The sequence below is a fragment of the Sorex fumeus genome, unplaced genomic scaffold (genome assembly GCF_029834395.1).
Source record: "Sorex fumeus unplaced genomic scaffold, SorFum_2.1 ptg000171l, whole genome shotgun sequence".
Classification (NCBI taxonomy): domain Eukaryota; kingdom Metazoa; phylum Chordata; class Mammalia; order Eulipotyphla; family Soricidae; genus Sorex; species Sorex fumeus.
Genome location: NW_026606228.1, coordinates 6,584,136 through 6,711,637, shown reverse-complemented (window position 1 = coordinate 6,711,637; position 127,502 = coordinate 6,584,136). Strand labels below are relative to the sequence as shown.

At 38.4% G+C, this 127,502-nt stretch overlaps 1 protein-coding gene and 1 pseudogene across 6 annotated transcripts; one reads left to right on the top strand and one right to left on the bottom strand.

Annotated features, from left to right (window-relative positions):
* The first annotated feature begins 17,755 nt into the window (after positions 1-17,755).
* On the top strand, positions 17,756-121,245 carry SMARCA1 (SWI/SNF related, matrix associated, actin dependent regulator of chromatin, subfamily a, member 1). 6 transcript variants are annotated; one of them, XM_056107735.1, is made up of 24 exons: positions 17,756-18,084; positions 24,447-24,533; positions 26,468-26,634; positions 28,291-28,391; positions 28,686-28,786; positions 33,509-33,688; positions 38,029-38,184; positions 40,030-40,161; positions 42,175-42,243; positions 46,685-46,794; positions 49,889-50,115; positions 51,573-51,694; positions 55,817-55,969; positions 58,053-58,185; positions 59,010-59,158; positions 64,406-64,525; positions 72,497-72,607; positions 72,878-72,991; positions 87,807-87,929; positions 96,678-96,810; positions 99,502-99,620; positions 99,736-99,948; positions 119,337-119,447; positions 120,522-121,245. In XM_056107735.1, the coding sequence occupies exons 1-24, from the start codon at positions 17,920-17,922 to the stop codon at positions 120,591-120,593; spliced, it is 3,168 nt and encodes a 1,055-aa protein (XP_055963710.1). In that variant the 5' UTR covers positions 17,756-17,919; the 3' UTR covers positions 120,594-121,245. The 6 variants fall into 6 exon arrangements, with proteins under 6 accessions (XP_055963710.1, XP_055963709.1, XP_055963713.1 ...); XM_056107734.1 differs by having other exon boundaries at positions 72,497-72,622; XM_056107738.1 differs by having other exon boundaries at positions 72,497-72,622; positions 120,453-121,245.
* Positions 99,980-100,077, bottom strand: LOC130017060 (uncharacterized; annotated as a pseudogene).
* Positions 121,246-127,502: the final 6,257 nt, after the last annotated feature.

The window sequence follows — 127,502 nt, the reverse complement described above, 5'->3', positions numbered from 1 at the left end:
TTATTGTGCAAAATGTAAATAAATGAAGCTCTAGCTACAAGACATCTTATCAGAACTTTTCTTTATGACATCTTATTATCTCATTCCTACTTTGGACAAACTTGCAGGCTATCGAATGTAGCCTGCCCACAGGGCAGAGTCTGGCAAACTCCCCGTGGCGTACCAAATATGCCAAATACCAGTAACAATGATGGGTCTCATTCTCCTAAAGAGCCGTGAATATAATCTCAGGGCTAGGATGAAAGAGACGTTACTGGGGCCTGCTCGAGGCAATCGACGATTAACAGGATGATGAAATGAAAATGAAATAGAAAATCCCTTTATGTATAGCTCTTATCATCCTCGGCTATCATTAATACCTGGCATTGAACCTCATCAAATAAAGGTCTCGTGTCCTATATTGGCTGTAGGGACAAGAGACAGCCGCTGAAAATAATTAAGTGGTTATTGTGCAAAATGTAAATAAATGAAGCTCTAGCTACAAGAAAGCAGTAGTCTCAGTACCTTTCACCCCACAAGTGCACACACAAAATTAAATGGAAGCTTAGACCCTGTCTCTTACCTATTACTCAGCTATAGTTAAATGCTTAGGGCTTAAAAGGTTTGTAAATATGAAAGTTAAAACACGAGTTCTTAAATAGAGACTATGAAGCACTAAAATAAAATGGAAGGGAAAAAAAGCAACAATGAAATGACTATGTTAGAACACATCAATGTTATTCTTTTTATGTTCACTAATAAATCCATTGTTTTTTTAAAAACAGGTTTTAGTTTGGATCTTCATACTTCCCAAGACTTTCCAAGTATGCATAAAGATTATGGAGAAATTGCAGCTGTTTGTTATAAATTAAATTAGTTATGTGCAGACAAATAATTTCAAGAACAAGATTACAAAAGGCTTTTGAAGAAATTTACAGCAGATAGACAGATATTTAATGCAACCTATCAATGACCTTTAACATTTTCATATAAAACTGCCTAAAGTCCTCATAAGTGAGAGCGCCTAAGGCCTGCAGAAGCAAAAATGGGCTTGCCTGACAGAGAGGAGGCTGGGAGGAAGATTTCGCATAGGTGAGTCAGCAGACAGAGGCTGGAAGGCTGGCTGAACGGAGGCATAAATGATTCATTGATTTTTAAATCACCACTAGTTGAAAAGCCTCCCTTTTCATAAACACCGCTCCAACATAGATCCTGCTTTCCACACAGAGCTACAGAAAAGGGAGCCCATTTGTATTTACAGATTACTGTTTATCTCTTCCATTCTTTATAGAGTCTGTGTTGAGAAAGGTTCCTTAGCTGGTGAGTGGCAGAACAGGCAGAAGAGCTACAGGCCCTCCTCCCCTCTACAGCTCACCTTCCCTTTGCTACTCTTTTCTGCTCTTGCTATTTTTTTCTTTTCTTTTTTTTCCTTTGCTTTGTTTCTCTTTTCTGATTTATTTGTTTGGGGCCATGCCTGGCGATGCTCAGCGGGTTACTCCTGGTTCTGCCCTCAGGAATCACTCCTGGCAGTAAGCCAGTGTGGACCATGTGCAAGGCAAGTGTCCTGCCCATTGTAGTATCATTCCAGCCCCTCCACTAGTTTCTTAATTTCCTGTGCCCACCAACCACCCTCTTTCATTCTCCTGAAGTTGACTCTCTTTTCAGGTCTGTGAACCCTGTAGCCAGATTTGCCATTGCCCACAGCAATTTGCATGTACCACTCAGAAATTGGAGGCTCTGAACTTAAAGAACTTAGAGTGTGCCTGATATTTAAGACTCCAAGGATTTGTCTAGAACATATTTTTTCTAGTTACCTCCCGAGACTATTTTTGACAAAACTTATAGTCTACATAGCAGTCCTCTAAGGAATTGAACGGTAGTAAATCGTGGCAATAAGATGGTTGTGCTCAGGATTCAAGTACTTAGTATATCAGCTAGATAACTTTCCATCATGGTCTTGCACTTTGCAGACTGTTAAACTTTAAGAAGATGGTCATAAACATATGTATACACAAAGAAATGAAGCGATGCTGATGTTGAAATATAGACCATAAAAATGATAAAATGCTGCAAATTCTCAAGATGATACTCATCAGACCCATAAGCCGCATTTATCTGATCAAAATTCTTAGATAGCACATAAAGATATTGCTAGTGCTCCAGAAACTCTTAAAAGAAAATAGGGTTAAGGATACACTGAACTCTGGGGCAGACAACATTAACACTTCTGTAAAAAATCTTAAATTAATAAATTCAACATTGCTTTCTGATTATTAGAAGCACAAAAAAATCTGTGTTTGTAAATGAACCCATCTCTTTAACCTCATCATTTAGAAACAAAGCATACAAATTATTAAAGCAAGCAAAGCTGAGGTTTCTTAAAAGCACAAAGTTCAAGAATTCCAAACATCAGGTCTTAAAAGTAGTTTTTGTCTCTTCGTGACATTTTATCTAGCCAGTGAAGATTACCTGAGATCCTTTCTACCCTCATCTTGTGGCCCTTCTCAAGGCAGGTAGTAACCCATGAGACTGGTCTCACGTCCAACACTAGAGTCACAAAGAAAGGGCAGAACACAATTTTGGTTTTTGGTCTATGTCATGTCTCCATTCAGGATAGAAGACAAAGATTTGGGAAGAATACTAGCTGGGCAAAATGTGTGATGTTACTTGACTCCCTCGACCTTAGTACATAAGAGCCCCTGAACTGAGCAGGAAGTGAATAGGAAAAGAATAGTGGTGGTGGAGAATGGGCACTGGTGGAGGGATGGGTACTTGATCATTGTATAGCTGAAACCCAAGCACAAAAATTTGTAAGTCTACAACTGTACCTCATGGTGTTTCACTAATAAAAATTTAAAAAAAAAAGAATAGAACTTAGAGGCTGGACCTTGAAAGGTCATGAAGAATGGAACGAGCAGGGACCATAGCATTCTCTAATTCTAGCTTATGGGGAGTTGGCAGCAGGTGGTGTTGTATCTCTCAGGAAAGGCCTCCTCCCCACCTTTGTTATTTCAGCCACTCTGTTTGACTCTCTTTGATTGTTGGGCCATGCCCAGCAGTGTTCAGGGGCTACTCCCAGCTTGGTACTTGGGGGGTGACTCTTCCATGTGCTCAAGAACCACAACCAGGGTAAAGCATCTGCCTTGCCCGTGGTTGACTCTGGTTTGATCCCCTGCTCTGCATGTACACCCCCTGAGCATTGTTAAGTGAACCTGAGCACAGAGTCAAAGAGTAAGCCTTGAGCACTGACAGGTGTAGCGAAATAAGCAAACAAACAAAAGGATTCTACTAGGGGTTCCCACATGCATAGCATACACTCTCACTTTTTGAACATGTCCCCAGTACCCTGCTATTTCAGTACTTTGTTGTTGGACCACACTCAGCAGTACTCAGGGCTTATTTCTGACTCTGCGCTCAAGGATCACTTCTGGCGGTGCTCACAGGACTGTATGTGTTTCCTGGGATCAATCCCCAATCTGCTGTGTGCAGGTCAAGCACCCTGCACTATTTCTCCATCCCTGTTATTTCAGTCTTAACATAAACTCTGGAGTTCAAAATCAACATGAAGGGCAGGAAGAATTTAGTGTAAACGCGAAACACAAGCAAAACAAGAGTATTGAATTGAGTCAAGTCTAAGTAAATGAAAGAATGCTTTCTGCTCTTAGAAAGAATGGTGCTCCTTGAAAAAAGTTAGTTCAGATAGAGGTGTCTTGCTGCATAACAGCCTGTATACCAGTATACCAACCCAGAGTAGGATAGATAGACATCTGTAAAACATAACTATTCCTTATAGAAAATGTTCAACCCAGAAGTTTACTGAGAGTGTTAAGCAGAAGTTGGAAAATACTCTCTAATAGATATAATTTCTTTCTTGCCCCCTCACCTGCCATAGAGGCAGACACTCTTCTTCTTCTTCTTCTTCTTCTTCTTCTTCTTCTTCTTCTTCTTCTTCTTCTTCTTCTTCTTCTTCTTCTTCTTCTTCTCCTTCTTCTCCTTCTCCTTCTCCTTCTCCTTCTCCTTCTCCTCCTCCTCCTCCTCCTCCTCCTCCTCCTCCTCCTCCTCCTTCTCCTTCTCCTTCTCCTTCTTCTTCTATCTTGCTCACTCACTCCTTTTCTCCCCTCTCGCTCTTTCCTTTTGGGCATTATGGTTTATCCTCTTATGTATTTTTAGCACTCAGTTCATCACACTTCTTATTCTCAATTTCAACTTAATTAATGCTCTTTCTCCATGCCCCTGCAACAGTACCTGTTGGAATTCTCTTCATTCTTCAATGCTCACTTCAAATGGTTTTCATTGAACTCTTCTGTGATCTCTCAGTTGAAAAAAAGCATCTGCTTTCTTTGTGCAACAGTGTCTATGGATATCTCTTAAAGAACTCCTTGGAATACCAATGTCAATTTAGTATAAATTGTTATGAAATGAATAGACACGTGATAATTTCTAATATTCTTATCTTCATTGTCCTTCATTTACTCAGCAGTATGTACTTTTTACTTTCTTTTTTTTCTGGGTCACACCTGGCTATACACAGAGGTTAAGTCCTGGCTCTGCACTAAGGAATTACTGTTGGCGGTGCTCAGGAAACCATATGGGATGCTAAGAATCGAACCAGGGTCGGCCTCATGCAAGGCAAACGCCCTACCCGCTGTGCTATCACTCCAGCCCCACAGCAGTTTGTTCTTTTTAAAGTAAAATTTTGTGAGCAACTTATTTATATTTTCCCAGAGTTTGATTGTTTTCCCTTCTTTTAATGTGCCTAAAATGCATGTGTACTATTTTTAAAGTAACTAGTGGACATAGAGATTGTACAGCATATTAGACACTTTCCTTGCATGTGGCTGACACAGGTACCTAACCCCTGTAACACATATGGTCCTCCGAGCCCTGACAGGAGTGATCTCTCAGTAAAGACCCAAGAATAAGCCCTGAACACTGCTGTGGATAGCTGAAAAACCAATAATATAAACAATATTATTAATAGAAGTAATTATAAGAGGCTATAGAGATAGCACAGTGGGTAAGTCACTCACAGTCAACCCTGGTTTGAGCCTCAGCATATGGTCCCCTGAGCTCCACCAGAAATGATCCCTGAGAACAGCTGACTGTGTTCTTCCCGCCCCCAATCCCCCACCCAAATAACTATAAAGTGAATGCCCCTGTACCCTTTGATTAGGTCAAAAAATTGGATGTAGGCAGCACTTTGGAAGATACCCTAAACATGGTGCTTCTCTCTCTGAGTCCACGCTGGCCCTACCCTGAATTAAACTAGACCTGGTATTTACCTTCATTCTGATAAAAGTTTTTTTTTTTTTCAGAATAAAAACAAGGTGATAAAAGTTTCTGTACGTTTGGACAGATAAATATTTATTTTATACTGGTTTTTGTTTTTGCTTTTAGTGGTCACACCTGGCTGTGCTCAGGGCTTACTCTTGGTTCTGTGCTCAGGGGCCACTCCTAGCAGTGTTCAGGGAACTATATGTGGTGCTAGGAATTGAACCTGGGTTAGCCGCATGCAGAGCAAGGGCCTTATCGACTGTGCTATATCTCCAAGTGCAGGTCTTAACATTTTATTTAAGTTGATTCTGAGACCCCCGCCTACTGGAATTTGGAGGATCTGGGTGGAGGATGCTCGACTCCAATTCGAGTAGGCTTGGAGATCTCGGCCCCGGAACCCGCGTGGCTTTGTCCCTCTGCCAGTACCTTCATGTGTGCGGAGAGTGGTCTCAGCACGGTGGTGGCTGGTCCTGGAGGTCTTCGGCTGCCGGCGCCCTGGTCGGGGTGGGGAGGAAAGCTCAACCCGCTCCCCTCCAAGGGACCCCGGCGAGGAACAGCCAGGCGCAGGGGCAGGAGACTGACTGCACTGGTCTCGTCCGGGAGCTGCATTTTGTAGTCTCTGAGTCTTGGCCGCTGATGGGATTACACGGCGCCAGGGGGCCAGAGACTACAAAATGCAGCTCCCGGACGAGACCAGTGCAGTCAGTCTCCTGCCCCTGCGCCTGGCTGTTCCTCGCCGGGGTCCCTTGGAGGGGAGCGGGTTGAGCTTTCCTCCCCACCCCGACCAGGGCGCCGGCAGCCGAAGACCTCCAGGACCAGCCACCACCATGCTGAGACCACTCTCCGCACACATGAAGGTACTGGCAGAGGGACAAAGCCACGCGGGTTCCGGGGCCGAGATCTCCAAGCCTACTCGAATTGGAGTCGAGCATCCTCCACCCAGATCCTCCAAATTCCAGTAGGCGGGGGTCACACCCACCACCTGGCCCCCTGGCGCCGTGTAATCCCATCAGCGGCCAAGACTCAGAGACTACAAAATGCAGCTCCCGGAACCGTGCGGCCAACATCTTTTTATGATATCTCATTATCTCATTCCTACTCTGGACAAACTTGCAGGCTATCGAATATAGCCTGCCCACAGGGCAGAGTCTGGCAAACTCCCCGTGGCGCACCAAATATGCCAAATACCAGTAACAATGATGGGTCTCATTCTCCTAAAAAGCCTTGAATATAATCTCAGGGCTAGGATGAAAGAGACGTTACTGGGGCCTGCTCGAGGCAATCGACGATTAACAGGATGATGAATGAATGAATGAATGATTCTGAGACACAACTTCTTTGACTTATGTGGTAATCATTTATTTTCTTTTACTTTACATTTATTGCTTATGAATTCAGCCATAAATAATTTTGACTGTGTTTTGGACATTTTCAAATTTAAAAAAAAAACAGATGGAATGGGGGTTTATGCCACGGCCAGCAGTTCTTGGGAGCTACTCCTGACTCTGGCTAGGGGGAGCGTTGGTGGCATGGAAGTCAAGTACATTAATCCCTGTACTTACTGTCCATCCCTGCTTTTGGATGGCATTGTAAGGTATGTACTCATATATCTTGTGTATTTCATTCACTATTATGCTTTGCATGTCTGCAATTCTTTCTAATTGTTGTATAATATTCCATGGAATAAATGTATCATGAGCAATTCATTTTTTTTGTTGATGAACACTTGGGTAGTTCTCAGTATTTGGCTATGGTAAATGAAAGCTGCTACAAGCATTCTTGTATCTGTCTTTGGGTGCAAATATAAATGATTTTCTTTAGGTTGTATTATCCTAATGGGATCTCTGCTAAATGGTGTCACTGGTTGGCTCTGCAGTAGCAAAGTCTGAGGGGAAAAGTTGAGTGCAAGGTGTTTTTTTAGTGATCAAGACCCATGAATGCAGATGTTTGATTGAACACAGGAATATCAACTGCAATACAAATCTCACAAAGCTTGAGTCGACCTGGAATGGAGTTTTGGAACAAATAGTGCCTAATAGTTTGTTCTGTTCTCCCCCACGTGTTTGGCATCCCACACATGTTTACCATCAGGAATCACTAATTTACACTCCTGACTTGCTTTCTTATTTCAGGAAGCACGTGATCTTGGGCAAAACAACTCTGCTAATGCAGACCCTCAAAGAGACAGGAGCTGGAGGCAACCTGTTGACTGCAATCCCCATACCTGAGCAGAAGATTCTTTGGAGAATCTGGGTGGCACAGACCTGTGTATCTACGACAAATGTTCTCAGTAAATAATGCAAAACTGGTCTCCAAAGTGGTTGTACAGATCTGGGAAGGTAACTCAAAGGACAGGAGTACATGTTTTACATGAAGGAATCCTGGGTTTGATCCCCAGCACCACATGGTTCTTTAGGATTGCCAGAGTAGTACCAAGAACCGCTAGGTGTGACATTCCCTGTAAAACACAGGTGTGGTCATTTTAGACTCTCAACTGAAATATCAGAGATCATACATTGCTCCCTGTCTTCACCAGTTTTGGGTATTGTTAATTCTTCAAAATTTGTGGACATTCTAGCAGGTGTATTACTGTATGGCATTATGATTTAATTTTTTTTATTAAATCACTGTGAATAACAAAGTTATAACGATATTTATGATTGAATTTCAGGCATACAATGTTCCAATACCAGTACCTTCATCAGTATCCACTACCCTCCACCAATGTTCCTAGTTTCCTTCCCACCCCCATCCAGCCTCTCCCATTATGATTTTATTCTGAATTTTCCTGACGACTACTTAATTTAAACGACAAAAATGTTTATTGATTTTTATTTGGTTTGGGGCCACACCCAGGGGTAACTGTCGGCTCTGTGCTCAGGTATCACTCCTGACAGTGTTCAGGGATCAGAACTATAGTGTTAGGAATAGAAACAGAATAGTTCATGTTCAAGGCAAACACCTTACCTGTGGTTCTATCTCTCTGGTCCCATATTGTATTTTAAATACTCAATTTTTCCCACTTGCGTTTGTTTCATCTTTGTCTTCTCTAAATCTTCCTTAGGCAGCATTCAGCAAGGAGACTGACACCCATTTCTGTGTGAACCTCAATATAAGAATGTTTTTAAGATTTTTTAATTGTTGAAAAGCATCAAAAGAGGAATTATAGCCATTAGATTAAATTCAAATTTTGTGTCTTTAAAGTTTTGTTTGTTGGCCATGCTCATGGGTTTTCTATTGTCTGTGCCTAACTTCATGCTACATTAGCAGAGTTCAGTCATTGTGACAAAACCTTACTGTCCACAAAGCTTGAAATATTTACTACCTGGTCTTTTACGGAAACTTGGCTGAGAAAGTTTTAGGTTACTGGTTCTAAAATGGTAGTCTCTTAAATAAAACAAGTGAACAGACATTATTGAATGATGAAAAACCCTTGGCCTTGGATTACAAAACTGAGATAACCAAACATTAGGGAGGAAGTGGGGGAAGAAATGAAGAGGCATACTAGAAATAACATAAGGACCGTTAAGGAGGGGATTAGTCATGTTTGTGGTGGTGCGGTGCAGTAACTGTACTTAAAGCCATAAATATGGTACTGAGAGATGGAAAAGTATATAACCAAACTTATACAAAACTTTATATATGTTAAATATATAAAGAAGCTTATACAAGTCAACAACGAAAAGCCAAACATCCAATAAAAACATGGACAGAAGATTTCAATAGGTAATTTTCCAAAGAAGACATCCAGAGGGCAAACAGGCACAAGAAACAAGCTTGCCTTCTTTCAGTTGACAATATATTAATGGTAAATTTTCATATTAACATACATGTATTTCCATAATCACTCGTAACTGCAAAACATGAGTTGCTTCTGTGAGGTTCCCCACTTTCTGCACTCTGTCCTGAATTTCTTACCCCTCCAAACTTCTGTTTTTATTGCTATTCCATGTTAATGATGGCTTCATGCATATATTTTCCACTCACCACCAGAGTGCCTGCTTCCTTCCACCCATGTCCCAGAGGCTCTTCCGATTTCTTCCCCACATGAGAGCAGTTGTGTAGATAAACTCTATAGTTCTGCTGCCTTTGGCCATTCGTTGCTCTCTTATTATGTTACTTTATATCTCTCATATGAGATAAATGATTATTTATCTGTTATTTTCCTTCTGCCTGACTTTCTGAGTCCCATTACATTTCTAAAATTTTACTTTTGGTATGTACAATAAATCATTTTTAGTTGCTGAACTTCTTTTTAATTAAAATTTTCTTTTAAATTAAAACAACAATGATTTGCAAAGTTATTCATAGTGAGTTTTAGGCACACTACTTTTCAGCACCAGTCCCACCACCATTGTTAACTTCCCTCCAACATTTTACTCAGATTCCTATTCAGCCCCACCTCATATCCCAGACTGCCTCCTTGACAGGAACATTTTATTTGGCAGACATACACATTTATTTATTTTCATTGAATCACCATGAGATAGACAATTACAATTGTTCATGATAGGGTTTCAGTCATACAATGTCCCAACCTGTCCCTTCAGTCCCTTCATTAGTGGACATTTCCCACCACCAATGTCCCCAGTTTCCTCCCTACTTTTCTTCTCCTTCTCCTTCTCCTTCTCCTTCTCCTTCTCCTTCTCCTTCTCCTTCTCCTTCTCCTTCTCCTTCTCCTTCTCCTTCTCCTCCTCCACCTTCTACTCCTCCTCCTCCTCCTCCTCCTCCTCCTCCTCCTCCTCCTCCTCCTCCTCCTCCTCCTCCTCTCTCTTTCCTCTTAGGCATTATGATTTGCAACACAGGTACTGACAGGTTATCATATATATATCATTTGACCTTTCAGCACTCCTATCTTGTTGAGAGTTGTCATTTCAATCTATCATTGTCATATTGGTCCCTTCTCTGTCCTAACTGTCCCCCTGCCACAGTTGTGGCAAGCTTCCAGCCATGTACCAGTCCTCCTGGCACTCAGTTCCACTGCCTTTTGGTATTAGTCTCATACTATGTTTTTTCACATCCCCCAAATGAGTGCAATCATTCTATGTCTGTTTCTCTCCCTCTGACTCATTTCACTCAGTGTGATATTCTCCATGTCCAACACCCATCTGATAAGGGGTTAACATCATAGACACATAAGACATTGATATAACTCCATGTCCATCCATGTATAAATAAATTTCATGACTTCGGTTTTCCTGATGGCTATGTATTATTCCCTGATGTAGATGTGCCATAGTTTCTTTATGCAATCATGTGTTCTCAGGCACGAGGTTTGTTTCTAGATAATGGCTATTGTGAATAGCACTTCAATGAACATGGTTGTTGTGAATAGTGCTGCAATGAACATAGAAGTGCAAATGGATTTTCTGCATTGTTTTGGGCCCCTAGGGTATATTCCCAGGAGTGGTATTTTTGGGTGGTACAGAAATTCGTTTTCTAGTATTGGAGTAATGCCCATATTGTTTTCCAAAATGGCTGGACCAGTCAGCATCTTCACTAACAATGAATGAGAGTCCCTTTCTTTCCTCATCTGTGCCAGCACTGGTTGGTCTTGTTTTGATTGCTATGTGCCAGTCACTGTGGCGTGAGATGATATCTCATTGTTGTTTTTATTTGCATCTCCCTGATGATTAGTGACGTAAAGCATTTTGTCATGTGCCTTTTGGTCATTTGAATTTCTTCTTTGAGGAAGTTTCTGTTCATTTATTCTCTCATTTTTAATGGGCTTTGATGGATAAATAATTTCTCCCATTTTGTGAGCTATCTCTATATCCTGGTCACAATTTCCTTTGAGGTTCAGAAGCTTTGTAGTTTAATGTAGTCCCATTTTTTATATTTGCTTCTGCTTGTTTGATCAGTGTTGTTTCATTCTTGAAGACACCTTTAGCTTAAATAACATGGAGAGTTCTGCATACGTTTTCTTTATGTACCTTATGGATTCAGGTCTGATATTGAGGTCTTTAATTCATTTTGATCTGATTTTGTGTATGGTGTTAGAAATATGCCTGAGTTCATTTTTTGTATGTAGCTGCCCAGTTTCCCCAGCACCACTTGTTGAAGAGGCTTTCCTTGTTCCACTTCATATTTCTTGCTCCTTTATCAAAGAATTAAATGACCATATAATTGAGGATCTATGTAAGGATATTTGATTCTATTCCATTCATGTAAGGGTCTGTCTTTATTCTAATACCGTGCTGTTTTAATTACGACTGCTTTGTAATAGAGTTTGAAGTTGTGGTAGGTCATAACTCTCATCTTCTTTATCCCAAGATTGCTCTCGTTGTTTGTGGGGATTTATTGTTCTACCTGAATTTTAGGAGTTTATTAAGGAGTTCTATTTCTTAGAAAAAGGCCATGCATTGAAACTGCATCATGCTTTGGGGAGTATTGCCATTTGGGTGCTGCTAATCTTCTTCAATCCATGAGCAGGGAATACATTTCCATTTCCACGTAGCACTGTAGCACTCTTCTCCCTGTTGTTCATCGATTTGCTGGAGCGGGCCCAGTGACATCTCCACTGTGAGACTTGTTACTGTGTTTGGCATATTGGATACGTCATGGGTAGCTTGCCAGGCTCTGCTGTGTGGGTGAGATACTTTCGGTAGCTTGCCAGGCTCTCCGAGAGGGGCAGAGGAATTGAACCTGGGTTGGCCGAGTCAGCTGCATGCAAGGCAAACGCCCAACCCACTGTGCTATCGCTCCATTTCCACGTGTCCTGTTTTATTTTCAGAAGTAGTGTTTTGTAGCTTTCTTTTTAAAAAATTTTATTGAATCACCGTGAGATAGTTACTAGTTTTCATGCTTGGGTTACAATCACACAATGATCAAGCACTCATCCCTCCACCAGTGCACATTCCCCACCACCAATATCCCCAGTATACCCCCCCTTTCCCACTCTCCCCCTGCCTTCATGTCAGACATTATTCCCATAATCTCTCTACTTTGGGGCATTATGGTTTGCAATACAGACACCGAGAGGTCATCATGTTTGGTCCTTTATCCACTTTCTGCACACATCTCCCATCCCGACCGATTCCTCAAGCCATCATTTTCTTAGTGATCCCTTCTCTATTCCATCTGCTTTCTTCCTTTTGCTCATGAGGCAGGCTTCCAGCTATAGAGCAATCTACCTGTCCCATGTATCTACTATCCTTAGGTGTTAGCCTCATGTTATGTTGTTTTATACTCCACAAATGAGTGCAGTTCTTCTATGTCTGTCCCTCTCTTTCTGACTCATTTCACTTCGCATGATACTTTCCATGTCTATCCATTTATAAGCAAAGTTCATGACTTCATCTCTCCTGACAGCTGCATAGTATTCCATTGTGTAGATGTACCAGAGTTTCTTTAACCAGTCATCTGTTCTAGGGCACTTGGGTTGTTTCCAAATTTTGGCTATTGTGAACAGTGCTGCAATGAACATATAGGTACAGATGTCATTTCTACTGTACTTTTTTTTGCATTCTCAGGATATATTACAAGAAGTGGTATTGCAGGGTCATATGGAAGCTCAATTTCTAGTTTTTGAAGGATTGTCCATATTGTTTTTAAGAAAGGCTGGGCTAGTGGACATTTCCACCAGCAGCGAAAGAGTGTCCCTTTTTTCCCCACATCCACACCAGCTTTCTTTGTATAGGTCCTTCACCTCTTTAGTTAAGCTTTTTTAGTTAACTTTTGAAACTTGCACTTTACTGTACAAATCTATTGTTTCTAGGAGCTTTTTTGTAGAGTCTTTAGGATTTTGTAAATATAGTATCATGTCATCTGCAAACATTGAAAGTTTGACTCCTTCCTTTCTTATCTGGTTGCTCTTGACATCAGTTTTTTTGACTGATAGGCATACATTTTAAAGTTTGATCATTGTGGCTTGGATCTTCTGCTTTCCATTGTCCAACGTCTATCTTACAACTTACAACAACTGCTAGGTAGAGCTAAAGAAATTATCCTGCAATATATACTCCCACAGCTTATAAACCCAGAGCAAACATCATGGAACAAATGACAGAAATGTTTTCAGTCATTTTCACAATAAGATTTCTACTGTCAAGTAAGAAGCCCTGTCAAAAACAGGGAACTTAATAAAGGTAAAGTGCAAAGATGTGATTTGGAGCCAGATAGTCTGGAATTTGAATCTGGCTTCTGTCACTGTAGAGCTTTAAAGGAATCATTTAAATCTAAGTTTCTTTTTCCCGATCTGTAAAATAGGGTTCATAGTACTCACTTCATAAAAGTACAAGGAAAAGGTTGAAAAGAATACACACTTCCCTTTCATGCATCTAACCCAATTTCCAGCCTTGAATTTTATATGGTTTCTGAGCACTGCCTGCATGATCACTGTGTGCAGAGCTAGAAGTGAACCTTGATCAAAGCTGGATATGGCCCCCAAACAAAAAATAAATACCATGACAATTAGCAATATCATATGTCAGGAATCTAGCACAATCCTGATACAATAGTGAGTGTTCAAGAAATGATAGATGTACATGGATATTGTCATCTTTTCCTTAGCATATATCGAGCACTGCATATATTGAGCATTCTCAAAACTGTCATTATCATACATGTATTTGAGAATTGTAAGAAATTATAAATGGACAGTCATGGAGAGTACATGCTGAATGAAAAGAGTCAGAAGGAGAGGGTCAGATAAAGAATGACTGCATTCATTTGTGGGCCGTAAAATATGTAGTATGAGACAAATATCCAAGACTAGGGGAAACAGGGGACAGGAGGATTGTTCAATGGTTGGAGGCTTGCCACAAGTTTGTGGGTGACGGAGGGCACTTAGGATAGAGAAAGGTCCAGTATGATAATAATAGTTGGAAATGATCACTCTGGATCAGAACTGAGTGTTGAAAGTAGGTAAAGGGTTATACATGATAACCTTTATGTATCTGTATTGCAAACCATCTGTATTGCAAACCAGAGGGAGAGAGGGAGAGGAAGAGGGAGGGAGAGAGAGAGAAAGAGAGAGAGAGAAAGAAGTCAGGGGTGCGGGAGGGAAACTGTTGATATTGAGACATTGGATATTGATGGATGGTGGGGACATTGTGGTGGAAATGTACCCTGATGAAAGGACAAGTCAGTTGGAACATTATATGACTGAAACTCAATCATGAACAAATTTGTAACTGTGTATCTCACTGTGATTTAATTAAAAAATTCAAAATTAAGAAAAGAATTGTAAGAATTTACTGATACAAACAAAATGGTTTTTGTGGTCATAAGCAAGACATCGTGACCAGATTCCTTTGTACATGTGAAGAATATTCACCAATGTGGTTGTAAGTCATACTTGCATTTTAGTAATAAATTTCAGATATAGGATAAGAGAAGGAACACCAAGTCCTTGGCCTTGTATTTATGAACCTATAAAATACCACTGCTAGACAAATATTTTGGTAGCTACTAAACAAGTCTAACTATATGAAAGTTTCTACTGTAGGGGCTGGAGTGATAGCACAGCGGGTAGGGCATTTGCCTTGCACGCGGCTGACCTGGGTTCGATTTCCAGCATCCCATATGGTCCCCTGAGCACCGCCAGGAGTAATTCCTGAGTGCAGAGCCAGGAATAACCTCTGTGCATTGCCAGGTGTGACTCAAAAAGAAAAAAAAAGTTTCTATTGTATACATTTACGATGGTCACAATCTGCCAAAACAGATATATTTTCTTAAATTTTTTTCATGAATCACCATGAGATAGAATTACAAAGCTATCATGTTTGAGTTTCAGTCATACAATGATTGAACAGCCATCCCTCAACCAGTACACATTTTCCACCACCAATGTACCCAGTATCCCCTCCACTCTACCCCCCGACTCTAAAATGGTTATATTTTCAATAACAAAGGATTAATTTTGAGGTTCCCAAATATGACCTCAAATTTCTTTGCAAAAGTTTGCTTTGGGGGGCCAGAGAGATAGTACTGCTGTAGGTGCTTTGTTTGCACACAGACGGCCTGTGTTCAAACATCCTATACAGTCTGGGTTCACACATCCCATTCAGTGCCCTGGTCATCAACAGGAGTAATTCCTGAGAGCTGAGGCAAGAATAAACCCTGCACATTGCAGAGTGTGCCCCCCCTCAAAAAAAGTTGGCTTCAGTCTCCAACCTCATTTAAAGTAGAGCAATTAAAAACTATTTCAAATGAAAAGATGCAAAATGGGAAAGTACGTAGTAGATAGAGCAAGGTGTTGAAGAGGATCAGAAATGAGGTGACTCTCTTTGAATACAGTCTACAGATCATGAATTTTAGGCAGACTTGCAAATAAGAATAGAACATGTTCTGTAAATAGCAGCTGTTGCCACAGCCAAAGGGCAATATTTACATGAATCCTGCAGCAAGGTCTATTGACCAAGCATTGACCTTTGCAGCCAAATGCATTCAGTTGGTAGCACTTTTCAGTACTATCATTTTGAAAAGGAGGATCAAAGTATTCATATATGGAAATTTGCCAGTGTACAAACAAGTTTGGCCTGCCCCTTCCAACTATTTTCTACTTTTGGGAACTAGAAACACATGTTCCCATAGAAAAGGTGCTATTAAGGGATGTGCTTTCCAAATTTACTCACAAAATGCATTAACCTATGATTGGACTGAAATACTCTCACTGGCAGTGAGTAATACAATTAAACAAAGTGTCGTTGCAACCAGAAGCATAATTACACACAGCACATATTGAAAGGGGAATTTTATCTTCCCAGTTTGATGTAAAATTTTTTCCACTGTCCTGGTATGGAGAGTTCATGTCACATTAGGCATCTATTTGCAGTACCCTTCTTTTTAAGCACTTCTTAAATTTTCTCAGGAAAGAGTCCTCAAGGTTTGGGGACACAGGTAGTAGGGAAGAGGTAGGATTCCAAAATGAAGGTTCAAGTTTTTATCTGGAGACACTTCAAATTCTTCAGATCATTCCTGAATACATATACTTTTTAATAGGAGGGAAGGAATGCCCACAATCAAACGTGGTTTAAAGGACCAGTTCAGTGACTTAATTCTGTTCAACTTTTGGGCTAAAGTTGATGCTTCAGAAATCTGAGCTGTTTTTATACTAAGACTCTCCATACGTATTGGATCATACACATATCTACTTTGGGATGAGAAACGCAGGCACTAAGGAGAAATCTAAAGGCAATGTAAAGGAAATAATGAAAATAAAATCAGAGCAGATTTATCATCACTTGCCTCTCCTTTCTTCTCTCAGTGGTCTCCTTTTTTCAAATATGAGTGCCTTGCTCTTTGTCTCTTTTTCTCTCTTCAAAACCTGTTCCTGGATAGGATCTCACACACATTCACATTAAGGTGCAAATGACCAATAATAGCTAAAATGTCACAACTTTAAACAAATAGAATTTATGGCATTATTTCTAGGAAGAGGGATATATTTGGAGGGAGCGATTGTGTGTCTTGTGATCTGCAGAAATCATGCTTTGTGTCTGATTGGCAATTAGGAGGGAGTATTCAGTGAAACGGTAGGTCAGAAAGTATGTGCTTCATTTTGGAAATTGTAGGGTTTGTGACTGTTGTTTGATATATCATTTTCTGTTTTGTCTTCTTTTGTCCTTAATGACAGAAATTTAAAAATCAAAGATGGACGCCTTTACTGTTATTGATCATGATACATTAAGAAAAATAAACAAAGCAATATTGAACAACAGATATTCCCATAAAATTACAAAATGCCTTTCTCTCAATAAGCATGCATTGGTGTTGAAATCCTACTTAATAATAATCTGGACAAGAATAGGTGACACCTCCGTCCTCAAATCACAGTTATTCATTTCCTTATATTAAGCACCTACCGTGAGTTGCCCCAGGTTCTGTGGGGACCTTGCCCTTCAACCCTCCCAACCCCCACTCCGCCCCCAGGAGTTTTTCGCATTCTTTGGAGAAGGCAACTCCTGCATATTGTCCACGCCATCTGAGAGATATCAGCGGTTAAAAAAAATACATCAAACCCCAATGCAAGGCTTTGTAAAAGTCAACGCTTGCAGCTGCAATCAAGAGATTCAAGAATTGCTTCTGCAGAATTTGCGAAGGTGGCAGTAGTTCCACCTCTTTGAGAGACCCGCGAAAGGACAGTCCCTAGAGGGGTTCGGAGCTTTGCGCACGGTGAGGAAAACCTTCTCCGGTCCAGTTCTAAGACGAGGAAAAGTTCTTTGTGCAAGAAGGAGAAAGCGCCCCGAGGTACAAAGAGCAGATTTAAAGGAAGGAGGATTCTTTCTGCACGCATCTGCGAGGGGAGCTCAGGCTGACTGTTGGGGGCGTGTGGGAAAGGAGATTTTTTTTAGGGGGCCGCGGGCTGTGGGTTCCCACCTCCACCCCTCTTGGCGCCCCACACTCAGGCAACAGTTGGTCGTGCGGGGCCGGCTCCGGCTCCGGGTGGGGAAGGGGAGTCTCGCGATCGTTGGGGGGGGGGGGTGGAGGGAGGGGGGAGGGTGACGGGGGGGGGAGGCCATGACGTAGGGTGGGTGGACGGAAGTGGGGCAGGGTTGAGGGTTATTTAAAGAAGGGGGGCCGAGCGCAGGGGTTGCGAGCGGACTGATTCCTCACTCGGGTTCTGTCTCGCTCTTTCCCGGGGAGCAATTGCCGCCGCCCAGGCACCGCGTCCCTCTCCTCGCCCCCCTCCTCGTCCCCCCTCTTCATTCCCGCTCCAACGCCATGGAGCCAGACACCGTTGCAGTGGCAGCCACCGTGGCAGCCCTGGATGAGAGCGGCGCGATCGTGGTCCTAGAGGACGATGAGCCGGGGCCGTCCACCTTCAAGGAGGAGGGAGCGGCCACCTTAGCCACGGGGACCGCGGAGAAGGGCGACAAGAAGAAGGAGGTAAATAGAAAAGGGGGTGTGTGTCTGGGTGTGTGTGTGTGTGTGTGCGTGTGTGCGTGTGGGGTGCACGGCTCCAAGGCTGGTGTCTGGCGAGGGGCCCAAACCCTCCCCTTCGGGCGCCGACAGGTACCCGCGGAGCTCGGCGGGGTTGGAAGGGTGCAGGGGGGCGGGGGGGAGGTTGCGGGCGCTGGGGGCGGGGGCGGCCGATCGGGCTTGGCAGCCGCTCCCCTCCCCTCCCCCCCTTTCCTTCTCGCAGTCTGGAGGGCGGGGGCGGGGCGGGGCGCGGCGCGGGGTGCCCGCTACCCGTTATTCCCGGCCTTGGGAACCCCTCGACAGCCCCCGACCCCTTGGCCTTCCCGGAACTGGGGTAACGGGGTGGGGGATGGGGCCATGGAGGAAAAGCCTCCGCCCCTCTCTCTCCCCTCGTTCGCTCCCTCTCCCCCCCACCCCTTCCCGTCGGCCTCTGCCTGGGAAATCTGGGCCCTTCAATCCCACACTCGCGCTGAAAGGGTTTTGCTCGGGCTCCTTTTTTTTTTTTTTTTTTTTTTTTTTGCTTTCTGCAAAACGGAATTTCAAGGTGCCTGTGGTTGAGAGGCAGGGACTTTGGGAGACTTAACAATTGCTTTGATTGGCAATGTCGGCCTTTGGGATGTCGGGGGCGGGGGGCGGCGGGTAAATCATCCCTTGTTCATTGGGTCCCCCGCCTGCTGAGGGAAGGGGTTGTCACCCCGAGAAAAGGAGCTGTTCACGTCGTATCCCCCCACCCCGCTCCCCCGCCAAACCCCAAACTGAGGCGCATTGGACGCTGCCTTAGGAAAATTTCCAACGTGTGCACCCTCACCGTCTCCTGCCCCGCCCCCGACGGTATAGTGTTTCACTCCAGGGCCACGCAAATGGTCCCTCTATCGGGCCCCAAGCCTTCCAGGCTTCTGCCTCCCTCTCCTAGTGGGCGCTGCTGGCTCCTGGACACGCGCAGGTTTCCCCCCACCCCCGATATTTTTCATCCAACGTCGCCAAGAGGAACTGCTGCTAACGTGCATAAGGCTATCTCTCAGACGCTTATTCATAACAAATCTAGAAAATATGCATTATTTCCTTAAGGCGTATTTCATCTGAACTGAGATAGAATAAAATAAAAGCCAATAAAAACTCGAAAGGAGTTGAAAAACTGGGCCAGAAACTAAGATCATGCATAAGGGTTCAGGCTGCACAATAATTACCGAATGGATCCTTTATGACTGGATTTTTCGATCCTTCCCCCACGCCCACGTTTATGAGTAGACGATTCGTAATTTTTTAAATATGGAAGGTAATTAAAATTATGCTTTACCGATCTCAAGTGGCTTTGTCTGAACCATTACATGACATGACACGGGTAAATAAAAAGCTTTTCAGGAAAATTAACACCTTTTGCCGTGAATTAGAATAATTTTAAAATTGGCAGTTGCTTAAGCGACATATTTTACTGTTAAAAGGTTGACAAAACAGAAGGACAATTGTAGTGCTGAGTAAAAACCCTGGGAAGCATACAGTTTTAGATTTATGTGTTCCTTGGATTAGTAAGACAATTTTGATGATGAAATCAGGCATCAATAGAAATCAACTGTTGGAAACGTCCGAAATTTGTGGAGGTGCCTTTTATTCTCTAGACTGAGTAAGTAAGTGCTAAACTGTGTGATGGATGTGAAATTTCCAGTTTGTCTAATTTTTTTTAAATGTGTGGACTGGAAATCAACTGGAAAAAAATATATAAGAAGCACTGGGTTGATGCATATTGTATTCATAAACTTGGTAGCCTCATTAGAAATTTTCCCTACAGGGGACATTTGGACACGAAGACAGGTGCACAGGGAACACCATATGAACATTGGTGTTTGCTTCAGTAGGCTGAGGAACAAACAGAGACTGAGGGTCTGGGACAGATTCTTCCCCAGCCCCTCCAGTATGGTCCTGCTGGCACTTTGATTTCAGACTTCTGACCTCCAGCACATGAAACAATAAATTTTAGATGGCTCTAAGCCCCTAAACTAGCAATCTCCCTACCTTACTTGTCTGCTCGGCACAGGAAAATTGGTGTTACATGCAATTATTTTTCTGCATATCTGAAGGCTCTTAGTATACTTACACACTTCTTTCATATTTTTTTTGTTTTTCTTAAAAACCAAAATAGAGGACGGGAGAGATGGTACAGGGGTAAAAGGTTGACATTGTAAGCAGTTGATGTTGGCACCGCAGAGGGTCTCCTGAGCACCATCATATATCTGTCCCTCTCCTTCTTGCTGACCATTCAGCATGATATCCTCTAGTTGCATCCCTGTTGTGGAAAACGGCACGATTTTATTGTGTAGCTGGGTTGTATTCCATTATGTATACATACAAACCACAGGTTCTTGGTTTAAAACAAAAATTGGTGAGGGCAGCTAGTGGTGCTCAAGGCTTGCTTTCTCTGGCTCTGAACTCAGGGATCACACTGGACAGTATCCAGGTGACCATATGTGATGCCAGGGGTCAAACCCAGGTTGGTTACATGCAAAACAAGAGCCTTATGCATTTTACTATCTCAGCACCCCCCACAAGTTCTTTTGATGCTTGGTTGCTTTCGTTTGTGAGACTGTTAGCTATCACTTTTTTTGTGTTTGTGTTTACACCCATGTGTTCAGGGCTTACTCCTGGTTCTGTGCTCAGGGATCAATACTGGAGTGGGAGGTGGGATGCTCAGGGAACCATATGGGATATCAGGGTTTCAAGCAGGGTCAGACACAGGCAACGCATGTGCCGTGCCCATAGTGCTAGTTCTCTGGGCCCAGCCATGACACTTTTTCTTTGTTTTAGCGCCACACTCTGCTGTGTTCAGTGTTGCTTTCAGGGATCACTCCTGGTAGGATTCAGGAGACCATATGGGCGCCAGGGATCAAACCCAAGTTGGCCGTGTGCAAGGCAAGCACCCTACCCATTGCACCTTTATGCCTCCCAACCCCCACTATCACTTTTTAACACGTTGATGCTGATGTGTACCACTAGTGGCTCACACTTGAATGTGTTCTACTTAACACAAACTGCAGTACTGGCGCCATGTTAGACACTTTGAATACTTTTACTAGTCTAATGTTTTTGATAATGCACAATGAATATAACAAAGCTATAAAATCACTAACAACTGTAAAATACAAAAAAAAAATACAAGTGATGCATCAGGGAAAGGGATATAATTTGCTCTGAATACCAAGGTAGAGCAAATTGATGAACAACGGGAGGGCAGTGACAGTGACAGTGACCAAGGAAGATATTTTACTGCAATGAAATTCCTGTGTTTTTGTTTGGGGCTCACTTATAGACTTATAGTCTTGCTCATGTCATTTACTTCTGCTTTTAATTTCCGAAATACAGGAGAACACATTTCACACTTGCTAGGATTGTATATCGTATAAAAGAAAATGAGGTCTGAATGTTATTAGTAGGTAAAAGTAGAGGAAATTTAGTGGATTGGCTTGTGAGATTTAACTACAGAAAGGTATATTTTGCTTACCTTCTGGTTTTTAACTTGGTTTTAGTGACAGTTGGATAACCTTAATACTGTGGAAATTGGAGTTGGTATTTTGGTAATGAAATCATCAAGGGAAAGGTCACAGTCATTAAGCCAAGGTATCTTGATGACCTTGTACTGCATTCTTATGACATACAGATTACCAGATAAATTTCATAAGGGATTCAGTAGACTACCTTAGTCACTTTTCAAAATCGGGTGTTGGAACATTGTATGACTGAAATCCAATCATGAAGAACTTGGTAACTGTGTCTCTCATGGTGATTCAATTAAAAAAATTTAAAATAATAAAAAATCTTCTATGAGAAGTGAATTTTTATTTTAAAACTTTGTCCATTTTATTTTTGGTTTTGGGCCACAGTTGAGCTTACTCCTGGCTCTGCACTCACGGATCATTCGTAGCAAGGCTCAGGGGACCATATGGTGTGTCAGAGATCGAACCCAGATTAGGCACATGCAGTTCAAACACCCTCTCTGCTGTATGGTCTCACTGACCTTGAGAAGTATATTTTTAAAAACATATAACTTATACAGATGTTGAAGAGTGTACCAATTAAGTAATTACCCAGAGCCTTTAATAGCTCAAGAATAGAAATTTTAATTAGTGTAGAATTAAAATTTTATGATATTCTACTGCGAGGCAAGCAAAAAAAGTAATTAGTAAGATGTTTTTCTAATACTAAAATTAATTTTCTGTAAGTGAGGTTTGGTTTAACATTATTAGTTATATACTTACTAACTTGAGGCCAAGAAATTTTCACTGTGCTGAAACTTGAAAATTGGACTTCATACACCTTTTCATAAGGAATTTGCCACCGAATTTCTTTTCTTGCTTTAAAAATAAAATAGAGGTGCAGTAGAGGTAGTTAATACAAGGGTGGAGATGCATGCCTTATCTATGGCTGAATCTGGTTTCATCGCAGGCACTGCATGGTATTCTGAATACCACCAGAAGGATCCCTAAGCAAAGAGACTGGAGTAGCCTTTAAGTATTGCTGGGTGTGGCCCTACTTTGCCCAAATAAAATAAAATAAAATGTACAGTGTATGTGACAGTTTTAAAAATGTGGAAATTGAAGGTATTTTTGAAGTTTTGCATTCTTACAATCCAGGATTGCATTCAAAACATTCTATATAGATTATAAGTCTCTGTATATCAAAATTCATGTGTGACTTTAAGGGTAACTTTAAAGCACACACCTTTCATGTGGTATTCCTTTGCACTGAAGGTCTTGAGCAACACCACATTTTTGGGTCCTTGAATTCCAGGTTTGCTTGGCCAAGAATTGTTGCTAGGTACCCCAGGTCTTTTGTGGAGTATCACTTGGGAGTCCCCCCGCCATAGAGTTAAGAATAACTGAACATTAATTAATCAATTGGTGCTCCAAAGCAGTTCTTGGACCAGGGTCAAACTCCATAATCTTAGTTTGAATTTTCTTAAAATTGAAAATTTAATCTTGCAAGACATTTCATTAATATTGGAGCCATATTTATCTTACGTTTTTCTTATGTTTCAGAGCACATTCTATTGTTTTATGAAAAGGAACAGGGTAATAAAATCTATGATTAGATGGACACCATTTTAGTTTTTAACAACACATCTTGGTGTTGAAATACAAAATGTAACAAATTATTGTGAACAACTTTATACAAATACATGAAAAAAAGAAAACAACAACAACCCCCACTCCTAAAAACAAACGAACAAACAAAAACAACAGATCTATGTTCTGGCTTATGTGTAAAGTCCATGTTAAAACAGAAATGATCTTGGCTTTGGTATAAAAGGATAAGCTTATGTTTTTTTTAAAAAAAATTCCTTTTTGATTTCATGTAAAGAAGAAGGTGAATTTTATCTATTTGTGTCTGCAAATACAAACGTGGCTTTATATTGCCTAGATGTATACGAATCCTCACCGGATAATTTCAATGCCTTTTTTTGCTGTACCCGGCAGTACTCGGGGCTTGTTCCTGGCACTGCATTCAGAGATCCCTCCTGGCAGGTTCATGGGACCACTTTATTGACTGCCAGGGATCAAACCTAGGTTGGTTCTGTGCAATGAAAATGCCCTACCTGCTGTACTATAGCTCTAGTCCAATTTTATTGTTTTTAAGTAGGTGATTGATGTTAATTTTTACTAAATTATAGACTATAATATCAAAGGTTCTGAGAAAATACTGCTACGGAATTTTTGCAATATAAATTGTATAAAATAATTTTTCTTTCCAGTTGGAAAAAATGACCATAAGTCAAAATGTTGAAATGTACTATTTCATTATTTTAAATATAAATGATCCCATTGCATTGAATTAAAAAGTTTAAATGGTCCTGTTATGCTATGAAAACAATTTAAAAAGTAATGTCTTTTTAGGAACAGAAACCACAATCTTTTCTTCTGAAAGTCTGGCTTATTTCCATTACATAAAGGAGTGTTTCTGAGAATGAATATTTACTTAACTTATTTGGTTTGTGGTTGATAATATTAGTGTACTTTGGATTTTAAAATCTATTCAATAGTTATATCCTTTCTTTTTCCTTAAAATAAAAAATATTGGTGGAAAGGTGCACTGTTTCAAATATTGTTTTTTAATTAATGCCATTTCTCTGGCTTTTCATATTCTTTGGATTTTTTATTGGACCTCAGGTGCACAGACTGGATTAATTATAAGCGCTGCTTCATGACTTGCTCTCATCATCGGTCCATGCATGGCCCGTGTTGATTTATTTATTTAGAATTTAATTAATTTTTACTCCTTTCAAGTGAGAATGTTAAGGCCTTGCTTTGCAATTTGGTGATTTATTTTCTTTGAAATTCTAGAAAAACGTTTCTCTGTTTCAACTCAAACTTGCTGCTAAAACTTCTAAGTCTGAAAAGGAAATGGACCCAGAATATGAAGAGAAAATGGTAAATATATTCTTGGGGTAGGATAGTGACCTCTATAGCTCGTTTTTATAGCAGAGATGTGAAAGATGAAAAATTACATGTGTATAGATAATGAATACAGAATCAGATTTTAGAGTTGGAAAATAATTTAATCTATGATTCATTAATAATGGATTTTTGTTGAACAAATGAGTCTCATTTTCAGATGAGGAAAAGGTTTAGGAGAAATATATGGAATTGCTCAGACCAGACATCCCTTCACCTTTGCTCTGTGTTATTTCTTTCATAATAAGGTGTTTGATGCTCGAAATATTTTATCCATTAAATTAAGGTATCATTGGTACTCTCAGTATGGATGAGACAAAGAGGTCACAAAGTCAGAGTAATTTATTTTTCTTCCGCTCTCCTTGTTTTTGTTATATGAATGAATACTACATATTATGAAGCATGTAATGCAGTAAATTTTTAAGGGAAGACTGTTTATCCTAGTGCATGAAAATATTACAGATATAAGCAGTATATTCTCAGTTGTACCCAAATACTGTTTTGTTGTATATTTAATAGTTTTAATTATTAGTTACTAAAACCTGCATTTCAGCTTTAACGAGACTAATGCTCTGCTATCTTTCAAAACTAGTCGAATTGGTTAACTTAAAAAGGAAGTTAACAGGTTGCTGGAAGTTAACTGGTTGTGGGGTCATTTTTTTGCAATGATGTTATAAAAATAAGTAGATATATGCATATTTTGGTTCTTTCTAGCAGTTTCACAAAACTCCATGCCTTCATGTTTAAGGCCATGTCTAATGTAGACAGTTAATGTTTCAACAACTCTAAAGACAACATTCCAGTGAAGACAACATAAAATGGAAAGGTTTTGGCTTCCTTCCAGCTGTTGGCTTGAATATATTTCTCTAATTCTATTTATGTTAATGAGCTCCTCTAAGTTTCTGGTGTTATTAATTATGCATCCTTCATTAGTAATTAGATATTCTCTACCCTGTGGTCAGAAAATGAGAATGAAAAACCATCTTTATTTTTCTCTTTGTCTAGAATAATGTATATATTTCTTGCTATTTTAAGACTTTTTACTTTAAGACTTTTGAAGAACAATTTTTAGTAGAAAAATGTATTTCCTTTATATGCTACGGATATTATGATCTTTTACTATATGTTGAGGAATTTAATACATATGAACTTGTAATAGTTCATATAGTCATCATGTCACTTACTTGTATATCTATGTATATGTGTGTGTTATGCTATTTTCCATTGTTCTGTTTCAGGAGAAACTATACTGTTAGCATAAAAAAAATTTCAAGATCATTGCAATTGAAAAGGGAAATGTTTATTACCTTATTGTACCATGTCTTGAAAAATATTTTGAAAGATGACACTGTATACTAAGATTTTATTTATTTCCAGACTGAGCTTGAAGATTCTTATGAGTTGTTTATGGTGTATATTCACACACACATATATATCATGGTTAATAATTCACATTACTGTATTTGAGTTATATAATGTATTATGATGCTTGAATTTTAATTCTATTTGTATTACATAATGTATATGATGCTTGAATTTTAATTATTTAGGGAAATAACATCATTATGGTTGAAACAGGATATGCATTTTGACTTGACTTTTTAAACTTGGTGCTTCTCATTAGGATATTTACTGAGTTAGATCATTTGGTTTCTACTTAAATTATTGAAAAATACTATTTTCCTGTTACTTTACTGGTCATGGGAGTTTGGGAAAGTTACTGTCTCTGAACCTCTTTTCAGCTGAAAATAGGGTAAATAATAGTACCTGCCTTATAGATGTGTGTTAAGTGGGATCCTTTGTTTAAAGTGTTTAGAATATAGTATACAAATAAGTTTAATATAGGTGTGCTAAACAATTTCGAAGGATTGAAAAATGAAAATAATTACCTTTTCTGTTTTGTAAAATAGAAAGCAGACCGAGCAAAGAGATTTGAATTTCTACTGAAACAGACAGAACTTTTTGCACATTTCATTCAACCTTCAGCACAGAAGTCTCCAACATCTCCTCTAAACATGAAATTGGGACGCCCGCGAGTAAAGAAAGATGACAAGCAGAGCATGGTTTCTATTGGAGAGTAAGTTGGCATCTCTCTGCTTTATTTTACCTCTCCACCCTGTTATATTCCTCCTTCTCCTCATATTCCTTTCGTAGGTATTCAGGGCTGGAGTGATAGCACAGCAGTAGGGCGTTTGCCTTGCGTGCAGCCAGCTCGGCCGAGCCGGGTTCGATTCCTCTGCTCCTCTCAGAGAGCCAAGCAAGCTACCGAGAGTATCTAGCCTGCACGCCAAAGCCTGGCAAGCTACCCGTGACGTATTCAATATGCCAAACACAGTAACAACAAGTCTCATAAAAATGGAGACGTTACTGGGCCTGCTCAAGCAAATCGATAAACAACGGGAGGACAGTGTCAGTGTCATGTATTCAGTATAATTTTATATTAAAAAGCAAGTTTATTGATCGATGTAAATATGGCTTAAAGGCATAGATTCTAGTTGGTCCTCACTAATAAGTCAAAGCTTTAAACAAAATGTAGGCTGGTTTGGGCCAGGGATAAATAAGACTTAAGTGGTAGGGACTTCTGATCCTTTGTACTGTGCATGATCCTTCCAGCCCTACCGTTGCAGCAAGCCCGGTGTAGCCTTGGTGGCCTGTCTGGTCTTGTTGGTGGCAATACTGAGCCCAACAGGAAAATAAGGTAGAGAACTCATCAAAAAGGAGTGGCCTCTGAACTTTATACCCCAGCACTGAGTGGCTCCTATAAAAAAGGACTGGGGCCAGAGTACAGTGGTTAGAGTACATGAGCCCAACCCAGGTTCTATTCTCAGCACCCACATTGTTCCTAGAGTTTCTTCCAGTGCTGCCCTGGACCCCTCCCAGCATATTCTGAATGACCTGTGTGTATCTGGCAGGCACTGCAGGGCCCAAGCGGCATTCCGTCCTCAGGCCCTTGTATTCAACTGCCGATTGATTGGCTGAGAATTGCTGGTGGCATCTCTCAGCTTCCAGAGAGTTTCTTGGGAGCTCCGAGTTCCAAACAAACGTAGGCGACTTCTACCAACTTATAATAAATCCTCTTGCTAGCTGTTTTTTCCAGAAACCATACTAGCAAGGTATGCAGACTTAACGGATCACCTTAGCGTTTTTGTTGCATGTTAAGATACAGTTGATCCTTGAATAATACAGGTTTGAACTGCGAATTCACTTATGCATGAAATTTTTTTAAAACCACAGCTTCTGGGGCCGGAGACACAGTACAATGGGGTAAGATGCTTGCTTTGCACGTGGCTGACCCAGGTTCTATCCCTGGCACCCTCTCTGGTCGCCAGAGATTGCCAGGAGTGCTTCCCTGAATACAGAACCAAGAGTGAGCCCAGAGCACAGCTGGGTGTGGCTCCAAAACAAAAACTAACAAATAAACCACAGGTTCTGCATTCAGGGATTGAATTAAGTGTGTGCGTTGATTGGTTGTCTCACCAGATTGGAATTCATGTGGGCCCATTAAACACTGATTATTTCCTATTTGCAGGTTCCATGATCAGGGATTCAATCAACCACGCATGTCAGGGTTCTATCCTCTATACATAATCTATGTATGTATGAAGGATTGACACTAAGTTACATGTGGGATTTTAACTGTGAGTGGGAGAGATGGTGGTGGTGGGTGCCAATGTCAACCCCTTGCCCTCAGTTATGTTAATGGTGAATTTTCCTCCCCGTTTTTTCATTTTAGCTACCGCCACAGACGCACAGAACAAGAAGAAGATGAAGAACTACTTTCAGAGTGTCGGAAAACAGCAAATGTTTGTGTTAGATTTGAGGTGTCACCTTCCTGTAAGTACTTCATAACGCTGCTTGACATTATTTTTCGTTTTTGTTTTAGAATTTTGTTTTTGGGTCTCCCAAGGAGTGAGGACAAAGAGCCCATCTGACTATTTTTGGCCAACTGACCATTGGTTCAGTGAGATTTCTCAGTGTTCGGGACCTCCAAGGTTGCACCTTGCAATGCCAGTCCGTGGTGGGCTGCATTTCAGGCATGCACCTTTACCCTGTGCTATATCTCAGGGTTTCTGGTTTTAGAAAATATTAATTGATTGTGTTAACAAAAGTATGTTTTTTTCCCTTCAGATGTGACAGGAGGACCACTAAGAGATTATCAAATTAGAGGACTGAACTGGTTGATCTCTTTGTATGAAAATGGAGTCAATGGTATTTTGGCTGATGAAATGGTAAGGAGTTGGTCACCAGGAACACAATCCCAATTATCAGTATTAATATAATTTTATTCTTGGTTTTTGGATCACACCTGGTGATGCTCGGGGTTACTTTTGACTCTGTACATAGGAATTACTTCTGACAATGCCTCAGGCATCATATGGGATGCTGGTGATTGAACCTGGAATGCCTTACTTGCTGTACTATCTCTCCAGTTCCGATTTTAATATAAATTTTAAGTACTGCTTCTCCTGGGGCTTGAGGGCCAATGGTAAAGTGTAGAGTTATTTCTTTAACATCAAAAACATATTTTCACAGACCACACTTTTTTTGAGATTTTTTTTCAAATGTTACAAAAGCCTATACTTTTTTCCCCACTTTGCTGTCTAGAAAGTTTAGCTCCAAAAATGAAAGATCTGTGCCATAACTTAATGGTTTCTCTGTTTCATTCTTTGACTTTTTCTGTTTTTATCTTCTACTCTTACTTTCCTTAGTAGCTCTTGACTTTTATTTTACTATTGATTTATATTTATGTTTCCATGTAGGCAACTTGAAATATCTTTTCATTGTAGGCTACCTGAAATCTGTTTAAGAATGAAGTGAGGGTCTATAAAGCAATAACTAAATGAGTGAATGAATAAACCAAACAATAAATGAGTATGTATATCATGAATAAATACGAAATCTCAAAAAGTATTAAATCAGAAAAAGAAAAAGGCCCTCCCGTTGATCATCGATTTGCTCGAGCGGGCCCAGTAATGTCTCCATTGGAGACTTTGTTGTTACTGTGTTTGGCATATCGAATACGTCACGGGGAGCTTGCCAGGCTCTGCCGTGCGGGCGAGATACTCTTGGTAGCTTGCCGGGCTCTCCGAGAGGGGCGGAGGAATCAAACTCGGGTCGGCCATGTTGGCTGCGTGCAAGGCAAATGCCCTACCACTGTGCTATTGCTCTAGCCCAGAGATTTAAAAGAAGACAGTGTGAAGGTTAAGACAATGGCTTTCAGGTACAAATTTGCTGACAGATGCAGGTCCATAGAAATTTCTGAAAAAGTTATAGCTACTAAACATGTGATATACCTGGATAAAATTCACATTTTGTAATATTAGACTTGATATCAGGACAATATATTATTTTAAATGATTTTTTTTTGCTTTTTGGGTCACACCCTGCAAAGCACAGGAGTTACACCTGGTTCATGCGCTCAGGAATTACTCTTGGCGGTGCTCAGGGGACCATATGGGATGCTGGAAATCGAACCTAGGTCGGCTGCGTGCAAGGCAAACACCCTACCCGCTGTGCTATTGCTCCAGCCCCTTAAATGATTTTTAAAAAATTGCTTTAGTAGTCTGTGAAATATTTCTCTTTTTTTCTTCACTCACAAGTGTATAAAGGTTGAAAATCAATGGAAAAAAAGAATGAACTGTTAAAAGCAATCTTGATACTGTAGAGGGGAGCTTCTTAAGCTTTTAAAACTTGTTATTCATTTTTTTCTGAGAATTTTTTTTGTTTTTGTTTTTGTGTCACACCTGGGAATGCTTGGAGGTTATTCCTGGCTCTGCACTCAGAACTTACTCCTGATGGTGCTCAGAAGACCATCTGGGATGCCAGATATTGAACCCAGGTTTGGCCGCATGCAAGGCAAGCGTCTTCCAAGCTGTATAACCCCTCTGGCCCCTCCCTGAGAAATTTTTAAGTGACTTCAGGCATATAATGTGTACAATAGTTATACAAATAAAACATTGATAATACGTCATAAAGAAATTATTTTAAGATGAAATTTTGTGACCCCTCACATTCATTTAACACAACTCCCCACAGTTTAAGGGAGGGTTTAGAATTCCTTGTGGGGATCAGGAAATCAGGTAAGGAATGATGGCATGTTAACAAAATGAACAAAGCAAATATAAGACCATTTGAGATGCTTATTAGATCAGAAGAATAGATGAAGGCTTAGATTGGTATTTTAAAACCAAATGCATAAAATGGTATTGATAGGGCTATGAGAATTCTAGTCTGTATGACCAGATTATTCTGTAATTTATGTGACTTTAATCCGTATGTAGGCATACTTGTTTGAGCAACTGTTACGTATATGGCAGGAAATACTTTAACTCAAGAGTCTGTAGCTTCTTACATTTAATGTTCTGAGTTGGGTACTACAGCAAGTCAGATGGTTGAGGAATTTGGCTAATTGAATAACAGAAGGTACAAGATTGTTTTTCACAAACTCCTCTGGATTACAGACTTTTCAAATAAGACATGTTGAATTTATAGTGGTACCAGATATTTATTAATTATTGAAAAAGGGAAAAATTAGGACACTAGAAAATTTGAAATGGTTTGAGAAGAAATTAATAGTAAATTAGAACTTTGTTGCCTAGAAATAACCACAGTTAATATTTTGGCATATTTCTCTTTTAGTGTTTTTGTTCTTAATGTATTTATTTTGAATAGTTAATATTATATCCTGTGTATAATAAGGTATTTTGATTTTTCATATCTGTACATATTTTCCACATAAAATATTTCTGTAAAAATAATTGCTACATAATAATTCTAGGAAGGTGCCATGGTTTTATATATCTCCTCCCTTATCGCTGGTTACTTGGGTTGGTTGATGGGTAGTGCTAATAATACCATGTTAAAAATCCCTTGTAATTTAAATTCTCTGGCAGCTCAGATTATTTCCATAGGATTTATAGAAGTGGAATTGCCTGATTAAGCGGTATAAACATTTTAAGATTTTAATGCATTCATAAAGTCCATCTCATTCAGTGCAATCTCAGATTAGGTAAACCTTTCTGTAAAAGTAGCTTTTAAGTTTATAAAAGGAAACAATGCAAAGAAGTAGCTCAAGTTCATAAAAGGAAACAATGAAATCTTAGTGAAATCTCAGATTAGGTAAACCTTTCTGTAAAAGTAGCTTTTAAATTTATAACAGGAAACAATGCAAAAAAAAGTAGCTTGAGTTTATAAAAGGAAACAATGTATAGAGATAAATCCAGAAACTGTTTTAATGGACTGTAAAGTATAGGGAATTTCCCCTTTTTCCATGAGTTATACTGTGGGTTTTATGGGCGTTCAATGTATTATTTGGGGAGGAATCTCCCAAGAAATGCTCAGAGGACTCTGGGGACCACTTCTGGTGATACCTGGAGTAGTCTAATGTTTGGGCCAACTAATAAGATGATACTCAGGCCCAGCAATGCTGGAGAGCACTGCTGCCTCATCTGGAGGTGTCTGGGGGAGAGATTAAGCAGTGATTTGGATCAAATTCAGCACTTTGCACATGCCAGACATGCACTTCTGCCCTTGGAGCAGTTTCCCTGCCCTTGAACCTAGTTATTTAAAAGTTCTACATGATCTCTTAATATTCTTTCTTTTTAAAGACATTTTATTGAATCACTGTGAGAGTTACAAGCTTTCATGTTTGGGTTACAATCAAACAATGATCAAACACTCATCTCTCCACCAGTGCACATTCCCCACCACAATATCTCCGGTATAACTTCCCTAGCCCCCTTTCCCACCCTCCCCCTGCCTCCATGGCAGACAATATTCCCCATACTCTCTCTCTCTGCTTTTGGGCATTATGATTTGCAATACAGACACTGAGAGGTTATCATATTTGGTCCTTTATCTACTTTCTGCACACATCTCCCATCCCGAACGGTTCCTCAAATCATCATTTTTAAAAGTCATCCTTTCTCTATTTCAGCTGCCTTCTCCCCTTTGCTCATGAGGCAGGCTTCCAGCTATGGAGCAATCTACCTGTCCTTTGTATCTACTATCCTTAGGTGTCAGCCTCATGTTATGTTGTTTTATACTCCACAAATGAGTGCAGTCCTTCTCTGTCTGTCCCTCTCTTTCTGACTCATTTCACTTAGCATGATACCCTCCATGTCTATCCATTTATTTTTTTAAATTTTTATTCGTGAAACACCATGAGGTCCATGTCTATCCATTTATAAGCAAAGTTCATGACTACATCTCTTCTGACAGCTGCATAGTATTCCATTGTGTACATGTATCAGAGTTTCTTTAACCAGTCATCTGTTCTAGGGCACTTGAGTTGTTTCCAAATTTAATATTCCTTCTGGCTTCAAAGTTCTTTTATGTTTTGTGCTTTCATGGTTCCATAGATCTTCAAGGGTATGAGTTTTAAGTACAGGAGCCACAAAATGCTGGTGCATGCCACTGATCTGTGTTTAGTCTCCATTACTACATGGTCCATTGAGCATCTCCAGGAGTCACTCCCAGTACCATGCCCTGGGAACCACTGAGTGTGGCCTCCAAACCCCCAAATCCCAAATATACAAAGGAATAAAATGTACAACATCCCTTAATATGGATAGTTGTGACAATTTCATAACTGGTCTCTAATAATGTTGAGGAAAATGTGAAAGGCTGGTACAAGCAGACTGATACAGTAAGTATGTCTTTGTGACATTCACACACAATTTTGTGGTTAGTAGAAAAAAGTATGTAGTAGATTCCTTGCTCTTTTAGGAGTAAGTCTTCTAAATGGTAAGTCGCTTAACTTTTCTAACTGCAAATTTCTGGTTGTTTCTTGTTCATAGTAAGTACTAAATTGGGATGTTTATTTACTTTAAAAATCTTTTAACTTTTTATAAGCAAGATAGTTGACAATTACCTTTTGTGGTAATGCTATTAACAAAATGTTTTATTAAATATAATTTATGAATTTTCATTTCCTTATGATGATAATGCAGGGTCTTGGAAAAACTTTACAAACAATTGCTTTACTTGGTTACCTGAAACATTATCGAAATATTCCTGGACCTCACATGGTTTTAGTGCCAAAATCTACTTTACATAATTGGATGAATGAATTTAAACGCTGGGTCCCGTCTCTTCGTGTTATTTGCTTCGTCGGAGACAAGGATACAAGAGTAAGTGAACAACAGGTCTGAAAAATACAATCAAGAGTAACATCATTTCTGGGGTTGCTTTGCCTACTGTTTGTCATGAAAGATGACTCAACTGCTACTGTAATAAATATGTTGTGCTTATGATAGGTTGTGCTGTGAATGCTTTTCACATATTCAGTTCTTGCAACACTAATGAGATAGATAAATTACCTACTTAGATCATCAGTCTGCATTTGGTTTTAGGAATCTAACTTACAAATTCTATAATATAACATCTAAGTAACTTAATTTAGAGACTTATTGATAATTGATAAGAAGTATATCTTATTAGTAGCTGTCATTTGTGCAGTTTAACTCCAAAATGTGTAAATTTTCTGGCTTAAAATTTTTTTACTTCTAGTTGACATACATGTAAACACACGTTTGTACATACAGACATACACTGATGGAACCTTTTCTGTCTGTACAGTGAGACCTTTGTTTGTGTTTATGTGTAAGACAGAACTTGCAGTTCTGGTCTTTGAATAGCAAAATACATATTTGCATATATTCTCTGGTAATGCTACCCATGACGTATTCAATATGCCAAACACAGTAACAACAAGTCTCACAATGGAGATGTTACTGGGCCCACTTGAGCAATTTTAGAAACTCAGGGTTCTTGTTCAAATTAGCCATTTGTCCAAGAGATAGCTTAACGTGTTAGAGTGCATGCTTTATATGCAGTAGGACTGTGTTTAATCCCTAACACCACAGAACACCAGGAGTAATCTCTAAGCACCAAGTTTGGTATAGTCGTTGAGCACAGCCAGATATGTCCCCTGAAACAATATAAAAAAATTATCCATTTGTCAACCTAATAGGTTACAGTTCTTTTAGGACTGTAGAATTAATCTATAAACAATGAATTATGCAAGGATATAAAAATGATTAATCAGCTTAAAAAGCACCTTATTAAACTTTGTCTTTATTTTGCCTCCAGAGAACTTAGAGTAAATATTTATTCTGTTTTGCATATTTAGATAGGTTATCAAAAGATTCTCAAAAGGATGGTTGCATAATGAATTATATAATTTTATTCTTAGCATTTTGCTTGAAGAAAAATTACTTAAATTTATTTAAATACAGCTTATAAATAATTTAAATAGTAAAATAATTGAACTCATAAATTTAAAATTGTAGGCTTGATTCTTTCCTGTGCCTAATATTTTCCACTACCAAATTAGCCACTTAAAACTCTGCTTTCTGCTATTATTTAATGTAGTGTCACTTTTTAAAATAAAATTTGGTATTTTTAAAACTTGGTATTGATTTTTTTTGCTGAAATAATTTTTTGAATATCATGCACAAAAGACAAGTAAGTATGTAGGCTTGTGTTTTCATAGTTTCTAAATAAAAAATATATGCCATTGGTTTTAAACTACGGAATCCCAGGGTTGCATGAAGTGTCTCTGGAGTTTTAAAGAAACACTGAAGGTATCAAAATTGTGACATCCTCATTTATACCCCATAAGAGGCTGTTTTTCTTCTGGTGTCTTTTAAACTTATCCTTGAAAACCAGTCTTCAAAGTCAGTGTTTTTCAACTTGCTACTTATGAAAGGGCTGGCAAGAGCTGAATGCAGTAAATCAGTTTAGTAGGTGGTAACAGCATTTTTTTTTTTGCTTTTTGAGTCACACCCAGCAATGCTCAGGGGTTACTCCTGGCTCTGCACTCAGGAATTACTCCTGGCAGTGCTTGGGGGACCATATGGGATGCTGGGAATTGAACCCGGGTCGGACGTGTGCAAGGCAAATGCCCTTCCCGCTGTGCTATTGCTCCAGCCCCGGTAACAGCAATTTTTAAAAGCATGTTAGAGTAGAAAATAAGTGTTTTCTTATAATAATGGTAGAAATATTAAGGTAAAGGTTGTTCATCGATTTGCTTGAGCGGGCCCAGTAACGTCTCCATTGGAGACTTTGTTGTTACTGTGTTTGGCATATCGAATACGTCACGGGGAGCTTGCCAGGCTCTGCTGTGCAGGTGAGATACTCTCGGTAGCTTGCCAGGCTCTCCGAGAGGGGCGGAGGAATCGAACTCGGGTCGGCCATGTTGGCTGCGTGCAAGGCAAACGCCCTACCGCTGTGCTATCACTCCAGCCCAGAAGATGGAGTATAAATAAAAATTACCTCAAATAGAAATATTGTTTTGATAAACTTTCAAGTCCTTATTTTCTACATACATGCACTCAAACATTTTTATGTACATTGGATAGTAACCTAAAATATAATTTTACTGTAAACTATGGCACAAAACTTTGAAAACCCATAAGTACTACTGATAAATAATTGATTTACTGCATTCAGCTCTTAGAGACTGGTGGTGGTATGTATAAGGAAAATCAAGATCATAATTATAGGCATATTTGGTGACCATAAGGAATAGATATAATGCATATTTCTATTTTTCTGTCCTTCTGTGCACATCCTATGGAGTCAATATTTTAGAAATAAAAGAATTTGATATAAGGTTCAGTAGGTAGATGAAGTTGGAAAGTGAGAGCTATTCCTGATACTGTTTGATGCTGAATTGTCCTGAGGTTTAGAGAGAGATGTTTCTCAGTTAAGATTTTGTGATCCCTTCCTTTTCACTGCAGAGACAGAAGATTTGGAACTGAACTGGTTTTAGGTCTGTCTTTGCTACTGAATGTGTGATGCTGAGTAACTGAATCTCCAATGTCCTTAGTTTTTTCTACTTACAGAATGAGAATTTTTGGTTTATATGATGTTTAGTGTTCTGACAAGATACTTAACTCTAAATCTTCACAAATTCCAAAGTTCCTAGTTAGACAAATTTCTGATATATGTTCTTCCAAAGTGAGTATCTTAGTTATACAGACTTCTAAACAGAGCCAGATTAAACTAAAATTATGCATGTGTTTGGTAGTACTGTAGAAGGAACCACTAAACTTTCTTGAAATCAAACCATGATAATGTGTTTGAAGGAAAAATGGAAGAGGCTGACATCATGGTTCACCACGTCTAGAATTTCCTTCTGTCTTAATAGACTTTTCATATGACTGAGTTCCTGAATGTAACAGGTCTTTGCAAGGACCTTCTTTGCCTCCCTCCTTGGCTTTATACCAGGAAATCATGGACTAAAATTATAGGCATTCAATAAATATTTGTTGTATGAGTCTATAGTGTTTGATGCCTAACTGTGAATTTATGAAATAAAAACTTCACACTGAATAATTAATTTTGTTTATGGTCTGTAATTTAATATTTATAGTAGTAAAGAGTCCTGTCTAAATGTAGAGTTTGCTGTTCCCTGTTAACTTTAGATGTTTTGTTTTGATCCATAACATCTGGAATTGAGCTCATACAAATTGAACATGCTCTTGTCATTTTGGTTACTACATGGGTCACTGCCTATGAAGATTTAAAAATATTTTAATAGTCTTGTTATGGGCTGGAACGATAGCCTAGCTGGTAGGGCATTTGCCTTGCACGTGGCTGACCGTGCCAACCTGTGTTCGATTCCTCCACCCCTCTCAGAGAGCCCGGCAAGCTACCGAGAGTATCTCACCTGCACGCCAAAGCCTGGCAAGCTACCCGTGACGTATTCGATATGCCAAACACAGTAACAATTGTCACAATGGAGATGTTACTGGGCCTGCTCAAGCAAATTGATGAACAACGGGAGGACAGTGACAGTGACAGTCTTGCCATTGAAAGTATCCTCTTGCACTAAATAGAATAATCCCCCTTAAAATCACATTGTTGGTCTATAACCGTACCTCATGGTGTTTCACTAATAAAAAAGGGGAAAAATCACATTGTTGGTCTTATATCAACATTAGGAAGCTCACAAAACTTGAAAAAATTGAGTGGGCTTTCATAATCTCTTTAACAAAGTGCATGACTCATTCCTAATAAAAAATGAACAGAGGTTTCAAAATATTGGAATCACTCATGATACTGAGTTTTTCCAATTTGTTGAATAATATCATGACAGTAATACGTAGATTTTGCTGAGAATATGGAAGAGATAGCAGTTATTTTGCCTACGCCTTTTGGACCTCTTGTAGTTTGAAGAGTAAGTTGCTGATCTGGTGATATGAACCTCTCCAGTTCGTCGACTCTTGTCATATGCTGTTCATATTCATAAGAAATTTCTCTTATGTAGATGAATATGTTATAATGTCATCCATATAATTGACTACATAAAGGCTCATATTTGAACCTCAATTTTCCTATCACTAAATGGACAAGACTGAATGATTCCCAGGATCTCTTAGTGTTTTTAATATTCTGTTTGTGTTTTAATTTGGTGAGCATCTTGTCAGCTTGTTCTCATATATGGAAATTTATTTTGCATCAGGCTTCTTTTATTCGTGATGAAATGATGCCTGGAGAGTGGGATATTTGTGTTACTTCTTATGAGATGGTAATTAAAGAAAAATCTGTATTCAAAAAGTTTCATTGGCGATACTTAGTCATTGATGAGGCTCACCGTATAAAGAATGAAAAATCTAAGGTAAGGCAATTTGTAATATTTTTATTAAAACCTTATTTTTGGTTTGTTTTGGGGACACACCCTGTGGTACTTGGGGCTGCTCTCAGTTCAGGACCCAGGGGTTGCTTCCAGCAGTGTTTAGGGTGCCATGTGGTACCAGGGATCAAACAGGGACCCTGCATGCAAAGCATGTGCTCCAGTCCATTGAGTTATCTCTTAGGCTCTCAAGCACAAATTGATTTAATTTATATATATATACATATATATATGAATCAGCATGAGATACACAGTCACAAAGTTTTTCATGAGTAGGTTTAAGTCATACAATTTCCAACACCTGTCCCTTGTACATTTATACCTGTCCCTTGTACAATACCTGTCCCTTGTACATCAATATACATTTCCCATGACTAATGTCCTCATTTTCATCCTAACCCCTCCCAGCCTGCCTCTATGGTAAACACTCCCCCGCCTCTCGCTCTCTCTTGTTCTTTCTTCTCTTTCTCGGCATTATGGTTTGCAATACAGGTACCGAAAGGTTATCAAGTATGTCCATTTACCACCTTTCAGCACTCAGTTCTTATCCAGAGTGGTCATTTCCAGCTATCATTGTCATAGTGGTTTCTTCTCTATCCTTCCTAACTGCCCCTCCCCCCCCCCGACACACACACTTGTGGCAAGCTTCCAACCATAGACCAGACCTCCTGGTGTTTGTTTCTACTGTCTTTGAATATTCGTCTCAGACTTTTAAAAAAATATCCCATAAATGAGTGCAATCAGTCTATGTCTGTCCCTCTCCCTCTGCATCATTTCATTTAGCATGATACTCTCCAAGTCCATCCATTTATAAGCAAATTTCATGACTTCATTTTTCCTGGTGGCTGCGTAGTATTCCATTGTCAAGCACAGCTTTTAATGTAAAGACAATTAGATGTTCATTTGCTGTATCTCCTGTTGCAGGATAACTTTGCTATGCTGCAGTATTTAATATTTTGATGATATTTGGTTACAAATATCATTTGCACTGACTTATTTTAAATTGAGGAGCCACCTAAAGTATACCCATATGGATTAGAAAAAGCATTTTCTGGAATTATCTGACTTGTGCGAATTAGAGTGTGGTTAACATTGAAAAATATCAATATTTTTTGCCATTCAACTCCATCAACAGTAGGAAAAGCTTCAATTATTATGATGAACCTCTCTTTGGATCACTGGGCTACTTTGGGAGAAACAGGGACAGAACTGGAGCAAAATCACCAGGTGGATCATACTAATTTCAGATTGGAACTAATACCTGATAAGAGGATGCATGGTAGAGAATAATTATTTATTTAAGACCATTATAAAATATGTTTGTTTATTGGTAGTATTATTTTTTATGCCTTAAATTTTGTGGTCTTTTTTGAGAGTGTTAATATATGACTTCAGGGAACTCTCAATAGCTTAAATGTGTGATCAGACCAAGTTAGCAACTTGGGCAGGCATATATTTGAACATGAGTGGTGGGGAGAATGAGACTTTATTGCACAAAAAGTGACAAGTCTGGATTCAATGGAGAAGTTCTGGCTGTTTATGTGAACCTCAAAGGGGGAAAATAACATTTTAAATAATTAGTTTTTAATTAATGAGTGGGGTAGACATCTCAGGTATGAGTATGCTGTGCATTCTTTTAAGTACTGAAGTGCCTAGATTATTTTGTTTGCTCTGCCACGTTAATTAGTAAAATTCTCCATAGAAAAATATTTTTTTGCAAATTATTTTTAAAGTCTCACTTTATTCTGAAGGCGAATTGGTTGGATAATGAACTGATGTTGAGATTTCCAATAAGTAAAAGAATGCTAACATGATTATTAACTTTTCTAGCTTTCAGAGATTGTTCGTGAGTTCAAGTCAACTAACTGCTTGCTTCTCACTGGAACACCTTTGCAAAATAATCTGCATGAACTCTGGGCATTACTCAACTTCTTATTGCCTGATGTCTTTAATTCTGCAGATGTAAGTTTTAAGTTCTGAGTCTTAAATAGAATTTTCTCATGTTCCTGGGCATCTGTTCAAAACATAAGACTATAGATGGAAATGTACAGTTCTTTTTCATGTGTAGTTCTTTTTCCATGTTTTCTTTTTCTCAAAACTTTTTCAAGTACATATTTTTCAAATTGAGTTATTTAGAGAAACAACAGTTCTTTTATTTGAAATTATCCTACCTTCTAAGTCACCTAGATCAATTTGCTACCACAATATACAACAGGAGGTATGTTGAGCACAAAGAAAGTGCATTCAACATTTTATTTTTATCAAATTGGAAGAGATGAAAACATTTCTGAATACCTGTTTGACAGGTGGAGTTCTTAAAAAGATCTTTGTTGGGCCAGAGAGATAGATACTACTAAGTGTAAGATGCTTACTTTGCATGGTGGTGACCTGAGTTTAATCCTTGGCACTATGATTCCCTGAGCCCCACCAGGAATTATCCCTGAGCACAGAGCCTGGAGCAAGCCCTGAGCACTGTTGGGTGTAGTCATAAGAAAATAATAAAGGAAAGGTCTCTGACTATTCTAGCCATTAATGTTTGGTGAGTGATTACAGTGAGTGACTTGAAACATATTTCGTAAATGTATCATTTATATAGTTTTTTCACTATAGTGAAACATCCAGTGGCACTAAGGGGGTACTTCTGGCTCTGCACTCAGGGATCACTCCTGGTTGTGATTGAGGGCCGTATGAGTACTAGAGATTGAACCAGGATCAGTGGTGTGCAATGCAAGCTCCTTAATCTCCGTACTATCTCTCTGGTCCATATATCATTCTTTATCATTAACATAAGGTTATACTGTATCAGTGTAGCACTGTCTTCCCATTGTTCATCGATTTGCTCGAGTGGACACCAGTAATGTCTCCATTGTGAGACTTGTTGTTACTGTTTTTTGGCATATCGAATATGCCATGAGGAACTTGCCAGGCTTTGCCGAGCAGACAAGAAACTCTCGGTAGCTTGCTGGGCTCCACTAGAGGGACGGAGGAATCAAACCCAGGTTGGCCGCATGCAAGGCAAATGCCCTACCTGCTGTGCTATCAAATTGAATGATTTAAAGCTTTTCAAGCTTGATTTTCTTCATTTCTGATATCAACTCATAATAAAACTATGTAGGTGAGTTATCTCTTGAATTCTATAGCTTATCTTTTGCTTTTATTTTTGATTAACATTTTCATTAACATTGGGTACTTTTGATATTATAAATTTTGAGGGTCCTCCCCAAAGATACTTAGATGCTCAAAGGCCACTCCTGGTAGTACCTGCTCTGGTGGTAATGGCCTTGTTGGTTTTGATGTTTGGAACTGGTTGCTTAAGTCCAGAGCTTCTAGGGGCCATTAGGGCTACTTTGTCAGTGCTGGGTACCACATGACACCCATGATGCTCTATAGACCACCAGGGCTAACCCATCAGTGCTGGGGGCTCATGTGGATTGAACTAGGGACCTGTGCATACCAGACATGCTCTCCAGACTTTTGAGCTCTCTCCTCAGCCTCGATTTTGTATGCCTTAGCAGTTGTTCATACCTTGATGTATTCAGGGATTTCTCCTGACTCTGTGCTCAGGAGTCACTCTTGGTGGTTCTTGTGGGGACATATATGGTGCCGGGGACCAAACTCAGATTGGCTGCATGCAAGGCAAGTGCCTTATCTGCTCTGCTATCTCTCTGTCATTTTGATTTTATATTCTTTTGTTCCTCTTAACTGGATAGAATGCTATTGTGGTCTCTGGAAGCCTAAAAAACCCTACTAAAGAAAAACTGCTTATGGGAGGCCTTATATAAAGGGGTTCATTTTTTAAAAATTGCTCCAGTATTTTATTTACAGAATCAGATAAGATTGGCAATTACAGTTAACACATCTTTGAAAGTGCTTTCAAAAATAGATTATTATTGTATTAGTTGTATAAAAATTTATAGAATATAAAATTTAATTTTTAAAAATTGTACTTATAGCAGAATTTTTACCCTTTCACAGGACTTTGATTCTTGGTTTGACACTAAAAATTGTCTTGGAGATCAAAAACTTGTGGAAAGACTTCATGCTGTAAGTAACAACAAACAAGAAAGTTTAGTATATTTAAGTATATATTGAGAGAGATAATATATACCCTTGAATCTCTTTGAACTTGTAGGCTTGTCTTTTAGCTCACTTTCACTGATTCTTCCTGCAGGCATTTCTGAAATTCCTTTTGGGAAGCAAAAGCACTATATCTTCAGCCTCTCCCTGGAAGTATTTTCCCTTCTTCTTCCCCTCGCTCCTGCCTCCCTTCCCTTCATTTCTTCTCTCTCTTCCTCCTTCCTTCTTTTAAAACATTGTATGAAACTCTTTTATAATAATGAATAAGTATTATTGGGCTCTAACTTCTATATACTTATATCAAACCGTGTTCCAGTCTCCATTTTCTCAGAACTCATCAAATATATTGCCTTTCGATAAACATTTCAAACTAGCTTTTCTATAAAATATTTTTTTTGCTTTTTGGGTCACACCTGGCGATGCACAGGGGTTACTCCTGTCTCTGCACTCAGGAGTTACTCCTGGCGGTGCTCAGGGGACCATATGGGATGCTGAGAATCGAACCCAGGTCGGCTGTGTGCAAGGCAAGCGCCCTACCCGCTGTGCTACCAGTCCAGCCCCTAAAATCTTTTTTTTATGGGGGTTGGGCTACTGGCTCTGCTGAGGGCTTTCTCCTGGCTCTGTGCTCAGGGATTCTTCCTGGTGGTGCTGGAGAGACCATATCCAGTGACAGGGATTGAACCCAGGTCAGCTGTGTGCAAAGCAAGTGCCTTATCTGCCCTACTATCTATCTGGCCCCTCTTTAGAATCCTTTTGCTTTCTTTTTTTCTATTTGATATTTCTGATACTATCCTTCACTTGTGTGGCTATTCACTTTTATTCAATTACTTTTTTTTGGAAAAAGAAATCTCTCTGTGAAAAAGTGATGTTGTATGTTTTTGATGACCAATTTTACTTATTTTGGTTTCCTTCAGGACTTTGCTGTGCTCAATAAATATTTATTGATTTGCAGTTGGTGAGTGACTAGAAGAAGGGTAGGCACCCCAAATAACCAGGGTTTCAAGTCTGGGTGATGGGAGAGAGAAAAGCCAAAGAAGAATCTGATCAGGGTGGAAGACAGGTTGAATATTCATTTTATCTAGCTGACCTGAGATCATGGGAGGTAGCTAGAAGAGATAGGGATTTTAAGGTATATTCCCAACTTTCCTTCCACTCCAACTGGGGAGAGTGGCTGGGCCGAAGAGCACAAACTTTCATTTGCGGTCATATTCTGGTCTTCCAGTAGCGAAGGGCCATGTTATGTCATCTCTTAGAGCTCTGTGTTGTGTGTGGTGTGTGTGTTGTTTCTGACCTGTCAAAGTGAGATTGAGGAGTCTTTATAAAGTGGTTGTCATGTCTAAAGATGAACTTACTTTAGTACAACACTCAGAAAAAGTGATAACGCTAGTTTTAGTTATAATTAATAGCATGAAGGTTATGAGGGGAGCATACTAGAGACAGAGCTATCAGATCTCTACAGATTTACTCCTGAGTCAAGCGTTTCATGGCTTCTGATTGCAGTTTGACTATAAGGCAGTCTTCTTCCCATTTCTGTTTTTTTCAGAGGCTTCCCCAATGATGCTTGGGGGGCCTGGCAGTTGATAATAATCAGCCTGGAAATGCTATGTTGCTCAAGCCTAGGGGCCCTGGGAGCCAATAGGCCATTTGGGCTGTGCCGGAGGCATGACACACAGTAAGGGGAATTGAACTTGTGCATACCAGGCATTCTTTTTTTTTTCATCTTCCATATCACCTATTTCAGACCTTAATCTCCCTTCTTACGATTTCTATTCCAGGTACCCTGCTCTCTGCTCTCAGTTGATAACAGTACTCCTTTTTCAAACTGAAAATAAAAGTCATAAGGTGGAAACTCCTTCAAAGATACATGTTTTCCAAAGGTGTCTGCATCTGTGTTATTGTCTGAGTGTAAGAGGAGTATTTTTTCCCTCTGAGAGTGGCTAATTTTTCCCATTTGAACTCTGGATATTCTTCTTTGCTGTTGGACATTTCTTTATGATTTAACCTTTTTGTTGACCGAAGTTTTTCTGTCCTTTCATATTAACACTTCCCTCAACATGTTAAACATGGTGAACTGTATATCTAAATAAATCCAAACCCATATCTGCACCCTCGCACACATACCTGTCTCACACAGTCTAGCTGTGACTCTGTTTTCTTCCCTTGGTAGCTAAGCTTTTTGAAAGAGTAGTTTGTCCTCTTAGACAACACTGTCTAATCTGTTTACTCTCAAAACCATTGACCTTTGGCTACTATTTATTCCATTCTGCTAAAATGTGCCCTTCGAGGTTTTCAATGAGTTCTGGTTGCTGGGTTCTGGGTATTCTTTTGGGCAGTTGTCTTGACTTTTCAGAATATTTAGCACTGTTTACCACAGCTTCTTGAAACTCGTTCCTGGTTGAATTATAGTACATAGAATAAATTCTGTCTTGATTTTTCTCTTAACTCTTTGCTCCTGTCAGTTTACTTTAAGAGCATTTTCTTTTCTTTTTCATTTTCATTTTTTGAAACCACTCAGTGCCAGGGAATGAACCTGGGATTCCACCATATAAAGCACGTGCTCCAGACTTTTGAAAAGCCATCTCCCTGGCTCTTTCTTTTTATTTATTTATTTATTTATTTACTTATTTATTTATTTATTTACTTTACACCCAGCATTGCATAGGAGTTACTCCTGGCTCATGCACTCAGGAAATACTCCTGGTGGTGCTCGGGGGATGCTGGGAATCGAACCCGGGTTGGCCGCATGCAAGGCAAACGCCCTACCCGCTGGGCTATTGCTCCAGCCCCGGCCCTTTCTTTTCTGTTTGTGCTTGAAAACTTAGTGTTCTGTAGGGATTTGTCTTTCACTTTTTTTTTCATAGATGCTTTCCAAGGAATCCACTCACACCGTGTAAACTACCTACATTGCTTCACCTATAAACACATAATTTCCAAGTGTATCTCTCTGTATTTTTCTACTAGCTCTTGACTTATATATAACACTACCTCAGAAACTTTCTGCCTAAGTGTTTCACAAGTACTTTAAACTGTTAATACCCACTTAGTCAAGTTTAAGAGTCACAAACCAGAAAGCAGAAGTCTTCGTTTATTCTTCCCTTTTCTTTAGTGCTCACACATGTCTAATAATAATAGCTACAGTTTACTAACGTTAGCTGTGAATCAACTCTATACATGGACAATCATAGATTGTAACAATAGCCCTGCGAAAAAGAGGCTTTTTGAAAATAGAACGTAAAAAGTTTTCATTAAAAATTCTTGACATATAGATAGATAGATCAGAAATACAAAAATATGAAGTTATTTTTATATATTTGGATGAAAGAAAGGGGGTGACATTAGCTCAGAAAAGTTAAGAACTTGTCCAGGCTCATTAAAGGTAGTCAGTTTGATATGGGTTTCAATTAATTTTTACAATACTTACTAATAAAGAGACTTTAGTGATGTTATTGAAATTGGAATAATCCCATTTTCTTCAAAGAGTTACTGTTTTTCATTTTATTTTTAAATTTTTGGACCCTCCTGGTGATTCTACGCCAACCAGGCTGGTAGTTCAATATGAGGGCCAGAAGGTGGTGTTTCTTGGGGGGGGGACTGTGTGGTGCCAGAAATTAAAGTGGGGTTGACTTCATGCAACAAGTGCTTTTAACCCTTTTACTATCACTCTGTGCCTTGATTTTTGATTTCTTCTTATTGTTGAGACCACACCCATCACTGTTTGGGGGGCCGTATAATGCCAGGGATGGAAAGCAAGGCCTTGCATATACAAAGTATGTGTTGTTCTATCATTTTAACCACAATCCTGAGCCTCAAAGATTTATTGAAAGAATTTAATACGCCATGTAGAGTTCATAGTGCAGTGTCTGATATATTTTAGGTACCTGGAGTTGGCAGTAGTATTATTTTCTTTTGGTAGAATCTATCTTTCAGGTATACAATGATTTCATTGTTTTCCTCTATTCATCTGTATTTTCCTTAACACTGCTCCACATTTTTCTCATTTGTACATTTACCTATTTTGAGATGTTCTGAGTTTTTATTTTACTTTCAGAGACTCTGATTCATAATCTGACTTAAGATTTCCTTTAAGGTTTAAAAATCTTGTATGACAACAGCTTATTTTTCAAGTTTTTATTTTGGTGCAGAGTCAGTAGAGAATTTTACCTTAATTTTAAATATATTTTATGAGTTAAATCATGAATATCTCATTGAGCTTGCCTATTCTGTTCTGGTTGTTTAATGAGACATTACTTGGTTCTTTTTTATTGAGGAAATTTGGATCCTGTGTCAGTAATGTTTTTCAGATTATATGATAGGAGGTAAATTTCACATTAGGTGTTTTCAATGAAATGTGTGGTTTATAACACTGAATGTTTCATGTACTTTTTCTAAAAAAATATTCATCTTTTAGGTTTTAAAACCATTCCTGTTACGTCGTATAAAAACTGATGTTGAGAAGAGCCTGCCTCCTAAAAAGGAAATCAAGATCTACTTGGGATTAAGCAAAATGCAGCGAGAATGGTAAGATATTTTGCTTTCATTGTAATTTATTTATCTTTAAGAATTTGTTTTGAAAATTAGCTTTAAGGGGCTGGAGTGATAGCACAGTGGGTAGGGCGTTTACCTCGCACACGGCCCGACCTGGGTTCGATTCCCAGCATCCCATATGGTCCCCTGAGAACGGCCAGGAGTAATTCCTGAGTGCATGAACCAGGAGTAATCCCTGTACATCGCTGGGTGTGACCAAAAAAGCAAAAAAGAAAAGAAAAGACAATTAGCTTTAAGAGGCCAGAACGATAGTATAGCAGCTAGGACGCTTGCCTTGCATGAAACTGACCCAGGTTTGATCCCCACTGTCCCATATTGTCCCTTGAGCACTGGCAGGAGTAATGTCTGAGTGCAAAGCCAGGAGTAACCCCTGAGCATCACCGGGTGTGCCCCCCAAACAAAATGAAACAAAAATAAAAATTAGCTTTAAGTGGTTGCTATTTCTCTAGTTAAAATTACTTTGTTAAAACAAACCAAAACAAAGAAAAATTATATTATTTTTATTTAAAAAGTTTACTCCATACTTGGCAGTGCTTGGGGCCTACTCCTAGCTTGGTGCTCAGGGGTTATTCCCTATCAGTATGTGGGGGAACATATGAAGATAGGGATCAAACTCAGGCCTCCCAAATGCATAGCATGTGCGCCAGCCTTTTGAACCATCTCTCTAGCCCTTATATTGTTTGTTCAAATGACAAGTGAAATAGTTCAGTGATTTTAATGTGAAATAGATGAATATTTAATTATTCTTGAAAAAGTTTTAAGAGTCCTGAAGTTTATAGACCTGTGTTTGAATCCCCTGCTTTACTTTTTAATAGCTCTTTAGCTTGGTATGTTGTGTGCCTTTTATGTAAAATGTGTGTCTTTTATGTAAAATGGGAGTAATTGTACTTCTGAGGATGTCCATGTTAAAGGGGTAATGAAGGGAGTGACGCAGGTGCTCAAATCCAGACCCTGCTGGATCTGAGCCAGGAGGTGGTAAAAGACTTTAGCAGGAGTGTGAGATGATTTAGGCAGAGTAAAATGAATTTATTGAAAGAGAGTCCACTGGTCTGACTGACACCAAGGAGGCCTCCAAAGAGAGACCTGCTTAGCACAATCTTGGGGAGTCTTTGACTGCATGTGTCCTACGCTGCTTAGCCATTAAGTTTCTATTTTCTATAGGTTAATTAATTCTGGGAGGAATGTGTAGCTCATTCTAGGAATTAAGCATTAGCACTAAGCTATAGTAGGGCCTTTCCTGGGCACAGCTGGTTATGTGAGAAGGGACAGCATAGCTGATGGTGTTAGTAGTGATAATGTCAGCCTGTCAGATCTTTGAAATATGGACTTAAACTGGGCCCCTTTTAGGGGCTTTTGCTATACAACTTCAGATAATATCCTTGGTATATCTGTTAGTTATTCTTGCTTTTTCCAACACCAAAAGTAGTAATAGCCAAGTAATAAGTAATATGAAACTGAATGAAGACATCAGTGATTGTGATCCAAATAATCAAAGTCACTGTCACTGTCCTCCCGTTGTTCATCAATTTGCTCGAGCGGGCCCAGTAACGTCTCCATTGGAGGCTTTGTTGTTACTGTGTTTGGCATATCGAATACATCAAGGGTAGCTTGCCATGCTCTGCTGTGCGGACGAGATACTCAGTAGCTTGGCGGGCTCTCGGAGAGGGGCGGAGGAATCGAACTCGGGTCGGTCATGTTGGCTACGTGCGAGGCAAACGCCCTGCCACTGTGCTATCGCTCCAGCAAATAATAAGTGATAAGAAATTGGATGAAAACTACAGTGATTGTGGATATTACAAAAACAAGCTGGGATGATTTGATAAATAAAAAGCAAACCAGGAAATTGACTTAATAACAAGGAATCATAAATTAGATACAATATTAATATAACAGTGCTGCCAAGATAAGCAAAATGTTGCTTGAATAGGACAAATTAGATCACTTATCTAATGATTTCTCTACTATTAGAACAGTAGAGAGTAGTGGTGAAGAGTATATTGTTTGGAGTTAGACATAAAATTCTGGCTTTGTCCCTTTTCTGTGGCCTTGAGTAAGTTGTTCCTTACAGTTTTCTGACTTTTTTGTTTTGGGACCACACCCAGCAGTGCTCAGACATTACTCTGGGTTTTATGTTCAGGGAACCACTCCTGGCGGGGCTCAAGGGACCGTATGGGGTGCTGGGGACTGAACCTGGGTCAGCTACATTCAAGACAAACACCCTACCTGCTGTACTCTGGGCCATGTTTTCCTATTTGTTTTTGTTTGTTTGGGGACCACATATACTGGTGCTCAGTAGCTACTCCTGTCTCAATGCTGGTAGCTGGGGGTTACTCCCAGAAGTGCTCAGGAGACCTTGTAGTAATAGGTATCAAACCCAGGTGTCCTGCATGCAAAACATGCTTTTCAGCCTGTTAAGCTATATCTGGACCCCTATTTCCATAGTTTTAACTGTTTGGGTTTCTACCTGCACAGTGGCCATAATTCTAGTATATGATTCTGAGTTGTAACATAGACAAGATTGGGTGCGTTCAGGGTGGTATGGCTATATACAATGTGTTGTAACACAATGATTCGTTTAGTACTCTTTTTGTGATACCTGGTACTTGCACTTGACATTAGCCAACTGTTATTCTAATGAAATGCTATCAATTGAATAATTATCACCTGAATTTTAGTAATGGATAAAGAAATGAGTTTACAGGGCTGAAGCAATAGCACAGTGGGTAGGGCGTTTGCCTTGCACAGGGCCGACCCAGGTTCGATTCCCAGCATCCCATATTGTCCCCCAAGTACTTCCAGGAATAATTCCTGAGTGCAGAGGCAGGAGTAACCCCTGTGCATCACTGGGTGTGACGCAAAAAGCAAAAAAAAAATGACTTTACAAGCAACTCACAAGTTAAAATGTTCAAATCTTTACAACTTCCTTTGTTTTTATAATCAGAATTCATCCCAAACAAGTTTCTATTTATCTTTAAATGGAGTCTGAGGGACATTTCTTGATGGCATTAAACCTTTCTTGATGGTGTTCATCCTTCCTAATTATTGATGATTAATTTTACAATTTTAGGTATACAAAAGTCCTGATGAGAGATATTGATGTTTTAAATTCTTCTGGCAAGATGGACAAGATGAGGCTCTTGAACATTCTGATGCAGCTTCGGAAGTGTTGTAATCATCCTTACCTGTTTGATGGTGCTGAACCTGGTCCACCTTATACCACTGACGAGCACATTGTCAGCAACAGTGGTAAAATGGTAGTTCTTGACAAACTCTTAGCCAAACTCAAAGAACAGGGTGAGTTAAAAGTCTTTTAACTTGACCTGTCACTGTCACTGTCACTGTCTTCCCATTGTTTATCGATTTGCTCGAGCAAGCCCAGTAATGTCTCCATTCTGACACTTGTAACTGTGTTTGGCATATCGAATATATCACGGAGAGCTTGCCAGGCTTTGTCGTGTGGGCGAGATACTCTCGGTAGCTTGCCGGGTTCTCCAAGAGGGGCGGAGGAATCGAACCTGGGTCCGCCAGGTTGGCCGCATGCGAGGCAAACGCCCTACCTGCTGTGCTATTGCTCCAACCCTTAACTTGACCTGAAGTTCCTAAATACTAATGACTTGATGGGAATAACATTTTGCATGATCATTCATTCATTCACTTATTCAGCTAAAATTTCTGAGGACTGTTTTTCAGGAATTGTTTCACAGGCTAGTATACAAAGCTGTATTAGACAAAACGATTGCCTTGGAGTAGTACATAGTATTAGTAAGGAGCTGCAGTTCATTATGATAAGGGCTATGGTATGTTGAGAAACCTGTAGTTGGGGAAACCTTCACAGAGATGGTATTTTAGGCTGGTTCTGGAGAATATGTCAGAGGAAATTATGACGGGAAAAGGAGGAAGGTTTTCCAGAGCAGTGAAACAAGTGTGAAGGAAGGAAATGAGAAGCTTAGGGTATGTGGGGTAAGTGGAATTTTGGAAGATGATTACAGCCAAATTACATGAGGCCTTTTGTTTTGCTTTTTTTTTTTGCTTTTTGGGTCACACCTGGCAGTGTAAAGGGGTTAATCCTGGCTCTGCACTCAGGAATTACTCCTGGTGGTGCTCAGGGGACCATATGGGATGCTGGGAATCAAACCCCGGTTGGTCGTGTGCAAGGAAAATGCCCTATCCACTGTGCTATCGCTCCAGCCCCACTAGGCCTTTTAAATCATCCTTTTAGGTATTTGAACTATTTTAAAAGGGGCTGAAACCAGGGTGGGGCATAAGATATTTGGCTGTGGAGAGTGACAAGGTAAGACCTGTGTATTAGGAGGGAAGCTTGAGGGCAGTTTGGGGGCAGATACAGAGTTTGAGCTGCTCGAACCAGGAAACCAGTACACAGACTGTTGGAGTTAATCCAGTGAGGATTGTGTAGACTAATAAGAGATCCTGGCAAGCTACCGAGAGTATCTCGCCCGCACAGCAAAGCCTGGCAAGCTACCCGTGACATATTCGATATGCCAAACACAGTAACAACAAGTCTCATGATGTTACTGTGCCCGCTTGAGCAAATAAGTCATCATTAAGATAAAAGGCAGAGTCTAAATGTACAACCAATGTATGATTCAGTATAGCATCCCTTAAAAATATGTAGGTTTAGAGGAGGATGCATATGCTATCTATTTATATTTCATATGACATTTACTTTTATTTGGTAATTTTCAAGTTAATTTGACATGAGTTGAACTAGCTTTTTTCCCAAAACGTTTTAGGTTCAAGAGTTCTCATTTTTAGCCAGATGACACGCTTGCTAGACATTTTGGAAGATTATTGTATGTGGCGTGGTTATGAATATTGTCGACTGGATGGACAAACCCCACATGAAGAAAGAGAGGTGAGGAAGCAAAAATTAAGCAAGACTTTCAACAGCAGAGTTGAGTTAAGAAATGTTTATCATCTTAAGATGGTTTTGAATTTTGGCCTTTTCTTTAGCCCTCTGCATGGTATTAGTTACTACCATCTCTCTCTGCGATCTTTAGTTTGGCCTCCATCATATCAAATTCTTTACAAATCATCTTTTTCAAGGTCTTCTAAGATCCTCACTTACCTAATAGACACTATGTCATTGCATCCTTACCTCCTTGAATCACTGCTTTCTCTGACCAATTAATTACTTTTTCTCAGCTTACTCTTTGACCTCTGAATCCGTGCCATTTCTTTTCTTGATTTGCCTTCTACGGTAGACCCTCGCCATTCGTGGAGTTTAGCAGTTGAGTATTCCAGCTTGTGAGCAAAACTAAAGACTCACGAACCATTGATTTCTAAAGGGAAATAATCTCAGTCTTACAGATGGCATAAAACTGAAATGGGACCACATAGGTATCGGTGCTAATCAAGCATTTGGATTTTTAATATGAAAAGGTTGGTGTACAGGAATGATTCACTTAGCTAGTGAGAGTGAGAAAGCCTAACTAGCCCCTAGTATCTTTGTCAAATTTGATACATCGTATAGATCTTTAGATTATCTCTCACGAATGTCATGGGTCTAATGCATTTTAAATGCCTTAGAACACTTTTGTGTGTGTGTGGGTGGGGGAGCCGAGCTTTGCTAATTTATCTTCTCTTTTCTGTGATCCTTCAGGACTCTGTCTTTGGCCTCTGTTAAGTCTATACTCATGCTCTGGGCAAAGATCGTGATTTTATGGTATAGTGGAAATGCATTGCATTTGGTTTCAGAAAACTTGAATTTTAACACTGACTTCACCACTTTTTCATTTATGCAAGCCATTTAATTCTCTGAGCCTCAGTATCGTTAAGTGTACTATAAGGGTAATATTAATCAAGGGTTTCTTTGGTGACAATGTTGTGAGCATCTGTGGCTATAATAAGTATGAGTACAGTTTTTAAAACTGTGTAGTGTGGTAATTGCTGTGTGTCTTGAAGTTGCACACAGGCCATTTTGCCCCTCAGCTTTAGAGTCCCATCTGAGGGCAAAAAGAATCTCAGATTGTGTCCCTTTCCCTCCACAGCTGCAGTGGACACGAGGTGTCCACTGTGCTACCTTCTTATTTTTTAATTCAAAAAAATTCCCTTTCTCTTTTATGCTGCTATTGCAATGACTTGGGGTTGCACATTGCTTGCTTGTGGTGCTTGCACTTTGGTTGTGTTGCTTGCTGGGCTTTATAGATTTGGTTTTGGCACTATTATACTCTGCTAATCTCCTTGCCAGGGTTGATACTCATTTAGTTGTGCTCACGTGCACTCTGTAGTGCTTGCGAGGGGTTCCTGTGATTTGTTTTGATGCATGTGTTCACTGTGGGTCACACTCCTTGCTGCAGAGCTCTCGTATCTTTTTGAACTTCAGGGCTCAGTGGGGATCACACACTTCAGTTACAGTGCTTGCATACACTGTGTGTCTGAGCATTACATACTCTATTGGGGCACTGGGAGTCCCAGACAGCAGAGTTGCAAGGAGCTCATCCAGCACATGTGGGTCGCACTGGGGATCTAACTTATGGCCTTATTCTTGCAAGACAGGCACTTCCAGCAATTCAGCATTCCCTGCGGGCCCTGCGTCTCCTTATTGAAGCCAGACTGCAGTGTAGGAAAAATGTCCACAGCAGACACACAGGACCTTTTCATTTTAAGTCTTTTACTGCTACCTACAGGGCAGAAATGGTTGCAGTAAGATACTCAAATGTTGGAACGTTTCAAACTTACACTGTTCAGCTGTACAGCTTTTTAAAAACTGCCTTTGAGAACAGTAACTTAAAATTTTACCGGGCCTTTGCTGCTTTATTCCTGAAAGTGAGCTTCTCCAGTGTTACATGAAATATAGGCCATATACCAGGCTCATGCAGTACAATGCAAGATGCAAGATAATGCTTCTTCCTGGAAGAGGAAAAGGCTGAAGAGGAGCTCCTGTGCTTTCGGATCTCAAGTAGCCAGTTTGCAACTCTGACTTATTTCTCTGCTCATGAGCTATGGGATAATTTACTTAGTTAATGCCCCAATTCTTCTGACCTCTTAAAATTTCAAATAATGTTTTCCCTTTAGAGTTTTGAATTTTGTGTGTTGATTTTAGATACAGATCTTTATTTTTCCCCCTTGGAAATGCCCCCCTTTCTCATTATATTTTCACACAATCATTCATTTCTTCTCCTAATAAAAAAGGAGTTATCATTTAGGATTATTTACTTTTTTAATTGTGTGCGAACTGTTAAAAAATAAGAAACATTTTTGATAGCTCTAAGAGTTGCCTTTTCTTCAGCAAAGTTGCTACAGTTAAATTCAAGTAGCTAAATCTCTGGTTCGTGCTAAGTTCTTCGAAGCCTTAACTAAATTAACCTTCTCACCGTTAGAGGGAAAGGGACTGACATTTATCAAGCCACTACTATAGTCTATAAGCTAGGTAGCTTATAGCTCCTATTTAGTTCTCCCAGTGGCCCAGTAAAGTAATGATATAATTTTGTTCAACTGAAACTGTGTCTCAAAGAGGTTAAATGCTTGCTCAGAAGCACGTATGCAATAAACGTAGTTATGATTCATGCCTAGGATTTTGCTATTTCCTCTACACTTAATTGCCTCTCACTACACTGTGCTGCTTTTCTATACTCCCTTTCTAAGTGCTGTACCAACTATGGCAGTGAGAATAACCTTCTCTGCCTGCAACTTTTGACCATGTCATTCCATTCATTGAAAGTATAACTCCCTCTATTTTGTGACTATAAAGGTGATACATGGTTACCAAAGGAAATTTGGAAAGTAACTATTTCTAGCCGGTCATTTTATATCTGGATAATGTATATAAGTAATAGATATTTTTATGTACATTAGATGTAAAGTATCCTGATACTTTTCCCCTCAACATTATGGTGTGCTTTTTCATATCAGTTAAAAATCCCATTGTGAACATAATTTTAGTGTAGTATTTCATCCTATGGATGTATTGTAAGTAATGAATCCCTTTATTGCTTGATCATTTAATTTGTGTCCAATTTTTCACTATTATAACTAATGCTAAAGTAAAAGGCCTTCTACATAAATCTTTGTGCACATCTCTGATTATTTCCTTAGGATAAATTCCTAGAAGTGGAATTACTGGGTCAAAGGGTATGAACATTTTTAAGACTCTTGATGCATATTGCTTTCCAGAAAGGTTATACCAATTCACACTCCCAGCAGCAATGTATGAGAGTGCCCGTCTCACCGCCCCCTCGTCAACATTGAGTATTATCATTTTATAATCTTCAAAAAATGGTATTATGTTTTGATTTGCATTTATTTGATTGCTAGTAACACTGAACATTATTCTTGTGTTTATTAGTCATCTGTATTCTGTGAATCGTCTTTTTCTTTTCTTTTTTTCTCATTTTTCTATTGGGCTCTTAGTATTTTTTCTAATTCATTTGTATGGTATCTTTATATAGTAAGGATGTGAACATTCGATTTATTTTTAAGACTTTTTACTAAATATCTCTGGATTTTCTTCCTGATTTCCCTCATCATTCCCTTATTTGCCCCTTTGCACCATGTGGAAATAAATCTACTTGACCTCCCCTTTTATCTTTTGTTCTCATTCCCATTTCTAAACCTTTTCCTCTCTTGGTTGATCTTCTAAACTACACCTTCTTTATTAAGCTTTTATAAATGAATGGGAATGAAATTGAGATTTCTTACATTTTACTACCTGTATTTTAGATCCTACTCAAAAGATTTCACTAGTACTGTTTTAAAATAATTTAATAATTTATTTCTTGTTTAGTTAAATTCATTTGTGTGATTATTGTGTTTATTGCTAATGATAAACGTTTTTAAGATTATAAACTTTATGTAATATGCTATTTATGACAATTCACACAGTACAGTATGTAGAGAGATAAATATTTTTGAAAATGGGAGAATATTTTCAAGTGGGGTTTCGAATATGCATGTTAAACTTTCTGTTCTGTAAGAACTCCAGTAATATAATTTGATATTTTCATTCTTTCTCTATTTCCTTTGTCATTTACAAAAGGGAGCAATAGAAGCCTTCAATGCTCCTAATAGTAGCAAATTCATCTTTATGCTGAGTACAAGGGCTGGAGGACTTGGAATTAACTTGGCAAGTGCCGACGTGGTCATACTGTATGATTCAGACTGGAATCCACAGGTTGATCTGCAAGCTATGGTTAGTAAACCTGAAAGATAACAGAAATTTGTCTTAGCTAAGAATATATTGTTATTTATACAGCACAAAGGTAATTATGCTAAAAGTACAACAACATTTTTTGAGGCTTTGAAACACAAACACACACCCCAAAGCCAATATAACATCTGTGTGCCTTTTTGGGGAGGTTTTGGCAATGGCAGGGATCAAAACCACTGAGCTACTTCCTTGACACTCAATTTTGACATTTATCATAAAACAGAAATGGAAAATTTCCAGAAATGTCTGAGGATTGAAGAGGGACACTAATATTCGCTTTAATGAAAAGAGTAAAAAAGTTAATCTCTCATTATTCTGCTTAACAACTGAATATATTAAAATCCCAACTACTTAAATTCAAAAAGGTAGGATTTTAACTTTTTTGTTTTGGTGCCACAGCTGATGGTGCTCAAACCTTACTCTGGCTCTATATTCAGGATTCATTTCTGATGGCACTTGGGGTACCATTAGCTGTGCTGGGAATCAAATCCCAGGTCAGCTGCATGCAAGACAAACATCTAACCCCTGTAATATCTTTCTGGCCTCAGGATTTTAACTTTTTAAATGAAACAGCTGGGGTGATGAAGTAAAAAAGTTGTCAAAGGAAGATGTTTTAGGAAAACATTTGAAATCAAGGACACCATCAAAACCAGTACTATCCTTGTTCTTAATTTTAGGGAGCCCATCTCTTACCTTTGATTATGGTGTTGTTTACTGGCCTAGAGTTACTACTTCTCTCAATATAACTCATGTTTCAAGATAAATATAATTTCACAAGAAAAAAGACACAAATCTCTATGAATTTAAAAATCCAAGTTAGTTCTTTGGAAGTGATGAAAAGTCATATGCCAATGAAGTAAAATTAGTGGCCCATCCTTTTATAATTGCTGAAAAATACTGACAGCTGGGACATTTAAAATGTGACATGCTTTGGTTTCATTATTATTTTACCTATTTGTAATGACTTTTGTAGGAGTGAGCCCCAGTAAGATAGTGTTACTAACTTGGAAAACCCATTGATGATAGATAGCACTTTATTTTTCAAAAAGAGTGTTAAAAGTATAATTACTTTTTCAAGATTTCTTGGGTTTGAGTATAAAAATTTAAGTATGTGAAGGGTATTGCATTCTCATTCACTGTGTTTTGCTGATAGTGTTACTGAAATTTTAGTATTTTATATTTAGTTAAAGGAATGTTTGAAACGTTATTTTTTTCTAGTACTCAACTCCCTTTACCTATTTGAACTAACAGCTTCTCTTTTAGCTGTTTTTAAATGAAACAGCTGGGGTGATCAGAATTTGTCACTGGTTACCTTTGTTATCTCTAAACCTTAGGACCAGTTCTAGTTGATTATGTGGTAAGAGTGTTAATATCCCATTATTATTATTATTATTATTATTATTATTATTATTACTACTTTTTGGGTCACACAGAGATTAGTCCTGGCTCATGCACTCAGAAATTACTCCTGGTGGTGCTTGGGGGACCATATGGGATGCTGGGAATTGAACCTGAGTCAGCAGCGTGCAAAGCACCCACTGTGCTATTGCTCCAGCCCTCCCCATTATTATTTTTTACTAAAGATCATTATTTTTTTCAATAAACGTGAATAACTATGTCACATTGATATAAAGCTGACTTTTGCCACCATAGTAACCCTCTACTTTGCCTCTCAATTACAAAACTTGCTAGTTTGAATGATTTCTGTATTTACTGGCCTAACCTTACTTAATAACTAAATCTTTAAAAGGGCTTTAAAGCTGTCTTGAAGGTTTTCTATTAATACTATGGTAGAGCATTTGCAGCTTTTCCCCTTGGTTGTCTCTGGAATATTCTTAGTATTCACTATCTTCCTTTCAAAAGCAACAGTTCTATAGATAACAGGAACTAACTGTATTTTCAGAGCTGTATATTGTAAGATGGCTATATAATACACATTTTATTTAGAGTACACAATCTTTTTTGGGAGGGGATAGGGTGGGCCATAGCTGGCAATGCTCAGGGGTCATTGTTGGCAGTGTGCCTTAGAATACCTGATATCTTATATTAGGAATCTTTCTCATAGGATCGAGCTCATCGTATTGGTCAGAAGAAGCCAGTACGTGTATTTCGTCTCATCACTGACAATACTGTTGAAGAAAGGATTGTAGAGAGAGCTGAGATAAAACTGAGACTTGACTCAATTGTTATACAGCAAGGTATTTACACGTATAAATTTAATTAGATATTTTTCCTTTCAAATACACAATTTTCTTCAAAGAAGTTCATTTCAAGTGAAAGGAAAATTTTCAAACATAAAAAACATTTTCTTAAAAAAAACTAATTTAAACCTTTTCCAAAAAAAGGCTTGTACTCATTCAGTATATGGTACGTAGAGTTGAACATAACTAGCTTATCAGTTGAATGTCAATGGTATATTTTGACATCTCTGTTTAACACAGTGACTTTCAACCTTCTATACCTGTGGACTAGTAGTTGAAAACCATTGATTAAGTAGATAAAATGGCTATTTATTTATTTATTTATTTATTTTTGCCTTTTGGGTCACACCTGGCGATGCACAGGTTCCTGGCTCTGCACTCAGGAATTACCCCTCACGGTGCTCAGGGAACCATATGGGATGTTGGGAATCGAACCCAGGTTGGCCACATGCAGGGCTAATACCCGCTGTCTTATTGCTCCAGGCCCTATTTAAAGATATTTGAAGCTTGTTTAAGAGGATGCCTTTTAGACAGAGAAATTCAATCTGATAAGAAATTTGAATATGAAAAAAATATGTGTTGGCTAAGTGTTGGCTGAAATCTAAAGGAAATCTCTTGAAATAAGAAGCTATAGTAGAAGAAAAAGAGGGTTACTGAGAAGGGAGTGGAATGTAACTGAAATGTTCATTAATTTTTCTATCGAGCTTTACTTATGGTTAGACAGTAGTAATGTTTGATTAGAAATATTTTATTATACTGTCTCTGGCACATTTGTGAATACATTATACTTAATTCACATATGTAAACTGTTTTATTATTAGGAAGACTCATTGACCAGCAGTCTAACAAGCTGGCAAAAGAGGAAATGTTACAAATGATCCGTCATGGAGCCACCCATGTTTTTGCTTCTAAAGAAAGTGAGCTGACAGATGAGGATATTACAACTCTTCTGGAAAGAGGAGAAAAAAAGGTCAGTTAAAATGGCCTTCTGTTTTCATAATGGACCTAATTCAAGTCAGTGCACTTACTTGTGTTGCTTCCAATGTGTGTTTTGACTGGTGTGCTTCAAATATCTCATGTTTTCCAAAATTTTGTGATGTAATTCTGGAGTGACAGAGGTTTTTAAAAATTTTTTTAAAAAAATAAAGTGTAGTTTCAATGAGAAAGAAACCAGGTTTAAAATTGAGTGACCTCTTATACTTCTTGCTTAATGAAAATAATATTGATATATATACTCGTTGAAAGCAAAATGAATTTTGTGTTTAATCATATGTATCGGAACTATGTATACATTTCAAATTTGTTTTATTATTTATTTTTATAGCAGTCTTTCTTATGATCCTACCTTGGGGAGTCACTTCTTGCATGCAATGCTTAGCTTTGTAGTGCAGGCCTGATGCTTTGGACCAAGGTTCGAGGTGTTCCAGCCTTGTGATACTTGAGGTGCGACAAGGGATAAACCTGGAGATGCTGGGGGCCATGGTGTACCGAGAATCTACCTCAGCTTTGCTCATGCTAGATATGCGCTCCACCACTTTTAACTATCTACCCAGCCCTCCGAACACAATTTTGTATGACTTTTTAAAAACTAACCATTACCAACTTTAGGTAAAGGCCTTCCCGTTGATCATTGATTTGCTCGAGTGGGCCCAGTAACGTCTCCATTGGAGACTTTGTTGTTACTGTGTTTGGCATATCGAATACTTCACGGGGAGCTTGCCAGGCTCTGCTGTGCTGGCGAGATACTCTCGGTAGCTTGCTGGGCTCTCCGAGAGGGGCGGAGGAATCGAACTCAGGTCGGCCATGTTGACTGCGTGCAAGGCAAACGCCCTACTGCTGTGCTATCGCTCCAACCCTCGGTAGGCCGACCCGAGTTCGATTCCTCCGCCCCTCTCGGAGAGCCCGGCAAGCTACTTGCTGTTTATCTCTTCAACCTAAGAATTCTTTCGAGTATTTCTCAGGGGTTGGAGGTATAGTCCAGGAAGTAGGGCACATGCTTTGCCTGTGATCATACTGACCAATCTTGAGAGTTAAGTCCTGACACTGCATACAGTTCAGTGAGCACTGCCAGGAGTGCCATCTCTGAGGACAGAACCAGGAAAGTCCTGAGCACTGTAGATATGTTTGTTCTAAATGCCCGCCCCCCCCTCAAAAATGTCCCCACGGTTTTTAGACACAACAGTTTACCTGACTGTATTTTAGAGGCTTCACCTTTCTTGGGTCGGAGTGATAGCATAGCGGGTAGGGCGTTTGTCTTGCACGCGGCCAACCTGGGTTCAATTCCTCCTCCCCTCTCAGAGAGCCTGGCAAGCTACTGAGAGTATCTCATCTGCACTGCAAAGCCTGGCAAGCTCCCTGTGGCGTGTTCCATATGCCACAAACGGTAACAAGAAGTCTCACAATGGAGACATTACTGGTGCCCGCTCGAGCGAATGGATGAACAATGGGAGGACACCTTTCTTCAAAGTATATTAAATAATGCCCACCACAAAGTACCAATATTTCTCCACCACACTCCATTGTCTTCCCCTTACTCTTCATGCCCCCTTCTCATATAGAAGTCTTAATCTATGGTCTGAGTTCATGTTTTTTTTCTTTTTTTTTTTGTTTGTTACTTTGCTTTGCTTACAACTTATTTTTAGGTACTGGATTAGAAGTCATCTCTTGATACTTTGTGCTAACTAAAAAAATCTTGTGAACAGTTCATAAAATATTTATGTGTGATTTATTTAAGTATAATAAGTTATTTCAAAATATTGTGATTTTGTGTCATTTTTTATCACAAATTATTATGGATAATTTCAATATACGGCAAGATAATGAACCTTCAGGCACTTAACACTCATTTACAACAACCAAGCAGTGCTGACTCATTCATCCCCCAATTAATTTTCCCCTTTCCTGAATTATACTATTTTGATTTGGGGGGGCCACACTCCGAGTTGCACAGGGTTTACTCCTGGCTCTGTGCCTAAGGATCGATCACTCTTGACAGGCTCTGGGGACCATATAGGATGTCAGGGATCAAACTTCGGCCTTCTATGTGTGAAGCAAGTGTCCTACATGCCGTACTGTCACTCTGGTCCCTCCTGAATTATTTTGAATTTGACACACTGCTGTTGGTTGATAAAGCATCTGCACCTTTTGGGGAGCCACATCCAGAGGTGATCAGAAGTTACTCCTGGCTGTTCCATCAGAAATTACTACTGGCAATGCTCTGGGGACCATAAGGGATGCTGCGGATCATAACCAGGTTGGCCGCGTGCAAAGCAAATGCCTTACCTGCTGTGCTATCACTCTGTCCCCTCATCTGTACTTTATGTTAACTGTGTAGGCCCACCTTTCCTTTATGTCTTTTTACCCCTGGCTCCGATTTGGTGAAGAAACTGGGTTTTGAGTTCCTTAAAGTCTTTTTTTTTTTTTTTGCTTTTTTGGGTCACACCCGGCAATGCATAGGGATTACTCCTGGTTCTGCACTCAGGAATTACCCCTAGCAGTGCTCAGGGGACTATATGGAATGCTGGGAATCGAGCCCGGGTCAGCCGCGTGCAAGGCAAATGTCCTACCCGCTGTGCTATTGCTCCAGCCCCCAAGTTGCTTAACGTCTTGATTTTAAGACTTGCTCATTCTCTCTCCATTGGCTATGTACCATGATCACTTATTTACTTTCTTTCCTATAAATTCGTTGAATTGTTGTTCAATCATTTTATTTCTTGAGGTAATTTTGATTTATACTCCATCTTCTGGGCTGGAGCGATAGCACAGCGGTAGGGCGTTTGCCTTACAAGCGGCCAACATGGCTGACCTGAGTTCGATTCCTCCACCCCTCTCAGAGAGCCCGGCAAGCTACCGAGAGTATCTCGCCCGCTCGGCAGAGCCTGGCAAGCTACCCGCGACATATTCGATATGCCAAACACAGTAACAATAAGCCTCATGATAGAGACGTTACTGGGCCCGCTCGAGCAAATCAATGAACAACGGGAGGATCGTGACCGTGACTCCATCTTCTTGACTTATGTTTTATTGCTTTTTGTTTGTTTGTTTTTGGAGGGGGGAGTGACTTCTGGGCCACACACAGTTGTGCTTAGGGATACTTCTTACAGGACTCGGGGAACATATGTGGTGCTGGGGATTGAACCCAGGTTGCATAGAGAAGGCAAGTGGTTTACCTGCTGTACTGCCTATTATTATTATTTTTTGCTTTTGCTATACCAGGTGATGCTGGGGGTTGCTCCTGTTTTGGTGTTTGGGGACCATACAGTGCTAGGAGATGAACCCAGGGCTTCTGCATACCAAGCATATGCTCCAGACCTATGAGCTGTTTTCCTGGCCCCAGGACTTATGTATTTTATAATTGTCCTTCAGTCATCACCTTTGATGCCACCAATCTATTCGTTTATCTATGAGATTTTTTGTGTGTGTGTCTGAGTTTTCTTTTTTTCTTTTTTCAATTTTTTATTTACTTTTTAATTTTTATTAGTGAAACACCATGAGGTACAGTTGTTAAAAAAATTGCATTTAAAGAAGATCATTATGGCTGGTGACATTCGGCCAGTCAGGTTGTGGAGCTGTTCTTGTGCCCCATGGTGCTGGCAATCACCAGGGACACCCTGGGAGTGTTTGGGGACCTTGAGGGCCCCATTGGTAGCTGAGTCCTCTTGAGGGCTATATCCAGCGGTGCTTGGAGGAACCATACATATTGTGCTGGCATTTCAATTGGGTCTGGGACGTGGAAAGCACAAACCTCTGACTCCTGAGTTATCTCCTCAGCCCCTTTCATGTATGTTTCTTTATTAATTTATCCACTAATGGGTATTTAGGTTATTTCCGACCTCAGGTGTTGCATGTAATGCTGCACTGAACATGGGCTCTCTCTCTCTCTCTCTCTCTCTCTCTCTCTCTATATATATATATATATATATATATATATATATATCCCTTTTTGTTTTCATTTCCTTTGGGATAAATACCCAGAAGTGGAATTACTCGATCACACAGGAATTTTAGTTTTATTGTTTTACTGTTTTCCATGGGCTGGAGCGATAGCATAGCGGGTAGGGCGTTTGCCTTGCACGAGGTCAGCATGGCCGACCCGAGTTCGATTCCTCTGCCCTTCTTGGAGAGTCTGGCAAGCTACCAAGAATATCACGCCCACATGGCAATTCCTGGCCAGCTACCGGGTGACGTATTCCATATGCCAAACACAGTAACTACAAGTCTCATGATGGAGACATTACTGGGCCCGCTCGAGCAAATCGATGAACAACGGGAGGACAGTTGACAGCACACTGACTGTTTTCCATAGTTGTACTAATTTACATCCTTAGCTAGGGTGTATGGGTTCCTTTTCTACAAATTCTCACCAATATTTGTTATTTTTTGTCTTCCAAATAACCATCCTAACAGATGTGAGGTTATATATTATTGTGGTTTTGATTTACATTTTTCCCTGATGGCAAGTGATATTGAGCAGTCTTGTGTTATATCAGTATGCAAAATATGTTCTTTTAATTCACATTTACCTTTGCTATAGTATTGGCCTGTTAAAATAACGCAATAGAATACTAATATAGCTACATCTTCAATGAGAAAAGAATTGAAAGAAAGACTAAGTGAGAATACTTAAGAAGAATCATTTACACACTTAAAAAGCATGAGGCAAGTTAAATTTTATCCAAATTTGATGTTCAAATCGCTCACATTGTTTTTTATTTTTGCCACACCCAGAGGTACCAGAACTGGGGTGCAGGCCATTCCCAGCATGGTTCTTGGGAGCTATTCCTGACGGGGTCTTGTAGTACTGGGGATCAAACATGGGCTCCCATAGCAAAGTATGCATTCCAGTCCTTTGAGCTGTCTCTCTGACCCAATCATTCTTTCGCAAATGAACAGATTGACAATTTCAATCAAAACATGATTTCAAAAAATTATTGCATGGCAGCAACACCTGGCAGTGCCCAGAGACCCTGAAGTCTAGGGCCACTGTTAGTAGTGCTCAGTCCTGGTGGTGGTTGGGGACTTAGTAGTGCTTGAGTTAAGTGGTACTGGGATTGGCATGCAGTGCTGGAGATGGAATCTGGTGTCTTACACATGTAAGACTTATGTTCTATCACTCGAGCTATGTTCTCTGCTCTCAAACACTGGACTTAAAAAATTCACAGATTTTTTAAAAAGACACTCCGTGATAATATTGGAATTTCAATTTCTTCATCTTTAGACTGCTGAGATGAACGAGCGTTTCCAGAAAATGGGAGAGGCTTCTCTGAAAAATTTTAGAATGGACACTGAACAAAGTTTGTACAAATTTGAAGGAGAAGATTATAGAGAAAAACAGAAGGTAATTATTTATTTTGATTGAAAGAAAATTATACTACAACATTGTTTCCGACATGTATCATTAAAAGTCAAGTACATTTGCTAATTAAGTTTACTATTAAAAACCGAATACCAGTCCAAAAAATAATCTTTTATCCTTAACGTAGACTCTGAAATGAACATTTTTCTTTAAGAATTATCAAACAATGCTGCACTTACCTTGTATAACTCTGTTATAGAGAAAAATTTGAGGTGAGTTAAAATTATTCAACGTGAATTATTATTTTATTATTATTATCATCATTATTTTCCCTGCCGCTGCTACTACTTCAGTTAAAATTATTCATGCTGAATTACTATTTTATTATTATTATCATTATTTTCCATGCTGCTGCTACTACTATTTGAATTAAAATTATTAATGCTGAGTTATTATTTTATTATTATTATTATTATTATTATTTCCGCTGCTTCTACTACTTGTATTTTAATTTTTTTTAAATTTTAGTCACCACGATTTATAATATAATTAATGATAAGGTTTTATTACTACAACTTTCCCAACACCACACCCTCCATTAGTATTTCTCATTCTCAAGCCACTGTGTCCCCCCACTATGGTAAGTTCAGTCCTGAGAACCAGTTCTTAGGTTCTGTTGCCTTGGGCCATTTGTTGTTCCCTTACTATGATTTTTTTGGTGTCATGCATATAGGAAAGTTCATTGATATAGGATTATGCTTGAATATGCGAACTTTGAGCTGAAGTACTTACTCTATCACTAATTAAGTTACTTTGGACATTCAGTTTTCTCACTTATCAAATCGAGTTTATAGTATTTGTTTCCTAGAGAACTCTTCATGGTTTGGTAGCAAATTTCTTTTTTAATATTTAGTAAAATATTCTATTGGGCTGGAGCGATAGCACAGTGGTAGGGCGTTTGCCTTGTGTTCGGCCGGCCCAGCCAAGCCAGGTTTGATTCCTCTGCCCCTCTTGGAGAGCCTGGCAAGCTACCGAGAGTATCTCGCCTGCACGGCAAAGCCTGGCAAGCTCTCCATGATGTATTTGATATGCCAAACACAGTAACAACAAGTCTCACAATGGAGACGTTACTGGGCCTGCTCGAGCAAATTGATGAACAACGGGAGGACAGTGCTACAGTGCAATATTCTATTGTCTGGAAATATGCAAAATAGTTTATTTGGTCACCTATTGAAGGACATTTGATATGCCAGACACAGTAACAACAAAGTCTCCAATGGAGACGTTACTGGGCCCGCTCGAGCAAATCGACGATCAACAGGAGGGCCTTTACCTTTACCTTTACCAAGTTTTTGTAATGATGAGTAAAGATGCCTAAACATTTCTGTGCAGGTTTTATTTAATGTGGATAAATACTAAAGAGTACAATTGGTGAGATATGGTAAAATTATATTTAATTTTGTAAGAAAATTCCAGTCTATCTTCCAAGTGTCTATGCTATTTAGCATTCCTTACTGCAACTAGTAAGAGTTGTTCCATATCAACACTTGATTACAATATGTCCAACACTTGATCTCGTGAGGATTTGATAGATGTGTAATGGTATCTCATTATTTCCTTGATGACGTAATGTTGAACAATTTATATTCTTTGAGCAGGTGTCCTAATTTTGAGCTATTTAAAATGTTTTTAAAAAGTTTTCCATTGACTTACTCGCTAGAAATATTATTAAATTTTTTATACCTATGGCTCCAATCCTCTATACATGTGTAATTTGTTATCACACTTACCAGAAAAGTTGATGTGTAATTTCTCCATCAAAAGATACCTACGCCTCATTTCTCCCACCTTTTCCCCCCTTTCCCTTGGTAACTAGTGTATTTTTCACCGAGAGTAAGAGTTAGTTTTGTGCAAGCTCATGGGAAGGGGGACGTTCCCGGCTCATCCTTCACGACCTACCGAGGTCACGAGTTGTCCCTGACGAGCGGTTCTCTGGCACGGCCATAGCTCCGGAGACACAGAAACCAATCTCGTAATTATCTGGCTCTTGGCAGAAATCCCTCCAGGCTTTATAAGTAAAATATCAGAAATCCAAATCACGGCCGCACAACATCATATGGTTCTCATAACCAGCTGTAGAAAACAAATTATTTCACAATGAAACAGAAAGTTAGTTTTGTTTCTTGCCCATTTGTTTGCGCTACTAATTCATATTTCACACATGAGAGACGTCATCCAATAATTTCTTTCTTACTTTTTTCACTTAGTAAAGTCATCTAAAATCCCATTCATCTTCTCCCCATAGACACATTTTATCTTTTTAAAAATGTCAAAGTAGTATACCTTTGAACATATATATCACAATTATTTTATTTATTTGGGCTGGAGTGATAGCACAGCGAGTAGGCCGTTTGTCTTGCATGTGACTGACCCGGGTTCGATTTCTTTGCCCCTCTCAGAGAGCCTGACAAGCTACCGAGAGTATCCTGCCTGCTTGGCAGAGCCTGGCAAGCTCCCGTGGCATATTCAATATGCTAAAAACAGTAACAGCAAGTCTCACTTCATGGTCCTGGAGTGAGCAGACGCCATTGGGCTACACTAGCACATGACAGGGATGAATGGAGACGTTACTGGCACCCACTTGAGCAAATCGATGAACGACGAGACGACAGTGCTACAGTGCAGTGCTATTTATTTATTTATTTATTTATTTATTTATTTTTGCTTTTTGGTCCACACCCAGAGATGCTCAGGGGTTACTCCTGACTCTGCACTCAGGAATTACGTCTGGCGGTACTCAGGGGACCATATGGGATGCTGGGAACTGAACCTGGGTCAGCCACATGCAGGGCAAACACTCTACCCACTGTACTATCACTCTGACCCTCACCACAATTATTTTTAATCCAGAGTTCTCTCTCTCTCTCTCTCTCTCTCTCTCTCTCTCTCTCTCTCTCTCTCTCTCTCTCTTCTCTCTGTGTTTTGGGCTACACCTGGATGTGCTCAGGGATTGCTCCTGGCTCTGCACTAAGGGTTCACTCCTATAGTGCTGGGGATTGAACTTTGGTCAGCTGCATGCAAGGCAAGCACCTTACCCACTGTACTATGTCTCCAAATTCAGTTATATATTGAAGAGCATTCAAATTGGTTTCATTTTAATTTTGGCAGTTGTGATAATGTTGCTGTGAGCATAGATTTAGGCATCTTTTTCATTAAGTGTTTTCATAGCTTTCAGATATACACAGAGGCATAATTTTCGGACCATATGCAAGTTCCATTTTTATTTTTTATATAAGGTTATTGTTTTTCTATTGTTGAGCTCTAGGGTTCTTTGTATATTATAGATTGCAGTCCCTTTTCAGACATATCTTTGAAAAAAATTTCTCTCTTTGTGTGAGATTTGTTGTCTATGATTTGTATTTGCATTTTCTTGACCTACATGTTATTTTGCTGCTTAATCTTCTAAACCTCTTCTAATCTGTCAAATTCCTGTCTTTGTCTTTCATGATCTTGAGGCTTCTGAGTAGTATTTGCCCATTACTTTGTAAGTTTTTTCTCACTTTAGGCTATCTGATATTTTCTCATGATTTGATTGAAACCGTGCATTTTGGGCTGTTATATCCTTGTCAATGTACCATATCAGGGAATATAAGATTTCATCATATTGTGTTATTGGACATCCCAAATTGGATCACTCAGTTTGTCTACTGTAGAGTTACTATTTACTCCTTTGTAATTGATAAGTGTCTTGAGGTATAGACATACTTTTCAACTTTTACCCACCAATTTTAGCATTTGTTGACACTCATCAGCAATAATTATTGAGGTTTTCCCCTAGTGGTTATATTTTATCTGCAGTTATTAATTGGGGGTTTTATCTAAGAAAGTGATGTGCTTCATTTATTCTATTTAATATTTAAATATTAAATAGCTCATATTTAAATATAATTATTTACAACATCTTAGATTACTGTTTATTTTTGTTCTGGATTATTATACAATTACATGATTGTTTTGTTGCTCACATTTTCCATAAAAGTCTATTATATTTTTTAACTAACAAAAATATGCATTTTATTAAAATAGAAAGTTTATTCATGAGTATTGATTTTACTAAAAAAATGAACCGCTTTAGTTAGTATTGCAACTGGTACGCTGATAATACTTTCTTCTTACCATGATTTCTTACAGTTTTTGGATTCTCATCTTAGATCTATCTGGTTGTTCTATCTCTCGCCTTCATTCAAAGAGGCATATGGTTTATTCTGGTGAGATGGAGGTTATGGCCTGCCTGCACAGGATGGAAATTGCTTTCCTAATATGCTTTTCAGATCTCATTATAAGATACGAATTTTATTAATTTTACAATTATTTGTATTACAGTGTTTTATAATGTGGAAAGTATTAAACAGTGAAGAGTTTAAATATCATTCAATTTCTTATCTATGTTCTTAGAGGAAAATCAGACTTAGTAAAATATTTATCTATTTCTAATAGAACAGGCTTCCTGTACTTAAAATATTAGCAAATTAATGAAGCACAGATAAGAGCTAAAATTGCTTATCTTATAAAATATAAGTCCTCGTAATCATATTATTAAAATTATAACATGATTATGAGGAGTTATACTTTTATAATTGAATATCTGACATTAATAGTTCTGTCCAAAATCAGATATTTTACCTGAATATTAAGTTTCAATTGTATTTTATCTAGTCATATTGTCAAGATATATTTTAGAAATAAATTCAGATTATACTTTGAAGATTATTGAAAATCTGCAAGAATATTGAACATAAATCATGAAAATTATGTAATGACGGTAAATTTTTTTTCTCTTAAGTAGGGGACATGATATGTCAAAATCCTCAGATCTTTATAAGCGAGTTTTTTGGTTTGCTTTGTCTTGGGGGCCACACCTGGCTGTGCTCATGGCTTGTTTCTGGCTCCGCGCTTAGGGATCACTCCTAATTGTGCTTGGGGAACTTTATGGGGTACCAGGGATTGAACCTGGGTGGGCGCATGGTTGCGCATACTATTGCTTTGGCCCCTAAGCAAGTGTCTTTTAATAAAAATTATCTTGGTTAAAAAAATAAAGTTAGCTTAAGTTATTATTTATTTGCTTCTCATTTGAGATAAATGAAATAGTATTCATAAATAGAATATATTTTCCAGTACTGTTATTTCACATTAACCTGTTTTTGTGTGCAAGTAGCAATTTTATCCCTCTGTAAACTTATTATCATATTTATATTTTAAAGATTCTTAGAGATAAAGACCTTAAAGATTCTTTAGTCTAATTTTTTGTAGTAAGAAACCTCACATAATAATAATTCCATTAAATCTTGGGCTTATTCTGGTGTCTGTTTCAATACTGTTGTATTTGGGAATCTTCCCTCAGGATGCTTCATTTTACTGTTATATATTTTACAGTTATCAGAAAACTGATTTATAAGTTTCTTGATCAAAGACTATTTTATCCATCATTGTATCATTGACATTGACTTTGCAAATAATACAATAGGTGTTTCAGACGTATTTGGTAATTTGTGTCAAGTAATAGTCTACTTTTACTAACCACATTGGTTTTTCATTTGTTTGTTTGTTTCGTGGTCTTACCTGCCTGTGCTCAGCCCTTTCTCCTGTCTCTATGCTCAGTGATCACTTCCTGAGCAGGCCTTGTTGTGTGGGAGATCAAAATTGGACCTGCTGTGTGTAAGGCAAGTGCCTCATGCGCTGTACTATTACTATAACTCCTCCCACATTGGTTTTTTTGAGTTATTTTTATAAATTTTTATAATTTTGTTCACAATATTTGATTACATTTAATATTCAAGCACTAATCCCACCTCCATTACACCTTCCCACAACCATACTTGGGATGTTTCCATCCCGAACCCCAAACCCTGGCCCCAAAGCAGAACCAAAATAATTTATTTTGTATTGCTTGCTATGAATAATACACTAAAAATAATCCAAAAAAGGTTTCTTAGAGGAAAGTGTGTGAAGATTGTTGTAATTCACCCAGGAGCCATTAAGCCCTTCTATAAGAGATTAGTAGCATGTTGTTAACCGTTGAGCCTTGTGTGCATATATCTATCTATCTATCTATCTATCTATCTATCTATCTATCTATCTATCTATGTGTGTGTGTGTGTGTATTTCCCCCTAAGATTGGATGCCTTCTACTTTAAACCCCATAAGATATTGTGTGATAGTCTTGATATATTAGTGGTGTAAAGTATGAGATGTTGTGCATCTGCACGCTTGCGACTGTCCAGTGTAGGAATAGATTCACATTGGTTTTAACCTGATTCTGCGTTGTCTTTTATAAATGTAGTCATCACGATTATGTCTATTAGTGTTTCCTTCTCTAGATGTTCTAAGAGTTTGTAACTTGCTAACCATCATCCTAGTCATATCACTTTATCATGTGATTTCTTTTGTACTTAATTTTTGGGACACACTAGGCAGCAGTGCAGGGGACATCTTCCTAGCTCTGTGCTCTGGTATTGATCCAAGCCATGTTCAGAAGATTATGTTGTGTTGGGTCTTGAAACCATGGATAGCACTTTCAAAGCATGTGCTTCAGCCCTTTGAGCTACCTCCATGGTTTATTACGCCCTTTAAAAATATGGTATGAGAAAGAGATATAGAGAAAGATAGAATGAGAGAGAGAAAGAAGAAAAGTACTTGCCACACAGGCAGGTGAGGGAGCGGGGGGGGGGGGGCGTGGGTGGGAGGGAAACAGGGGACATTGGTGGTGGGAAATGTACACTTGTGAAGGGATGGGTATTGAACATTACATAACTGAAATCCAATCATGAGCAACCTTATAACTGTGTATCTCACTATGATTCAATAAAATTTTTAAAATATACGGTAGAAAATTGGAGCTCAACCCTAGGGTAAGATCAAATAAAGTGGAGATTTTAAATGCAGTTTAATGTCATTTTTTCCAATATCTTTTGTAAAAATGTGCTAGGATAGACATGGAAACAAAGAAAAAGATTTGAACTAGAAATACATGACTGGATTATCGGTTTTGTCTGTTTACTGTTAAAATGATATTTTCTGACTCTTTTGGGGCAAAATTTCATAATGTTGCCAATTTATTCTTCACCCCATATGGGATGCTCAATAACTTATATTTAACTCGAGGCAGTTCACATAACACATAGTCAAATTTAATTCTTACATAGGCATTATTATTCCCATTTTAGAGACGAAGAAAATAATTTCTCAAAGTTACACAGTTTGTAATGTTGCAGACCCTGATTTCAAATTCAGGTCTTTCTGATTTCATTGACTTCCTACAGACAGCGTACCAAAAAGCTTCATTAAAATTTCTCTTGATTGAAAGGATGTAGATATTCTTTTCTGTTGATTTTGCTCATTTGTCAGTTTCACTTATTTACTAATTCATACTCCTATTACAGAATTAGTGTTCATCTTCTATTGCCTTTCTTCAATATTAAATACTATTTTAACAAAAATTCTAAGTAGACTGCAAAATTTTTAATTATTAAGCATAAGATTTTAAACCTAGATTATAAAAAGAAGAAAGAAATAATCCTTATATTTGTATATAATACAAAATCTTTTGAAAAAGTATTTTAGTCATCATGATTTGTGATGTTTCCAATTGACATGGATTTCTGCATACTATATTCAAATACCCCCTCCTCCTCACCAATACCCATTTCCCTTCACCTTTTCTCAGACTTTCCCCTGCAGTCCAGTCTCCAATACAAGGTTTTTAACTTTACTTGTATAATCTTATAAAAATAAGCTTTGTTTTTTTTTCTCATGACTTCCATTATCTGATGCTTCTGCAATCTCAATGTTTGCTAACAACACAGGTGGTGGGTTTGAAGCTGGAACACTGTAGGCTTGCAAGTTTATTATTAACAGCTTTGTAGACCATAATGCCTAAAAACACTTCCCAAAACAACCAAAAAATACAGTTTAGAGTAATTGAATGTATTGATTGTTCTTGTTTGTTTCGTGTAGCTTGGCATGGTGGAATGGATTGAACCTCCTAAACGAGAACGCAAAGCAAACTATGCAGTGGATGCCTACTTCAGAGAGGCTTTACGTGTCAGTGAGCCAAAGGTTCCAAAGGTAAAACAGTGTGAGGTCAGTTTTCCTGTAGTTTTTTTTATAACATCTGTGATTAAGTTTTACTTATTATTAGTGCATCTCACAATGTCTAGAATTTTAGCAGTAGATAAAGGCATTTGATAGCTAGATAAGTACTGTATAAGTGAATTCTTTTGCATCATTTTTTCTATATATAGAAGAAATGGCAAAATATAAATAGAAGTTCAAAAAGAAGTTCACTTCTATGCCAAAAACATGTTTGTGATACATTCTCCACTCCCACCCAAACAGGCTCCACGACCTCCAAAACAGCCAAATGTTCAGGATTTTCAATTTTTTCCACTGCGCTTATTTGAGCTCCTGGAAAAGGAAATTCTTTACTATAGGAAGACAATTGGCTACAAGGTAATTTTTCATAGTTTTAAGTTAATAGCTTTTGGTCTATTAAGCCAGACTAGAAAGTGTTCTATCATTTGAGAGAAGATGAGAATAAGAAGTTTGGTGTTTTTGAAACCACAGGTATGTATTAACTAAAAGTAAGGCATCAAACTACGAAATCATTAAGAGGATCAACACTGAATGGCATTAATAGAGACTTATACAACATTTCAACAAGTACTATTAATGTATGCTAATAATGTTAAATTTAGTCAGACCATATGTAGAAAGAATAGGCACAATAGTGTGTTTAAACGTGAATGTATGTCATGATACATTTTAAATGATTTTTCTTAATTTTAGAAGAAAGAATATATTTGTTTTTATAGCTTATGGATTAATGAAACCTCTGTACGTGATTAGTAGATTGTTATCCTCAGATTTTAAAAATAATACTAAACAAGGAATTATTTAATTACAAACATTATTTGGAATTCAAAGTTCTTATTCATACAAATCGATAGGAACCATTTTATATTATTATTGTTTGGAGGCTACACCTGACTATGCTCAGGGCATACTTCTGGCTCTGTTCTCAGGAATCACTCCTGGTCTGTGTTGTGAGACCATTTGCAGTGACCAGAATTGAATCCTGTTGGCTGCATGCAAGGCATGCACCCCACCTGCTGTACGATATATTGTTATATTCAATTTTTGTTGATTTAGGGAGGACTTTGGGTCCCACACTGTAGAGCTAGGCAGCTATTTCTGGCTCGGTGTTTGGGAGTGACCTTTGGCTGTGCTGAGTGTGGGAGGGCCAGCATATACAGTGCCAGATATAGAACCAAACTTTGTCTGCAATACCTTTTGTGTTACCTATCTCTCTGATAAGTTAGATGCCCATTTTTTTTGAGAGTGACATTTAATGTTTGTAACTTTAACATTTACCCATTAAAACATCAAGAATTTGAAAGTGATGATCAAAGGTATAATAATCAGTAATGCAAAACATATCATAAAATATTGACACATAACTTCGTGGATTTATTTTTTATTTTATGAATTGGCAGCTGTACTTTAAATATTATTTTGTGACTATTTATCACTAGTGGAACATGTCCAGTTATATTGATTAATAGTCATAAGGAGTCAAGAAAAGCTCTACGTATATTAGATATTTAGTTCATTTATATTTTGGAACTATAGTGGATTCCTAGCGTTTTTCTACTCTTTGAAGACAGTGGAGGCAATGACATTTGAAATAGAACATACCAAAGTTTAAATATAATACATACGAATATATAAATAGGAGCTAGAAACTTGGAATGAGTCTAAGTGATCATTTATTATCTGGTTTAGGATATATGGTTGAATTTGAATGTATTTGTACCAACAGCATTGGATAAGATCTTTTTAGGATTAAATAGATAAATAAAATAATCATGATAGTGTGTTCAGACTAGACATGAGAAAGTCGACTGACCCTGGTTTGATATTCGGCACTGCAAAGAGTCCCCTGAGCACCACTAGAGTGATTCCTTGAAAAAAGAATCAGGAATAATCCCTAAGCACTGCCAGATGTAGTCCAAAAACCTAAAAAAATTTAAAGTGAATATAGCGATAAACCAGAAGAAACAAGCATAGATAAAGGGTTCAAAATCTGGGACCAGAGCAATAGTACAATAGTACAGCAAATGGGGCACTGCATTGCATGCAGCTGACCCAGATTTGATTATTGGCATCCCATATGGTCTCCAGAACCCACCAGGATTGATCTCTGAGTACAGAGCCAGGAGTAAGCCCTGATCACAGCTGGGTGTGGTCAAAAAAGGATGAAAAATGTAAATATTAAAATTAAGAAAGTGGTGATATTTCAAGAGATTTACCATCCCACTAAGGATTAAAATAATTTCAGTTTTAGATAACTATTTTGGTACATTTATTATTACATACATTATTTCTGCTATTAGTGACTTGTGAAAACAGAACTGCTTGATTAATAAAACTTTGGTGTATTAATCAATCAAATATCTCTGTGGAGAATTTTAGAATTCACAAAATTCTTTACCACATACTTAATTTGATTTATGACAGCTTTATAAGGTAGCTGTTGTTATCATCTATACTAGGGAAGGAAACTTAAGTTTCGAGAGGCTAATGCTTGTTCAAGGACACAGAGCTTACAGAGTTGCCAAGGCTTCTAGCCTCACTCAGGTTCTCAGTGTTCAAATGTTCTACTTTTTCTATTTAGGCATTCTGGCCTATTTCTGCTTGTGACATAATCCTGCTTCTTTCTGAAGTTCTAAATAAGTTTTGTGTTTATAGTGGTGTGACATTCTGTTTGGTAGGTGAGCCAAGTGGTAGTTAAGTAGAAGCAATTCAAAAAACCCTCTGTTCCAATTTAACTGTATATACTCCTTCTTTGGAAATTCAGTCTCCTGAAATTTAGAAACACAGTGCCTACCACATTTTCATGACAGCCTGATTTCAATGTAAACAGTGCCTTTCATTTCAGGCAGTTTGTGGTTAGGGGTGAAATCTTACAATGTCTGCTTGGACGGTGGCCAGCTGGAAGGAGATGGAGCAGAGAGGAAACCCTAGACGAGGGAGGAATGAAGGGACAGACATGAAGGGAGGTTAGGAAGGGGGAAGGCATAAGAAAAGAGCAAAGGGATGAATGAGTAGAGGGAATGATAGCTTGAAATACACGCAATGACGTTCTACTGCTTTTCTCTTCCCTCATCTCCTAAGCAGAAGTGACAGGAGAGAGGGACAATGAGCAAAAAGAGGACCTTTTCCCATTCAATTACATATTTATTAAGTACTCATCTATGCCAGGCCCTATGTATGCCAAGAACTTGGGATCAAGCTGTGACTAAGATAGACAGGGTCCCTCAAGTCACATTTTTTGGCTACTACTGCAGTGCTCAGGGCTTACTCCTGCCTCTGGGCTCAGGGAACTGGAGGGACTCAGGGAACCATCTCAGATGCTAGAGATTGAACCTGAGTCAGTTGCAATGCAAGACAAGTACATTATCCCCTGTGCTATCTCTCTGACCCAGCAGTTCACACATTTTAGTGGAAGAGACAGGCATTAAACACATTGTTGTCATTTGTGTGGTTCAGTGCCTACAGTGAATTCTACAAAGAAGAGTTACATGAGTATCTAATGAAGATTGACTGATCAACCTTTCATATATATATGAAAACCGAGTCATAGAGATTGAGTAATTTGTTCTGAGTGATTTGTTCAAAGACAAACAAAGTTACTTATAAAATATATTCTGACTCCCTTGTGACAATGGCAACTTTATCCAGGGAAACTAATCAGAAGATGCTTAAAATATAAAAATGAGAGATGGTGGAAGATCGTATTGTTGATAAGACCTTGAAGTGGTGATTGTGGAAGGAAAAAAATGATCCACTTACAATTTTCTCAACATTGTGCTCACTTCAGTCCCCATCCTGGATCATCTTTGTTTCTTTTTTTTTTTTTTTACATTTTTTCCCTTTATTTTATTTTATTTTTTTTTACAGTTGTAGATTTACAATTTTTTGTGCTTTGGTTTCAATTATACAATGATCAGATACCCATCCCTCCACCAGTGCCCATTTTCCACCACCATGGATAATATCCCTACCACCCCCATCCCCCCATCCCCCCTGTCTCTGTGGCAGGGCAATCCCCTGTGTTCTCTCTCTCCTTTTGGGTGTTGTGGTCTGCAAAAGAGGCATTGAGTGGCAAACATGTTCAGTCCATAGTCTACTTTCGACATGCATCTCCCCTCCTGGGAGGATCCTCCAAACATCCTTTATTTGGTGCTCCCTTCTCTATCTGAACTGCCCTTTCCTCTAGGATACCCGGCTGGCCTCTAAGTTATGGAGTAATCCTCCTGGTGCTGATCTCAGCTATTCTTGGGTATTAATCTCATACTTTGTTACTTTATATCCCCCAGATGAATGCAATCTTTCTATGTCTATCCCTCTCTTTCTGACTCATTTCACTTAGCATGATACTTTCCATATTGTACCACTTGTATGTAAATTTCATGACTTCATCTTTTCTAAGAGCTACATAGTACTCCATTGTGTAGATGTACCAAAGTTTCTTTAACCAGTCATCTGTTCTTGGGCATTCAGGTTTCTTCCAGTTTCTGGCTATTGTAAAGAGTGCTGCAATGAACAAACAAGTGCAGATGTCACTTCGACTATACATTTTTATCTTTGTTTCTTTTTAAAACCTGCCTTGATCCTACATTTTCGTATTAAACTGAGGATATATAAGACAGAAAAGAGTACATTCTGGATTCTGGTTCTCTGAACCTTGTCTCTTCCATTCTTTATCAGGAGCGACAGACCTGTGCTAAGCTGGGCACTTTAATTTGGTGGGTTTTTTGTTTGAGTTCAGAGTATAGACAAATCAGTCCGTCGTGTTAATTGTCCACAAAATATTTATTTCACTACTAATGTCATCATGGCAGAGCCTGGCAAGCTACCCATGACGTACTCGATATGCCAAACACAGTAACAACAAGTCTCATGATGGAGACGTTACTGGGCCCGCTCGAGCAAATGGATGAACTGATGTCATACTGATAATTTGCCAGACAAGTATTCTCAGGGATATGTAACAATCATTTTCACCCCGTCCTCCGCCCCTCTGACTTCAATCCCCAGAAAATTCACTAGAGGCACAGAATGACGCTTATCATTTTGCTATACCTGGAATCATCGTGGTTCATACAGTTGGGTTCACAAAAGGGACTTTTTTCTGCCTAAAATGATCGTTAGCTCACATAGAAATGCTATTGATAGCTGGCGACGCATTGGTACATAATACTGTTTTCATCAATTTTGAGTTCTCGTGTAGTGTATAGTCATTTGGGGGTGAGACCAGTGAGGGCCACAATAGTTCGGAAGCTCTTGGTAGAGTATAACTTTCTGCTCATTTGCATTTATTTTCTATCTTGTTCCCTCCTTCCTGTAATCAATGCAGCAGGATCACAGTAGAATTGTTGATAAGATCTGGAGTAAAGGATTTGAGTCTGGGAGAAGTAATTTATTTTGCCAGAGCCTCTTGGCACATGCATAGATAGCATTATCTAAGCTTTTGTCTTGATATAAGTCAGACATTTGTAAAGCAGAAGTAGCTTTTGCAACTTAAAGAAGCTATTACTCACTTAATCACTAATTTATTCATTCAGTCACTTAATCTTTCATTGAAACCCTTACACTGGAAGAGGTTGGCTTAATTGAAACTGTGATTGCACAATGAAAATTTCAGAATATTTAGAAATTCCAGTGAATATAAGACTTGCCGTGAAAGAGCTATGCCATATTTGAAATGGAACATTCTAACATAAACTTTGATTAAAAAAATTCTTTAGTTTAAGTGTTAAGTAGTCAGGGCACACTCCTGGTGTGAATCTTACCAGGCTTCAATTCTGGGAACCACATGGTGCCCTGCACATCCCTGGGTGCAGTGCTTAAGGCTCCTGAGCAACACTAGGAATAGCATTGGAGGCCCCGAGCACTGCAGGCGGGGCCTAGGTATCTCCAGCACTGCTACTCCTGAACATCATTGCATCCTTGAGCCCTTGTGCTGAACCAACATTGGCCAAGAATCATTAGTGGGATTCCCTGAAAACTGCTTCAGAGGTCCTCCCCTTTTTGTCTAGGAATAGATAATAAACATCTTTTAAGTATAGGAAGTACTGTATTTTGGTGAGTTTTGGTACTGTGTCATTGTGGGCACCTGGTTTACAGTGCTAAAACTAAATTACAGCAGGCCAATTTCAGGTGTACCATCACATTTAATGCAGTATCTCACATTTCTCTGACAGCTTGGTAAAACTGCTGAGGAACAAAATAGAAGTTGGTCACATCTCCCAAGAATGTAGCTCTTAATTCAGAAATTCCTTAGTGTCTGACTGGAAATTCAAATAAATTATATATTTCCTTTTTGAAGAGAAATTTTGCGTATTGTAGCTCTATCAAGAGGTTCTGGAGGCCACCAGGAATACAGTAGGAATACTCTAGATACCTCCTAGCCATCTGTTTAATGTTATTGATCTATAACTTCAGGATGATTAATGCTGATAAAACTTCATGAATTAAAAATGGATTAATAAATTAAAATCAAATCACAAATGAATTAAAATGATGACTGTTAGGGGAGAGTTTATTATAGAAAAACATACAGAAATGGAGGCATTCTAGCCCATTTTGAATTCTAAATAATTCAAAATTTGATTTGTTTTTGTTTTTGAGCTACACCTGGCAGTGCTCAGGGATTACTCCTGGTTCTGCACTCAGGAGTTACTTCTGGTGGACTTGGGGGACCATATGGAATGCCGGGGATCAAACTTGGGTCAGCTGCATACAAAACAAACCCCCTACCTACCTATCTCTCTGGCCCCTCAAAATTGAAATTCTAAAAAAAAAAGTAGTAGCTACATATTTGAGTAATTTTGAGAATTTCAATAATAAGCATGATATTGATGTACTTCTAGTATTTCACTGTATTTAAATATGACCAGTAGGGTCAGAAAAATATTGCAGGGGTTAAGACTTTTGCCTTTCATGCAGCTGACCCTGGTTTGATCGTTGGCACACGATCATTGGTCTCTTAAGCACAGAGTTGGGAGTAGTCCCTGGGCACCATTGGGTGTGACCCCTCCCCCCCACAAAAAACAACCCAAATGTATTGCCAGTGGATGTGTTGAAATGGATTCTGCAGTGGTTCTTAAAATGATACTGTATTCTGATTTTGTTTTTAATACAGGTCAAGGAGGAAATTTTCACTATTGAGATATATGTATTGAGATATAAAGTTTTCTATTATGTGGAAATATCCATTTTCTGTTATAAGATTAGAAGTTTATTAAACATTTCTCTTTCAAACAAAATTTTAATGTATTTTGGTTATACAAAGATTTATGTTTTTCTTGTGATAAAAATAATACATAATGGAATGCATAACATATAGTACATAAGTTTAGTGAAGTTGACAGACTTCTTAAAACATGTTATGAGGACTAGAGTAAAAGGACACAATCAGGTACCAGAGGCACTGGAGGAGAGTCAGGGAAATGTCTATAGGTTCAGGGACACTTTCATACACTGGTATATTTTTGGAAAATACTTCATTTAAAAAAATGATTCGGGGGCTGAAGTGATAGCACAGCAGATAGGGCATTTGCCTTCCACGTGGCTGACCCGGTTTCGATTCCCCATTCAATACGGTCCCCTGAGCACCGCCAGGGGTAATTCCTGAGTGCAGAGCCAGGAATGATCCCTGTGCATTGCTGGGTGTGACCCAAAAATAGAAAAAAATAAATAAAAGATGGTTTATTGGACAAAGAAACTAAAAAATGACCGAAAAATATCTTAGGATTAAAGTTTCTTTGTTTATCAATTAAAGTTAAAATTTGAAGACAAGGACCAGGAGATGGCTCAAAAAGCTGGAGGTCATGCTTTGCATGTAAGGGATGGGGTTGAGGGGAAAGGTCCTGGGTTCAGTACCTGGCAACACAGGAGTGACACCTCCAAAGATATATTGAAGCCAAAATAATTTCTCACACCAGGAACCAATGTCTAATTTTTTAAAATACACAAAATGTTGAAATAATTGTACTGTGAACATGGGTGTATATGTGTGTATGTATGTATATATGTACATGTATGTATACTCATATCTATTCTGAAATCTACATGTTCTTGTCTTTGCTCTACTATCTTTTATGTCCACTTCTTCAGCCATGTAACAAATGCATATTCATATTTTTTGTGTATTTGTAAGTTGTATGTGACATAATAAATTTTTAAAATTTTCTCTAGAAATACATCAGTATGACTATCATATGGTGATTATGTTATATGTTGCTGGGGGCATTAGTATGAATCACTTGTGTAACTTGTTGTTCCGTTATTCATCAATTTGCTCGAGTGGGCGCCAGTAACATCTCCATTGTTCCTGTTGCGTGCTAGTGTAGCCCAATGGCGTATTGGAGACTTTCACAGCCAGGAGAGTGAGACCCGTTATTGTTACTGTTTTTGGCATATCGAATACATCACAGGTAGCTTGCCAGGTTCTGCCGTATTAGTATGGATACAGTATGGATATTTGTTCCAATAAAATTCACATAAAATTATTAAGCCTAAGTCTTGAAGCTGGGGATGTCACTAAAGTGACAGAGTATATGCATGCACAATGCGCTGAGTTTTGTTTATCTTTTGTTTTGGGGCCACACCTGGTGGTTCTCAGGGTTTACTCCTGACTTTTTTCAGGAATCAGTTCTGACTTTTCTCAGGAGACTGTATGCACTGCAGGGGTTGAACCGGGTTTGGTTGCATACAAAGCAAGTGCCGTTCCTCTGTACTATCTCTTTGACCTGTGTACACTGACTTCTATTTCTGGCATTACCTGGCTCCATAAGGACCACTGGGTGTTGCTCTGGCAGTCCATAATCGCCACTATACTGAGCACCAAAACCATCAGACTCACAATGTTAGGTCAAGAACCTCCAGGAATATATAAAATCATAGTATGAGACTAACACCCAAGGATAGTAGAGAAAAGGTCCAGGATGAATGGTCGACAGCTGGAAGCCTGCCCCAAGGGCTGGGGGGAAGGGAAGTTGGGATAGAAAAGGGACCACTATGACAACGATGGTTAGAAGGGATCACTCTGGATGGGAGATGTGTCTGAAAGTGGGTAAAGGACCAAGCATGAGGACCTCTCAGTAACTGTATTGCAGACCATAATGCCCAAAAGGGAAGAGAAAGAGAAAGAGACAGGCACACAGACAGACAGAGACAGAGACAGAGAGAAGAAGAAAAGTGCCTTGCATAGAAGTAGGCGGGGGTGAGGCAGGAGGGATGCGGGAGATACTGGTGGTGGGAAATGTACACTGGTGGAGGGATGGGTATTGGAACATTGTATGGCTGAAACCTGATTACAAAAGCTTTGTAACTGTATTTTTCAGTGGTTCAGTTAAAAAAAAAAAAGAATCACCAGGAGGGGCTGGGGTGTTACTACAGCGGGTAGGGCAATTATCTTGAACATGAACAACCCGAGTTTGACACCTGCCACACTGTTCTTCGAGCCCGTCAGGAGTGATCCTTGAGTGCAGAGCCAGGAGTAATCCCTTGAGCACTTCTGGGTGTGGCCCCCAAACCAAACCATACAAAAAGATGTGGTATATATACACAATGGAACACAATGCAGCTGCAGGGAACAATAAAATCTTGCAATTTGCTACAACCTGGTTGGAGCTGGAAGATAATATGTTGAGTGAAATAAAGTAGAAGAAGAATTTGTGGTATGTAGAATAACTGGATGAGAAAATGTAATGTAATCAGTCGGGATGCCTAGTTCATCCTTGGCTCCAGGGTTTAGGGAGGAGGAGGACATAGAATTAAAGAAATCAAGCAGGGAAGGAAGATGAAAAAGGAAAGTAAGGGTATCCCGTTATACTGGTTTTGTGGAAGAGTGATATAGTCATATATCTAAAGCACAGACTCAACAACACTGAAAACATGAGATCTAAGCAGAAACTACATATCTTTTTTTTTTGCTTTTTGGGTCACACCCGGCGATACTCAGGGGTTACTCCTGGCTTTGCACTCAGGAATTACTCCTGGTGGTGCTCAGGGGACCATATGGGATGCTGGGAATCGAACCCGGGTCGGTCGCGTGCAAGGCAAACACCCTACCCACTGTCCTGTTGCTCCAACCCCGAAACTACATATCTTTGTAATGTGCATGTTAAGGTAGCAAGTGGGGGGAAGGGTTGGGATAGTGGCAATGGAGTATTGGAATACTGGTGGAGGGAAGTTGACACTGGTGGTGGGATTGGTGTTGAAATATTATATTCCTAAAACTGAGCTCAACTACCAATAACTTTGTAAATAATGGTCATTTAAATACAAATTATTAAAATATTAAAGGAAATAGTTGGAAAAATTACTAGGAAAAAATTGGCCAGGGCCATAGTATGGTGGGTAGGGTGTTTTTGCCTTGCACGCAGTCAATCCAGGCTTGATCCCCAGTACTCAACATGGTCCCTTAAGCCTGCCAGGAATGATCCCTGTGGGTAGAGCCGGGAGGAAACCCTGAGCACCACCAGGTGTGGCTCCAAAACAAAACAAAACAACAAAAACAGAATCACCAAAAATGACTGATCGTCGTCTCCCCAACACTGCTCTCAATAGCTACTAAAAAAATTAAGTTTCTATGATACATTTTGTTTTCTTTTGGTACGATTACTCTGAGCTTATCAGATGCATTTTTGTAGATATGTATGCTTATAAAATTCAGACCCCTATAAATATATTTTGCCATTATTATTTTTGCTCACACTGTTTCAGTCTAGAATGTTCTTTCCCTTACCATCTTTTCTCCAAATCCTTAGAGTCCTCAAGGTATAGATCAAAATCTTACAACTAGGATGTGAGTTTCTTGAGGACAAGGGTTATATCAGCAACTCTTTTATATTCTAGTGAGTACCTGCCACCATGCTCTGGATGTAACAGGCAGTCAGATTTTACTAATTCGATTGTCTGGCACTCATGATTATAAATGAATATTTTTAATATTTTAAATGTCCAGTTGCTAGGCTTTATATTTAAATAATTATTAGATAAAATAGTTTAATACATTTTTGGGTGTTACTTCCAAACTGTGCATAGGATGCCTGGGGTCTTTCCATGGATTTTTGTCCAACTGAAGCAGATGTTAAATTTGAGAACCCAAGGATGTGGTGCTACTTATACCATGTGATGCTACTAGGGTCCTGTGGTGCTGGGGATTATCTGAGTAGCCCTGGCAGTGCTAGAGGGTTAGTGCTAGAGTGCTTCAGATTCATATACTATGATGTTCGGGATCCTCCAGGACAGAGTCTGGAAATATTTATGAAATTATGTGGCATCAGGGAATGAATTGGAATTGGGTGCATGCAAGCCACGCATGACAGGCACCTAAACACATGACTCTACTTCTCTCTCACCCCAAGTTGCAGTGCTATAGTTTCAAACTATCAGATACGTATAAAAATCAGAAAAATGTACTTTAATATGTGTTATGATTCTACTGTGATGGAATAATGACTATCTGACACCCTCAGGGAATGAGTGATTCATGTTAGGTGTGCATTTCAAAAGGTGGAAGGTTAACTCTTAAATCCGTTTCTTTTCCTTTGAAATGGAAAGCTATATAATGGCTACATATGTTGTGTATCTGCCCTCTTAAATACGTGTGCTACACTGTCACAAATTGAACTAGAAATGGTATGAAGCTTTGGGCTGTGTGACTTTTCTATGTCATACAGTGAATGCTGCTTCATTCTGCTGATCCTCACTGGTGACATATGTTCAAGGCAACATACGGAGGTCCCATGGACTACAGTTTTAAGACACAGGAGATTGACCACATGCTTCCTTGGAGAGCTGAACTCAGTCCCCAGCCCTTTGAACTTGAGCTCTCTTATCAGTTGTAAATGCACACTGGAGGCTCTGTACCTAAAACATTATCTATAATGTTTGTTGATCATTACTATTGTGAGTATTTCCCCTCGATATGCAGAGGTTTCCATCACAGCTGTTTTGTGCTCTACTTCTCCTTCTCTGACTGGATTCCTTTCTCTTTTATCTTTGACTTTTCCAAGAATTTACTTTTGTGAAGCTACTCTCCCCTTCCATGCTCACAGTCGGCAATAAAAGTGGTATTTTATTTTTATAACATTGAACTAATCATAACATTTGATATAATCTTCAGGTGAATTGCCAATTGTTTATTTCAATTTATTTTATTGCTTTGGAGGCCATACCTGGCAGTGCTCAGAGCTTACAATTGGCTCTGAGCTTAGGGTTCACTCTTGGAGGGCTCAGAGGACCATATGGGTTGCTGAGGATTGAACTTGGGTCAGCAGTATGCAAATGCCCTACCCACTTTACTGTCTCTTCAGCATTGCCAATTGCTTATCCTGGTCTGTATTACCAGGTGAATATAGCTCTTTTTCTTTTATAATTTATTGAACAAACCAACAAATACAAATTACAAAGTTATTTATGATTGGATTTCAGGTATACAGTTTTCCAACACCAGTCACTTCACTAGTGTCCCCTTCCCTCTACAAATATCTTCAGTTTCCCTACTGCAAACACTCACTCCCTGCCTATGTCTATGGCAGGGACTTTCTCTTTTATCTTTTTCCTTTAAGGCACTTGGTTTCTTTTAATATTGTTACTGAATGTGTTACACTTTGCCTTCTTCCAGCACTTCCCCCTATCATTGTCAGTGGTCCCTTACCTGGCTCCACTGTGGCAAGTTTCCTACAAAGGACCAGCTCTCCTTAGTTTCTATTGTTTTGGGGCATTATTTTCCAACAATGTTTCCTTATATACTGCTATTGAGTGAGATCATTCTGTATCTGTCCCTATCCCTCTGACTCATTTCACTCAGCATGATGCTCTCCAGATCCTTGTATGTATCATAAAATCAGCAAATTTCATGACTTCGTCTTTTTAATAGTTGTGTAGTATTCCATTGGGCTGGAGCGATAGCACAGCGGTAGGGCATTTGCCTTGCACGCAGCCAACATGGCCAACCCGAGTTCGATTCCTCCACCACTCTTGGGGATCCCAGAAAGCTACAAAGAGTATCTCGCCCGCATGGCAAAGCCTGGCAATCTACCCATGACATATTTGATATGCCAAAAACAGTAACATCAAAGTCTCACCATGGAGACGTTACTGGGCCCGCTCGAGCAAATTGATGAACAACAGGAGGACAGTGACAGTGACAGTGACAGTATTCCATTGTGTATATGCATTGTAGATTTTTTTTGTTTTTGGGCCACACTAGGTTTTGCTCAGGGCTGATTTTTTTCTCTCCATGCAGGAATCACTCTAGGCAGTGCTTGGGGACCATATAGGATGCCAGAGATTGAACCAGGTTTGGCTGCATGCATGGCAACGGCCCCACCTGCTCTGATATCTCTCCAGCCTCTATGAATCATAGCTTTATTCAATCATCTGTTCTGGGGCATTTGGGTTATTTTCAGATTTTGGCTACTGTGAATAGGGCTTCAGTGAACATAGGTGTGCAAATGTCTTCTCTAAATTGTGTGTTTGGGCCATTAGGGTACATTTGTAAGAGTGGAATTTTTGGGCATAATGGAAAATCAATCTCTAGTTTTTTGAAGAAATGTCCGTATTGTCTCCAAAAAAGGCTGAACCAGTCTTCATTCCCACCAACAGTGATGACGGTCCCTTTTTCTGTGCATCTATGCCAAGACTGGTAATTGTTCTTTGTGATGAGTGACAAACTCATTCATGTGAGATGATATATCACTGTTTTTATTTGCATCTCCCAGATTATTAGTGATGTGGAACGTTTTTATATGCTTTTGGCCATTTCTTCTTCGAGGAAATTTTTTTCAATGTCTTCATTCTACTTTCTGATGGGGTTGGATGTTTTTTCTTTTAAAGTTCTACCAATGCTTTATATATTTTGGATATTAACCCTTTAGAAGATGAGTGGTGGGCGAATAATTTGTCCCAGTCTGTGGCTGTCTTTGTACTGTGGTCATCATTTCCTTTGAGGTTCAGAAGCCTTTTAATTTACTGTAGTCCCATTTGTTTGGGCTGGAGCGATAGCACAGTGGTAGGGCATTTGCCTTGCACACAGCCAACATGGCTGACCCGAGTTCGATTCCTCCGCCCCTCTCGGAGAGCCTGGCAAGCTACCGAGAGTATCTTGCCCACACGGCAGGGCCTGGCCAGCTACCCGTGATGTATTCGATATGCCAAACACAGTAACAACAAAGTCTCCAATGGAGACGTTACTGGGCCCACTCGAGCAAATCGATGAACAATGGGAGGACCGTGACCGTGACCCCCCCATTTGTTTATCTTTATTTCCACTTGTGTGGTCAGTGGCATTACATCCTTAAAGATACCTCTAGCTTCAATATTATGGGTAGTTCTGACTTTGCACCTTATGGATTTAGGTATGATATTGAGGTCTTAAATCCATTTTGACTTGAATTTTGAAGATAGCATTAGGAAGAGATATATGTTCATTTTTTTGCATGTGACAGACCACTTTTTCCAGAATCATTTATTAGAGAGGCTTTCCTTGTTAGAGTTCACTTTCTTTTGCGCCCTTATCAAAGAGTATCTGAACATACCTGAGGGTCTATTTCTGGGTTTTCAATTCTATTCCATTGATCTGAGGGTCTGTCTTGATTCCAGTTCCATACTGTTTTAACTACTACTGCTTTGTAGTACAGTCTGAAATTGGGGGAAAACAATGCCTTCTATCTTATTATTCCAAAGAATTGCTTTGGCAATTCAAGGGAATATATTCTTCCATAGAAATGTTTGATCTACTCCTTTGAATAATGTCATGAGTATTTTTATAGGAACTACACTGAATCTGTATAATGCTTTGGGGAGTATTATGTATAGCTCTTTTCTTTTTGCTTATTGACATTTTTGCTTCTTCTGCACTTGAGGTTTTATTGTATAATAGTTTTGGAGATAACAATAGTATTGGATTATTTTTATGTGTCACAATATTATAAAGGCTTTGTTCCACAATGTAATTAAGTCTAGGTTATCAAATGACATTTATCAATGGCTTTATTTTAAATACTATGTATCACATTTAAGAATAATTTCTCTTCTGGTAATACCATAATAGGTATGTGGATAGGACTGTATATCTTTCTGGTATGACTGTATATTGTTTATTTTTGACATAACTCTAAAGGTAAACATATGCATAATTACCTTTAGTTTTTCCTCCTTTACTCATAACTCATTCCTTGATTTATAGGTCCCAAGAAATCCTGATCTTCCAAATCCAATTGTGGCTCAAAGAGAGGAGCAAAAAAAGATTGATGGAGCTGAACCCCTTACACCAGAAGAGACCGAAGAAAAGGAAAAGCTTCTCATACAAGTAAAGTGTTTTATTGGATGAAATGTTTTTAATGAATCAATTGAAAAAGAAATGACAAATCAAAGTTACATTTTATTGCATAGGCTGAATATCTTGGGCAGAAACACCAGCAAAAGGTAGGGCTGAGTTCAGGTGCTTGCCTTGAAGGCACCTGACTTCAGTTTGGTTCCCAGCACCACATGGTCCCTTGAGCATCAATAGATGCGTAACTGTAGGCTCCTGAGTGCCTCTGGGTGTGGCTCTGGAGGAGCACCCTGAGTGCTGCTGGTTGGTTCTATAGTCCTTGGCACCACCTGATCAACATCACATCTCTGGGGACCTCGAATAGGAATCAGGGGCTGTTTGAAGAGGTCCTTGGGACTGCCTTGTTGTACCAGAGTTTGCTTAATCAAGCACACCAAGTCTTAAGGTGAAAAAGGAAGTAGTTTTTTAACATTGCTGGACCACAGCTTCATAACTCACCTGAAGCTGTGGCAGTGAGCTGGAGTACAAGAGCACTTTTTATAGGCAAATTTTTGGCACAACAGTAAAAATTGTGGAACAGAGAGATAAAGGGCAAAAGAATGGAATTTCCCAGTTGGCTGCACTACAACAATAAATAAAAGTGGATGGGTACATCATGAGACTTACAGTGAGTCCTTGTTGCTAGGAATCTGTGGTTAATACATTTGTTTTAAGTTCCATATAGATGTTTACTGATTGTTTCTGTGACCCCGTTCCATTCCTTCCCAGGCAACCAGGCATGTTAGCTCTTCTGTGCTGGACATAGCTTTATGATTTATGACCTATTCATCATTGCCCAGCTCCTAGAATGGGTCATTGAGAGGACCTGCCTCTAGTTAACCTGCTTGTGCTCCCAGCTTTCCCACTACCTTTGCAGAGTTGTGATTTTAGATCAACAATTACATCGAAATAGGGCATTTCTTTTTATTTATTTAGTTATTTTAATGTATTGCTGTGAGGTACAGTTACCGACTTACAAACTTTCGTGCTTACATTTCAGTCATACAATGATCGAGTACCCATCCCTCCACCAGTGCCCATTCTCCACCACCAATGTTCTCAGTAACCCTTCCACCACCACCCCACGCCCACACCACCCCGCCTCTGTGGCAGGCGCATTCCCTTTTGCTCTCTTTCTCTCCTTTTGGGTGTTGTGGTTTGCAATACAGGTATTAAGTGGCCATCATGTTCAATCTATAGTCTACTTTCAGCACACATCTCCCATCCTGAGCGGGTCCTCCAAGCATCCTTGGTGGTCCCTCCTCTATCTGAGCTACCTTTTCCCCCAGCATGTGAGGCTGGCTTCCAAGCCATGGAGCAATCCTCCTGGTCCTTATCTCTACTATCCTAGGGTTTTAATCTTGATAGGGCATTTCTTAAGCCAGAAGAATTTTGCTGGTTCAAGAAGTACAAGGAGAGCAAAACTGCAATGTAAACTTTGCACATCACAGCCCGACCACCACTTGGGAAGTCACCTTCTACCCCCAACAAACAACCAAAATGCAGAGCTATTTTTTAAACATGCATTTTGACCAAATATTTATTATTTTTTTCATTAAGGTTCATTAGTTTCTATGATTTGCATATATTTTAGGTGTACATTTTATGCTTTTCAAAAAATGTTCCCGCACCACACCTACTATCAAGGTACCAATACCCCTCCACCCCACAGTTCATTGGACTCTCTTTTCTTTTACGCCCCCTCTTTTTCTCTTTCAGGTAATCTCAGCTCTATGGTTTGAGTCCATGGGTTTATTTCATTTGACTTTATCTGTTTCTTTGCTTTACTTTTCTATATACTAGAAATGAGTTTAATCATTCAATGCAAGATATCCATCATTTTTATCCTCTTAACATAATACATATACTTTTAGAAACACTAGAAAATGCATAAAAATGTCAAATATCGATTTGCTCAAGCAGGCCCAGTAACATCTCCTTCGTGAGACTTGCTGTTACTGTGTTTGGCATATTGAATACGTCACGGGGAGCTTGCCAGGCTCTGTCGTGTGGGCGAGATACTCTCGGTAGCTTGCTGGGCTCTCCGAGAGGGGCGGAGGAATCGAACTCGGGTCAGCCATGTTGGCTGCGTGCAAGGCAAACGCCCTACCCACTGTGCTATCGCTCCAGCCCAAAAATGTCAAATATAATGTCTAGAAATAAGATATACATATAATCAATTATGATTTAATCCACATATACATCCTGACAATAATTATTAGCATTTTCTTAAAAATTTAAATAATTTTATTGATTGATGAGAACTATCTTCTGAAATTACTAATCTTTTTATTTATGAAGTAATTTCATAAATCTCAAAATGTAATTTATCCATAATTGAAAAGAACTTTAATACTTTTGTCAGATTTCTGAAACTAATATGATCACAGATAAGTAAAAGCCAATAGTTATTAAATAGGAAACATTTACACTTGAATAAAATATTAACAATTCCTGGCCATTTTTGCTCTTTTGAATATCACTGTCACTGTCCTCCTATTGTTCATCGATTTGCTCGAGCGGGCCCAGTAACATTGTGAAACTTGTTACTGTGTTTGGCATATCGAATACGTCATGGGAAGCTTGCCATGAGGGCGAGATACTCTCGGTAGCTTGCCGGGCTCTCCGAGAGGGGTGGAGGAATCGAACTCGGGTCGGCCATGTTGGCTGCGTGCAAGGCAAACGCCTTACCCGCTGTGCTATCGCTCCAGTCCTTTTTTGATATCATACTTCCAAAATAGTACATACAAGATAAGGTTGCAGCAAAGGTCGTTGTAAAATAATAAACAGATATGTTCACTATATGATACAACTTTAGTATAGAAACCTGCCAGGAAGATTTATTTATTTGACTAATTCTTTTTAACAATATGCAAGGCACAGTACTAGGAAATGTTTCACATTTATTACTGATAGGTTTTATATTCATACCTTCTTTTTCATATTTGCTATAACGTCATTTTATTGAGGTAAAATTTATAAATTACATTCATAATTTTCAGCCAAATGACCCAAAGTCATTTTTTCTTGAAAATACAGCTGTACTTGGAAGAATATTAGGACTTTACACACAATAAAAAACTATTTTTTTAATTTTCAAAATTTATTTTATGTACATAAAAATTATGTACACAAAGAATGCTACTTGAAATACATTATCTTGTCAATATATTGTGATTCCACAGTTGCAACTGAGAAATTGCTTTAGTTTGTAATTTGAAGGCAAATCAATTTTTGCCCCTTTATTTTATTTATTGCTGCTCTAAATAATCTTTGGAAACATCATGGCAGTACAAGATGTCAGGTCATCGAATATTTTTATTAACTAAAGGTTAGGAGAACAGCCTATATTACTTAGGGTTTTACATTTGTACGAGTTGGGATATGAGGAGAGGAAATGTATTCTTGGCTTAGTTACTTCACAGTCATGCTAAGAAAACCTAGGAGATTTATTATATAGTTAATATCATTTTATCAAGATATTGGCATTTATAATATTGTTATTCTAATCGCACACTGAGTCCAGTGTGCTATTCCTCCCACCAGTGTCCAAGGGTCCTTCTTAAAATTCCCAAGTAAGCACAGTTCTTTCGACAGAATCTCTAGTTCTAATAACTTTGCCCAACTATTGTTTCCTCACTAAGTTTCTTTTCTATCCCACATATAAGAAAGAAATCTTTTAAAAAATAATTTATTTTGGAGGTGGTGACATGGAGATGAATAGAGTTAAACTACTGAAATTTCATAACATTGTATATTAATGCCGAGTTGATAAAATATTTTCCCCAAACTGCATGTATTTATGTTTACAAGTATACAAATTTAAACATTAATACTGTGAATAATTCTGTGCTAATAAATTTTAAGGTTTACATGAAATAGATAAGCTAGACAAAGGTGAAATTTAGTAAGAGTGAGGAGAATTAAGAAAAATTTAAGGGGAAAATCTAAATAGACCTATAGAAGTATAAAAGTGTTTTCTCCTAAAAATGAGAATACTGGCTTTACTTAGAAAATTTTATAGATTCTGCTTAAGTGTTATTAATAAATAGAGAATTATAATAAGAATCTATATGGATTTTACAAAAGCACCTGAACAGACATAAAATATTGAGTATAAATGAAATGTCAGTTTGTTAATAAAAACATACGAAATCCCTTAGCAAGCTAGGAATAAACAAACCTTTCTTAATCTAGTAGAGGGTGACCATAATTGCCATGAGTGAGTGCTGTACTCAATGCCAAGTGCTGAGAAGTTTGTCTTGTTCTTTAGAGAAGCTCCTTTAATGCTTCTTGCAAAACTGGGTTCAAGGCTATGAATTCCCTAAGCCACCTCCTGTCCCCAAATCTCTGTATGATTCCTTAAAATATGAATGATAGCCCACCTCCACAGCTAATCTTGAAATGAACATAATGTTGCCGAATCTTCCCATGTAGACTGCTCTGAGCTGACAACTCTGGTCTTCTAGGAATGGGGGCAGGCAGATTCCCCTTTTTGCCTGAAGGCCGAGCAGCCAGCGGCCACAGGCTACTCCCTCTAACATAGAAAGAACCAAGCTCCACAACTAATCTGAAAAAAGGATAGCTAGCAAGTTAGTTAGAGGGAGACCGAAACGGAATGCTCTCTCTCATATGCTAGCTATAAGGAAACATATGGTGGCATAACGAATACCCGAAGACAGTGGAAACAAAGAACATGATAACTGATGTTCAGTAGGAAACATGACACTTGAGGGGGATGGGGGACAGGACAGGGAGGGGGCAAAGTCTATAGTGGAGGGAAGCTTTCAACTAGGAAGAGGTGGTGGTGCCAAAAGGTGGGGCAGTGTTATGTATGAAACCCTATAAGCATCATTCTGTAAACTAGGGTGCAAAAACATATTTTAAAATAGTGCCTCTTGTAGAAGCAGACTGATCGTGGGTGGGAGGCAAATAGGGCTTGGGGGGTATTGGTAGAAGGAAGTCGATACTGGTGAAGGGATCAGAGTTGAAGCATTGAATCAATCGTAATCACAAATCATCCTGTTAATCGTCAATTGCCTCGAGCAGGCCCCAGTAACGTCTCCTTCATTCTACCCCTGAGATTATATTCAAGGCTCTTTAGGAGAATGAGACCCATAATTGTTACTGGTATTTGGCATATTGGGTATGCCACGGGGAGTTTGCCAGACTCTGCCGTGTGGGCAGGCTACCGAATGTACATTCGGTACACCAAGTCTGGTGCCAGCAGCTGCGGTAATTCCAGCTCTAATAGCGTATATTAAAGTTGCTGCAGTTAAAAAGCTCGTAATTGAATATTTTTAAAAATTCTTATTAGTGAAACACCATGAGGTACAGTTTTAGACTTACAAATTTTTGTGCTTGAGTTTCAGTTATACAGTGATCAAGTACCCATCTCTCCACCAGTGCCCATTCCCCCCCACCCCATTCCACCCTGCCTCTGTGGCAGGGCATTCCCTTTTGTTCTCTCTCTCCTTTTGGGTATTGTGATTTGCAAAAGAGGCACTGAGTGGCAATCATATTTGCTCTATAGTCTACTTTCAGCGTGCTTCTCCCATCCTGGGAGGATCCTCCAAACACCCTTTATTTTGTGCTCCCTTCTCTATCTGAGCTCCCTTTTCCCCTAGCATATGTAGTTGGCCTCCAAGCCATGGAGTGAACCTCCTGGTACTTATCTCGGCCACTCTTGGGTGTTAGTCTCCTATTTTGTTACTTAATGTTCCCCAGATGAATGCAATCTTTCTATGTCTGTCCCTCTCTTTCTGACTCATTTCGCTTAATATGATACTTTCCATTTAGTACCACTTGTATGTAAATTTCATGACTTCATCTTTTCTAACAGCTACTTGAAACCCAAGCATGCATGAATTTTAATTTCATGGTGACTACAAAAAATAGAAAACAAGCTAAATCTTCCCAGGTGGGACCAGTCTACAGGCTGATTCTTGGATATTCTTGAAAAGGGAGCAGGCAAAAACCACCCACCCCACCTACTGAAAAACCCATCAGTTCCTACCAACACCTGCTAACTTGCCAGCAGATAAAAGGCCCAGAATCCAAAGACCTTGATGCTGCTGAATCATTTCAGGTAGACCGGTCCAGGCTGACAACTCTGGGACCTTCTCAGAATGGGGGCAGGCAAATTCACCTGAATGCTCAGCAGCCTGCAGACACACCTGACACATCCGATATAGAAATGGCCCAGCTCTACAATGGAACCTCATTAAACTGCCAAGCCACCAAACTGTTCCAGATCTATAGCTTCCGGACCTCATATATGGCAGCTCTTGCTCCAAATTTTATAGTGCTGTCAGTCCAGTAGGCTCACAGCAGAGCTGATCGGAAAGTTGCATAGAAGCCCACCAAGCTCAATGAGCCTAAGGCTCAGCTAGCACTAACCAGCACAGTAGATCAGTGACTCTAGTAACACCATTGTGAGATATAACAACTAACACAAATTGACTTTACCTGATCTTAAGTTTTGAAGATTCCATTTGCCTTTGTGCTGTCACAAGTAATATGAAGCAAATTTGTTTGTCCTGCAGTGGCGCAGGCTGGGGTGGCAGATGGGAAACTGGAAGGAAGGTCACACTGGTGGTGGAATTGGTGTTGAAACATTTAATGTCTGTATAAGAACAACGTGGTAAGTCACAGTGTTATAATAAAAATCACTTAAAGATCATAATGAAAAACTATGAATGATAATCTAGTTAGATGTAGTATTTCTGGAAAACTCTTCATTTCATTGAGTTTTTGTAGTATATTCCTTCATTCTCTTCTGGCTCCCAGAGTTTCATTTGATTGATCTGCTGTGAATCTTATGAAATTTCTTTTGTAAGTTTCTGTTTTGATCTTGCTTTCAGTATTCTGTCTCAAATATCTTTGGCTTTTTTTCATTCCAAGTACAGTGTGTCTTGTAGCTTTTCTGTTTGAGTCTATTTTTTCTGAGACCCTCTGGGTGTCTTATATCTGGTTGACTGTTTTCCTAACCTCTGGGAAATTCTTAACTATAATTTCTTTAATTATTGCTTCTTCTTCAAATTCACCTTTCCGTTCCCCCACTATTCTTACTTACATTGTTCCTCTTGAACTCATCCCATTGTTCTTTGGAGTTCCTTTCTTTACTATCTTCTGTTGTTTTATAGACGTTTTCTGCATCTCATTTTGGAGCCCCTTAATATGTTATTCTGCTGCTCAGACCTTCTCCTGGAGGTTTTTTTTTGTATCACCTACCATACTGTTCATTTCTATCTTTCCTGATTGCAGCTTTTTCAGTTTTTCCTCATACTTTCTTGTACTTTGCTGGATATCTGTGCCACTGGTTCTTTGAGCTCATTAAAAATCCTCACCATGGTGTCACTAAAGTCATTCTTTAAGAATTTATGCAGTTGATTGGGGCTCCTTGAGTTTTTTGTCACTCACTAATCTTGGAGGGTGCATTTTACCCACTGTGATTGTTATGCTCCTGTTGCACCGAGGGTGACTCTCCCTACTGGAAGTCTCTAATGGATTGGGCTTGGAGTTGAAGGTCTTCCCTGGCTCTTTTCACCCAGTGATAGGGATTTCAACTGTGAGCAGTGGGAAATTTGATGTGTAGATCTGGGTCCATTGATAAACAGAGATCGTGCGTGGAGGCTTTCAGTACTTTACTAGAAGGGAGAGGGTTTCATTTGCTGTTCTGGAAAGATCACAGAGATATTAACCTGTAGACTAATCTCACCTGGAAGGATGGATCAAACAGAGGATTAGAAGGTACGGAACTGGGCCTTTGGATATGGTGGAGGTTAATTTTGGAGGCACAGAAGACCAAAGAGATTTAAAACACTGATTAAACCGATCTGTCTTTTAGCAAACAAATTGAATAGGCTCAATAGTTTTCTGTTTATAAATCCTATAATAGAATTTTGTATAGAAATTATTTTAGTCCATTGATGTAAAGAACAACTGCACATGCAACATATATATATATATAGAGAGCAACAGCATATATACATTGATAAACATTGATATAAATAGCAAAGGATATATAAACATATATAAAGAGCTTTATTTCTCCTTTTCCCCATTTATTATTTTAAATCATCCACATTTCTCTCTTAACTGACATGGGAACATATTTGTAAAAATTATTGAATTACTAAATGAATATCTGGGCATCAACATTTTTTATTTTAATGCACTTGAATTTTGATGTGAGCATCTATAGAATGTGGAATTATAATTATAACTACATGTTAGGTTTTTTAACTTGGTAGAAAAGCAGTTATTATAATAATTTTTATTCCCACATAAAGGAATCTAGGACTGTAAAAGGAGGAAGATTTTAAAAAAAATTTTTGGGTCATACCCGGAGATGCACAGGGGTTACTCCTGGCTCATGCACTCAGGAATTATTCCTGGTGGTGGTCAGGGACCAAATGGGATGCTGGGAATTGAACTTGGGTAGGCTGCGTGCACGGCAAACGCCCTACCTGCTGTACTATCGCTCCAGCCTAAGAGGAAGATTTTAAGTGTTTTGAACTTTTTCTTTGTTTTGGGCCCAAACCCACTGGTGCTCAGGGATTACTTCTAGCTCTGTGCCCAGGCGTCATTCCTGGCAAGGAGTGCAAGGCAAGTGTCCTACCCACTAATGTACTATCTCTCTGGTCCATTTAGCATGTTTCAATGTAACACTGTATAGAAATACACAGAATAAGAAGTTGATTTGTATTCATTATTTGGTGATTCTATTTTTTTTGTTTACAGGGATTCACAAATTGGACTAAACGAGATTTCAATCAGTTTATAAAAGCTAATGAGAAGTATGGAAGAGATGACATTGATAACATTGCTGGAGAAGTGGAGGGCAAATCTCCAGAGGAGGTCATGGAGTATTCAGGTTTGTACTAACTTGAATCATGGCATTTAATTATAATATCATTCATTCTTCTTTGAATAATTTAATTGTACCTTTATTCAGAGATTTTAAAAACTTTTCTGAATAAAATCTAGGTGAAAGTACAAAGTACAATTGCATTTCTACCAGGGTATAAAATTTACCAAAATAAACTGTTAATGTCCCTTGTAGTTAGCTAATATTGTCCCTTGTAGAAACCATGTAGTTGTCTAAGCCAAGTAAAGTGCTAATAAAATAAAGGTAGGTAGCATATGAATATTGACAAAATGAGTTGACCCTTTCCCATCTCTGAATTTGATTTTCTTCTGGCCAATGAAGCCTGAGACTGAGACCTCAGGTTTAGTGGATTGGATTGGTGTATCTCTAGTTTCTTGAAATAGTTTTCCACCAGGTCTTTTTGGATTTTCACACATCATCAGGGTTCTAATTTATTCCAGACAGGTCATGTGGATTCCATTAACTTCAGACAAGCTGGAAGAGATGAAATGAGTCTGCTATAATAAATATGTTTTATTTGCTCCTAGAATTATTCCCCTCTCTCTCAGAGCCTTGGTCTCAACCAAAAGCTGTACTAGCTGCTGAAACAGGGAGCTTGTGCAAATTCCCTATCACTGCCCTTTCAACCTCAGTCCTGTGAAAAAGAATTCATAGGAAAAATAAGGATATATCGGGGTCAGAGAGATAGTGCAAAGAACTGGAATGTATACTTTCCATGTGGAAGTCCCAGGTTGGATCCTTAGCACCACATGGTCTTCTGAACACTGTGGTAGCAACCCCTGAGCACCAAGATGGGCTTAACCCCTGTGCACTGTTGACTCTGGCCCCCAAAGTAAGTATGTCCAGCAAGTTTTACATAGAACTTAAAAAGTTTCTCATTTAGGAACTAGATAAATATTTCAGGAGTAGGCGTTTGTCTCATGAGGCCAAGTTGGCTTAGATTCTCAGCACCATATATGGTACTTTGAGCACCACCAGAAGTGATACCTGAGCACAGAACTGGGAGTAATCCCTAAGCACTGACAGTGTAGCCCCCATATTCTCCCCCTCCCCAAAGAGTTTCATTTCCAGATAGGTTAAGTTTCTAATTTAATATGAATATCAGCTGTTTAAAATTAGAACAGTGGTTTTAGATGGTTAACTAGGGATCTAGAACATATTTCCTGTGGAAAAAATGTTACAAAAGCATGTTTAGAGTCTTATGGTGGTCCTCTCAGTCAATTTAACAATAGAAATTCTTTGTTTTTTGTAATAAAAGTAGTAGAGATGAAATTACAGTACTAGTAAATCAAATATTAATTCAAGTTAAGAATAGTTTTTAATTAAAAGTTCTAATGGTTGAAGATATTGAAGCTTAAATAGAGAATAGAAACATTTTTTCCTTCAGGAACCTGAAAGGGTCTTATGGTGATTGCCAAGGACTTTAGAGATTGATTATATTGATTTTATTTTGGGTAATACAACATCAGGTTTATGAACTTCCTTTTCCTCAATATCAGCATAACATTGCTATATTCAATCTTTATTATAAAAGTTTAGGACATTTTGGGACCTTAGAGAGGGGAAATAAATAAAAGGTAATCTTCAGTTGCAATAATTGACTGAAAAAGTGTAAAAGTATTTGTGCAGAGAAATATTCTGAAGCAGCTTTTTTTAAGAATAGCTTCAATGTATTGCAAGATAAGAATTATTCAGAAAGTTGTCATGTCAGATGTTCCCTCAAATTTGACACTAGGTAAAGTGGCGTAACTAGACTGGAACAGCTTAATTGAGGCTCTACCAGAACATAGGGCAATTTAAAAGGATTTATGTAATTGAATACAATAAAGGAAGAAAAGTATATAATTATTTAGTTGTTCATAAATGGCTTTTTATAACGGGCTTTTAAATGTTGGTGAATGAGTATGTTATAGAATAAATGAACAGAGGTCCTTATAAAAATCAGTGTACTAACATACATTTGTTGGTAGGCTCTAAAAACGAAATATTTAAGAATGTAGATTATATCATTAAAAGATTTTTTCACAGAAGTCATAAATTGTAACATCAGTGCATCGAGCTTTTTTGGCTTGTTCATAAAATTTGAGTGTATTGGGGTTGTTTTAGTTTTAAGAGAAAAGGCCATTTCAGGTACACTTGAAATATTTTAAAATTAGTGAGTAAGGTTTGAAAAGTGAAGTGACAGTTTCTTCAGTAGAAAATGCTGCTCCAAAAGAAAAGTTTGAATGACTTATTGATGGCTTGGTGAAAACTAAGTTTTGTTTTTGCTTGATAGGAATCTGTGTTATCTATATACTGATGGCTACCCTCTTTCTTTTTTCACTTTAACTTTTTTCACTTTCTTTTTTCACATTGTCATCTAGATTATACTTGAATGCAAAAGCATAGTTTAAACCATGGCATCTTTTGCGATCTTAATTATTTGGGATGAATAATTAAAAATCAATAGTAATTAATGAAACAACATGTTTTAACCTAAAACCTTGCTGAGGTTTTGTTTTTAAATGAAAAGTTAAGGATATTTAATAATTCATATATATACACAGATGAATCCAAATCTTAATTTTAAGTGGTATAAGTTCATTATATATTTTTCTGCATATCTTCCATTATCGAGTTCCATGGATTCATTTGCTTAAGATGATAGAATTGTAAAGTAATGACTCTGTTTTTCAGCTGTATTTTGGGAACGTTGCAATGAATTGCAGGATATTGAGAAAATTATGGCTCAAATTGAACGTGGAGAAGCAAGAATTCAACGAAGGATCAGTATCAAGAAAGCTCTGGATGCCAAAGTACTATATTTCACAATTGTGAAATTATTATTAGATTGTTTTAATTGGTGTGATGATTAGCTTTGACTAATTATTGCACATTAAACTAAAAACATTATTTTGTTTAAATCCACAGATCGCAAGATACAAGGCTCCATTTCATCAGTTGCGTATTCAGTATGGAACCAGTAAGGGAAAGAACTACACTGAAGAAGAAGATAGATTCTTGATTTGTATGTTACACAAAATGGGCTTTGATAGAGAAAATGTATATGAAGAATTAAGACAGTGCGTGCGCAATGCTCCTCAGTTCAGATTTGACTGGTTTATCAAGTCTAGAACTGCCATGGTATGTGTTCCTTTCCTATTTCCTCCAACTTTATATTTTGAAAATTTTCATATATCTCTGTGTGTGTGCAGGGGCCATGCTAATCTTCTCTGTATCGTTCCAATTTTAGTATATGTGCTGCCAAAGCAGTAGGGCGTTTGCCTTGCACGCAGCCAACATGGCCGACCCGAGTTCGATTCCTCCGCCTCTCTCGGAGAGCCCGGCAAGCTACCGAGAGTATCTCGCCCGCATGGCAGAGCCTGGCAAGCTCCCCGTGACGTTTTCGATATGCCAAACAATAACAACAAAAGTCTCCAGTGGAGACGTTACTGGGCCCGCTCGAGCAAATCGATGATCAACGGGAGGGCCTTTACCTTGACCTGTGTGTGTGCATGTGTATATATATATATATATATATATATATATATATATGTATACATACATATATATCATTTTGCCGTGCTAGTGCTAACTTTTCTTCCTCTCCATGTATTATATGTAAATATGCTTACATGTACATAGAATCTGCATATGCTTACAGTGTCCATTAGCTAAAACCTTTTTTTATTAAGGCATTGTGATTTGAAAAGTTACTCATAGTTGAGTTTCAGACATACCATATTCCAACACCAATTCCACCACCTGTATCAGTTTCCCTCTAAATGTCCCCAGGTTCCCTCCCACACTCTGCCTCCTTGACAGGCGCATTTTAAAGCATGGTTGTTGTAGTTTAGATCTTATGCTTTCAGTGTTCTTGACTCTGTGGTTTAGGCATATACATATACCACACTTCTACATCACCCAGTGTTCCCAAAGCTCCTGTTACCTCCTGTCTTCATAGTCACCCCAGTTTCTTTCCTTCCCAGTCCTCATTTATATAATCTAGGGTCAAGGGTACTCTAGGTATCCCCCTCTTGATACCTTGTATTCTTTTTTTTTTAATTTTTTCCCTTTATTTTATTTTTTTTTACAGTTGTAGATTTACATTTTTTTGTGCTTGGGTTTCAATTATACAATGATCAGATACCCATCCCTCCACCAGTGCCCATTTTCCACCACCATGGATAATATCCCCCCACCCCCATCCCCCCATCCCCCTGTCTCTGTGGCAGGGCAATCCCCTGTGTTCTCTCTCTCCTTTTGGGTGTTGTGGTCTGCAAAAGAGGCATTGAGTGGCAAACATGTTCAGTCCATAGTCTACTTTCGACATGCATCTCCCCTCCTGGGAGGATCCTCCAAACATCCTTTATTTGGTGCTCCCTTCTCTATCTGAACTGCCCTTTCCTCTAGGATACCCGGCTGGCCTCTAAGTTATGGAGTAATCCTCCTGGTGCTGATCTCAGCTATTCTTGGGTATTAATCTCATACTTTGTTACTTTATATCCCCCAGATGAATGCAATCTTTCTATGTCTATCCCTCTCTTTCTGACTCATTTCACTTAGCATGATACTTTCCATATTGTACCACTTGTATGTAAATTTCATGACTTCATCTTTTCTAACAGCTACATAGTACTCCATTGTGTAGATGTACCAAAGTTTCTTTAACCAGTCATCTGTTCGTGGGCATTCAGGTTTCTTCCAGTTTCTGGCTATTGTAAAGAGTGCTGCAATGAACAAACAAGTGCAGATGTCACTTCGACTATACATTTTTGCCTCTCTGGGATATATTCCCAGGAGTGATACCTTGTATTCTTTAATTCTGTTATTCTTTATACATAGATAAGTAAGATCATTCTCTATTAGTCTCTTTTCCAGACCCATAGCTTTTAATTCAGCAATACAGAAACATCTATCCACAATATTTAGAAAACATGTATCTTATAATTATTAATTATAGGGGCTGGAGTGATAGCACAGCGGGTAGGGCGTTTGCCTTGCACACAGCCAACCCAGATTCGATTCTTCCGTCCCTCTCGGAGAGCCCGGCAAGCTACTCAGAGTAGCCTGCCCGCATGGCAGAGCCTGGCAAGCTTCCCATGGCATATTTGATATGCCAACAACAGTAACAACAAATCTCACAATGGAGATGTTACTGGTGCCTGCTTGAGCAAAATCGATGAACAATGGGAGAACAGTGCTACAGTGCTATTAATTATAATTATTAAGTAGACATTAATTTTTCTGGCCATTTGAAAGTTTCAGACTTCATGTACATTGACTTCTAAAACATTTATCTCCTATAAGTAAGACATTTTCCTGAAGAGGCATGCTATTATCCTACCAGATAATGTTAACAATGATATCATATAGTCCACATTAAAAATTTATTAATTGTGTCCAAAGTGTCATTCATAACTGTTTTAAACTGCTGATCCAGTCATGGTTCACATATTGTCTTTGGATTTTGAGTCAGTTTAGTGTCTTTCAAACTACATTTATTATTTTTGATGACAATGACATTTTAGAAGGTGTGTAGGCTAGACATACTGTAGAATGTCTCACATTTGTCTCATGGTTTGCTTATTGTTGTACGTAGGTTAAACATCTTTGTCAAGAAGCCATGCAGGTGATGTGTACTTTCTATTGCCTCACACAAGGAGGTAAACTGAGTCAGGTTGTGGCACTTGCCAACCAAGTGATGCAAAGTTTTATTAGTTGGGTAGTGTCATGACTGCTAGAGCAATCCTTTTTAAGACCACGTTTAATTAGGCAGGTGATACTTGGAACTGTCTGAATAATTTAAGGATTTTTTTTTTTTGGTTTTTGGGCCAAAAATGGCAGTGCTCAGGTCTTATTTCTGACTCTGTGCCCAGGGATCACTCCTTGGCAGGCTTGAAGAACCACATGGGATTCCAGGAATTGAACCCAGAATGTCCGCATGCAAGACAAATGTTTTACCTGCTGTACTATCACTCTGAACCTAAGATTTACTTATTTTAAATTTTTTCTGTGCATGCAAGTTTTATTTTATTTCCTATTAAAAAATTGGATCACCATGAGATACAGTTACAAAGCTTTCATGTTTGAGTTTCAGTCATATAATGATTTAATACCTATTCCTCCACAAGTGTACATTTTCCACCACCAGTGTCCCCAGTATCCCTCTCCCTTCCCCACCAATGACCCACCGCTTTCCCTGCTTCTATGGCAGACACTTTCCTTCTTACTCTCTCTCTTTACTTTGGGACATTAGGGTTAGGGTTAGGGTTACTGAGAGGCCATCACATTTGATCCTTTATCTACTTTCAGCACTCATCTTCCATCCCAAGTGATCCCTCCAACCATCATTGACTTAGTGATCCCGTCTCTATCCCAGCTGCCTTCTCTCCAGCTCATGACGCAGGCTTCCAACCATGGAGCAATCTTCCTGGCCCTTGTCTCTACTGTCCTTGGGTCTTATATTATGTAATTTTATGTTCCACAAATGAGTGTAGTCATTCTGTGTCTGTCCCTCTCTTTCTGACACATTTCACTTAGCATCATACTCTCCATTACTATCCTTTATAAGCTAATTTCACGACTTCATCTTTCCTAACAGCTGCATAGTATTGCATTGTGTAGATGTACCAAACTTTACCAGTTGTCTGTTCTTGGGCGCTCAGGTTGTTTCCAGATTCTGGCTATTGTGAACAGTGCTGCATTGAACACTGGTGTAGATGTCATTTCTATTGTGCTTTCGTGCACCCCCAGGATCTATTACCAGAAGTGGTATTGCTGGGCTATGTGGAAGCTCAATTTCTAGTTTTTGGAGGAATACCCATATTGTTTTCCAGAAAGGCTGGACCAGTCGGCATTCTCACCAACAATGAAAGAGAGCCCCTTTTCCCCTACATCTGCGCCAGCACTGGTTGTTCTTGATCTTTTTGATGTGTACCAGTCTCTGTGATGTGAGATGATATCTCGTTGTTGTTTTAATTTGCATCTCCCTGAAGACTAGAGATGTAGAGCATTTTAATGTGCCTTTTGGCCATTTGTATTTATTTTTTGAGAACGTTTCTGTTCTTCTCCCCATTTTTGATGGGGTTGGAGTTTTTTTATCTTTACAGTTCTACTACCAGGATTTGCTCTCGGAGAGCCCGGCAAGCTACCGAGAGTATTCGATATGCCAGACACAGTAACAACAAAGCCTCCAATGGAGACGTTACTGGGCCCGCTCGAGCAAATCGATGATCAACGGGAGGGGGGGCCTTTACCAGGATTTATTTTTTTAATGAGTAAGAATTGCTGCTTAAATTAAATTTAAATCTTTATAAAATGTCATGAGGCTGAGAAAAATTAAATAGAACAGATTTTGTTTTGGCTTCATGCAATTTTCTTTTTCTAGCATCAGTTGGGTTGATGTTAAGTTTTATTGCTACTCAGCACAGTGTTTGGGGTGGTATTGAGATAAGTACAACACGTTTTTAATATTGTAAACATTAAAGTTTGATTAACCTACATTATAAAGACAAAAGTAGATTTCTGCCATTTAAAATTGGAAAGCAACCAGAAACTAGCAATTTTAACTATGAACATTTTCTTAAATAGTTACTATTCATCATATTGATCATAAATGTAGTGCACTGATCAAAAGTAGGTGGGAGGCAATGCTTGATATTTTGACTCATTTTATAATTTCAGCTGAATAAAAAGAAAAAAGTATAAGTTGCTGTATTGATCACAATAATTTTGGTGGATTCTTTAGAACAGTGTTTCCAAAAGTGGGTGATACCACATCCTGGATGGCACTGAAGCGATCCACGGGGTTGGTAGCCTTAGGTGAAATTGTTGGGGGGCAGTTACTGTGCTCATTTGAAGAAGTTAGATTTTGTGGACATGTACTGAGTGATTTATCTTTTTGAAAGGGAGTGTAGGCCAAATAAATATGGCAACTCTGGTTTAAAAATTAGGTATTTCTTAAAACTATAACTTAAAATGTTTTTGACGCATTATTAGAACTTACATAAGAAATTTATAGAACACATAATGCTAGAGAAGCTAGAAAATTCTGTGGATCAAGCTAGGAATCTAAAGTAACTAAAAGATGGAATGGTGGACTGCCTGTATCTGAAAGCATGATATTTAGCAGGGAGGAATTTTAAGTACTATACATGAACAAAAGACTACGAAGACGTGTATGTCATCAAGACATAGTTAGAAGAATTGAGGAAACAATGAAGTATCTGCAGCGTGACAGACATATAAAGAACACTGTAGAGTAGTATTTCTATTAGCTTTGAAAATGAGATTCTGTTTTGACTGTATGAAGATTTTGAAAGTGTGTTAATTGGCTTTTTAAAAGATTCATTCTAGCTTAGTGCTTCTATGACCATGTTTAGCAGAGAACTACTTAAAAACCCATGCATTTAAAATTTTAAGCCATTTGTGACTTTAACCCAATTTAGAAACAGCATCATTAGTTTATAAAAGACAAATGCCTATTTGCGTTTGTCTATGAATCTTGTTTTAGATCATGCGTGGCCTTTTAGATGATGAAACATTTGTTGGATTTTAAATGTTCTTTCACTGTTATTTTACTATTTTTTGAAAAGGTTGAGAGTTTAATGCTGTTTTTGGTTTCTGGACTCATTAAACTAAAACAGATTCAAAAGTGCAAAGAAAACTTTACACTATTTGTAATATGAATATGACTGCAGTACTCTATAACTTTATTTCATTTTTTAAGAAGAAGTCTAGTATGTTGCTAGGAACCACTAGATGTCTCTGAACTCCCTTGTAAAGAATCTTTTTGTCTGCATCTTCCATAGAACATATACCTTTTATTCTCACAAGAGATCTAGATGGTTATGTGCAGTTTTCAGGGAACAGATATTAATTTTGTAGGTCATTACAAAATCAAATCTTATTTTTTATTAAAATTATTTTTATCCTTGTTTACCTTCTGGAAAGGTGGAGTTGATGATTTTTAAAGAATATAAAAATACCTAATAGTTTCTTTCATACTTAAATATTTTTATGAGTTTTTTGTTAATTTTACTATACTAATTTAATTTACTTCTTGTGAATCGATAATTGCTTTTATCTCTGAATATATTCAGAATAGGTGGAGGCAATATATTTTTAAGTAGGCATATATATTTTTAGACTATTTTATGATAATATTCACTAAGATTTTGAATGAATTATTAATGTTCTTTGATATTTTTCTCTCGCAATTTAAATAATTGCCTTTGTATAGTGAATCACCTTCACAACCTAGAAAGAGAAACTTCCACCTTGAAAAGAGGCACTTACTCGGATCGTAAAATCCCAAATAATAATGGTGGGTCAGGTGTCAAAATATTGAATGTAATCAAAGTAGAGAGAGAGTAATGTGGAAATAATCTACCCCACAGGTAGGGGGACGGTGTGGGGTGGGGGTTTACTGGGGTTTTTGGTGGTGGAGAATGGGCACTGGTGAAAGTACGGGTGTTTCATTGTATGAAGACTTAAATCCGAAAGGTTTGTAACTGCTCTCATAGTGATTCAATAAATAAAGTTATAAAAAATGAAAAAAGTAAGGTGGAGTTCATGCCCAATTCAATCAGCCCAATCAATGGCTGAATAAATAGCAGTACTCCTACATTAAAAAAAGAGGTACTCCAAAGAAACAGTGACCAAAATACAAAGACAGTCTACAGAATGGGAAAGGATATTCGCCGAATACACATCTGACAAGGGGTTGATATCCAGGATATACAAAATACTGGTTAAACTCCACAAGAAGAAAACATCCAACCCCATCCAAAAATGGGGCAATGAAATGAACAGAAACTTTCTCAAAGAAGAAATCCGAATGGCAAAAAAGCACATGAGAAAATGCTCTACATCATTAATCATCAGAGAGATGCAGATCAAAACCACAATGAGATACCATCTCACACCTCAGAGACTGGCCCACATTCAAAAGAACAAAAGCAACCGATGCTGGCGTGGATGTGGCGAGAAAGGGACACTCCTTCACTGTTGGTGGGAATGTCCACTGGTTCAGCCCTTCTGGACAACAGTATGGACGATTCTCAAAAAATTAGAAATTGAGCTCCCATTTGACCTAGCAATACCACTCCTGGGAATATATCCCAGAGAGGCAAAAATGTATAGTCGAAGTGACATCTGCACTTGTTTGTTCATTGCAGCACTCTTTACAATAGCCAGAAACTGGAAGAAAACTGAATGCCCAAGAACAGATGACTGGTTAAAGAAACTTTGGTACATCTACACAATGGAGTACTATGTAGCTGTTAGAAAAGATGAAGCCACGAAATTTACATACAAGTGGTACAATATGGAAAGTATCATGCTAAGCGAAATGAGTCAGAAAGAGAGGGATAGACATAGAAAGATTGCATTCATCTGGGGGATATAAAGTAACAAAGTATGAGATTAATACCCAAGAATAGCTGAGATCAGCACCAGGAGGATTACTCCATAACTTAGAGGCCAGCCGGGTATCCTAGAGGAAATAGGCCAGCCAGGTATCCTAGAGTTCAGATAGAGAAGGGAGCACCAAATAAAGGATGTTTGGAGGATCCTCCCAGGAGGGGAGATGCATGTCGAAAGTAGACTATGGACTGAACATGTTTGCCACTCAATGCCTCTTTTGCAGACCACAACACCCAAGCGGAGAGAGAGAACACAGGGGATTGCCCTGCCACAGAGGCAGGGGGGGATGGGGGGATGGGGTTGGGAGGGATATTATCCATGGTGGTGAAAAACGGGCACTGGTGGAGGGATGGGTATCTGATCATTGTATAATTGAAACCCAAGCACAAAAAAAATTGTAAATCTACAACTGTAAAAAAATAAATAAAAAAAAGAGGTACTTACAATTTCCAAAATTAAAATAGTTTGTCTCATTGAGAAATCATACTTAGAAATAAGGAGGATGGGGCTGGAACAATAGCACAGCGGGTAGGGCATTTGCCTTGCACATGACCCACCGATCCGGCTTTGATTCCCAGCATCCCATATGGTCCCCCGAGCACCGCCAGGAGTAATTCCTGAGTGCAGAGCCAGGAGTAACCCCTTAGCATCGCTGGGTGTGACCCAAAAAGAAAAAAGAAGAAGAAGAAGAAGAAATACGGAGGATGTAATTTGATTTGTTATGTGAGTGTGTCACTGGATTGAAATATAAATCTTACTAATGATCAACTTTAAGCTTAGGTCACCAAAGAAGCAATCTTAAAAAAAATAATCTTGCTTAAAGGTGGCTCTTCTTTCCCAGAGACACCAGTAAAGGTGGTGTCTTAATTTTTTCTAGCTATTTAGGGGGAAAAGTAGACACCTTAGTAGTTATATTTTATTCAGAGATATCAAATATGAATTCATGGTATCTGACTTAATAGCCTTAAAGTGCTTAAAGGAATGAGCCTCCACTTCCAGATTTGCCTCACTTTGAAAGCCTTCCACTAAAGGTTGAAGATTTCTTTTGAGACACTTCTCCATTTAAAAATGCTAGCTATACAAAAGAGAAAATGTGTTTTAGTTTCATTTCTCGGTGCTAAAAATATTGTGATTTCTTTCTCTGAGAACTTGTGTGGTCTTTTAGTAAGTAATCAGTCTCTATTGAATGATAAAAATAAGTAGGAAGGATATGAGCCATTTAGACTTTTCAGCTTAGAGCATATGAATTGTTCTACCTTTTCCCTAAGAAAAAATATTATAATGAGTTCCTAGTCATAGGACTTTCAAAAACTATTAGAGTAAAAAGGGTATTTACCATGTGACTGTAAAATGATAGAACATGCTCTCTCTTTATGTGTGAATATATATGTATCCTTTTATAGAATGATTTCCAGTCCTTTTACAACATTAACCCATTAATTTTCTTGCCATTCCTTTCTGGGAATGGATGTCAGAATACTCTCTGTTCATTTAATGTTGTACTAACATAACTCAGGGATGTGAGAGTTTGAGAGGTCCAAAGATTTAATGCATTACTCAGTTACTGAATAGAACATGGGAAAGTACTTTAATCAGTATTTCTGTAGACCGTTTAAAGTCCCTGTATGTACATAAAAGGAAAGAAAGTAAAATTTAACTTTCTGAGAAAAAAAGAGCATTTAAAATTTTTTCCTCCTTTATTTATTTAGAGCACATTTCTTGATATAACCTTTTATTGTTAATATTGTTGTTCTTATTCTTTTTTTTTCTTTTTGGACCACACCTGGCGATGCACAGGAATTTGGGTTACTCCTGGCTCTGCACTCAGGAATTATCCCTGGCGGTGCTCAGGAGACCATATGGGATACTGAGAATCCAACCCGGGTCAGTAGCGTGCAAGGCAAACGCCCTACCCGCTGTGCTATCGCTCCAGCCCCTGTTGTTCTTATTCTTAATTTTATTTAAAAAATTTCTACCTTTATCTTCTGGGAGACCCTTTTCTTTTTTCTCTAGCCAGCTCAAGAATCTGTGTGCAATGTCCATGGCTTTGTGCTTAGAGTTGAATCAAGGTATTAGTAATTAATTACTTCAATCTCCTATATTTTGTAGTAGTATAATTTTTGGGGGGTACACACCTAGCTGTGCTCACAGCTTACTCCTGGCTCTGCGCTCTGAGGTCTGAACTGCTGGTAGTTCTTGGGGTACCATATGTGGTGCTAGGGACCAGGTCGGCTGCCACCCTTACCCGCTGTACTATTTTGTACTAGTTTTAAAATGCATTTTCCTGATAGCATGTCTGAAAGAAAATACACCGTTGTCCCTGGTGTAGTAAATATTTTATATAGTTTATTTTCAAGTTACAGCTTAATTATCAATAAAATTGTACCTCGTTCAAATTAAGAAAATTGTATTCCTCATTATAATTGCAGGAGGAAAAATGCTTTTAAGAAAAGAATTGCCACTGCTTTTATGGGGTTTTCAGTGATAATGTTGGTATGATAGCCTGTGAGTAGAGAAGTACTGGAAAATGTGGAAACATTGGCAACTGAATTACAAAGTGCTCTATTCACTGTATTGAAGATTTTTGTCACTAATATGTAGGAATTATAGTTATTGAAAAGTTTTAGCAAAGTAGTGACATGATTGAATTTAAAGTTTTGAAATACTGTTCTGTGGAAGTAGAAAAATGTCTACTTTAACTGCCAAGTTCTGGCTGATGGTTCCCAAATTAATAGATTTTTTTCTGTTGCTCATCTCTTTTTTCTTTCTCTTGCCTAAAGATTCACTATCTGCCTCATAACAATTTCTTTTTCCATAAAAGCCAACTATATTGTACTTTTGGCTTAGTATGTTACTTATATACTTTTATTATACTATTTATTTACTTCTGTTTTTTTTCTGAAACATATTTCTCAGGGTCTGATCCTGGCTCTGTTTGTGGGAGCTGCTTCTGGTGGTGCTAAGGGAACTATTATGGTGCCAGGGATCGAACCTGAGTCTCCTGCATATAAATGAGCGTACACACAGCTCATTGAACTATCCCTAACAATTTTTACTACTATTCTCTTAACATTCAAGTGTAATTGATTATATCAGAAGAGGTCAGCATAGTACCTTATATAAAGTAGATATTAAGTGAATAAGTGAGACTTTTGCACCTTAGTCTGTTTCAGAGATTCCTATAGCTGGATCAGATTTATATTGAATGTGAGGAAATATTCCAATGGGTTTAATTTTTTTTCTTTTTCTATTTTTAAACCTGTTTCTAGAGATCGGCTCTGTTTGGCTGTCATCCCCACAACTTTTCTATTTCTATGAGTTTAAATAGCTTATTGTAAACATATGCTTTATTAACAACTGCAGTATGATTTAAGATGGAATTCGTACAGCAATATGAAATACAATAAATGCACTACCAGGAGTTTGTTTTAGATATTTATACTCTTATGTTATCTTGTGAGATGGTGACACAACATTTTATAAATATATTTATTTAAATAGTAAAAAATAACTTAAGACATCATAACATTTGAGGCTTGTTCAAGAGATGTAGCAAACATTTATTTAAATATAGTCTTCCATTTAGCTCTCAGGGTGCTGGACCCTGAGATTCTGGTTATAGGAAGCCATTGCTTTTTGTTTTATTTTAGTAAGAACTGTGGAAGAATATTCTTCTACAGTTCTTACAGAACTGTGTATAAATTTAGAGACACAAATGTTGAGCACAGAAGTATGTGTGTGTGTGTTGTGTGTGTATATGTGTGTGCGCGCTCCTTTTGCTCTTGCTCATTCACCCTCTTTTGACATTCACCCACAACAGGCATAGACCTTCTGTCATTCAGACTTAGGTAGGCTTAGTGTCCAGGATTTTAGTACATAGGAAATGTAATGTGGAGCCTTCTTTAATCTCTTTCAATAAGTCACTTCAAGTCTACTGATGCTTTCTGTGCCTTTTGAATTGATGCTTTGAAGCTGATTATTGGGGCAAAGGATATTTGAACTTGGTACCCAGCATGATTGATATTCACCACACACTAAGGGACAGTTTTGCACCATGGCAAACATTCCATCATTTATTAAATAAAGGTAGAATTACATATCCTGGTATTCTAAAGTTGAAACCTGAGTAATTCAGAATTGAATAGAATTGTAGACCATTAAACAGATATAGAAAGCCAGGGCAGCACAGTTTAAAGTCAATCTAGACAATAGTTTTAAAACGAGTTGACGAACCATGACCTGTGGCCTGCTTTTGTATGGTCTGCAAGCCAAGAATGATTTAACATTTTCACAGATTGAAAAGAAATCAGAACAAAACTAGTTTTGACATGTGATTATAATACAAAATCCAAATTCCACTGTTTGTAGCAAGGTTTTATTGGAGCACAACCGTACTCATTCATTTATGTATTATTATCTCCGGCTGCTTTCTTGCTGCAGAGGCACAGCTGAGTAGTTGTGACAGAGATCAAATATACAACAAAGCTGATATTTACAACCTGGCTCTTAACAGAAAAGATGTGTCAAACCCTGGTTTAAACAAATATTTAAGAGAGTTGATAACAGTCCCACTAGTTATGGTTAAGAGTTCCTTTTACATCATATTCGCACTGACACAAACTTTTCTCAGTATTTTTGCTTGTTTTGGGGCCACAATTGGCAATGTTCAGGGGTCACTCCTAGTTCTGCACTCAGGAACTATTCCTGGTGGTGCTCGGGGGGGACCATATGGGATGTCTGAGACCAAGTCTAGGCAAGGAAATCACCCTACCCGCTATACTGTCTCTCTGGTCCTGCTCTCAGTATTTTTAATATGTACCATTCTCACTGGTGTAGGATGATATCTTATTGTTGTTTTGATTTGGATTTCCATAATAATAAGTGATGTTGAGTATTTTTCATGTGCCTGTTGGCCAGGTATTTTCTTCCTCAGAGAAATCCCTGGTGGGATCTGTGCTGGAAAACTGTGTTTCTAAAACTCAAATATGAATAGCTTTGTAAATCATGGTGTTTTAATACAACTATAAAAGAAGATAAAAAATAGAGGAAGGCACTTGGGTTAAAAGAAGTGACAAAAATAAATAATATAACCAAGGGCAAAGGGTAGATTGAAGTGTTAAATAGTCCTTCACGTATTGGTGGGGGTTATCTGGTGGTGATTGTGATGGAATCATGATACTTTTCCTGTAATATTTGAAATATTGTCATATAGGAGAGGGAATCATACTGTTTTATTTGATTACAAGACCTATATCCAGAATGTCAAAAGCTATGGGAGTCATTTTAAACTTTTTCAAAAAGTGGAATTGATAATTTTGGGAAGAAATGGGCACCCAGAGTTAGAAGAATTTTGACAGACCGATTGGCTAATTTTGTTGGTAAGGACCTCGTAGAAGGAATCTGGTGCAATTTGAATGATATTTTAAGTTACTTTCTAAGTTTGAGAGCCTATTATTTTATGAACTCTTACTATTGGCAACCTGTATCAAGAGATTTCTGGAGACAAATATATCCTTGATTGCACCACTTTTCCTGCTCAGAAATGGTCAGTTATTTTAGCAACTGGATGAAGTAAAATTCCTTAGTTCATCACTTTTAGTTTCTAGGTTCCTTGTACTTTGAAAGCAATAGCCCTTTCTATGCACTCTTATCCTGCAAAGTATTTCCTGAGTTGATTTCTACCATATATCTCTCAGTGTATAGCAATATGTTATATGCAACAAGAAGGGTTTTGTGTTCAAATTTGGGAAATGTCAACAGTGAATCCTGTCCGTGATAATTCCAATCTACCTTAGAATTTTAAAAGCTTCAAGAATTTCTGCCAAGAAGAAATTCATTTACCTTTTGAAAAGTCCACCATTTCTCTCTCTCTCTCTCTCTCTCTCTCACACACACACACACACACACACACACACACACACACACTACTCTTTGTTTTTTGCACAACTATTAACAATAGTTTTTCATTTATATTTCTCCATTCTTTATAGATTTTGCAAGCCCTTTCTTCCTCTTATGGCCATTTTTCTCCTCATAGTAAGATGTAAATATAAGTTAGACTAAAAAATTGGGGAAACAGTTTGAGAACCCATGAACCATTTCCCATAACCACAGGAAAAGAGAAGGATAAATAGATACTTTGTATGGGAAATTATATGAAATGAACATGTTTTTTTTATTTTTAAAATAAAATAATTTATTATGTTGCTTTCTAAAAAACTGAAGCTATTAAAAAAAGTCAGGGTAAGCATATTATATAAAAGCAAAAAAAAATAATAATCTTAAGGAAGGACAACAGCTACGAGTTTTTGCTCCTCAAAGATCCATGTGTTTCTTGATATATTGTCAATATCTTTCTATAGCCTTAAAATTCTTCAACTTTATGAAATGAACATGTTTTTGATAGAAAATTTTGCATAGTCTCTCAGAGTAGCAGTCAAGTGAAACACTAATTTATTGGTAATCTGACCTTTCTCCCTGTAATTTTTGGTTTTAGCTAGTGATCTGTTTATCATACCATCTGTTTAGCTGGTCAGTCTTTAAGCTTGTGAATAAAAGGAGGGGTTGGTATCTATAGAGGAAGTGATATTACTTTTGCTAGGAATGTAAGATCCATACTTGCCCATTCCAGTGGGACCTTTCCCTAGAGTGTAAGATTATATTTCTGTGTCTGAAGTAGTTAGTGACAGGTTAAAATAAATGAAGGTGAGAACATATTACAGTCTATTTATAATCATTTTGACATAAATTTTTGCCTGCTTATGGACGGTCTCAAAAGTATTAATTTTTTTTTCCTCCCTGGATCACCCATATGAACCCTGAATATATTTCTAAAGATATCTGCAGTAACAGGCAACCATTGCTTATTGAGAATAATAATAGCCAGGGGGTATAACTTAATGATTCAGAAAAGCTTCACACAAAGACTGTCTGGTCTCCCTAGAAACCAAAAGTCAAATTTCATCAGGGTCAACTTAGCCCTTTCTATAATAGATAAATTGAATAACATGCTGTTTAATTTGTATGTGTGTTATTGAATGAAGCCATGAAAAGTCATTGATCCGCATACTAAAGATACTACTATTGTTTGGATAAGATAGAAAAATTCCAGTGTTAATTTTCCTCAATTATTTAAACCTTTAGTAATTGAGGACGCACAGGAAACTTTAATGTACCAGTACTTGGGTCTTTTCAAAAATCTTTTCACAGATCCTCTTAATTAACATTATCTCTAAAGATTTTCTAAAATCCCCTCCAGTCTCCATAAATTTGAAATGATCTCTAAAAATAAAATGGCATAATGGGAAGAAATTAGAGGGTGCTGAGTGTGAATCCTGATTCTGAAACTTCATAGGATTGTGCAATGTGGTCAAGTTCTGTGGCTCATTTTTAACTTTCTCTGTAGGATCAGAATATTGATGCTGACTGCAGAGGTTCTCATGAGATTTAATTTTACAGTATAGTCAACATCCCTGACATTGAGAAAAAAGTGTTTTTAATGTCAAAACTGTTTTTGCATCACTATACATAGCTTCTCACTCCTTTCTTGGGGCATTTGCCCCACACTGCTTTCATTTGGGAAGATAAGACTTTGTTAAACAATTGGCATTTCAGGACTGGAGAGATGGAACAGTGGGTGGGATGCTTGCCCTTCATGTGGCCAACCTGAGTTCGATTTCCCAGCATCCCATTGGTCCCTTGAGCACTTCCACAGTAATTTCTGAGTGCAAAGCCAGGAGTAAGTCCTGAGCACTGCCGGGTGTGGCCCCCCAAACAAACAAACAAACAAATTCGGCATTTGTTTAAAGTGTTGTTGATTTCCTAAGATTTCAATGTTTATTGCAGAAAAATTGGTAATTACAGAGTAGTATGAAGAATAAAACACAAAAGGTTGGTGTCCTTTAGAGATAGCCACTGTTCACTAGTAAAAACACCATGATTAATATTCTCTCAGCTGCTTCTTTGTATCTAGGTATATACATATGTTTGTGTATTCTATTTCCAAATTACCAAGAATTTAGTTTTCCTATATTTGCCTGCAAAAAATAACACTTCTCCAAGCTTTCTTTTGTAAATTTGTTTGATAAAGTTCCTTTCCCTCTTGTATTTCTAGGAGTGGAATTGGTAGGTCAGTGGGTATGAAATTTTAAAGGAGCTTCATTGATATTTCCAATTGCTTTCTAGAAAGGCAGTGTATTAGCCTGCTTGGGCTGCTGTAACATAATACTTCAGGTTTGAACAAGAGAAAGTTCTATTTTGGAGCTTCCAGTTAAGTTGGTTTCTCATGATACCTTTCCCCCTGGCTTACAGATGGCTTCTCACTGTGTCCTCACACAGCCTTTCCTTTCTGTAGGCACAGAGGGAAAGAGAAGTCTGGGTGTGTCTCTTCCTCTTTAAGAACACCAGCCTGAAGCCTGAGAGATAGTCGGTGGTTAGCTAAGATCATTGCCATGAATTCCACTGACCCTGGGTCAGAATTCTCAGCACCACATATAATCCCCTGAGCACTGCCAGGGTTTGCTTCTTAGCACAGAGTCAGGAATAACTCATGATCATTTGCCAATATGGCCCACATTCAGAAAAAAGTTAAAAGAACAACTGTCCTGTTGGATCAGAGCCCACCCTATTATTTCACTTAACCGTTATTATCTCCTTAAAGGCTCCATCTTTAAGCACAGTCATATGATTGAAAGAAAGAGTTTCAACATAAGAATTATGGATGGATTACAATCATACAATGATCACTGTATGACTGTAATGCAAACACGAAAGTTCTTAAGTTTGTAACTGTACCGCACAGTGATTCAGTAATAAAAAATAATAAAAAATAAAATGCAAATAAAAGATAATTATGGATGGGCCTCACAATTAAGTCCATAACAATGATTAGGGCATCCATCATCAGTGAGTGAGAGTTTCCATTTCATCTTACTGCCAACATTATATTCATACAACATACTGCTAATTTTATTAAGATGGTATTATTTTACTTTGAAATTCTTTGATCATTAGCTAGAGAGAAACTTTTAATATTATTTGTTTTTATTTGGGGATGGTTTCCTTTTTATATTCTTGATTAGGGTTATAATAGTGTTTAATTTAGTTTATGGTATCAATAGCCAAAGTACTGCACACAGACATCAGTGAAATGCCCATGACCATCCACCCTTGTCCTTGTGTCACCTGTAATCTGACCTTCTTTTTTCCCCACCCCCACCCCCATTATTTGTTACTTAACAGTTAAGGTTTTGGTGGTACTATTTTTTAAAAAATTAAAAACAATTGATTAAGTTTCTGTAATTTATTATATGGTTAATCATGGCTTCCAATGCACATGAAGCCAATACCACACCCATCATCAGTGCACCCACCTCCCTTCCCCAATGACCCCACACCCCTCTCTTTCTTTTTTTTTTAAATTTTTATTAGCGAGACATCATGAGGTACAGTTGTAGACTTACAAATTTTTGTGTTTGTGTTTCAATTATACAATGATCAAATACCCATCCCTTCACCAGTGCCCATTTCCCACCACCACGGATCCCAGTATCCCTCCCAGCCCCCAGCCCCCCATCCCACCCTGCCTCTGTGTCAGGGCATTCCCTTTTGTTCTCTCTCTCTCTTATTGGGTGTTGTGGTTTGCAAAAGAGGCAATGGGTGACAATCATGTTTGGTCTATAGTCTACTTTCAGCATGCTTCTCCCATCCTGACACCCCTCTCTTTCAAGCTCACATCACCACCAATTCAGAGTTCAGTTCTTTGGACCTTACTTACCACCAGCTTATCTTCTCTTAGCACCATCTATGTATTCCAGACCCTCCACCTAGCTTTCTGGCTTACTTCCAGTCAGCCTCATCATTTTCTTGCACCCTCTTCCCTCTACCCCCAACCTGGCACTCTCAGGTCTGTAATCTAGTACCCATGATTTATTTATTTTTTAAATAATTTTTATTAATGAATCACTGTGGGGTACAGTTACAGACTTACAAACTTTCATGCTTGCGTTTCAGTCATACAATGATCGAGTACCCATCCCTCCACCAGTTCCCATTCTCCACCACCACTGATCCCAGTATCATTCCACCCACTCCCACCCCGTCCTCCCACCCCACCCAGTCTCTGTGGCAGGGCATTCCCTTTTGTGTCTCTCTCCTTTTGGGTGGTGTGGTTTACAATAGAGGTATTAAGTGGTCATCATGTTCAGTCTATAGTCTACTTTCAGCATGCAACTCCCATCCCGAGTGAGCCCTCCTAGCACCCTTTACTTGGTAGTCCCTTCTCTATCTGAGATGCCTTTTCCCCCAGCATGTGAGGCGAGCTTCCAAGCCGTGGAGCAATCCTCCTGGTAATGCCGATGATTTATTATTGATTGACACTGCCTTAATTTTTTAAATTTTTAAATTTTTTTTAATGAATCACTGTTTGATACAGTTACAGACTTAAAAACTTTTGTGCTTATGGTTCAGTCATACAATGATTGAGCCCGATCTCGTCTGATCTCAGAAGCTAAGCAGGGTCAGGTCTGGTTAGTACTTGGATGGGAGACACTGCCTTGATTTTTTGACCAGTTTTGGGTTGCGATTCTTAATTGCCAGTATATCTACATTTTCTTTTGGTGGGGTTGTGGGGAATCGCACCTGGCTATTTAGGATTTACTCCTGGCAATGCACGGGTGATCATATAGAATGCCGGGTATCGGATCTGGGTTGACCATGTCCAAGGTTAGCCTCTGCCCATATTACTATCTCTTCAGCCCTTAAACCTACATTTTCATTTGAGTGTTGAACTATTTTGTATTTTGTCAGACAGTTTTACTTACAGAGAAAAGTAGTTATCTTTGAAAATGTAATTTGATCTTTGATGGTTAACTTTTCTTTAAAATATAGCATACTGCACTGTGTTTATAATTGAGTTTCCCTGTGAATGAATCATGTGTAGTGCTCACCATATATTCATAAAATCTGTTTCTAGTTTGGATGCATTGATTTTCTGGTAGTGAAACACAAATAGTGGCAAGGTTTTATGCAAAATCTTTCCAGGTATTATTTGCTCTAGATTAATAATACTTTCCATGTTTCCTGAGTTAATTTCCTAATAGTGTTTCCTGAGATGTGCTCCTCAGAACTCTGGTTCTTCAAGCGTCCTGTGGGAAGAGATTATATAGTTAAATAGCTAAATTATTTAACTGTAGTTAAATTCCAAAGTTAAATAGCTTTGGAAGTAGCAATGCCCTCCTAGGATTTCAAAATGCTCTTCATGAACTTAGAGGCTCTGAGACATTCTCTAGTAAAGAAACTTGTTTGACTTTTGTCACCTGCATACTTTGAAATCTTACTTTGACCAAAGAACTTCGCTTTATGTTATTTTTTATTTATATGCCTTTTTGCTAACTTTCATAGTTTGAAATATTTACATACACACAGGAAGTTATAAAGGAATGTACAGGAAGGGCCCATGGGTTATCTTCAGCCAGTTTTTCATAATGGTAACATTTTACATAATTATAGTACAATACCACAACTAGGAAATTGACATAGATAAAATTCATGGGATTTATTGAGATCTCATAAGTTATACATGCAAGCATGTGTGTATGTGCATAGTTCACAGCAATTTTATCACTTGTAAATCAGTGAAACTAGTACCAGCACAAGACTCCCTGTGTGAGTGCTTGAGTGACACCTTCTCTTTTCCTAACTTCTGGCAACCATTGATATATTTCTGTATTTTGTCATTTCAAAAATGTTATGTAACTGGAATGACATGCTTTGTAATTTTTGAGTTTGCATATTTTTTACTCAATGCAATTTCTCAAGGTTCATCCAGGTTGTTACATGTATCAGTGGTTCTTATTCTTTTTTATTGCTGAGTTCTATTTTATTATAAGGATGTATGCATCACAGGTTTTTTGTAACTCTTCATCCACTGAATGACAGTAGTCTCCTTCCATTTTGGGGGTGGACCATTATAATAACTGATAAGAATATTGTTCTGAATAATACCAGTTTTAGAAATTCCATTCAACAGAAATGACAATTAAAATATCACTTTTTAAGGGTTATGACTGGGTTGCAAAAACTAAAAGTTTAATTATTTGGTTTAGGAGTTTCAGAGACGCTGTAATACTCTGATATCATTGATTGAGAAAGAAAACATGGAAATTGAGGAAAGAGAGAGAGCAGAAAAGAAGAAACGGTCAACTAAAACTCCAATGGTAAAATTTTCAGCATTTTCCTAACTTTTAGGTAGATCCCATTTTTTTTTTACATAATTGAAATGTCTATATTATGTTTCATGCCATAGTGGTACTTATGAAAACTGGTTTTATAAAATTTTCTTTTGCAGAAAAAGAACTATGTTCAGACTATGTTTCCTATTTGTTTATAGTACATATGGTTAGGAACTCCTTAGGAACAGGGTTCAGTACTTAGAATAAATCCTCATGATTTTGAACAGAAATATAATGGAAGCAAAAATCTTTTGAACTGACATTAGAACTGTCATGGGGGCAAGAGAAGAGGGATGGGTTGAAATGGAATGTGACTGAGGTTAAAACTGGGAGTTCTTATTTGATCAAATAAGTTTTCTTTGTGGAACTATGTGTTGTAAATGAGAACTTTGCTTTACAGACAACAAAGCTTTATTTGGTATTAAGTTTATTGTTGAATAAAACAATAACGATTTTAAACCAGTCAAGTTGCCTTGTACAACTACAGTTTAAAATACTCTTGAATAGATTTTATCATCTGAGTGTGGCTAAGTAAACTACCATATTTCATCAATCTAAGATGCCTTCCATTTTAAGACACAGCATTATTTTATGTGCCATAAGGAAAAAAATGCTGCCAAATAACTATGATTTTCCATCAATTACATGATTTCACAGATGCTAAAATGGGAAAGATATGTGCACCTTAGAATATATGAAATTTGGTATTTTGACACTGATCATAAGGTTTTTAAAAATAATATACCACAAATAAAATTTACCCAGAAAACTTAATAGTTCTTTAAGAGTACGTTTATAGTACCATGTGTAAGTAGACACTGATGACTATTTTTGATGGGTATTTTCTTGTCTTTTCCTAAAAAGAAACATCTTTGAAGGTTATTTTACATTGGGTTATGTAGTTTGTTGGGCTATATAGAATATTAACTGTGAGTATAAAATTTAAGTGAATATTCATGTTAAAATTTTTTTAATGCATTTACATCCTAGATTTAACATTGTTGGGCCATTTAAAAATGTGCATACTGGAGCAGAACATTAAATCTGTTTCCATTTTAGTCACAGAAAAGAAAAGCAGAGTCAGCTACTGAGAGCTCTGGAAAGAAGGATGTCAAGAAGGTGAAATCCTAAAGCCTAGAAATAAAGTTTTTAATGGGAAATTGCTATTTTCTTGTTCCCATCTTCAAATGCTAATTGCCAGTTCCAGTGTATTCATGGTACTTTAAGAAAAATCTCTTTGATTTTGATTTCGTGCATATTTTATATATTTTACAATGCTTTCTACCTGAAATGTGTAGCTTTATATTTTATGCATTCTAGTATTTTTGTGTACTGTATTTTGTGCATTTCATGTCTTCATCAAAAACCTCTCAGTCCTTGTTCTTTTGAAGCTTGTGCTGAGGTTTTAGCTTTTCTATGTTTTATATGCCGCTTCTTTGAAAGAGAACCTAGATTCTATAGCTGTATTATTGTTGTTTCATACTTTAAATTTATATGGCTGTGGAAAAATCAATTAAAATGATTTGAGGAGAAAGACTTTTTCACTTCTTTGTTGCTTTCTTTTCTATTGAGTATGGGTTTGTATGTGTTACTGCATACTGTTATTAGCATAATTATTGTTTCTTTGAGGTCATCTAAATATTTTTCCCAAAGGAATAAAGGGTGAGAAAAGAAAATTATTAAAAGAAAACTAATATTTGATACTGTGCTTGCTGTCAGTATACATTACATTTAAATTATTCTCTAAATATTCAAGTGGGAAATATAATAAAGAAATGTCTATAAGAAATTTAATTATTTCCTGTTTTTTGTGCAGTGGAAAATAGTTTATTTGTTGAATTTTATTGTTCACTACTATCCATTTGGTTTAAAGTTCAAGCTCTGCTTGTGCATTATCTTCTGCCCCACTGAGCCAGATAGAGGGGTGTGGTTATAACATATAGATTTATTATCTACAAAAATAGGAATGTGAAATCAGTGCTATATGTGCAGGAGAGGGCTATCTTCTATAGGAAAACAGTTGTACTTAGACAACAAACAATCTCAAAATGTCAAAGGTTTTACATACGAAGAGTTTATTTCTTGCTCTCATTATGGCCCCAATTCATGCTAGAGGAATATAGGGAATGGAAAAGGAGGTGCTCCACATTGTCACTCAAGATTCCAGGCTGACTGAGTGAGGCTCCACTCTGAAAGCTGTACCATCTGGGGCAATAGCTTTTTCAGCTGCCCTCGTAGGAGAAAGAGGCAGGAGTATCTAAAGGAGGCTTTTACCACTTCAGCCAGTATTGACACGTGTCACAGCTTCTTATATTTCATGGTCTAAAACCAGTCACAAGATCTTAAAGGGCTAGAAAATGTTGGGAAACATATAGACTGCTTTGCATCACTGCCTCTTCCACATGAACGGAGTTTAGGAAAGACCTTGGTCTGTCTCATGAAGCAGTTAGTGTCCAGGGCAGATAATAAGGGAGTAGGAAAAAGCAAATCAGAATTGAGTGTGAAACACAGCAAATATAAGCAAAACTGACAATTAGCAGGGTCATGATATTAATTATCAAAACAAGGTTTGGGGCAGCAGAGAGTTTTATGTACCCTTCCTCTCCCAAGAATTTTGCATTTCTGGTCACAGTGTGTTTAGTATATCATTGGCAAACCTATGATAACCCCGAGAACAAGTCAATGTCTTTCACGACCTCGGTCTTAAGGGTTCTGCAACATGCAACTAGATCTTTGAGAATGACAACCCACTATCAGGTGGAGTCTTCTAAGTCTTCATTGCTCATATTCCCTGTTTCCTACTGCCATGTTCTTAATTAGATTGCTTCTGTTGTTTTGATTATTAGACTCTTGTACCTTGTTGGAAGTTGTATGCTATTGGGTGCTCTTAAAAAAGAAAGTTAGGGTGATATTAGATAAAGAGTCTAAGAGATATTCAAACCTGTCCTTGTCTTCAATGTCTTTTCTGTAAGGTCCATGAAAGAGGCAAAGGTAAGCTAAGTAATGCTTCAGTAATTGTCAAGTCAGCTCCAAACTTCAATCCAGAGCTCTTAAATCTAAGATAACATTTTGGAAACTTTAATTCTTATGTCATTAAAGGTAAAGGCCCTCCCGTTGATTGTCGATTTGCTCGAGCAGGCCCAGTAACGTCTCCATTGGAGACTTTGTTGTTACTGTGTTTGGCATATCGAATACTCTTGGTAGCTTGCCAGGCTCTCCAAGAGGGGCGGAGGAATCGAACTTGGGTCGGCCATGTTGGCCGCTTGTAAGGCGAACGCCCTACCGCTGTGCTATCGCTCCTTCCAAGCACCCAAACTGTGCAAAATGATACCTGAGAGGATCGTACTGATTACTCCAAAGTTCTGTGTCCTAAACCGCCCAAGAATGGTCCTGGACTCTGATAAATTAGTTCACCATTATTTCCTTTTGGAATAAATTTGGAGGATGAAGCTGTCTTTGAACTCCTTTCATGAAAAAAAAATTAACAATCACTACTTCTTAATCTTTCTCTGCTAATCTAAAGGGTTAATAGTTAAGCTTTATGTGTTTATCTACTTAAGGTGAGAAAATCTACAGGTAAGTTCTTTAAGGCTTTTCAAGGGGCCATTTCTCTGATGTGCTTGCTTTAGGAGTGTTTATTCCATTAAAGAGATATGAAATTCAGCTATTCAAGTTGATCAATGAATGTCTTTGATGTCATCCTCAGAAACTTGAAGAATTTTTTAATTGAGGATGTGAACTTAAAGACTGCTCTATGTAGTTCGTAAATATTTACATATTATATTTCTTGTATTATGTACAGATCTACTGTAACCATAGCCTACCAAGGATATCTATGCAATGAGCATCAGGTGACATCCCAGTCCAAATACAATGATGGTGATACAAAATGCTCCAAGTCATATATGAAATTCCTCTTCTTGTTAGTTTTCCACAGAGATACTGAAGTGTCATAAAAACTTTCAAAGTCTGGGGCTGGGAACCAGAGTGATAGTATAGTGGGCAAGCATGCGGCTAACCTGGGTTTGATCCCTAGTACTCCATATGGTTTCCCAAGCCCAAATAGGAGTGATCCCTGAGCAGAGCCAGGCGTAAGTCCTGAGCACTGCTAGGTGTTACCTCAAAACAAAAATGTCCAGTCCACGGCTGGAGAGATAGTACAACAGCTGAGGCATGTGCTTTGAATGTAGTCATACAATCTTCAATTCCCAACACCCCATGTGTTACCCCAAACTTCCCTAGGAGTGACCCCTGAGAACAGAACCAGGCATAAGCCCTGAGCACAATCAGGTGTGGCCCAAATCTCACTTCAAAAAAACCTTTTTATGTCCAATAAACTAATATCATTAAAAAAACTGGGGCAGATTTTTAATAATCACTCAAAACTGGAAATACCTCAATGTAAATAAATTTAAGGCTGGATAAATAAATATCCTTACAATAGATTATTTCTCAGTAATGAAAAGAAACTACTGAAATATTCAATGTGAATGAATCTTTTAAAATAAATTTTTATCCCCATGGTTTACAAAACTGTTATCAATACAGTTTCATACTCAACATTTCAAACAAGATACCTAAAGGGGTAGTAACTAGTCCTGGCTGCTATGTTTGGGAGAGAAAGCAGGGAAATCAGTTCAGCCTCTCAGCTTCTTGGATATCAGAGAAAGTAGGAAAAAAGTGCTACATGTTATAATCTTACAAACGATTGCAATCAATATAATATTATAAATGCACATTAATCCTGCCCATCTGTGAAAATGGTTCTATTGATTGTACTAGAACCTGACTCTCTCATATCCTTGTTTTGAGAATGTGTAAGGAATGAAAGAAGTAGAATAGAGGGCCCTGATAGATTTCTTTCATGCAGTGGTTTCTTTTATGTAGTTTTTTAATGCAGTTTCCCATCAACACTAAGATCTCCACAGAGCCCCACATAAAGTATTGTCTTGATTCATTGAATATTTGGGTCCTATTTTACTCAGAATGAGAAGAAGATGGTAAATAAATTCACTATACTCTTATTTTTATCATAATTTTTTGTCTTAGTTTTTTTTGTTTTATTTATTTATTTTTTTGGCTTTTTGGGTCACACCCTGCGATGCTCAGGGGTTACTCCTGGCTATGCACTCAGGAGACACTCCTGTCAGTGCTCGGGGGACCATATGGGATGCTGGGAATTGAACCCAGGTTGGCCACGTGCAAGGCAAACGCCCTACCCACTGTGCTATTGCTCCAGCCCCATTGTTTTTTTTTTGGGGGGGGGGGTCACACCTGGTATTGCTCAGGGCTTACTCCTGGATTTGTGCTCAGGATTCACCTCTGCAAGTGCTCAGTGGACAGACCATATGCAGTGCCAGGGATCAAACTTGGGCTGGAAATGTGCAAGGGAAATCCCTTTATCTACTGTACTATCCCTATGGACCATGTTTCTCAGTTTTAATTGTATTGTAATGTTCCTTGACTCCTTGATCTACTGATGGTTATGTTATTTGGTAACCTTGGCTGCTTATCAAATCAGTACTCTCCCATAAATCATGCCCTCGGAGTTGTTAATTATCTGAAGTCTCCTTGTTAAGAGAAGTGATTAAACTAGAATCTTTGCAGCTATCTTAGTTGCTGGGTATTTGGTTTGAAAAAGTCTTTACCCAACTGGTGAAACAATCTACTGAAACCAAAATAAAAATATATTATTCGAGCATAACTCCCTACCATGATCTAATGTTCCTCTGTTATTGTGCTATAGCCTATGCAGCTAGCTCAGATTCCTGAGCCAGTTTCTGGCCCACTCTAATGTTGGTGTCCAGCTTGCTTTTTTCTTTTTCTTTGTTTTATACCACAATGTTTGATTTTTTTTGTTTATCGTTTTAAATATTTTTTAAATTATATTGGTTCTTTTTTATTGAATCACTGTGAAATACATTTACAGAGTTTGTCATGATTTGGTTTCAGTTATAAAATGTTCCAACACTTGTCCCTTCACCAGTGTATGTTTCCAACCACCAATATCCTCAGTTTCCATTCTGCCCCTTCCCTCACCTCTATGGCATTACTTTTCTTCTTGCTCTCTCTCTCTCTCTCTCTTTCTCTCTCTCTCATTTTGGGCATTATGGTTTGTAATACAGGCACTAAAAAGTTATCATGTATATCCCTTTACCTCCTTTCAGCACTCAGTTATGTCCAGAGTGATAATTTAAAACTATTATTGTATTACTGGTCCCTTCTCTGTCTTACCCCTGCCCCCCCCACCCTTGTGGCAAGATTTCAAACATGGACCAGTCCTCCTAATCCTCATTTCTACTATCTTTGGGTGTGATCTCATACTATGGTTTTTATATCCCACAAATGAGTGCAATCACTCTATGTCTATACCTCTCCTCACTTATTTCACTCAGCATGATACTCTCCATGTACATCCAAGTATAAGCAGATTTTATGACTTCAATTTTCCTGACAGCTGCATAATATTCCATGATGTGGATATACCATAGTTTCTTTTTTTAAAATGTTTTAAATTTTTATTAGTGAGACACCATGAGGTACAGTTGTAGACTTACAAATTTTTGTGCTTGGGTTTCAGTTATACAATGATCAAATACCATAGTTTCTTTATCCCGTCATCTCTTCTCGGGTATGAGGGTTGTTTCCAGATTCTGGCTATTGTAAGTAGTGCTGCAATGAACATAGAAGTACAGATGATTTTTCTGTATCGTTTTGGGGCCCTTAGGGTATATTTTCTGAAGTGGTATTGCTGGGTCATATCAAAGCTGAATTTCTAGTTTTTTGAGGAATATCCATATTGTTTTCCAAAAAGGCCGGAACAGTCAGCATTCCCACTAACAAGGAACGAGAGTCCCTTTCTCCCCTCATCTGTGCCAGCACTAGTTGATCTTTTTCTTATTGGTGTGTGCAAGTCTCTGTGATGTGAGATGATATCTCACTATTGTTTTGATTTACATCTCCCTGATGATTTGTGTTCATCAGGGATATCAGCCAGTAATTCTCTTTCTTATGATGTCTCTCTCTGCTTTTGGTATCAGCATGATGCTTCAGAATAACTGGGAGTGTTTCTGTTTTTTCAATATCCTGGAACGAATTGGCACTAAGTCCTATTTAAAGGTTTGAAAGAATTCACCAGTGAATCCATTCTGGCCTGGGCTTTTGTTTTGGGGAAGAGTTTTGATATCTGTTTCAATTTCCTTTATAGTGATAGGTCTGTTTAGGTATCCCAAATCTTCTTGGTTCAGCCTTGGGAGGTTATAGGAATCCAGGAATTTATCAATTTCTTGGAGGTACTCTTGTTCATGCATGAAGATCCTCAAAGCTATATTTGATGATCCTTTGAATTTCTGTGGTTTCTGTTATGATGTCCCTCCTTTCATTTCTGATTGGATTTATTAGAGTTCTCTCACTTTCTTTGTAAATCTTGCTAGTGGTTTATTGATCCTGTTTCTTCTTTACAAAGAATCAGCTCTTAGTGTCATTAATCTTTTAGATTGATTTTTTTGTTAATTTCTGCTCTAAGTTTTATTATTTCCTTCCTCCTGCCTGGTTGCCTCATTTTCTTGGTCATTTTCCAAGATCTTAAATTGTGAAGTCAGGTTATTTTCGTGGGCCCTTTCTCCCTTCCTGATGAATGCTTACAGAGCTATAAATTTTCCTCTTAATACTGCTTTTGCTGTGAACTACAAGTTCTGTTAGCTTGTGTTCTCATTTTTGTTTGTTTCCAGCGAGCTGTTTAATTTCCAGGTATTTGATTTTTTTTCCATTTGTGTGTGTGATTAACTTCTATTTTCAGTGCATCATGGTCTAAAAAGATAGTTAATATCATTTCTATCTTCTTGATTTTATGGAGGTATATTTTGTGGTCCAGCATATGATCTATCTTGGAGAATATCCCATGTGCACTGGGGGAGAATGCGTATTCGGCTTTTGGGGAATAAATAAAAAGCCCAGCATATATGTACTAGTCCACTCTTTTCCATTTCATTATTCAAAGCCAGTGTTTCCTTGCTGAGTTTTAATCTCATCCATCTATCA

Coding starts and splice junctions, on each gene's coding strand:
- SMARCA1 (XM_056107734.1), top strand. CDS start 17,920: ATGGAGCCAGACACCGTTGCAGTGGCAGCCACCGTGGCAGCCCTGGAT. Junction 51,695..55,816: donor CCCCACATGAAGAAAGAGAG/GTGAGGAAGCAA, acceptor CATTTACAAAAG/GGAGCAATAGAAGCCTTCAA. Junction 87,930..96,677: donor AGGAAAAGCTTCTCATACAA/GTAAAGTGTTTT, acceptor TTTTGTTTACAG/GGATTCACAAATTGGACTAA.